General features: G+C 47.4%; 1 protein-coding gene across 4 annotated transcripts; it reads left to right on the top strand.

The window, feature by feature from the left end:
• The first annotated feature begins 47,936 nt into the window (after positions 1-47,936).
• KIAA0232 (KIAA0232 ortholog) lies at positions 47,937-130,066 on the top strand. Of its 4 annotated transcripts, none has more exons than XM_088463556.1 (9): positions 47,937-48,051; positions 92,145-92,624; positions 92,964-93,101; positions 111,665-111,755; positions 111,909-111,990; positions 114,217-117,364; positions 118,561-118,669; positions 120,710-120,795; positions 127,002-130,066. In XM_088463556.1, exons 2-9 carry the CDS (start codon positions 92,403-92,405, stop codon positions 127,176-127,178), a joined length of 4,053 nt encoding a protein of 1,350 aa, XP_088319682.1. In that variant the 5' UTR covers positions 47,937-48,051; positions 92,145-92,402; the 3' UTR covers positions 127,179-130,066. The 4 variants fall into 4 exon arrangements, with proteins under 4 accessions (XP_088319682.1, XP_088319683.1, XP_088319684.1 ...); XM_088463557.1 differs by having other exon boundaries at positions 120,710-120,799; positions 127,002-127,109; XM_088463558.1 differs by lacking the exons at positions 47,937-48,051; positions 92,145-92,624; positions 92,964-93,101 and adding an exon at positions 108,816-108,874 and having other exon boundaries at positions 127,002-130,065.
• The last annotated feature ends 14,113 nt before the right edge of the window (positions 130,067-144,179 follow it).

Below are 144,179 nucleotides of genomic sequence, written 5' to 3'. Positions count from 1 at the left end.
CAATAGCCTGCGAACTTTTCAGCTCGAGGCTACTGCATTTGCGAGTGCAGGCGAGTTTAGGACTATGTAAACTGACACCTTTTAATGCGAGTACCATTAAAAGGTGCGAGTTTTAGAGAAGCCATCACAGATCAGTGTGATCCGTGATGGCTTCTGTGTGTGTTAAAAAAAAAAAAGTGCACCCCCTCCCCAAAAGCATAACCAGCCCCGGGCTTTATAAAGCCTGTACTGGTTCTAAAAATACAGGGGCCAAAATGCGTAGGGTGCCCCTGTATATTAAGAACCAGCACAGGGCTTTGTTGAGCTGGTCCTGGTTCTGGAAAATCAGGGGACAAAACGAGTAGGGGTCCCCTGAAAATTCCAGAACTAGCACCGAACTCTTTCTAGCAGGGGGATAATGCCACAGCCAGGGAAAACCTTTCACCAGTTTCCCCGGCCAAAGCATTATCCCTGACTGCTAGTCAGTCCAGGCCGGGGATCCCTGGAGAGTTGGGTACCCCCCAAATAAAGGGGTACCCCTCTCCAGGGCACCCCAGGCCTAGACTGATAGCCCGGGGCTATCCCCGGCACCCTAGGGCGGTGGGTGCCGGGTTGATAGTGTAAAGTGTAAAATTAAATTTACCATATTGTCTTTATTTGTAGAACCACAAGTACCAGCAAGCCTCCCCTGCATGCTGGTATTTGGAGAACCACAAATACCAGCATGCGGGGCATTACGGGCCCGCTGGCACTTGTAGTTCCACAACTAAAGAAATACGTAAATAAACAAACTTACACATTGAAAGTATAATTTTAATAAAACATACATGCACACTCACACTCACACATACTCACCTAGTATCCGAAGTAATCCATAGGGGTGTACCTGAAAAAAAAAATCCATACTCACCTCTCCTATGCGTCGATCACGTCCTCTTCTGCAAGTAGGCAATCCAGGGGTTAAAATAAAAAAACGCAAAAAAACCGAACCATACAGACCGAGCAAAGGTATGTGTGTACACATACCTTTGCTCCGCGTAAATGACCGGGGCACACGTGTGCCCTGTCAGTGAAGGGGCCGCCAGCCAATTGTGGGAACCGCAATGTCGCGACATTGTATCATTGATGTAACCACAAGATTAACATCAATTAATCTTGCGGCTATGATGTAGCGGTTCCCACAATAGACGTCTATGGGGATTTCTCACCATAGACGTCTATGGGACACACAGGCTGGCCGCATGCAGCTAATCAGGGAGCTGCTCCGACGGAGATGCTCCCTGATTGGCTGGCGGCCCCTTCACTGACGGGGCACACGTGTGCCCCGGTCATTTACGCGGAGCAATGGTATGTGTACACACATACCTTTGCTCGGTCTGTATGGTTCGTTTTTTGCGTTTTTTTTTTTTTAACCCCTGGATTGCCTACTTGCAGAAGAGGACGTGATCGACGCATAGGAGAGGTGAGTATGGATTTTTTTTTCAGGTACACCCCTATGGATTACTTCGGATACTAGGTGAGTATGTGTGAGTGTGAGTGTGCATGTATGTTTTATTAAAATTATACTTTCACGGTGTAAGTTTGTTTATTTACGTATTTCTTTAGTTGTGGAACTACAAGTGCCAGCGGGCCCGTAATGCCCCGCATGCTGGTATTTGTGGTTCTCCAAATACCAGCATGCAGGGGAGGCTTGCTGGTACTTGTGGTTCTACAAATAAAGACAATATGGTAAATTTAATTTTACACTTTACACTATAAACCCGGCACCCACTGCCCTAGGGTGCCGGGGATAGCCCCGGCCCATCAGCCTAGGCCTGGGGTGCCCTGGAGAGGGGTACCCCTTTATTGGGGGGGTACCCAATTCCCCAGGGATCCCCGGCCTGGACTGACTAGCGGTCAGGGGTAATGCTTTGGCCGGGGAAACCGGTGAAAGGTTTTCCCTGGCTGTGGCATTATCCCCCCGTTAGACAGAGTTCGGTGCTGGTTCTGGAATTTTCAGGGGACCCCTACTCGTTTTGCCCCTGATTTTCCAGAACCAGGACCAGCTCAACAAAGCCCTGTGCTGGTTCTTAATATACAGGGGCCCCCTATGCATTTTGGCCCCTGTATTTTTAGAACCAGAACAGGCTTTATAAAGCCCGGGGCTGGTTATGCTTTTGGGGAGGGGGTGCACGTCATTTTTTTTAATTTAAAAACATTTAGCATAAGTACACACAGAAACATGTACATATCTCATGGATATGTGCATGTTTCTGTGTTAATCTGACCTGCTCAGGATGTACTCGCTAGCCTGAAGCAGGTCTATTATTTGGGGACTTTTGGTAATCTTTTTTTTGCGAGTCTGAAACAGACACTCTATTACATTGGGCGAGTTGATTGTTTTCATTGTGAAAACATCTGGATGCGAGTTTGAGAATGGAGAGTTTTAGTAACTCTGAAAAATGCGAGTTTTAGTGAACAGACACCCTATTACATTGGAGAGTTGTGAAAAATTGTGAGTTTAGCACCAAACTCGCAATTTACCAAAACAGACTACCTATTACATTTGGCCCTTTGTATTACTTGGGGGCACAAAATATAACATTTTCATAACACAAGTTTATTTTTCTGTAACTGCTAACTGAGTAGAACAGTGCTGCATGGTATGAAAAGAATTAGCAGTATGAATCTTTTTGTCTTGGGACCTAAGCAAAGAGTTCTCAGTTCATGTGACTGTTGAATGAAAGGGTTCACAAATTGATTATTAGCTGTGCCTAAGCCGCCTTTCTAGGAAGCAGCTTTCTCAGTCCTGTACAGACTTTTTCCATTCCTAAAATAGTTTTTAAAGTATCACAAAGTAGTAAACTGAGGCAAAAGTCAACATATGCTGAAAAAGAGCATTGTCTGAAAAGGCAACAACCTTTGAGGGAGAAAATATTTTAGATCTTTGAGAAAATTTGGTTAGTCGCAGTCACACCAACTAAACCCCTGAAGAATCTATATAGTAAGGAATACTTGGAAATAGAGAGGAGCGGTTCGGTTTTGATGAAAACTTAACACACCTGAGTTTTCCGAGTCAAACCGAGTCCCGACTTGGATCACTTTTGGGGTACCGAATAGAACTGAGTCTCGCCACGGGTCTTCCTGCAAGTCGGATCTTAGATCTAAAACCCGTACTTTGATTGCACGTAAGTCCCTCCCTTGTGATTTCAGATGACAAAATTGGTCAGAATTAACTGGAAATGACTGGAAATTAATGTAATTGATGTTAATATTACTATAGGAACAAAAACAGATCCAAGTTACATGATTTTAACTGTTTTTAACTATTTTTTAAAGAATTCCAAACCAAAAACAAAACACTTGAGGGTGGTTTTACCAAAACATTGGGATCCGCGCATTTCTCTACCTGGAAGTCCACCCTAATACTAGTCGAATACACTTTTATTGTGCAGTTACCTATAAACCAATTTGTGTTATCTCGTCCATCTAATGACTTCTAATATGTTATCTGGAACATAATTACATTACATTATTGAGGGGAATTCAATTCAGTCCATTAAGGTTGCACAGGTGAAAAAGCGAGGTAGCCTCAAGCTTTATCGCCTGAAACTATTCAAGTAGACTCCCTTTTTCACCCGAGCCCCTTTTTAACGAGTGTTAAAAAGGGACGTCAAGTGCAATTAATGGACGTTAACTCATAAAGTCTGTGAAAAGTTCACAGACTTATGCGTTAACTGGGTATTTTTACCCATGAACTGCAAACTTATCAGGGATTTCTGTTCAGGTCTCTGAGACACGAAAAGAAATCCCTGTAAAGTTGGGCAAATTGAATAGCTGCCGGCGATCAATTAGCACCCGTTAACTTAAAAGTTCTAATTGAAATCTGCCCTATATCACCTACTAATAACTGTAAAAAATAGTACGGACCGGAAGAGGTCTAAAATATAAGTCAATGAATTGTTTAAGTAGGAAAGAAGTACACCCTAGTAACAATGATTCCACCAATCCAGAATACTGTTCCCTTTAAGATGATAACTACAGAATTGATAGTGGTATAATGAAACAAACTTGATAAGTCAGTAAACCAAGTTGGGAAACTATTAATTCGTGCATGGACCTACCAGGACAGGTATTCATTTAACCCATGTATGAGGTAACTGGCTGTTACTGAAGATCAGAGCAGGAGGCCAGATGCAAAATATGATGGGGTTGCATGGGCACCCCTTAATGCGTGGATCTGTGAAATTAGATCACTCACGTAGGTGTCCAAATTGCTTATAGTAGACTCAACCACCAGACCCTCTTCATCCAGCTAATATTTACTTGTTCCTGCATGTAGTACTGACTTATCAGAGGGAATTAAATTCTCTAATATAAAATAGTGACCGCTCAGATCAACCTAATGGTCTCTCACAGGTGCATGACAAGGAGGGGTTTACTCTGGACAATAAAAAATTTAATAATTTTCCCCCGGCATACTGCAAAAGACCAGCAATAAGATTTGAATACTACATGATAATAGAAATCCAGAGACCTTTGTTGCATGTATTTGGATAGATATGTTTAAGCAACGGGCCGCCTCAAGGCATCTCTGTACCAGTGTCCCAAATTAAATTCTCTGCAATGTGCCACCGTGATATTCAGCTGCTCACAGGGCCAAGAATTACATTAGCCAAGCATCATTCATTTCAATGCACAACTCTATAGGGTGTGAGGTAAAATTAGCAATGTTTATGTTGCCAAGATGCCGGCATGCCGACTGTCCCGAGGGCATTCTGACATTGCCGGCAAATTGAATTCTCCTCATTATGACCTGGCCTCCACCACTTAATACAAAACGTTCTCATCATCCATTCAGACAAATAGGTGCTAATTTCATATCACCAAGATGGTCACAATGTATATATTTCAGATCCAGCTGGCTTCAGGTTCAGTGGGATTGAACTGTGCATGGACAGCTTTAAAAGCAGAATACTGTATATTAGTAAAAGTACATTGCACATATCAATGCCTTTATTGCTCTATTTATGGGAACATGGAGACCTAGCAGTCTTTTAGAGTGTATGTGACACCGGCACACAGTTGAGGTTGGCTATTTTGTGGGTTGTAACAATATTTATGAAAATGCAACTATTCAGTTCACTAGGAATTCACATAAATTAACCAACTCTATTGTGTATAGTTGATTTGTGCACTTTCAGTACAGAAGGCCAGGACTTGTATTAATCTGGGTACATACTAACAGATATATTGGCTGATCAATTGATCACCCAATATATCTGCTGCCCATCAGCAAGTGTGTCTATCTGATATGACTGTGAACTGCGTCGTTCACAGACATATTGCATTGGCTGTGCTGCACAGCTGATGGACAGATATGTCTGCAGACCGTCCGTACAAACACAGCGACAGCCGCGGGGAGGGGGGCCGAACACGCCCCCGCCCCCTGGCCGCCGGGACCCGGGGACACAAGCAGATGATGGCCGTTCAGTGTGCATGAACGACCATCATCTGCAGATATATCTGCAGATCACTGGATCTGCAGATAAATCTGTCAGGTGTGTACCCGGTATACAATCGGGAAACCGGCTGCCTTAATACCAACAGCCGGCTTCCCGACTGTCATATCCCGGCGAGGGTGAAATGCCGGGCATCTATATCGATCGAAGGCATGCCGAGCGCCGCAAGCGGACAGCCACGGGGGGGGGGGAGGGTTAGGTTTAGGGCACCCGGGGGGGACTTAGGGTTAGGCACCACCCCAGGAGGGTTAGGGCTAGGCTAGGGGGAGGGAGGGTTAGGGTTAGGCACCCCCGGGGGGGACTTAGGGTTAGGCAGCCCCCCCCGGGGGACTTAGGTTTAGGCAGCGGGGAAGGGGGGGATTAGGGTTAGACACTTGGGGGGGGAGGTTAGGGTTAGCAACCCCTAAGGAGGGTTAGGGGGTTGGGTTAGTTTACGCTTACCTTAGCGACGATCAGTATTTCCAGCGCTGTCGGGCTTCCGCTGCCGGTAACTCTGCTTTTGTCGGCCAGGCGCTGCCGGGAATCGAACCGCTGACCATGCAGCCGGCGGTATTTCATACCGATTCCGTGTACCCACCATTACACTCATTAGCACGCAAAAGAGGTCATCTGTGTAGTGTAGCAAACCCTACACTGCAAAACACCTTAATTTTACAGCAGAGTCTGTATGGTCCGCCCAGTGCACAAAAGGGAGTTTGTTTTCCCACCTTCACCTGTAAGTGCATAAAGGGTGGGTGAGGGAAGCAATATTCAGAGAGGCAATGTGTAAAAGTATAAACATCACATCAAAGTCTAATGTCCTATAACGTTAAAAAAAAAATTTAACTTTAATGATTTTCACCTAAAATAAGGCTTGGTTTTTTTCTCATTTATGTCTTAAGCTTATCATGTGTGCAGGGTCATCACAGGGTGCCATTATTACATGTGGCATTTGTGCATGTTTAAATGTTTATTATATTGTTTTATATTGTTTTGAGTACATCTTGAGTTCATAAACGATCTCCACAATATTTGGGTTGAGCTATGCACAAGATTCAGAATATACAAATATTTTTAATTAAGCATGAATTTAAATATGAGTATTGTGGCAATATAAAGATAGATGGCGATAGTGAGCCATGGATTCTGGAGGAATCCGCCCACACAGTGAACAAAAAGGAAGTGTGATCACACCTAAGGGCAGCCTATTGTAGAGAGCCCATCTGGGGCTGATGAGGCAGACCAGTGAGGCTGCCTGTGGTGACAGTCAAAGTGGGACTGTGGCAGTTATAGAGCTCAGTGTACCTGGAAGCCAGAGGGGGCCTCAAGGCACATTGGGCTCTATAGCTACCACAGTCCCACTTAAGGGGCCTATCCACGATAGGCCCCTTGAGTACGACATTGTAATCGTGCAGTCGTTTGTCAGTCTGTGATGAGCCTGCCAGAATGAGCAGTCGTTCAGTACAGGCTCATCCATCATCTGCAAACATGCTCAACCTGACGTTATCGTCAGGTTGACCAGCATGTTTGCACAATGATAGATGTCTAAATGACCAGCGGGCATGCGCATCACTGGTCGTTTTAGACATTTTTGCATACGATTTGCAAACGATTTTTGAAGGTGTCTGAGGACCAGTGAGGACTTCCAGCTTAAATACATACAGTCTCAGGACCATAAATCTCTGAGACTGTGTTTATGTAAAGCTGTGGCAACCAAGTCAGGCCAGTGGGCCTTGACGCTGTAAAGGCCAGGAGGCCATCGTACATATCTGGAGGAGGCAGGGAGGACCACAAGACAGACTTTTTTGATGTTGTGGCTGCCAAGCAAGGCCAGGAGGCCATGTCTATATCTGTGAGAGACGGACCATAAAGACTGAGCCTGTATTACATTTACAGAGTAGCTGCCTATTATAGTCAGGGTCCAATAAGTGAGGTAGTGCCTTGCATGGGGGCTAGGTCATTGATTATTTTGTTCCTGTTTGCTGACAGTAAAGCTCCATTTTGTTTGTTTAACCTGCAAAGCAGCATGTGGACCCTTATTGTGCACCTAGACACTGCACCACTGACCCTTCTACCGAGCTAAATTACCCCAGGTCGTCACAATATATATATATATATATATAAAATAAACATATATATATATATATATATACTGTATATAAACATACCTCTTGTTCATTTGCCCTGCTAAATGTCACCATTTTTGAGTACTGACAAAATGCCTCAATATAGATGTCATCCTTTATTTCTATTTTTATTATCTGAGCACAAAATGTTAATATTTATTGAAGAGGAGCAAGTAAAATGCAAAAGGTATGCTACAATCAAATTCAATAAACATGATGAGTACTGTAGTACCCAAAGACAGAGACAGCATTGCATGAGAGAGTGTCCATGGAAACCACTATAAAATGTTGACAACTAGGCAGAGCTGCCAAGAGCCGGGACCGGGTGAAGGGGCGTGGCCTAATTGTGGCGGCGTGACCACGCCCCCTGAAGAAGAAAAAAAGATAAGAAAGACTGGGCCCGGGCAATTAGTACACATCCCCCCCCTGCCCCCCCCCCCCCCCTCGGCACCCCTGCAACTATGCTACCTATGACACTGGTATAAACAGTATGGCTTGTTCACAAAGACGAAGCTATATCTTTATCTCACATCTGGATGTTCAAGATTGATACTTTGGTAACAACACCAGCCACCCAATGATTGCACTGCGATTGAGGAATATTAATAAATAAACCGCGCCAATACTTTAGTGTACTATGGAATTAAGTTGCAGTGGCAAACGCAGGATTTTGAAAGGGGAGTTTCCAAATCCTTGGTTACTGAGTCAATGAAAAAAACATCTACCCACAGATAAATAAATATATATATATTTATATATTTACTTTTGTCCAGGAATGATGATGTTCGTCCATGTAAGATGACGTTTTGCCTCGTTCTGAGTTCCGTTTTTTTGGAGGGAAAAATCCAAACTCCACGTGCAAACTCGAACCTATCCGAGCCTGCACATCCCTAATATATATATATATCTTACACAGGACTTAGGACCACTACAGTAAATTATACCCCTCAGCCTATGATGGGGTACAGACAGACAGACATCTATCACTAAAAAACAGATGGGGAGAGCTTCAGTGAAGCCTTCCAGGCACTGCTGGGTTCCCGTGTCATGCACATGCGCACACGGACCATCACGGACAGCAGCCCAGCGGAGGACCACGCAGACGAGGAGGACTTCGCTGGAATTCACCGGAGGGGTGAGTATTTGTAAATACCAGTGGATATTTCATTTGTATCACAGTGATACTAAATGAAAAATGCTGCTGGTGTTTACCTTAGCTGATAAATGGGGCCCTCTATGTGTCTTTTTGAATATGATATTTTGAAATTTACCTTTTAAACAAAAATGTAATGACCGACCCCCCCACCCTTACTAAATGCAACACAGACCCCATTCCAATCACAAACAGCAGCTACACTTGACAGTCACTGTAAATTACCTCATAGCTTAGTCAGTGCACCCTCTTCTCCCCTTCAGGGTCCAGAACAGACAGCTCATCTCTACCCTGGTCTTCAAGAGTAACTGAGGCCTTGCCCAAGTGTGTATCTCAGCTGACGATTCGGCCGAGGTGTTATGCTCCTGGTCCAGCATGCTGCAGCTGCTGCGTTGTCACTCACTGTTGCTCCTCGGTGCTGCTTCTCCATACACTTCACAGGCAGGCACATACAGAGATTGCGTGCGGAGTGACGTCATCACGTCACGTTGCGCAAGTTCATAGTGTAAGGCCTCTGATAGAGGCAGCAAGGGCAGCGGAGGAGGGGAAGTACTCCTCCTAGTAGTGTCCTCAGCTCCCAGTCCTTACTGACGGGCCGCGAGCCGCGGCCGAGGACACGGGAGGTAGACTAATGATAATTCTGGCAGTCTGGCTATATTCAGTCAGTGAGTACAGAGTAGGCACCTGCCGCGCGGCACAGTTGCCTGAACTCTGGTATTTCGCTCAGCTGCACGCCGATGGATCGGCTGGCGGGGGGGGGGTTTCTGGGTACTCAGAAACCCCCCCTGCGTGCGCGTATGAGTTGCATGGTCTGGGGAGGTGGGGTGGCGTCCTCAACCAGGGTTACTTGTTGTCCACAACTTCTCTGTGTTCATTACAATAAAAGCAAAGTTGCAGATAGTTGCAAATTTTTTCTTAAGGAAAAAGTGATGTGCCTGATACACACTGGCCAACATATCGGCTGTTCAATTGAATGGCCTATATGTCGCGTGCGCGTAGACCAGTGTGTATTACCAATATGTTTGTGAACAATGTCATTCACAGACATATCGCATCGGCTGTGCTGCACTGCCGATGCCAAATATATCTGCAGACATATTGGTGCATCATGCTGTGCGCGGGCGGTCAGCCGCCCGCCCGTACACTTGCTGCCCGGGCCGGCAGTGATTGACAGGTTACCCTACCTCCCTAGTTTTATGGCCCATGAAGAGGGACTCTTTGCACGCTGAAAAGGGGGCGGGGCTTTGATGAAAGGGGCGGGTCTCTTGAAAATGGGGCAGAGCCTCGCGGCAACCCCCATTTATGTCACTATAGGGGGCAGCCCTCAGGCTCTCCCTACACTGATGAACAGATGCCATGCGCACGCTATCTGTTCACCTTATGCACACAGAGCATCGGTATGTGTTCTCCCCAACTTCCCCCCCACCACGGGACTGTCCCGCTGGATGCGGGACAGTTGGGAGGTAAGGGTTAATGTTAATGCCCGCACGGTTGTGACATCAGCTTTGTCGAATCGAGCAGTCTGTATGCAGAACATATGTTCTGCACAGTCTGCAGATATGCAGATCAGTTGATTTGCAGATATATATTGTTTAGGTGTATACCCACCTTAGCACTGGCCTTTACTGATAAACCAGTTACTGAAATCAAAATCACGCAAAGACGTACAGGATAAACAATATCCACAATGGACAGATAACTGAGAAATTCAACTTAGCATCAAGCTTACCTAACTTAGTTAACACAACAATACTGGGAACAAATTCAATTACGTTCACAAAAGAGTAGAAGTGCTGCACATATCAAAGGCTCTCCAAGTGATAGCATGTGCATTTCTTCCTTCACTTAAAATTCAAAGCCAACTGTAAATAAACCAAAGAAAAGGAAACAACTTTCTGTGTCTTTTGGAAATAATAAAGATATTTTAGTAAAAGGAATAATACCCCTTTTAAGCACAAAGTCTTAAAAAATGTTAGCAACTAATGTTGATATTTTAAATATAAAATAGTTTTGAGAACATTACATTAAAAAAAAATTATGTTATTTATTAGTTTCAGATGATGTCTCTAGAGGCTGCTGGGCATGCTGAGATCTGCAGTTCTCATACAATGGAGAACCACAGGATGCCTCTGAGTTAGACCAGGAATCAGGACAAATCATACACTGGCCTGTCTTCAGTTCTCTCTCTCTCCATGTGTACTGGAATGTATAACTGAATGTTGCAACTACATACACCTATCCTCTAAGCAGGCAAAATACCCTCATTTGGTGCACCACAGACCTTGCGCCACATCAAGCGTCTGGACAGACATTTTTACACAAAATTTGCGTCTTGTTCGCACCACTAATGTGGCAAAAGCACAATGCACGGGAACTCTGACTACTGATGCTGGAATTTCATGTAACTTCTGTATGAGACTAATTCACTAAGCTGGGTAAAAAGCCAAAAGACAGAGGGCCTGATTCAGAGACAGACGGTCTGAAAGAACGCTCGCTCTGAATCAGGGCGTTTTTTTTTTTTTGTGCGAGCGGCCAGGATGATGGTCGCGATGGTCAAGACCATCGCGACCATTGGGGCTTGCGACGAGACCCTTGTTGTAGGGTCTCGTGGCTGCAAGCCCCAGAGAGCTTCCGGCTCTAATAGAGCCAGAAGCTCTCCCACTGACATCACTGGTGAGGTCAGTGGGACTGCCCACAAACGGCAGGCGTTCGCTTGCCTCCGTTTGTGAAGCCACCCCCCCGCCACGCCTACAAAACCGGCTAGCTGTCGATCAACATCGACAGCGGACCCTTTTGTAGTGAGCCACGGAGCGAGAGAATTTCTCTCTCGCCTCGGGGCTTGCGCACGCGCAGTGCGGCCGCTGCGTGTGCGCAGAGCCCACCATCGACCCGCTTGCGAGCGCTCAAGCGCTCGCAAGCGGGTCTGAATCAGGCCCAGAGGTCGGTACGCCTGATCCGTGCCATGTACAGTTATGCTTAATCTGTGACATAAGTACTAACAGTAAGGACCTGATTCAGCTTTGGGAATAGAGTAAGGTATAGCAAATAACTGTGAACCTGGACAAACCATGTTGCAATGCAAGGGGTGTAAATACATAAAAAAAATTCCTGCAGGGCAAATACTAGCTGTTTTTGCATGTAGCACACAAATACTGCTCACTGCAATTTAGATTTCAGTTTAGACACACTCCTCCCAGCCTGCCTCTCCCCATCATCCGTATCCATTTTACCTACACTGACTTCCATGGCCCTAATCCAGTCCTCGCCCCCTTCCACCTCCCCCCTTGACCGGATCCACTGAAGTCTCCCCTATTCCCTCTCTCCCGTTGCCTGTTCCTATCTTGCCCATCTTTTCAATATTTCCCTCTCATCAGGCACTTTCCTCTTCATTCAAGTATGCACTTGTCTCTCTCATTCCTAAAAAAAACGACCCTTGATACAGAGACTCTTTCTAATTACTGCTCCATCTCTTTCCTCTTTTTTGCCTCCAAACTCCTTCAGCAGATTGTCTACAGCTGCTTTACCGCTTTTCTTTCCTACTACCCCCTGCTGGAACCATTTTAGTCTGGCTTTTGTCCTCTCCACTCCACAGAAACTGCCCTCACTAAAGTCAGCAACGACCTTCTTGTTGCCAAATCCAAACACCACTACTCCCTCCTCTTACTCCTTGACCACTCTGCTGCTTTTGACACTGTGGACCACAGTCTCCTCCTGTAAATACGTCACTCAATTGGTCTGTGTGATACTGCCCTCTCCCAGCTGTCCTCCTAACTCCTGTCTCCTCTCATGATTCCACTTCTCCCCCACTTCCATTGCTAGTAGGTGTTCCCCCAAGGTTCTGTTGTTGGACTTCTAATCTCTTTTTACACATCCTCTCTAGGTGAGTTCATTTGCCCCTTTGGCCGCTAATATCACCTTTACGCTGATGACACTCAGCTCTACCTCTCCTGACATTTGCTATTTTCTACTGGATGTCCAAGCACTTTCTTAAACTTAACACAGCTAAGAATGATGTGATAATCTTCCCACCCTCCCGAACACATCTCTCAATTTCATTAATTATTGACAGCAGTGCCATCTCTTCTAGCCTGTAAGTGCATTGTCTTGGAGTTATCCTTGAACCTTCCCTCTCCTTCAAATCACACTTTCAGTATCTCTCGCAGTCCTGCCATTTCCATCTCAGAAATATCTCCAGGATCAGACCATTTCTCACACTGGAGGCAACTAATACCCTCATCCACTTACTGGTCATCTTTAGAATGGACTACTGTAACCTCCTCCTAGCTGGCCTCCCTGTCTCCCACCTCTCTCCACTCTAATCTGTCTTCAATGCTGCTGCCAGGCTCAATTTCCTCTCCAAACATACTATAACTGCCTCCCCTTTCCTACAAGCACTACACTAGCTCCCCTTCCCTTGGCTAAGGGGTAATAGAGTGGCACAGGGGGCATGGTGGATGGGTGGGTAATGGAGTGACACAGGGGGCATAGTGGCTATGGGGTAATGGAGTGACACAGGGGCATGGTGGCTGGGGTTTATAGAATGACACGAAGCAGGGTGGATGAGGGCTAATGGAATGACACAGGGGGGCTTGGTGGCTGAGGGATAATTGAGTGACATGGGGCATGGTAGCTGGGGGTGTAATGGAGTGACACAGGGGGCATGGTGGCCAGGGGGTAATGGAATGACACATGGGGCAGGGTGGCTGAGGGGTAATGGAGTGACACAGGAGGCACGATGGCTGAGAGGTAATGGAGTTGACACATGGTGGCTGAGGTAATGGAGTGACTTGGGCCACCGGTATTTATTAACCCTAGATCACCAGGTTGTTGGGCTCTAGACTTTTGGGGGTAATCAGGCCTTAGGTCTGTGGCACTGATAAGCGGGCATTAGACTCGTACTCCTGTAAGTGATTCTGGGCAATAGGCTCAAGTCACATAAATTGGCATAATCTGTATAAGGGGAACTGAGTAACATAATCTGTATAAGGGGTTCTACTACTGTGGGTCATTATGTGTATAAGGGGCAATACTACTGCGGGACAAATTGAGTCACTACTACTGTGGAGCTTAATCTGTATAAGGGTCACTACTACTGCAACATAACGTGAATAAGGGGCACTACTGTGTGGTGAAATGTGTAAAGGAGCATTTTTATATGGCCTGTGAGTTTTGGGCACTGTGTGGCATAATGTGAATTGGGGGAATCATATTACAGTAAATATAATGTAACATGGAAATGGCTGTTATAAAGTAACATGGATCTTTGTTTTTCAATGTATTTTATGTGGATCTGCCTTTTTCAATGTATTTTATTTGGATATGCCTTCTTCAATGTACCTCGTTATGCCCTTCGGCCTCTGTAATGCTCCAGCCGTCTTCCAGTTTTTCGTCAACGAAATCTTCCGGGATCTTTTGTACAAGTGTGTGGTCGTTTACTTGGACGACATTTTGATTTTTTCTCAAGACCTCCAAACTCATCGAGACCAGGTGAAAGAAGTCCTTCTGAGGTTGCGGTCCAATCAACTTTTTTGCAAATTAGAGAAGTGTCTCTTTGAAGTCTCAACTGTGCCATTCCTGTGGTACATCATCTCCGGAACAGCCCTTCAAATGGATTCTTCAAAGCTATAAGCCATTCTTGATTGGTCTCTTCCTTCTTCCTTGAAAGCCATACAAAGGTTCCTAGGATTTGCCAACTATTATCGCAAGTTTGTGAAAGGTTTTTCTACACTGGTAGCTCCTATTACCGCCCTCACCCGTAAGGGAGCAGATCCAACTAAGTGGCCCGTCAAAGCTACCTCGGCATTTCAGCTCCTTAAGCAAGCCTTCATCTCCGCTCCCATCTTAAAGCAACCGGATTCCACCCGGCCATTTATCCTGGAGGTGGACGCATCCTCTGAAGGTGTCGGTGCTGTGCTCTCCCAGCGGTTTGAAGATGAAAAACTTCATCCTTGTGGTTTCTTTTCCCGGAAGTTTTTGCCTGCAGAAAAGAACTACACCATCGGAGATCAAGAGCTACTCGCCATGAAACTAGCCCTTGAAGAATGGCGATATCTTCTAGAAGGAGCTCACTACCCCATTACCATTTTTACAGATCACAAGAACCTGCTTTATCTTAAATCTGCAAATTGCTTGAACCCTCGTCAAGCCCGGTGGGCAATGTTTTTATCCAGATTTTACTTCAAACTCTCCTATCGCCCCGGCTCACAAAATCTCAAAGCCGACGCAATCTCCCATTCCATGATAAGCAACCCTGATCTACCCATGGAACAGCCCCAACCAATCCTAAATCCCGCTTTCTTCGCCTCTACCAAATTATCTTCTATACCCCCGGTTGGGAAGACTTTTGTTGCTCCAGAACTCCGCAAAAGGTTGCTGCATTGGGCCCATGCTTCCCGGTTCTCTGGACACTTGGGTATGGATAAAACCCTTGAATTCATCCAGCGGTCCTATTGGTGGCCTTCGATGAAAAAGGACATCAGGTTTTACGTATCGTCATGCATCAAATGTGCCCAACACAAAATACCTCGGCGGGTTCCACACGGTCAACTCCAGCCTCTTGCAATTCCATTTAAGCCATGGACTCATCTCTATGGATTTCATCTCTGATCTTCCTCCATCTCAGGGCCAGAACACCATTTGGGTTATCGTGGATCGCTTTTCCAAAATGGCTCATTTTGTACCTCTTACTGGGCTTCCGTCTGCACCTCTACTCGCCCAGAGTTTTATAAAAGAGATCTTCAAGCTCCACGGCCTTCCTCAAGAGATCATCTCTGACAGGGGAGTACAGTTCGTAGCGAAGTTTTGGAGGTCACTCTGCTCAGCCCTTCAAATAAAACTCAAATTTTCTACAGCTTATCACCCCCAGACCAATGGTCAGATCGAAAGGGTCAATCAAGACCTGGAACAGTTCCTGCGCACTTTTGTCTCCTCCTCCCAAGATGACTGGATTGAACTTCTTCCTTGGGCCGAATTTGCTCACAATAATCATTATCACACGTCCACCAACTCAACTCCTTTTCTTACAGTTTTTGGTCATCATCCTCGAGTGCCAGATTTCCCTCTTCTTCCAACATTAGATGTGCCTGCGGCCAAGATGTCTCTTCAACGGTTCTCCAACATCTGGGAAAAGGTTCGTTCCTCTCTGACTAAAACCTCAGCTCGGTACAAGAGATTTGCTGACCGCCATAGACGAGCGGTTCCCAAGTTCCAACCTGGGGATATGGTCTGGCTCTCAACCCAAAACCTAAGACCGAGTACCTCAATGAAATTTGCCCCGCGGTACATTGGTCCATTCCCAATCGTCAAAGTCTTGAATCCTGTGGCCTACAAGCTAAAACTTCCTCCATTCCTTCGCATTCCAAGCTCTTTCCATATTTCTCTTCTAAAACCATTGGTCTTAAACCGATTTCAGAAGGTCCTCCTCAAAGCTTCTAGTGTTCAAACACAGCAAGGAGAGGAGTTCGAAGTTGACAGAATCTTAGATTCCCGTTGTCGATACAATCGTCTTCAATACCTCATCGACTGGAAATATTATGGTCCGGAAGAACGAATCTGGATAAATGCCTCCGATGTCCATGCGCCCCGTCTGGTCAAAGCTTTCCATATGAAATTTCATCATAAACCAAGGAAGTGTCCGGTGGCCACTCTTGAAGAAGGGGGTACTGTCACACGCTGCCCTGGAGACCCCAGAATCAGACCCCGCCGCTTACCTTTGCGGGTGCTGACCCGCGCTGTCTTCCGGCTCCCGCGCCGTACTCCTCTCTCAGAGCGGTCTCCTCTGTTGTCCTCTGGAGGGTCCCGCTGCTGTGCTGCTTCCACGCCGGCTCCTGCTGATCACTGGTCTCCGCTGGTTACATCCAAGAAGCGCTGTCCTCCGGTCCATGGGCGTGGCCATTTTGGATTGCCCATGTGACTCCATTCCACCAATGAGGAATCTTCTCCTTCTTTCTCAGCCTGTCAGCTCTCAGCGTCTACTATAAAAGGATCCCCAATGCTGACACAAGTTGCCAGTGCAACTAGTCTCTTAGTTCTACTAAGTGAGCCTTCTCACTGTGCTCCAAAGGTGTTTCGGCTATCCAGCCGCTCCACGTAGTGTCCCAGCTACCAACGTCTCCACTCGGCTACCCAGCCGCTCCACGTAGTGTCCCAGCTACCAACGTCTCCACGGCTATCCAGCCGCTCCACGTAGCCACCCAGCTACCGACGTCTACCCACGGCTATCCAGCCGCTCCACGTAGCTACCCAGCTACCAACGTCTGCCCACGGCTATCCAGCCGCTCCACGTAGCCACCCAGCTACCAACGTCTACCCACGGCTATCCAGCCGCTCCACGTAGCCACCCAGTTACCAACATCTACCCATGGCTATCCAGCCACTCCACGTAGCCACCCAGCTACCAACGTCTACCCACGGCTATCCAGCCGCTCCACGTAGCCACTCAGCTACCAACATCTACTCACAGCTATCCAGTCGCTCCACGTAGCCACCCAGCTACCAACGTCTACCCACGGCTCTCCAGCCACTCCACGTAGCCACTCAGCTACCAACGTCTACCCACGGCTATCCAGCCGCTCCACGTAGCCACTCACCTACCAACGTCTACCCACGGCTATCCAGCCGCTCCACATAGCTTCCCAGCTCCTAACATCCACTCAAGGCTATCCAGTCTTTCCAAGTGGCTTCCAAGCTACCACGCTACTTCTACACTACTCAAACTCCCCATCAGTTCACTGCTCCCTCTCATGCGGAGGAACTTTATTAAGCCAAGTCTCATCCAGTGAGCGTCTGCGCCAACTAGTACAGGTCCTAGGCCCAGTCCGGGAACACAGCCTCTAAATCCCACGTCTGTGACAGTGCCCTTGCAGGTCTCATCCTAACCCACTGCTCAATTGTCACTTTCTCCCCTCTCTGTGTCACCTGTCTATCTTCCACTCACCTTTAGATTATAAGCTCTCACAAGCCGTGCCATCTTCTCTCATGTGTTTTTCCCTCCCTGACTTCCACCATCATCTCCTTCCAACTGCCAACAACAGCACCAAAACTTTGGGTTTGGCTTCTCCGTTGTTGATTTGGGTCTTATGACTGCTGCTACAGCAATGTTTATAATCCTTGTTCTGCAATGTTTTGTACTTTTATATTTGTTTTTGATTTTTTTGTGTGTTTATACTGTTCCTGTTTATTTATTACCAGTTATTTGGAAATATACAAAAATTAGTCTCACTCTTGGCGCTGCACCCCAAGGCAGCAGTGTGTAGGATCTCCCGATGTTTTCAGTGATGTAGTCAATACATAAAAAGAAACATCCAAAAAAAGAACAATAGTGTAATATTGTACATCAAAAAAGTTTGCACCCCTTGTGCAAATAATCACAGAAAAGGGTGAATGAGTCCAAATCCAGGAAAGTCTTGAATGCTCGTGAACGGGTCGATGGTTTGCTCTGCGCACACGCAGGGGCCACACTGCGCGTGCGCAAGCCCTGGAGCGAGAGAGAAATTCTCTCGCATCATGGCTCACAACAAAAGGGGCGGCTGTCGATGTTGATCGACAGCTCGCCCCGTTTTGTAGGCGTGGCAGGGGGGTGGCTTCACAAATGGAGGCATTCCCATGCGTACACCTGCCGTTTGTGGGCGGCCCCACTGACATCACTATTAGAGCCAGAAGCTCTCTGGGGCTTGCGGCCACGAGACCCTACCACAAGGGTCTCATCGCAAGCCCCGATGGTCACGATGGTCTTGACCATCGCGACCATCATCCTGGCCGCTCGCAATTGCTTTGGGTAGTCACCCACAGCTATGCGAGAAACCAGAAGGCCGCACAAAAAAAAAAAAAAACGCCCTGATTCAGAGCGAGCACTCTTTCAGAGCGTCCGTCTCTGAATTAGGCCCCGTGTGCTTCCATGTATGATTACTTTGCGTAAATGTTGTATGGACATATAAAGGTTTCTTTGTGTCCACATCCAATTAATATCCTGGGGATTCTTCAAACCAATATACATGTGACCCAGAAATCCAAATGAGAAAGGGGAGGAATCACAATGATGACGGTATAGAAGAATTTATTTATAAAATATTTAAAATGAACACATGCATACCCTATGGAAACGCCAAACAGAAACCACTGCGGAAGATGGATCCCGGGTATATCACTACAGTAGCCTTGTGTGTTACAATGGGTCAGTCAGGGTTCAGAGTAAACTACACTCTGTCAATGCGTTTCGACGCACTGCGGTGTCTTTTTCAAGATGAGTGTCTATTAAAACAGACAAACGGAGCCACATTTAGACAGCCACCATCTTGTGGTACAAAAACAAGATGGTCACTCATTTTGAAAAAGAATCTGCAGTGCGTCGAAATGCGTTGACAGAGTGTCCCTTTTTACTCTGCACCCTGACTGACCCATTGTAACACAAACTCTTGGGAGGAGAGAAATTGGAGGAAAGAGATACGCCAGCTTGAAGTCCCATCTTACTGCCAGTGCGTCCACAAAGGCTGCTGATGGGTCCCTGGACCCATACCTGGGGACCTTGTGGTTGTGACATGACTCCATGAGATCTATCTCTGGTAGACCCCATTTGTCTACCAGGAGCTGAAACACTCCGGATGGAGAGACCACTCTCCGGCATGTATGTCCTGGTGACTTAGGAAGTCTGCTTCCCAATAGAGTACTCCCGGTATGAATATTGCTGAGATAGCCGGAAGATGACATTCTGCCCAAATGAGAACCTTTGTCACTTCTTTCATGGCTGCATAACTTTTCATGCCTCCCTGATGATTGAGGCAGGCCACTGTAGTTGCGTTGTCGGACTGAATCTGGACCGGCCTGCCTTGGAGCAGGTCCTGTGCCATGACCAGTGCTTTGTATACTGCTCGCAGTTCCAGAATGTTTATTGGCAGATGACTTTGCCAATGGTTACAAATAGATGGACACAACTGACCAGGGAGGAATTGTCCTGAGGTGTCTGGAGGGTACTGCGGTGGCCACCACAGTGGAGTCTCAACTGTGGCTGTGCCTGCTCTGTGGACCCCATCAGTAGAAGGGGTATTGGCACAGATTGAGGACCCAGCAGATGTCAGCGCTCAGAGGTGGTGCTAAGGGCAGAAGCACAGAAGCCGGCATCTGAACAGAGAGCTGCTGGGGGCGGAACACCTGGCTGGACGCTGAAGTGGAGTGCTGAGGTAACCGCCATTATTAGCAGGGTGCTATCTGCCGCCCGTGCCGGCACAATTGTGCAGCACTAGGGCCGCTGGGCGCTGCTGCACTCTGTGACACAAGCAGCACCACGTTTGTATGTAATGGATGGCCCCATGCTGGTAAGGAGCGACGTGACGTCATTACATAACGTCACGTTGCAGGCAGTGCTGAGGCTGGACGATGCGGTGGGAGTAGTGGAGAATGGGAGCCGCGGTCTGCGTTTGAGGGTAGATCGGCGGCCATATTCCTGCTGTGGGCTTAGGTGGCAGAACTGCCGTACGGGCCGCTCGTGAGGTGGGCGCCATTGGCCCTTTAATTATGCCAGGCACACTGAGGAGGGGGCCTTCAAGGAGAGGTAATGCTCCATATCCGGGAATCTCCCGCACCCGCCCTGTCTTAGCTTTCTGATTTGCTGTCCTATGTTTCTGATTTGTGGCATTTGCACCCCCAGGCTGGTCCTGTGTCATACACATTAACAGGTACTCACATACTGATTGGTAGATGGAGCTATCCACTAATCATAGTGCAGCTAACTGCAAGAGTCGACAACAAGCAGAGCCAGAGACTGCAGGTGGCAGGAGTTTGGTTAGGTCTAGAATCAACCTTGGCAGGACTGGAGGGGTCACTACTATAACTCTGAGGTCTGGTGAGGTCTTAGGCTGGGTACACACCTAAACGAACAGCAATCGTGCCGATGGTCAGGGCGATTTGCCTTCACCCTGTACATCGCATGATTGCCGGCCGGTACACACTTAAAAGATTTAGGGCTCTATTTACTACAATCCACATTTGTAAGGCAGATTGTAGTGTGATATTACCGACTGAGGGCCTGATTCAGAGCCGGATGCTCTCTCAGAGCGCTCGCTCTGAATCAGTGCCCGCCTATTGTATTTTTAGAGTGGCCTCCTGGCCGCTCGCATAGCTGTGGGTTACCATCCACAGCTAGTGTGAGCGGCCAGGATGATGGTCGCGATGGTCAAGACCATCGCGACCATCGCACTTGCGACGAGACCCTTGTGGTAGGGTCTCGTTGCCGCAAGTCCCAGTGGACTTCTTGCTCTTACAGAGCAAGAAGTCCACCCACTGACATCACTTGTGATGTCAGTGGGGCCGGCCCTAGACGGTAGGCGTTCCCATGGGAACGCCTCCGTCAGGGCAGCCACGCCCCCGGCACGCCCACCAAAGGGGGCGTGCTGTCACTCACCATCGACAGCACACCCCCTTTGTAGCGATACCCATAGCAACGGCTTGCCCGTCGCTATCCGGGTCTCGCGCATGCGCACAACGGAGCCGCCTCCGTTGTGCGCATGTGCACTGGGCTAACATCGACCCGCTTGCGAGCGGGTCTGAATTAGGCCCTGAATTCGTATTGCGAATTCAGGCAATATCGCATGGACTTACTACAAATCCCTTGCAGGGACAGAGCTTGCGATAAAGCACTGGGCCTGATTCAGACCCGGTCGCAAACGCTGAGCGCTCGCAACCGGGTCGATGGTGGCCCACAGCGCATGCGCACGACGGAGACGGCTCCGTTATGCGCATGCGCGAGACCCGCATAGCGACGGGCAATCCGTCGCTCCGGGTCTCGTACCAAAGGGGACGTGCTGTTGATGTTGAGTGACAGCACGCCCCCTTTGGTGGGCGGCCCGGGGGGGGGTGGCGGCCCAAATGGAGGCGTCTGGGGCCGGCCCCACTGACATCACGAGTGATGTCAGTGGGAGAGATTTCGGCTCTGGGGCTTGCGGCAACGAGACCCTACCACAAGGGTCTCGTCGCAAGCCCGATGGTCGCGATGGTCTTGACCATCGAGACCATCTTCCTCGCCACTCGCTATAGCTGCGAGCGGCCAGGAGGCCACTATAAAAAAAAAATAGCCGTCCCTGATTCAGAGCGAGCGCTCTGTCAGAGCGTCCGGCTCTGAATCAGGGCCTCTGTCCCTGCGAATACCCTCCGCACACTTATCACAGTATTTTCGCAAAAAATACTGTGACAAGTGCCGACGCATGCACCAACCAACCGTCGCTAAGCCCCGCCCCCTGCGATCGCTGTAGTGACTTTAGGTGATACTAAAATAATGTGAAAAGGGTGTGAAAACACCCTTTTTCACTTTATTTTAGTAAAAATAATGTTAATAAATAGAGCCCTTAATGAACGATGGAACAATCACTGTTCCGTCCTTCATTAATATATACAGCCTCACATACGATATTGTGTGATTGACTGCAGCACAGCCAATCACACGATATTGCATGCGACCGTGGGAGCACGCAAATCGAGTATACACACTGTACGATATGCCCGATTTGTTGTTCCGATTTAGCCAAAACGGTTATCGTCCTGGTGTGTATGCACCCTTATTCTTACTGCTTTTTAATATCTAGGTATGGTTTTTTCTATTTTTAAAAAAAATCAAAACAAACACTAATTAAAAATATATGTATACATCTTTCTTATCAGTTAACATATGCTACAAATACATTCCATTTGCTTGATAAAATAAAAAGTGCATGAGAAGCATATCAAATGCATTAATAAAAATGCTTTTAATGTAGGCTTTAAACCATATTTCTAGTGCATATACTATATGTGAAAGAGCCCTTAACTTAAGTATTCTGATATTGGCATACAAAGTTCAAAAACTTATTGTCCCAGGACCCTGGTTCTTATATTAGACTGACCCCTAAGCCTGCACTGCTCCATTATTTTAGCCAGATTTCCAGATATAATAAACTACCTTGTGTCCCAGACAATGGGTGACTGGTGTGTGTGTGCGTGTGTGAGAGAGAGAGAGAGAGAGAATGGATGACGCCAAGCTCCGGAGTGTATCACAATGTACTGGTAGAAAAGCCAGGGCCACTTGCTTGTGTTTGCCCCCCCAGGTTGAAAGTTGCCAGCCAGCCCCTGCCAGGCGGAGCTGGGATCTAAGCGCCGGCCTCCTCTTCGTGCCTGTCAGTGAAAGAGGCAGGACCAGAAGATGCGGTTGTTGGGGAGCAGAGACCCAAAGTATTTAAAACAAAGGATCAGGCAGTGTTGCTATTAACTATACACGAAAGCAGCAGACACTCCACTGGATACTCTGTCCTGGCCGGCTTCGCCTCCCCCCCTTAACCACCCCCCCCAACTCTGTTGAGCCTGCCACAGGGCCCAGGACACGTGTCCTGCATGCCCCTCCCTAGATACGCCTCTGGTAAAGAACACTGTAGAAACATTACAAACTGAAATCATAATATTGTTTCTTAGAATTAATATGGCTGGAGATCTGCTAGCAACATGTGTTTACATATAAAACATTAACTTCTGGTAGTCTATCTGGACAGTGTTGAATGTACAAAAGGAACCAAGACCAGCAACAGGCTGTTAACACATTACCACAACAATACTAGGGCTTGATTTGATTAAGTTTAGACCTTGCACATCAAAGGCCCTCTAAGTGATACATAAATACAAGTGCATTCTGTCCATACTGGGCTGCTGGAGGAAAAAGATCATAATAGATACACACCTATCTATAATATAGTGCTGTTTAATGTTTGGTGAAAACAAAAATTTATATGAGACATTTTTGGCATTAGAATTGTTTAACTGTATCTACATGTATAGCAATAAAGATAATAGTCTTACTTTGTTTTTAAATACAGCATTGATAACATCTTAAATAACAAAAGTTGATCTGGCCAAAGTGCATGTGCTAATTTCGTAACAACTGAATAAACTCTATTATTCACTCACAGTGGGGATTAATTACTGACAATTAGCATGCAATTATGGAGGGAAGTTTGAGAATTCTGTTGTGAAGAAGGCACTTAATATGTGATGTAGCATCCCATATTAATAAAAAACAAAGGGCCAAATGTAAAAGGGTGAGAGTTTAGAAAATGTGAGCGCAAACTCTCACATTTTTAAACTTAGCCAATGTAATAAAGTCACAGAACATACAAACTTGCATGTTTTTCAGACTCAAAAAACTCTCAAGATTGAAACTCTCACCCAGGTGTTTCCTGTATTGAATATACAACTCGATCAATTTATTAGTGTGAGAGTTTTACTGCTAAACTCTCACATTTTTTAAACTCTCACTCTATTACATTTGGCCCAAAATTGGGACATTAAAGTAAAACAGCATTTGCTTGTTTCATAACAATTATATCTTGTTCCTTTTGGGAGCCAAATGCATTAAAAACGATCTAAGAATCAATTTTCACTAATGCTTATTCAGGTGCACCAGGAATATAGTATTATCAAAAATAAAAATTTAAAGATTGAGATTTTAATTGAGGGAACATATGTCACGTGAAAGCAAGAGAAGTGGCAAATATGAGGTTTGTGTATAAGAAACAAGCAGATAATGAAGTTTCAAAACATCCAGGGCGATTTTCTCAGACTTCATGGGAGACACAGGGATCACGTTGGTTATAGGTAGTGAGCTGGAGTCTGGGCACCAAACAGGAAACTTTTTTTTTTTTCCCAACAGCACAGGCTCCCTCTCCCCTATACCCCGCCTCACCAGAGGACCAGTTAAGTAAACAGGCCCAAGGAATGGAGGAAGAGTAAGGAGAAGGAAGACCGGCACACACAACAGAGGCAAGAAGAGGAAGGTACATCAGGGATATGCACTCTGGGCCTGATTCAGAGCCGCTCGTAAGCGGCCGCTCGTTCGCTCCGAGCGATGTTCGCACAACTGCACATGCGTGTGGGTCGTAATGCGCATGCGCCAACCAGTCATTGCGGTCGGAAATCGAGCGCTCGCAAAATAGCGAGTGCCTGCTAATTTGAGTGACAGGATGAGGCGTTTGTGGGTGGTAACAGGGCAAGGTGCTTGAAAACGGGGAGTGGAGATCCGAACGCAGGCGTGCCAAACGGTCAAAACGGGCGTTTTAAGGGTGTGCATAATTAACTAAGCAGCGTCATCGACCACGTCACTTGGTTGTTTCTTAGCCTGAACTGTTCGCATGATTGCGGTAGGAAAATCCAACCACAAGCACTGCGAGCAGTTCAGACGCCTTTCGATGTACTCGATTAATCAAATAAATAGCAGAGATGACATAGGATGCGAGCGGCCAGGGGGCGTCTTTACAAAATAGCGAGCGCATGTTTCGTTCGCTCGCTCAGACATAGAGGCGTCAACAGACCGCAAAGAGCGAGCGCTCAATTTAAATAGCCGGCCCCTTTTTCTGAACGAGCGAGCGCAAATAGCGTCCGGCTCTGAATCATGCCCTCTGTCCCCCATTGTGTCTGAAAAAAATGATTTTACAGGTAAGGACAAAGAACCCCTTTCTCTTTCCTCCATGGGGACACAGGGGTCATGCTGGGACGTCCCAAAGCTGTCCCCTTAAGGGCGGGGAAGCTCTTGTGCTGTGCTAAGAATCCTACACCCGAAACCCGCATCCATAGAGGTGAAGGTATCAAAGACATAGAACTTAATAAAGGTATGGGCAGAAGACCTCACAAAGCTGTTTTGCAGAGGCGCCTTACCTAGATAACCCAGCAGTACCGACAGTTCTAGTGGAATGAGCCCGTACGGAAGTCGGAGTAGGAAGAGCCGCCAAAATGTAGGCCTGGTGGATAGTCAAACAAAGCCAACGAAACAAAGTTTGTTTGGTAGCGGCCGGCCAGCCCCGCTTACTAAAGTCATATAAGACAAAGAGGGAATCGGAAAGCTACAAATCCCTTGTCCTGTTGATATAAATACTTCTAATGAGGCCTGAGCTCCAGAAGGTGAAAAGCGGGAACCACAATTTCTTGGTTATGTGAAACCGAGAAATGACCTTTGGAAGATAACCAACACGTGTGTGAAGGACCACCCAGTCATGATGGAAAATCAGGAATGGGTAGTGGTAGGACAAAGCGCTCAAATCGAAAATTTGATGGGCTAACGCAATGGCTAGAAGGAAAACTGTCTTCCATGTAAGCCGACAAATATCCACCACATTTAAGGGCTCAAATGGGGGGTCCTGAATGGCTTGGAGTACCAAGGACAAGCTCAACAGAGCCATGGGCTGATCAAATGGAGGCTGGAGATGTAACACACACTGGTAAAAGTATGCACACATGGCAACAACACTTTACATTAAAAGAGGACTGAAAGGGAAGAAACCTGAACTTTCATTGAGTAAAGCAGAAGGCCCAAATCCAATCCAGCCTGTAAGGAGGAGAGGATCATCAACCAGTGGAAAGAGAGGGGATTAAATCCCAGAGTCGAACACCAGGCAAGTAAGTCGCCCAGACCCTATAATAGATCCAAGCCCAAGAAGATTTTCTGGCATTAAGCAAGATTCTGATGACTGCGGATCAGATGCCCTTGGCCCTTAGGATCGAAGTCTCATGAGCCACCCTGTCAAAGCTACATGGGTCAGATCTGGGTGGAAGCACGGCCCCTGACACAGAAGGTCAGGTTGGAGAGGGAGGCACCATGGAGTGTACATGGACAGACCGAGGAGGTTGACGTACAACGCCCTGCATGGCCAATCCAGAGCAATGAGAATCTGTAGGCAACAATGGTCTCATTGTCTGATTGCACTTTGACTGGCTTGTGCAAGAGAAGAGATTTTGACTGACAAAGAGCCTTGTAGAACGCTCAAATCTTCAGGACGTTGATGGGAAGTAGGCTCTCCTGAGCAGTCTACCACCCCTGAAAAATCTGAAGACATATCACATGTGACATATCTCTCTTGATAGACTTGAAGTGTAGTTGGGACTTGTTCCATCTGGACAGAACCTCCAGTTGCAGAGGACGGGAGTGAAACTGAGCATACTCCACCATCTTAAATGTGGAAGCTAAAGTGCCCAAGACCTGCATGCAAGTGTGAATGGACACCCGCTTATGCCCCCAGGGGACCCAAACCTAGACCTGCAAGGATAGGGGTTTGTTCAATGGGAGGAACACCCTCTGAACAGAGGTGTCCAGAAAGGCTCCTAAGTGGAGCATCTGCTGGGATGGTGTTACGGAGGATTTCCGGCAATTGATGATCCACCCATGAGTCTGGGGAAGATCCACCAAGAGATGGAGATGGTCTTGAAGTACCTCTGGGGATTGGGCCAGAATAAGCAGGTCATCAAGATAAGGAAGTATGTGGACCCCTCTGCATCTGAGAGACGCTGCCATGACTGTGATAATCTTTGTGAAAACATGTTAAAGCCCGAAATTGGAAATGTTCCTCCCTTAATGCAAACCTGAGAAAGCACTGATGACAATGGAATGTGTAAATAGGCATCCTGGATGTCCAAAGACACAATGAAATCCCTGGTTCCAGGGCCAATATTATAGAATGTAGAGATTCCATTCAGAACTTGGGAACATGGAGATACCTGTTCAGTGATTTCAGGTTGAGGATGGGGCGGAAATATCTGTCCAATTTCTGTACCAGAAACAGCTTGGCATAGAATCCCATACCACTCTTAGACAAGGGAATAGGTATAATAAGCCGGGAGGCCAGAAGAGTACTGATGGAGTTCTGTAGCACTTCTGCCTTCTCCGGATCCACTGGAAGACCTGAGGAAAAAAACTGGACAGAAATGACGTTCCTGGAACGTTAGGGTGTAACACTGGGATATCCCTCTTACCCAGACAACCAACGTTGTCGTTATCCAGGAATCGGAGAAAAGCAAAAGACGGCCACACACACAGGGTGATCCCAGGTGGAGGCCCATCCTATTATGCAGCAGGCTTCTCTGCTGGCTTGGAAACTGGACAGTGATTGGACCAAACTTGCTTACCTTTGGACTTAGAGCTCCCTGAGGAAGATCCATGAGATCTGGCGAAGGACTGAGCCTTCTAGACAAAAGGAAAGAAAATTTGAGGTTCGTGACTTGGCTGCCGCAGAGGGAAAGAAAGCAGATTTGGAAGCCGCTACTGTAGCTACAATCTTGTTAAGCACTGGCCCAAACAGAACCTCACCTGAGAAAGGAAGAGCTTTTAGAGCCTTTTTGGAGTCCACATTAGCTGGCCAACTACAAAGCCGTAGAGCCCTTCTAGACGCGAATGTGAATGCAGATACCTTAGAAGCAAGGACATACGAGTCACCAAGAATAAGTACTGGCTTCTCTGACATGATTTTTTTTAACATTTCTTTTATTCATCAGGGTAATAATACATTACACATCATATGTCATAAAACAAAATATATTTCTCTGACATGATTGACCAGAGATAAGAACACAATTCTGTGAACCCCTGCCCGAAGACCGTCCTCCAAAGAATCCGCCCATCGTCCTAAGGCCTTGGCGACCCAGGCAGATGCAAATGCTGGACTGACAATTGCCCGTGCATTAGAGAAGATGGGAATATTTTCCAGTTTCCTATCTGTAGGATCCTTGAGGGACGCTGTGTTTGGGATAGGAAGGGTAGAGGATCAAACCAACCTTGCCACATGTGCATCCACTGGAGGGGGTGACTGCCGTTTAGCTCTGTCAACAGCTAGAAGAGAATAAAATGTGGAAACGCTTACTAGGGTGAGTCCACGTCTCTGCCATGAGGTCTTCTAACTGAGCAGAGGAAGGATTCTCAGTCACTGATTTTTTTGGCACTTGAAAACAAGAACATTCGACTTAGAGGCTTGGTCTATGTCCTGGAAAATGCAGATTTCACTTCCTTGATCAGGGCTTCAACATCCACCTGTAGATTTGGGCACCTCCTGAATAGAGGAGGTCTCATGTCTGACTTGACAGAGACGTTATCAGCCTGGTCTGAGGAAACCTCTGAATCTCAGTATCCAGAATGTGGCGTAGAAGTTTCCAGCCTGGAATGTTTCCGCTTGGATGGGTGGTCCTTGTCTAATGTCTGTTGGAAAAAAGCAGGCACATGTGCCAGACCCTGAACTAACTAAGAGAGGGTTTAAACCAATGGTGGTTCTGTGTCAGTGGGCAGAATATTGGCAATTTGACCCACTCCTGCAGCTAGATTAGCAAGGAGTGTAGGCCTAGGGGTTGTAAGTATGGAAGCCCATTCCAGCACCTGAGAGGAAGTCGTGGCTGTTGGGACTTCAGGCTGCAAAGCAGAGAAGCACCGGGCACATAAGCCGTCATGGTCCGGGACCTGAGAGGAGAGTGTTACTGAACATTTTCTGCAATTGCACAGCACAGCAGCACCCCCCTCTCTGTGAGCTTTAGCTTAATGACCATTGGAAGGCACGATAGTGTATTCCAGGTGTGACCTCACAACTCAAAAGTTTAAAGGTAAACAGTTGTGTCAATATCAAGGGATAGAGCACTGAATGATATTGCACCACAGATAAACTAATAAGTGGTGCAATTGGTTCAGTAGTAATGGCAGAGAGGACATAATATAAACAAATAAGTATCCACCAGGCTACAGACCTTTTATCTCAATAACAGAAAATACAAAGGTTCTAAAACTTTAGTAAAGAAAATCCCTATAAAGAAACACAATGAAGGATGAGAGGGACAGAAGTGAAAGGGAGAGTGTTATGTTAAGTACTATATACTTTAAAAAACAACATGCACACAGAAACTTTCAATGCTTAAAGTAATGGACAATTGCTGCTCAACAAACAAGCCTCAATAGGGGAGGAAGGAGCTTAAATACAACCAGACTGCTGGAGTGAGGTATATAGGGAGACAGGAGCCCTCTGTCTCTGTGTAACCTGTGCTGCTGGGAAAAAAGAAGTTACCTGTTTGGTGCCCAGACTCCAGGTCACCACCTAAACCCAACGTGATCCCTGTGTCCCCCATGGAGGAAAGAGAAATACTAATTTCAGCTTGTTTATCTACATGATTTCACAAAACATCAACTAGTGCATCATGCAGTCCAAATATTCCATACTATAATAACAAATCAAATGAAAGATCGCACGTAAGCATAAACAACAATTTCTGATTACAATCTATTTTCTATGCATAATTGGCCTAATTAAGGGCTCTATCTATCTTTGCTCCTAACTAAAAAATAATGCCAATAAGAACTATTGAGAGGTATTAATAATAATTGTGCTTTCTGTTTTCACGCATTAGTCTACTTCATAGGTTCTCAAACCTAGTCATCAAGTACCACCATCATGTCATGTTTTGAGGATCTCTTTAATCATGCACAGATGATTAATTTATTTTGTGTGGTCAGTAATTATCCATCCTATTTCCACAAAGAGAAATCTGTAAAACATGACCTGTTAGTGGTACTTTGTGGTTGACAATCCATTAGTCATCAAAGTGTGTAAGTATGGCACATTAGACAAGAGATGTACTTTAAAACTGCTCTTGAGAAATAACGGAATATAATATTTCGCAGGCTGTCACTGTAGTATGATCTTTGCAATCTGAAATATTTCATAATATTAACCCATTCGCTGAGGAGGGGGGCTAAATGCATAGTAACTTTTTTTACCTTCCCCACCGATCCGGATGACCCGTGGGAACACGCTGGCAGCCATCAGGGAGTCCCGAAAGTGCGTCGGTGCACACAATCATGCAGACAGCACTGTAATGCAAAAAAAAAAAGGGACTTTAAGTAGAACATACAAATATGAGGGCACCCTCTATTTCCGATAGAAATGTATGCAGGGTGATCAGTGCTGTCAACAGGTATTAACCCCTGCACTACAGATAAAATCAAAAGAGTCAAGGGATATGGTAAGATTTCCCCCCAACTTGGCATCCATAGAATCAGGGGCACCCACATTTCAAAAAGGAAGGGGGTTACCTCATTCAAATGATATACTACCCTACTAGTTCTTGCCTGGTGATCCTCAGACAATCTTACCCTATGCTACGCAAAATGTATGTGCCTTCTAACCCAAAATTATGTGTGAGTGTGGGTACCCACATATGAAAGAGGGAAGTACACTCTTTGAAATTATGTGTCCCCCTTAGCAGCTAAGAAAAGTTTTCTATAGAAAGGAGAAGGGTATACAGTGCCCTATCTCCACCATACATGCCCACACAAAATGTATGCAAACCAGATGGTTTACGTACATCTCTGATGGTTTTTGATCTGCGCATGCAAATCGGCTGCTTGGGCGGCGGATCGATCTGTTGACCAATCCATCATTAAAATGTGTACCCAGCATCAGTTGTCACTAATAGCAGATTCATCTCCCAATGAGCGGTCATTATAAGTACTGGGTCTCAGCAGAGCATCAGGTGCATGTATTAAGGTAGTATGAGGGGAATACATATGGGAGACCAGCAGTCAGGATGCCGGCGGTCAGAAAACCAACTGCAACATCCCGATGCTCAGAATCCCTACAGGGGCTCGGTAAGTATCCTAACTCTCCCTCCTTCAGCCCCTAACTCTCCCTACCTGCATCCTAAGCCTCCCTCCCCCCTGCAGCCTAACCCTAACAATCCCCATTAGTGCCTAAACCTAACCCTCCCCCCCATAGTGCCTAACCCTAACCCCCTTGCCCCAGGCGGTACCTAAACCTCACCCCCCCTGCCCACAGCCTAAAAACCATACGCGGCCTAACCCCTGCTATACTTACATTCGGGATGCCAGCTGTCGGGATTCTGGCATCGGCATCTCGTGTGATGTCAGGATTCTGGCAACGTGATTTCGACCGCCAGCATTCCGACCGCTTGGAATCTTAGCTGTTATGTGAAATTTTATCAACTTTTCTTTTTTGGTGCAGGACAAAGGAGAAATAACATCTTGTTAGAGATTAAGGGGGAGATTTAATAAAGCTTGGAGAAAGATAAAATTGTGAGAGATAAAGCACCAACAAGTGACTTACAGTACAAAACATTGCAGGACAAGCCCGTGGTTTATAAACATTGCTGCATCAGCAGTCATAATACTCAAGCAGCAAAAACAAAGGGTTAGGTGCCGTTGTAGGCAGTATGGAGTAGATGATAGTATAAGGGAAGGAAAAGTGCAAGAGGAAAGAGAGCACTGCTTGTGAGAGCTTATATTCTATAAGGAGATCTCTGTCATCCAAATTAGGTAACAACTTGTGAAAATGAGACAGCATAGTTTGTCAATTCTGCATTGGAGAGTCAGAAATCCCCCGAATTTTGAAATTGGTTTGCCAGTGAGCGATCATCCATGTCAGTCATTTTATATCAAAGTGCATCCATTTCAGTAGTATTTTGTGCTCCAGACTATTAGTGCAGGTGCCAATGGCAGGCGCATCACTTCTGACCTCCCGGATTGCATCAGTGAGGAAGGCTGAGAGCACTTGACAAAAGGTCTTGACAGTAATCAGGGCTTCAGAGTTACAATCCACCCCAAAACTGAAAAGGCACAAAGGCATCCACAGGTGTTGACACAGTAGATGTATAGGGTGTATATAGTGGAGGGACCTTGTTACAATCTCGTGCCCGGTTGTTGCTCCTCTTCCAGGACATACTGTTCTCTCCAGTTCCCTCAGTTGCCGGGCAATGTAGATGCTGTACTTGGGTGGTGCCTGCAGTTGCTACGAGATCGAGACACTGGGCTGCTGCACACTCTTGGGAACCCTGAATGACATGTTCTCTCCCATCTGTTGGCTAATTCCCAATCTGTTGCCTTGCACGCCATTGGTGCTTTCCCTTTTATTAGCCTGCTGGTTCATCTTACCGGCTATAGAGTATCCCTACATATCAGCCCGGTTCCTGCCACTCGAGCATCTGCCTGCCTGTACCTGTTGTCTGTATGCGAGCACTGTTTTGTTGTTACACAAACACTTCACTCTCGCTGTATCATCCAGAGCTGAGAACCTGTTATGAGAGACATGCAACAAGCAGAGGTTGTCTCTAGTCTGTTCTGTGTCTGCGACCTCGCGGCTTAAGTGGCTACTTCATATAGCAGTCTCTGTTCAGTCCTGGTCATCTCAAACCTCAAGGTCGCCCCTTGGCACCAGCGCCACATGCCAGCCCTCAAATCCACACCTCGACCCTCAAGGTCGCACCTTGATGCCAGTGTCACACCTCGACCCTCAAGGTAGCACTTTGCCATCAGTGCTGCACCTTGACCCCCAAGGTCACACCTTGCTGCCATTGCCACACCTTGACCCTCAAGGTCATATCCTGACATCAGTGCCACACCTCGGCACTGATGAGATCCTGGAAAAGAGGAAAACAATCAGTTCAGTTTTAGTCATGTATAGTTTGAGAAAGCGGTGGAACATCTAGGACAATATGGAAGAGAGGCAAGAAGAACCAAAAGAAAGAAATTGGCCAACAGAGGTCAGACGAGGAGATTTCTATTTGAGTGTCAAGAGCTGAGGGTAAGGGTAGTGAGGTAGAAGGAGATAGCTCGGTCAGGGCAGTAAATGGGGATAGGAGAAAGCAGAGGTCAGTGTAGAGAAAAAAAGCAAAGCCATTGGCATCAAAGTTGCACTTAGAAGAAGTAGCCTTGGGAGAGGAAGGGAAACGCTAGAGGAGATTATTTATTTATCTTTTTAATTTTTCCTCAAGTACCAACAGGTCATGTTTTGTGGATTTCTGTAAACATGCACAGGGTGAGTTAATCTATTTTGCTGGGTCAGTAATAATCCAACCTGTTTCCACAGACAAAAATTCTTAAAACATGACCTGTTAGGAAAACTTGAGGGTTGAGAACCACTGGTCTAGATAATGGATCGAGGGGTAAGTATTTAAAAATTCAATTTATGCGCTTGTCACTCATCTTTCAGAGAAGATTGGCTTGGGTTAAAAAAATAGAGTCTTTCTTGTAGGGAGTTTTGCATGTTCAGCCTCATTATCTTCCTCTGGTGACTCTGGACCTCATTCAGAGTCGGACGTAAGCAGCCGCTCGGTCGTACGCCTAACGACCACAAAACTGAAAAAGGAAGCGATCGCACGGCCGGTCGGTCGGTCGCAACCAAAGTGACGCCCATACGTGAACAATGCACCTCCTCTAGCTAGCGAGTGATAGAAGTTAGCGATCGAGTCAGTCATTGTCAGTCGCTGTATGTTAATTTTCTTCTGATGGTTGCGGCCGCTTGTGTTGTGTGCAAATTACTCCAAAAATTAACAAAAAAACGCATAGATTAAGCCATCCCCATGAAATATATTTTTTCTTATTATTCGCTAATGCAAACGCAGCTGAGTCAATTACATGCCAATTAGCAGTGTTATTAACTACAACAAACGATTATTAGCTGCTTGCATTGTGTGGCTCAAAATAGAAACATCACTCCTAACATCAGTCACATTTGATAGTATCGATTGTACTCTGGTGCTTGAGACAGCACATAACCAACCTCAAGCTGTACGATCAGCCAGGCCTCAAACCTGCTCGCAGAGTGACGTTTTACTACTTCCGGCATTCTATGTCGGTCGTAGCAGGAAATTTATGTACGCCCCTGAAACCAGTGAGTAACGCCTGCGTTTTTAGACCACCACCCCCGTCAACACCCACAAACGGCCTTTCATGTCAATCAACTCTCGGAAGCCACTTCCTGCTCGTAAGCCGTACGATCAACAGCATTTTGAATTGCAAGGTCTCGTACGCACATGCGCACAACTAACCATACGCATGCGCGGTTTGCAAACATCGGATGCGTACGACCGAGCGGCCGCTTACAACAGACTCAGAATGAGGTCTTCTGTGTGATGTATATGTAGTGTTGATACAGCTTTACAATATGTAGCTTTTAGAGCCATCAGAGTTTGTAGAACTTAAATTTATTTTAGGAATTTTCAGTGCAAGAAAGCTTTCCCATTTGTGAGCTTTTTCTTTCAGAGCACTCTGCAATGAAACCTTTATTTCAACCAAAGGTAGTGCCTAATTTCCAATTAAATCAAGACACAGTGGGTCTGTGTCAGGTTGCGGTCTAGGATCGGCCGTTACTCACCCCACCGCCGGCTTCCTCTAAACTAGAACGGTAAGACGCCAGGTGCGGCGGCGAGTGACGAGCTGAGGATTATACATGGGGTCTGCTAAGATACCCATGTACTTGCTCTGTGATGTGGTTTCTGCGGTTACCGTCATGGACGCAGCCATAACAGTCTGTTTTCACCTGAGTAATCCTTTACCCAATGGTAGTATTGGTTGCTGTCAGCTAACAGGGTCCTGCAATGAACTGCTACCTTAGGGTATATAACCGGGCTCTGGACAACAGGAAGTTGTGTGTACAACGTCGTTACTACCAGTGCAAACTTGTTGTTGCAGCGTTCCAGGTTCCAAGCTCCATGCCTTCTAGTCACTTGTTCCTAGTGTTTTCCATGGTGTGTGTACTCAGAACGTCTTCTGAGTACAATCTGTTAGAGTCATCTTCTGTGCTAAGCTCAGAGACTGAATCCTCAGCGTGTGTACGCCACAGTGTGCGTACTTAGTACATCATTCAAGTACCAGTTCATAATACCAGTCTCCTGTGTCAGTGCTGCATCTGAAGTCACAGGGGTCAATCACATTAGGTGCGAATTGCGGGATGCGAGTTGCAATTTTCACTTCGAATTCGTATAGCGAATTAATTTTGCAATCCAATTAGCAACTCGCACAGATCAGTCAGACTGAATTCGCAACTTTCCACTCACACCTCCCTGAGGGTGAGAGGTGGAAAGGAAAATCTTTATTTTAAGGTTAAAATGTGGGCACACTGTGCTGATCCCCTTGGACACCCCCCCAATGACCAATTAGGCAATTGGAAGTTTCTAATTAGCTTATTTAGTCCAATAATTACATGTCATTTTTTCAGGTTAAAAAAATTTCCTCAAATTACCCCAAAATCAACTTTTTCGTTAGTTTAGGCACCCCCAATAATTTTTTAGTTGAAAAATAATTGTTTTTATAAATTTTTTTCCAGTTTTCGTTTAATTAGTTTGAGATTAAACGAAAAAAGTTTGTTTTATATCATTTGCATGCATTTAAAAAAACAAAACACAAATCAGCCATTTGACACCATTTAAAAACCTACAGTAACTTCCTAATGGCCACAAACAGCCGTCTATACAGTCCTGCTAACAAAATTATCCATTTTGGGGTTCCAGGATGGTCTCCCCATATTTTCATGCATTTCTCGCAAATCTCATTTGGCAGTCATTTGGTACCCCTCCACTGCGAGTAGTGCGAATAGGCATTTTTAACTGGATTGGAGAATTCTCGGGAGCACGTTTTTTTGACGATGTGTGCGAGTTTAAAAGAAACAAACTTGCTACTTGCATTTTGCACCTAATTGGATCGAGCCCACAGTGTGTGTACTTATGGGCTGATTCAGACCCGCTCGCAACCGGGTCGATGCTTTACCCCTGCACATGCGCCGCCTCCGGCGTGTGCAAGACCCGGTCAGCGACGGGCGCTCCGTCGCTACGGGTCTCACACCAAAACGGGGCAGCTGTCAATTGTGATTGACAGCTCGCCCCCTTTTGGAGGAGGGCAGTGGGGGAGGCTACACAAACGGAGGCATTCCCGAAGGAACGCCTGCCGTTTGTGGGAGGCACCAGTGATGTCAGTGGTGAGCTTCCGGCTCTATTGGGGCTTGCAGGAACGAGACCCTACCACAAGGGTCTCGTCGCAAGCCCTGATGGTCGTGATGGTCGCGACCATCACCTGGCCGCTTGCAAAAGCTGTGGGTGGTCACTCACAGCTATGCAAGCAGCCAGGAGGCCGAAACAAAAAAAAAGCCCTGATTCAGAGCGAGCGCTCTGAAAGAGCGTCCGGCTCTGAAACAGGGCCTTAGTACATTACCCAAGTACCATATACTATCATTCTCCAGTGCCAGCTCTCCGTCAAGGCCATCGAGTGTGTACTTAGTACATTAATCATTTCTCCTAGTGCTAATCTCCTGTGCCAGCACTAGGAGAAATATCTTCTGCTGTGCTTTCCCTGTGTTCTTCCATTTTCCCACTTAGCTGGACACCTGACCAAAGGGCCACGACCTGCTTGCTGGGTGCAGCTTAAGCCCAAATCCAGCTTGGAGGGGTCACTGGTGAACACCTCCCAGTAAGTTAGACTCCGCGTCTTTGGTCACGTCTCGCCAACATCCGGTAATGGAGGATGAGGAAGTCACTGATCCAGGCTCCTCGTCCTCCTGTTCTCTCCTCTACCTGGGTCCACTTCTTCTAACCCCGTAACAGAGAATCATCTTAGCCAGATCGTGACAGTTTGTACAGGCCCTATGGAAGCCTTTGGATAGCAGGGTGCAGGGGTGTTACAAGATCTCGCCTCTTGCATCAAGAATCAGGGGGCAGCACAACACGAGGTGGCTCAATATCTACGAACTTTCATTCAGTTGACTCTGGCCAATATACTTCTTACCCCTTCTGGATCTGCTCCTGTAAATCCTCCAGTTGTAGTATCTCAAAAATCTCATCTGAAGTTGGCCTCTCCTGAGTATTTTGATGGAAATCCCAGACGATGCCGGGGTTTCATCAATCAGTGTGCAATACAGTTCAAGTGCCTAACCCAGAATTTCCCCACTCCAAGATCAAAGGTGGTGTAAATTATTTCTTTATTATCTGGAACCGCATTGGACTGGGTCTCCCCATTATGGGAGCGAGCTGATCCTCTCGTCTCGCAATTATGAAAACTTTATTTGCTCTATCAAGAGAATTTTCGATGACCCAGGCTGGACTATCTCGGCTTCCTCTGATCTCCTTTGGGTTCGACAAGGGACACGAACAATGGGGCAGTATGTGGTTAAATTTCAGACAATCACTTCCGAATTAAAGTGGAATGATGAGGCACTAAGGGCAGAATTTCTTCATGGATTATCTGAAAGAATTAAGGATGAATTGGCCTCTCGAGATGTTCCTGAATCTTTATCGGAATTAATATAATTATGTATCAAGATAGACTTGCGTCACAGAGAACGGGAGGTTAGTAAGGGGCATGAAGATCATTTCAAGGATCGATTTCTGCCAGCTGCACGTAATTCCTCTCCTGCACCAACTAAAGAGGAACCTATGCAGATCAACAGGTCTGGGTTAACTCCGACTGAACTGACCCGCCGATTCCAGAACAAGCTTTGCCTCTACAGTGTGGCCCCTGATCATATTATTAAACTTTGTCCTCTCTCTCGGGAAATGGGAGACCCTAACCGGCTCTGGGAGCGTCCAGTTGGGTGTGTTAACCAAGTCTTCACATTTGAGGGATAGACTTTTACCGGTATCCATTTGTTTCAAGACTCAGACAAAAAATATTAAAGCCTTGTTGGACTCAGGAGCCACTGGAAATTTTATTTCTGAATCTCTGACACATGAACTGGGAATCCCAGTTCTTCCTTTTTCAAACAAGTTGGCTCTTTTTTGGGGTGGATGGCAATGATATCCTTGGAGACATTATATCTTCAGTTACTCTACCTGTTTCACTTCGAGTAGGTTGCCTACATCAAGAGGAGTTAAAATTCATGCTCTAGTTTTATGTCTGCGTTGGTTGAAAACCACAACCCCACACTGGACTGGTCCACCATGCATGTTCTGGCTTGGTGATCCCATTGTTTTCACCAGTGTCTTCCTCGTATTTTTCCAGTACGAATCTGTCACTACCATAGCCTCCTTGAAGCTTCCTACGTCTGATCAATTAATTTCCAAACCAGATTCACGTTTAGCCAAACCATATTAAGATTTTGTTGATGTTTTTGTGAACAAGCGGCGGACAAATTGCCTCCCCATCGCCCTTGGGACTGTGGCATCGATCTTATCCCTGGGAAGATGCCACCTCGTGGCCGTATCTATCCTCTATCTGTTCCGGAAAAAGCTGCTATGTCCAAGGGTTTTATAAGACCATCTTCCTCTCCTGCTGGGGCCGGATTTTTAATTTGTATTAAGGCAGGGGACAAGTGGAAAACCGCTTTCAATACGCGAGACAGCCATTATGAATACTTGGTGATGCCTTTTGGCTTGTGTAATGCGCCAGCGGTCTTTCAAAGTTATGTCAAGGAAATCTTCTGAGATGTCCTTTACAAATTTGTTGTAGTTTACCTGGACGACATTTTAATTTTTTCAGAGAAGCTGCATGTCAGAGAGGTTCTGTCTCATCTTTGAAGTCATCATCTCTACGGGAAAATTCTTCTAAGCCATTTTTGGGGCATATTATATCAAGAAATTCTCTTCAAATGGATTCAGACAAGCTAAGAGCTATCCAAGATTGGCCTCCTTGAAAGCCATCTAACGGCCATTCTTGGCTTCTCTAATTATTATAGGAGATTCATTTTAAACTTTTCTACGATTGTTGCTCCCATCACGGCTCTCACCAAGTAAGGTGCTAACCCATCTTGTTGGCCACCTGTGGCAGTGGCCGCTTTCCAAGCCCTCAAAACAGCTTTTTCTACTGCTCAAATTCTTTGTCAACCACAAATTGAAAAACCCTTCATGATAGAAGTTGATGCCTCTTCGGTAGGCATGGGAGCTGTACTGCCTCAAGTGGCTGAAGATGTGAAAAATCATCCTTGTGGTTTCTGTTCTCGTAAATTCTCCCTGGGTGAAAATAATTATGCCATAGGAGACCAAGAATTGTTGGCTATGAGATTGGCACTAGAGGAGTGAATACACCTTTTGGAAGGTCCTAAATTTCCTATTACAATCATCACGGATCACAAGAATCTTATTTATCTCAAGACAGCTCATCATTTGAATGCCAGATAGGCTTGAAGGTCTCATTTCTTTTCCAGGTTTGATTTTATAGTGCAATTTCAGCCTGGCATACAAAATTAATAGGCTGATGTACTATCCCGATACTTTTTGCCTCCACAGGAAGAACAACCTCAACTTCATCCTATACTAGATTCTTTTGTCTTTGCTCACAGTTTCTTCCTCCTCCTCCGCCTTTTCCTCCTGGCAAGATCTTTGTGGCACCTCAGTTGCGTAAGAACCTATTAACTCATGCCTCCTTCTTAGCTGGTCACTCGGGCATCCTCAAGACTTTTAAGTTTTTACAGCGCTCCTACTGGTGGCCCACTATGAAAGAAGACATCCAGGATTTTGTCTCCTGTGCCAAGTGTACCCAGCATAAATCCATTCGCAAAAAAAGTGGTTGGCCTTTTGCGTCCTTTGCCTATTTCTCATGTTCCTTGGACTCATCTGTCGATGGTTTTTATCTTTGAGTTACCACCCTCCAAGGGATATAATACTATCTGGGTGGTAGTGGACTGATTTTCAAAAATGGTCCATTTTATTTCCTTGGTGGGATCTCCTTCTGCTCCACAGTTGGACAAAATGTTTATTCATGACATCTTCCGTCTTCATGGACTACCCAAAGAGATAGTGTCAGACCGAGGTATGCATTTTGTGGCCAAATTCTAGAGGGCTTTATGTGCCTCTTGTGGAATTAAATTGAAGTTTTCCTCTGCCTATCACCAACAGACAAATGGCTAAACTGAGAGGGTGAATCAGGAATTGGAGACATTTCTGAGACTTTTTGCTTTTTCTTCTCAAGATGACTGACTTGAGTTATTGCCGTGGGCAGAGTTTGCCCACAATTTTAGGTACCACTCTTCTTCAAATGCTACTCCATATTTTGCAGTATATGGAAAACATCCACGTGTTGCAGATTTCCAAGATTTACCTCCCATGGAAGTGATGCCGTCACTAGTCTTGTGAAATCATTGTCTGATTGTTACAACCATGTGGTCGCCAGAAGAGACAGTCTTGCACAGCCTTGAGGGCTGGAATGCCTTGGCAAGATGCGGCTGGGTTGCTTGCCTTGGTGGTTGAGGGAGCTAGCTCCAAATGTGGCTTATAGCCAATTAGTTGCGGTGTAGCCTTTGGGCCGGTAGCAGCCTGTGGGCTGGGTGAGGCCTGTGAGCCTATTAATAAAGATGCGGCCTTTGGGCCGGCAGCAGTCTGTGGGCTGGATGAGGCCTGTGGGCCTATTAGTTGAGAAGCAACCTTTGGGCCTGTAGCAGCCTCTGGGCTGAATGAGACCTGTGGGCCTATTTATTGTAATGCGGCCTTTGGGCCGGATGCAGCCTGTGAGCTGGATGAGGCCTGTGGGCTTATTTGTTGTGATGCGGCCTTTGGGCCAGATGTAGCCTCTGGGCTGTATGCTGCCTTGAGGGCAGGGAAACTTGGCAAGAAGACGCTGCGGTGCGCCAGTGCCGCCGGGATGACACCAGCGGTTAGTACACAGGCTACAGGATTAATCTGGGCAATGATGCGAAATGGCCCGATGAACTTTGGCCCCAATTTCTGTGCCCTCTGGCGCAAATTGATGGTAGAGTTCTGGAGATGCCAGGATGACCCCCTGTTTTAGAGGAATGAAAATCCTTTAGCACCTCCTTGCGCAGTCTCTCGGGGACAAAGGACACTCCCGATGGTGTTTCACGAGGGGCTTCAGATTGACAAGAGCTAAGAGAATCGACCAGTATTCTGGTCATGGCAAGATGGATTCTAGAAGCCGGAATGATGTTCTACTCTGAGGCCCTAGGAAGACAGCTGGTGGAAAAACTTCGAGACAGGGCATCCGCCTTAATGTTCTTAGAACCCGGTCTAAATGAGATAACATAATTAACCCGTGTAAAGAACAAGGCCCAGCGGGCCTGCCTTGCATTCAGTCTCTTTGCCATCTCAATGTAGGCTAGATTCTTATGGTCTGTAAGAACTGTTACCACATGATTGACCCACTCTAACCAGTGTCTCCAGTCCACAAAAGCCCATTTGATGGCAAGAAGCTCCCGGTTTCCCACATCATAGTTCCTCTCTGCTGAATCAAACTTCCGGGAAAAGAAGGCACATGGGTGAAGCTTGCCATCCTTGATATCCTTCTGAGACAGGATAGCACCAACTCCAACTTCTGACGCATCGACCTCAACAACAAACGGAAGCTCAGGATTCGGATGCTGGAGGACAGGAGCGGATACAAAAGCCTCTTTCAAGGTAGCAAAGGTCTGAATAGCCTCAGAAGATTACTTAACGACCTCAGCTCCTTTCTTCTTTAATTCCACAATGGGCACCACAATCGAGGAAAAAGACTTAACGAACCTCCAATAATTAGCGAACACCAGGAAACGCTGGATGGCCTTTAGCGTAGTGGGTTGTTCCCAATCCAAGATGGCTTTCACCTTGCAGGGTCCATAGAGAAGCCTTGCGAAGAGATTATGTATCCCAAAAATGACACCTCCTTAACGTCAAATTCGCACTTCTCTAATTTGGCATATATGTTGTTGGCTAAAAGTCTCTATAAAATCTGCCGAACATGCCCCCAGTGTTCCTCTACATGTCACGACCAGGGTTTCGCGGCGTGGAGGTTTACGGTCCTTACCAATGAGGGCGCTGTGGCGCGGTCCTTCTGTCGGGGGAGCTGGCATGTGGAGACTGGCATTGGCTGAACGCAGAGGTCCTGGCAAGGGTAAGTCTAGCGGCATCGCTGTGTCACAGGTGTCTGGGCGCCGCCATGTTGTCTTTCGCCATGTGACATAGCAGGCTAATTGTCTGTAGGTCACCTGTTCTCTCTGGCCTCTCACGTTCTGCTACTGGGTACTTAAGGGTGTTTGGAGCTCCCTGTAGTTGTCAGTGCAATGTGTTCACAGCGTAGCTGTGAGAGAGTTCTCTGCGCTCCTGAGACCTAGACTTGTGTTCTGGTGCTAGCTCCAGCTCCTTGTCGGTCTCTGGCTCCCTGCATAGCCTGCACCACTCTGCCTTGCTCTCCACAGTTAACCCACACCTGTCTGAACCTGTTTCCTCAGTCAACCCATCACAGCATTTCCAGATTTCCATTTCAGCCTGCATCACCTCATTACTGGATATCCCCTTCAGCCACTATTCAGCAAACCAGGATTCCCACTTCACTCTGTTTATCTGGATTCATCTCTGTCACTGATCTGGACATTCGTTACTCCCATTTACTACAGCTCCCTTCAGCACATATATCAGTTTGCTTATTACTGGACTTTAGTTAATCATTATTCAGGTCTTCTAACAGTCATATTAAACAACCCACCTTTCAGTTTAAACCTGTGTCTGCTCCTGCTTCCACCCCGGGTCCACAATATGGTTCCATCTAGCCCAATCACCGACAAAGGAGTAGATAATGGCAGCGGAGTCAGGCCCAGGGTTTGAAAAAATGACAAGTCCATAAAATTATCTGCTGCACCACTGTCGACAAATGCTGGTACGGACACCTGTGTATTGGGTAGCTGAATTATAGCTGGGATAAGGACTGAATTCTCAGAGAAGACGGATGCAAGGCCTAGATAAATCTCCCCAAGTTCACCTAGACCTTGCCTTTTCCCGATTTCAAAGGGCAAAGTTGAGCCACATGACCTTTATCTCCACAGTAAAGACATCAGCCCAATGATTGTCTCCTACGTTTCTCCTCAGGAGGAAGGCGAAACGCTCCCAGCTACATGGGTTCATCGGAGTCGTATAAGAGCCATGTATGTTGATAACGAGGGGCTTGAGATGGTAATTTTTTCCCCAACCTGCGCTCCTGGAGTCGATGATCCACACGAATGACTAAGCTCATAAGATTGTCCAGGCAGCTTGGGGCAGGATACAGAGTCAATGGCCCACTTGCGGAACTCCGTGCATAAGTGCAGCTCTACTCTCCTGTTTTAGGGATCGGAGACTGGATTCTGCTAAGGCTGCCTTATCGGGGTCATTGTAGTGTATACCGAGAGCAGTAAAAAATGAATCTACGGACAGCAGAGCCGGACTGGATGAGGGAAGCCCGAAGGCCCAAGTCTGTGGGTCATCCTGAAGCAGTGAGATAATTATGCCAAACCGCTGGGTCTCAGTACCCGAGGATCTGGGTCGGAGCCTAAAGTATATCTTGTAGCTTTCTTTAAAGTTTAAAAAATCTTTCCGGTTTCCAGAAAATTGGTCTGGTAAATGTAACTTCGGTTCCACTAAGGAGGCAGCAGTGGCACCTCGACTTTCCTCAACACGGAGTGATAACTCCTGCACCTTCTGGGTTAACACGTGGATCTGGCCTGCCAAAATCTGAGCCGGGTTCTGACCGGGGTCCATGACGACGTCAACCCCTGACGGTGAATAATTTTATGGTCGGTGAAAATGTCACGACCCTGTGGTCGCCAGAAGAGACAGTCTTGCACAGCCTTGAGGGCTGGAATGCCTTGGCAAGATGCAGCCGGGTGGTTGAGGGAGATAGCTCCAAATGTGGCTTATAGCCAATTAGTTGCGGTGCAGCCTTTGGGCCGGTAGCATCCTGTGGGCTGGGTGAGGCCTGTGAGCCTATTAATGGAGATGCAACCTTTGGGCCGGTAGCAGTCTGTGGGCTGGATGAGGCATGTGGGCCTATTAGTTGAGAAGTAGCCTTTGGGCCGGTAGCAGCCTCTGTGCTGAATGAGGCCTGTGTGCCTATTTGTTGTAATGCGGCCTTTGGGCCGGATGTAGCCTCTGGGCTGGATGAGGCCTGTGGGCCTATTTGTTGTTATGCGGCCTTTGGGCTGGATGCAGCCTCTGGGCTGGATGCTGCCTTGAGGGCAGGGAAACTTGGAAAGAAGACACTGCGGGGCGCCAGTGCCACCCGGATGACACCAGCAGTTAGTATACAGGTTTGCATACTGAGGGCGCCCAGGTGCGCTAAATGCCACCGGGATGACACAAGCGGTTGTACACAGCATTGCGTACTCAGGACACCCAGGTGCGCTAAATGCCGCCAGGACTCCGAGTGCGGCCTGTGCCACCTGAATGACACAAACGGTACATAATGCAGGTGCAGACCGCGCCACCCAGATGACACAAACAGCAGGTAGTGCAGGTGCGGACTGTGCCGCCAGGATGACACAAACGGCAGGAACAATGGAGCTGGTTGGATACTGGAACTCGACTGAAACAGGAGACCAACACAAACCGGAAACACGTGATTACGCTAGGGCTGGCTGGAATTTATCACAAACAGGGCCCAAACAGAGCCAGCCTCCCTTGATGACTGACCAGATTGCACCTGGGCTGTGAACACACAGGAGAATCAATTAGTGAAACCTGACACTGCACACAGAAAGGCAATAATTAGTGCATAGGCTCAGCAGCATCCAAGACTGGAACTGCAAACAATATGCTGTTAAGCACAGATCCAAGCAGGAGGAAGGAGGAGATTTCAGCGAACACTTGCCCGGCATTCACTCCGCACAGCATTGGCAGTGCGGCGGCTTGTGACACTGATAAATGGAAAAGCATTCACTCCTCTTGGAAAAAGGCTTCTAGTAATTACAAAAGGTTTGCGGATCGAAAACGTTTGACCGTTCCCCTAGTGAAGATTGGAGATAGGGTGTGGCTACGAACTAAGGGCCTGATTCATACCCGCTCGCATGCGAGTTGATGGTCCCCCACTGCGCATGCACCGCCTCCGGCGTGCACATGCGAGAGACCCACCCATCGACGGCAGCTCAGTCGCTACGGGTCTCGCTACAAGACGGGGCGGCTGTCGATGGTGAGTAACAGCTCGCCCCGTTTTGTAGGCGGGTGGGGGGTGGCTGCACAAACGCAGGCGTTCCCTTAGGAACGCCTGGCGTTTGTGGGCGGCCCTACTGACATCACTAGTGATGTCAGTAGTGGACTTCCTGCTCTATTAGCGCAGGAAGTCCACTCGGGCTTGCGGGAGCCGAGACCCTACCACAGGGTCTCGTCGCAAGCCCGATGGTCGCGATAATCGCAACGGACTCCAGGCCGCTCGCACAAGCCGTGGGTGGTCACCCACGGCTTTGCAAGCGGGCTGGATAAAAAAAAAAAAAACACTCCCTGATTCAGAGCGAGCGGCTCTGAATCAGGCCCTAAGAATATTTGACTAAAGGTTCCAAGCATGAAATTTGCTCCACGCTTCGTTGGACAGTATCGTATTCTTAAAATCATCAAAACAGTGGTGTATTATCTGGAACTACTTCCTCAGTTGAAGATTTCCAACACATTTCATGTTTCTCTTCTACGACCTTTAATCCTTACTCAATTCCAATGTTCTCCATCCAAGACTCCTCAAGTACAGACTCAATAGTGAGTTGAATTTGAAAAGATCAGACACAGATTGAATAATCTTCAGTATCTCATTGACAGGAAGTGGTACGGACCTGAAGAACGGCCATGGATCAAGACATCTGATGTCCATGCTCCACAGCTTGTTCAAGCATTTAATATGAAGACTCTTGATAAGCCTTGTGGGTATCCGGAGTCCGCCCTCAAAGGGGGGGTACTGTCAGGTTGCGGCCTAAGATCTGCCATTACTCACCTCAGCGCCGGCTTACCCTGATCTCTAGAGCGGACAGACACCAGGTGCGGCGGAGAGTGATGAGCTGAGCATTATACCTGGGGTCTCTCCACATGCTCGCTCCATGATGTGTTTTCTGCGGTTACCATCATGGATGCAGCCATGAGTCTGTTTTCACCTGATTAACCCTTTACCCAATGGTTGCTGTCAGCTGACAGAGGCCCTGATTCAGAGACGGACGCTCTGAAAGAGCACTTGCTCTGAATCTGGTTGATTTTTGATTTTTTGTGCGGCCTCCTGGCCGCTAGCAAAGCTGTGGGTGACCACCCACAGCTATTGCGAGCGGCCAGGTTGATGGTCGCGATAGAGCTTCTGGCTCTAATAGAAATAATGGCATGGTGCTGCAAAATGCTGTGGTAGCCATGCTGGTTAAGTGTGCCTTGAATTTTGAATAAATTACCAACAGTGTCACCAGCAAAGCACCCCCACACCTCCTCCTCCATGCTTCACAGTGAGAACCACACATGCAGAAACCATCCGCTCACCTTCTCTGCGTCTCACAAAGACACGGCGGTTGGAACCAAAAATCTCAAATTTGGACTCATCAGACCAAAGTACAGATTCCCACTGGTCTAATGTCCATTCCTTGTGTTTCTTGGCCCAAACAATTATCTTCTTCTTGGTGTTCATCCTCAGTTGTGGCTTTTTTCACGGTAATACGACCATGAAGGCCTGATTCATGCAGTCTCCTCTGAACATTTGATGCTGAGATTTGTCTGCTAATTGAACTCTGTGAAGACTTTATGTGGTCTCTAATCTGAGGTGCTGTTAAGTAGCGGTTTCTGAGGCTGGTAACTCTAATGAACTTATCCTCTGCAGCAGAGGTAACTCTTGGTCTTCCTTTCCTGGAGCGGTCCTCATGAGAGCCAGTTTCATCATAGCATTTGATGGTTTTTGCAAATGCACTTGAGGGTACATTCAAAGTTCTTGAAAATTTCCATATCGACTGACCTTCATATCTTAAAGTAATGGCGGACTGTTGTTTCTCTTTACTGAGTTGAGTGGTTGGTGCCATAATATGGATTACAACAGTAGTCAAATAGTGGTGTCCACTGTGTACTAACCCTACCTCTGCACAACACAACTGATGGTCTCAAACACATTAAGAAGGCAAGTAATTCCACAGATTGACTCTTGACAAGACACACCTGTTAATTCAAAACCATTCAAGGAGACTACCTCATGAAGCTGATTGACAGAATGCCAAGAGTGTGCAAAGCGGTCATCCAAGCAAAAGGGGGCTACTTTGAGGACTATAAAACATATTTTTATTTAACACTTTTTTGATTACAATATAATTCCATGTGTTCTTTCATAGTTTTGATCTATGCAAAATTAATCTGTTGAAAATAATTTAAATAAACAAAAACCATTGAATGAGAAGGTGTGTCCAAACTTTTGATTGGTACTGTATATATATATATATATATATATGGATTTTAATGGAACACACTCTTTGTATGGTTAACTACAGACACCGTTTTTTTAACTATATTATATAAATATATGTAATTTTTTAGTTTTATATATAGTTTGTTGTTTTTACACAATACCCACAAATACTGGGCAGAATTCTTTCTACTCTGAGGAATAAGTGAATGGTGTTTTTGGAAGAAAAAGGTGAAAGGAGTCAATGAAAACCCCGGTAAACACCATTATGATATGAGGTGCGTGTAGTGTTGATACGGGCCGAGGGCTAGGGGGGTGAAGATGAGTGCATCTGATACAAGTCTCATTTTGCTTTTGTTTACCACAGAAATCGCACGTCGGCAGCGACTCCTCACAGCGACGGACAGAAGGGCGGGGGGAATTAGACGCGCCCAGCGCTTGTAACCGCCGCCGCTGCCTCAGTTCCCGCCTCTCGGGAGGCAGAGGGGGGAGCGCGCGTGCGCAGTGATAACCGCCGGCTGGGAGTCACGGGGGTGGGGGGGAGAGTGGGCGTGTCCTTGCTGGAGGAGATTGTCTCCGTCACTCCCGGAGCGGGCTGTAGAGTACAGCGGAGGGAACCGTGCGGGGAGCTCGGGCCCAGTGTTCCCTCCTCTCCACCATCGCACGGTCACTCGTCGCCGTCGCTCCACCACCTCCCTCTGGCAGGTAAGGCCGGACAGCTTCCCGTAGCTCCAGCGCGTCTGTAGTTCCTCATTCTCCGGGGCCTTTCCAACATGGCTCCCGGGCCTCTACCGGTCCCCCCGCACTCTATGTACAGCCGGCCTTTACTTGGAGCGAAAGCCTCCTGCTCTCCTCCACACCGGGGACATGGATGTGTGACCTTGTTATGGTGCCGGGGCCCTGAGTACAGACTCTGGTATATTTCCTTATAGCTGTACTACCCGGCACTGTTATATTACCGTTGCCATTACTAAACACCCTACCCGCCACTGTTATCACCACTGCCATTACTAACCATCCTACCCGCCACTGTTATATCACCACTGCCATTACTGACCATACTACCCGGCACTGTTATATCACCACTGCCATTACTGACCATACTACCCGGCACTGTTATATCACCACTGCCATTACTGACCATACTACCCAGCACTGTTATATTCCCCGCACAGTTCGAGAGGCCTCCACTCTAGAATCCTTCAAAAATACTCAAGACTCACCTATTCACCCAAGCATTTCACTAATGTCCCTTGTTTAATCTTGTTTTGTACTGTAAATGTAAAGCACTTTGAGTCCTTAAGGAGAAAAGCGCTATATAAATAAAATTATTATTATTATTCTATTACCGTTGCCATTACTGACCAGCCTACCCGGCACTGTTATATTACCGTTGCCATTACTGACCATCCTACCCGGCACTGTTATATCACCACTGCCATTACTGACCATCCTACCCGGCACTGTTATATCACCACTGCCATTACTGACCATCCTACCCGGCACTGTTATATCACCACTGCCATTACTGACCATCCTACCCGGCACTGTTATATCACCACTGCCATTACTGACCATCCTACCCGGCACTGTTATATCACCACTGCCATTACTGACCATCCTACCCGGCACTGTTATATCACCACTGCCATTACTGACCATCCTACCCGGCACTGTTATATCACCACTGCCATTACTGACCATCCTACCCGGCACTGTTATATCACCACTGCCATTACTGACCATCCTACCCGGCACTGTTATATCACCACTGCCATTACTGACCATCCTACCCGGCACTGTTATATCACCACTGCCATTACTGACCATCCTACCCGGCACTGTTATATCACCACTGCCATTACTGACCATCCTACCCGGCACTGTTATATCACCACTGCCATTACTGACCATCCTACCCGGCACTGTTATTTCACCAGTGCTATCTCTATACGAACTGCCAATGTTATACCCCCAGTGCTATCACTAACTATACTACCTGGCAATGTTATATCACCAGTGCTCTCACTGACTATACTACCTAGTATTAGTGATATAACAATGCCATTACTGACTATACCACCAGGCACTTTTATACCACCCGTGCCATCACTAACTATACTACCTGGACAACTTATAACACCATTGATATCAATGGACTATGCTACCCACCCCTGCACTGTTATACCCCCAGTGCTATCACTAGACTATACTACCTGGCTCTGTTATATCACCAGTGTGATCACTGGACTACTACCTGGCACTTGTACCACCAGTGTGATCACTGGACTATACTACCTGGCACTGCTGTTATACCACCAGTGCGATCACTCGACTATATTACCTGCCACTTATACCACCAGTGCGATCACTGAACTATACTACCTGGCACTTATACCACCAGTGTGATCACTGGTCTATACTACCAGGCACTGTTTTACTTGCTAATACTAGTGTCTATATAGTGCTAATGCTATCAATGACTATTACTAATGATATCATTGGCTTTATTACCCTGTACCATGTGATGGTATCAGTGACTATACTGATCTGTACTGCTCTCTTAACCATCTGCTGGTACCACTGACTATACTTGTGGTGGTGTCACTGACTATACTACTAATGCGATCACTGACTGCTACCCTGTGATTCTTTTTTTTTCTCAATTTTGCGATCACTACTATACTACTGCCTGCTAAGAAAATATATGTATCTTGACTGTCAGTTAGCAATTCCAGAGTCCGCTGAGACTTGTGGTCCCTTGGTATGGCTGTGTGACTATTCTGTGCCTGTATATGTATCCATTGTAATGGCTGTGTAGGTAATTGATGTATCTGAGTTGATGATTGCACACATCTATCATTACTATACAATACATCATATGTTTATGGTATGATGCTCACCCTCTCCCACCTCCCATGACCTGGGCACCTGCGTACAGCAGGGTTAGTGGGGGCTGGCTGCCCGCCCCCTTACTGGTTGTAATGTCTCTTTATGTGTCTGGTCTTTGGGAGTGATATGATGGGGGTGGTTGCTGTCTCCTCCCGCCTCCCCCCTATAAGTACAAGGGGCTGATGCAATCTGACAGTGAATGAGATCTCCATCACATGGTGACTCCCCCCTCCCCCCCCTGCTCATCTGTGAGCCTCTCCCCACCTCCTCCTGCAGGTCACTCTCCACCCGTCCCCAGCCCACAGAGGGAGGGGCTGTGCACTGCCAGCAGACATCTTGTGTTTTGTTTTGCATGCTGGGTTCATGTGAGGTGAGCTGCTGCTGGGGAGAGTGTACAGGAAAGGGTCTCCATGTCTTCAAGTCTGCTGCTTCTGTCTCTTTATCACCCATATAGCTGCAAGGGAGCTGGAATCTGCTCTCTCTCCGTTTTTGGATAGATGCAGAATCATTCTGTAGTTCCCATCGTTCTCAGACTGCAATGTGCCACCTGATTTTGCTTTTTACGATCCATCACTGTTAAGATATTGTAGAACCAGATGCATTAATATCTGCATGCTTTTGTAGTTACCTTGAATTTACATTTTATCTATTCAAGAGCTTTCCTCTGTTACGCTGTACTGTAATTTGTGATGCACCTAGCCCAGCTTCATGACAAACTCATCCTGACACACTACCTACACTGCTATAGTTGGAAAGTATAAATTGTTTCATATATCTTTTGCTAGCTGACAAATGCTATAGGTATTGCAAAGCTTTTCGTTTTACCACTATAACATTTTATATTTGTTTTAAAATACATTGTGCTCTCCTTCTTGACCTGAAGTATTTGGTCCCCCAAATTTTACAGATTTTTCACAATTCAGGAGTGCAGCACTATCAATTGTGCAAGTGTTAGATTATTTAATGGTCGTGTGTGTGAGATAGATATATAGATAATAAAAAAAACTAAAAACTTAAGATGCCCATACACGGTGCGACCGTGTAGGCGACTGCCGATCCGTCGGCAAAATCGTGCTTTCCCAGCTGACAATAGTGCGGTCCCCGCTGACTGCACAATATGCCGGCTCCTCCATCTGAATGCGATCGTATATCGCATCCCAAATCAGATGAACTTGCGGGAAGATCTGGGGGTGCGATGTACGATCCCACGGGAGCGCACAGCAAGATATCAGGTACGATACCGTGCCCATACACTGCACGATATAGCACCTATATCGTGCCGATCCGTTTGATCGGCACGTATATCGTGCCGTGTATGGCCAGCTTTAGGGTGCATACACATCTGCACGATATCGGCCTGATTTGACCGATTTAGCCAAATCGGAACGACAAATCGGGCGTATCGTACAGTCTATGCCCAATTTGTGCGTACCCGCGGTCGCATGCGATATCGTGCGATTGGCTGTGCTGCAGTCAATCACACGATATCGCATGTGAGCCTATACATGTTGAAGGACGGAAAAGTGATTGTTCCGTCTTTCATTAAATCTTTCAAGTGTGTACCGGCAATTATGCGATGTCCGGGGTGAAGGCAAATCGCCCTGAACATCGGCACGATTGCCGGTCGTTTAGGTGTGTACCCAGCCTTAGTTTGTTAAAAATGTATGATGGATTGTCTAATCTGCAGATGCTGCTCCAGGGATAAAATGATTGTTGGGTCTGTCTATCAAATATGTCCAAAAGTCCCTGGAGACCACTGCCATCCTTCTCAATAGGTCACCTCATTAGGTGGTACTATTAGTGACACATTTATAAAGTTTCTGTATTAGTAATTAGCCATTGGGTGACAACGACCATGTTATTGTTTCGCATATATGTAGAAATACTCAGTTATATATTCTATTTCCACAGTATAATGGAATTGCATACTAAATTCATTAAATTCATCAGTGATGCAGCTGAATGATTATTTCTTAACCCATTCAGTGCATATACCTAAAAAGGCAGACTATGGGTCATATGTATCAATGTTTGATGTGAGATAAAATTGTGAAATATATATATCACCAACCAATCGGTTCCAAACTATCATTTCTTAAACAGCCTGCAAAATGTACTGTAAGTTAGAAGCTGATTGGCGATATATATTTAACATCAAACTTTGATACATATGCCCCTGAGTCCCATACATTGTCCTTATTGCTGCACCGCTAATTAGTACAGGCGGGGAGACGAGGAGCTGGCCACAGAAGAGTAATGTCATCACACAGGTGCGTGATAACGACACTGGGCATTTCATATTTAAAAAAAATAATAATAATTTGGGTGTAGGGAACACAACTGCAAGTCCCCAAAATCCCCCATCCTGGCACCCTTGTTTGAAGAAGGGGAGTCCCTCTTTCAAGTTGTTGCCGAACACTACAGATGACATGTCTTCAGATTGGGAGGAGGGTTATCTAATGCCCAGTATCTCCCCCATCGTGGTGTAAGTGTTAATGCAGGACAGAAAAAGTGATCGTTCCATCGTTAATTACATCGTTCTGATGTGTACCCAGGATCCGATATGTCAGGCCGACATATCGGCTGGGTACACATTGCTATGTGCTGAATTGCTCCTAGCTTTTCACCTTAGTGCCTGTTTAGTTTCTTAGTTTTACCTGATGAGTTCCAATAGTTTGTTTTATAGTGTTTATCAGTCCAGTTAGGGTACATAGGTTTGCAGCAGGATATTAACTGCTGTCCTTAGCCTGCAGATGCATTATTAGTGTTCACTCTGGGATTTTTGGGGGGCAGGGTGCTGACCACTGAGGACATTTTAATTTTCGAGAACAATCTTTTGGTTGTCGCTAAAGCTGATGTATACAGTTATTATTATATGTTAAAATAATCAATTTACATTATGGAGGCCATTCAATTGTGGTGCCCACCCCCCCCCCCTACCCCCCACTGGCCGTCTATAGTAATGGGCATCTATCAGAGCAATTCAATTGATTATCTGATGCCCATTGGCCATGGCAGTGACATTTTTCCTCGCAGCCTCTGGAGGTGCGAGGAAAATGTCTAAAGTCCTTTTTTTGGGGCGCCCTAACCTAATGTCTAAAGTCCTTTTTTTTGGGCGCCCTAACCTCCTGCTTGTGGGCGCAGTAAATGCTAATGGACGCCCAAACGGAGAAACAATTGAATTGCTCCATCGGGCGCCTATTCGTATAGACGCTCAGCAGTGGGTGCGTGCCACAATTGAATTGCTCCCTGTAATTGAATATACCATTTCACATTATGCGACACAGTAGTGTACACAATGCACGTCATGCCACACAGCAGTGCATAATTTGCCATCTAAAATGGTCTAAAGCTGGGTACACACTAAACGGCCTATGTACCCAGCAATCCGATTGCCTGACATTTCAGGCGGCCGGTACAAATTAGAAGTTCCGTTGCCCGACATGTCTACCCCTGCAGCATCCCGCTGCATGGGGTTGCCAATCGCATAGTCAGGTTGGGCTGTTTTGACAATGCGGCTGACGACCCCACGGGAGCGCCTTCCGTCTGACATAGTGTAGCATTCCCGCGAGGCTGTTTCAGTGGCGCGCCGCATCCTGCCCTATTTCTAAAGGGCAGAAAGCACCTTGCCCTCCAGCGCAGCACCCCGTTGAAACAGCCTGTGGGTTCTGTCCCCTCCCGCAGGCCGCAGTATCCCGCGGGTGGGGAAAACGGTGGTGCAATGTCACCCCCAATGAATGGATGCCGGGCGTATGTGCCTGGCATCCATTTAGTGACCACATCGCTTGGGGGCTGCCCGCCATGTCCGTAAGTGCCGGGCACATCCCCAAGAGTGACGATAAAGGGATGCGTCATAAAGAGATACTCCCTTCAGTGGCCACACCCCTTCGGCTCACAGGAGTGCTTTCTCTAGGTCCGGCGCCCTGCCTGGCACCGGACCTAGAGTGGGTATATGTGACTAGATTTTGAGGATATGTCGTTCCGATACGTCTGAATCGGGAAAATCGCTCAAAAAATTGTCTAGTATGTACCCAACTTAAGATCTCATGTCTTGAGAAGATCCCTTTAACTGAAGTTGGTAATGTTTTTAATGTTTTTTTTTATTTTAGGGTGTCAGTCTTGTTGGACGTGTTGTGGGGATTCAGTTGTTAGCACTGGATGATTAATGTATGTCTATTGGAGCAATTCAATTGTTGCTCCAATGAGACGCCCATTAGTATTTTACACTCCCAAAAGGGCGGAGTTTAGACGTGAAAAGTGGCTAACCCAGTCTAAAATCCTGGTTTGAGAGTCCAAACTACCGCTTGGGCATCTAAACGAAGGCTGGGTGTACACTAGACGATGTGTATTCAGCCCGACCTCTTCTGCGATGGGACCCAGCATTGGAGCTGGCATCAGCAAATGCATACACACTTGCCATAGCGGGCAGCAACGGCCATGCTGCATTCGGACATATTGTCTAGTGCACAGGTTCTCAAACTCTGTCCTCAGGACCACAAACAAGTCCTGTTTTCTAGGTCAACTCACAAAATCACAAGTGAAAAATTAGCTGCACCTGTGGGTCTTTTAAAATGTCAGTGAGTAATGAATACACTTGTGCACCTGCTAGGTGACCTGGAAAACGTGAACTATATGGGGTCCTGAGGAGTGAGTTTGTGAACCATTGGTCTATTTACCCAGCATAAGAACTTGTTTGTTTTTTTTTTTCCTCACACATCCGGAGGCTGCGAGAAAAAAATGTGACTGCTGCAGCTAATGGGCGTCTGATCGGAGCAACAATTTAATTGCTCCAATAGACGACCATTAGTTAGACACTCAGCGCTAACAATTTCCAATCATTAAAAAGAATATGCTTAAAGGTGCCCACACACATACCGTCTATTCTCACGTTCCGACGATGTGTCCGATTTCCCTTAAAACTCTCCCGGCAGCTCTGCACACGATATGCTGTCCAATCTTCATCCGATCTCCTGCAGCCAGACTTTTTCACAGTGCATTTGAGTCTAGATCGTCAGATCTGCCCTACAGCACCGCAGATCTGAAGATGCGATGTGCGGCCTGCGGGGGCGCACATCGCAATGTGATTGTGAGTGGGGACTCAAGATTTGGTCATTTTTTACACGATCTGTCGTTCCGATGTGTCCGAATCGGTCAGATCGGGGGAAAAAATCGCTGTGTGGGGCCAGCTTAAGACTGTGTTTAAGATCACAAGTAAATTAATGAAGAGGTTATAAAGACATGGGTAAATGCATGTTACATTATTAAGAATATAATGACATGGCTCGGTTTGCATTTCATACTGTGATCAAACTGATGATGCACTAACTTACTATGTGCAGTACTTAGCTAAATTGCTGTCTGGCTCCCACTGCGGTAAGAGGCTGTGGTTGGGGAATTCAATTGTTCACTTGTTTTTCGGATGTTCTGTGCATTACGGAGCACCCATTATTACTGCTCTCTTCTCCGCGCCTGGGGCAGTAACCGTTGAATACTGCTCCGTCTGAAGTGATCGGGCCTGCTAAAACAATTGAATCGCCCTCTCAGTCTGAATGGCTCCCAGGCTGCTTGTGTGGTTTTGACCGGTGGTGGGCCTTCGGTGCCATTGTGCAGGAGTCGTCCCTGTTTTGTGAATGTCGTGCGGCTCCTGGGTGCTAGGCAAAATTCACCAAGTGGCGGATTCTAATCTTGTTGGTTTGTCATTGGTTTTGTTCACCAATTTACTGAGGCCAAATACCACAGAGTGCACACTTTAAAATAGAACAGAATTGAATATTAAAGCACCAATGTTTTCGACCATTGGAAGAATAGCATGGAAACCCCAGATTTATCAAGCCGAGTAATGCAGGAGATGGAAATCCTGACTCGTACAGGAAAGCAATCTAACCCTACCCCTTTCCGGAACTTACCAATCCCGCAGCCTAACCCCCCTCCCCCTAGTGCAGCCGCTGGGATTCTGACTCCTGTCGGATTCTAATGGATGCCGACTACATCCCCACTGCACAGATCACTATATGTAGCGTTCCCGCTAGGCTGTTTTAGTTTGGCGTGGCGCCCTGTCCTCCTTCTGGAGGGCAAATAGCGTCCTGCCCTCCAGAAGGTCAAAAAGCGCCCTGCTCATGTCCCGCGGGTGGAGAAATGTGCGGTTACCCGGTTACCGCTGGAGCATAGACGCCGGGCGCATACGCCCGGCATCTGTTCTTCCTGTGTTCAGCGCTTGGGGGCTGCCTGGCGTGTGCCGGGCACGCCCCCAAGAGTGACAAAAAGGGGATGCGTCTTATAGACACGTCCCCTTTTCGGCTGTGCGCGCACAAAGGTGCCCTCTCTGGCTTCGGCGCCCTGCCTACCGCCGGAGCTAGAGTGAACACTAATATATATATATATATATATGCATATATGCATAGGCTTCATCATGTTTAAAAGTGCAGAAATGGTTACATTTTAAGAAAAAAGTATGGGGTCCCCTCCTAAATCAACAACCAGTCATGAATCTCTGAGACTGGTCCACCTATTTTTCTATAACCAGCACCAGGCCCCCCCTCAGCCCTTTTCAGAAATGCTGAAAAAGAAAAAACCTTGTCAAAACTGTCTTGCAAGGTCCCGGCACAAAGAGTGCCAGGTAACTGGTGGTCACTCCGTAGAAATGAGTGGGTAAGCACTGATTGCGGCAGCTCCAACTACTTTATTGTGGTGTTGCTTTGTAGATGGGTTTCTGTCCCTTCGGACCTGGCATCTGCTGTGTACTATTGTAGTGTTTTGTTGCTAGGTTACACCTCTTATACAGTGATTGCAATAAGGCATTGAACCCCATGTAAGCTGCAAGAAAAAAGTTGCATTAAGTAACCTTTTGAATGATTCATTTTCTAGTAATTTAAGCTTCTGAGTTTCCATTTGCTGTAAGAACTACGTCATTGTAGTTCCCTTTCTGTTTTAGTAGAAGAATGTTGCATAATTTGTGTTGATTTCCTGATTTCATTACTCTGTAAGCAGTCATTATATGATGCTGGAGGCTTCCATCTAGGTTAATTTACCTGTTTTAAAGTTGGAAAAACAAGATGTCTTACAGTGCCTATAGAAAATCATACCCTCTCAAGGTCTTTACCATTTTTCACATTGATTCAGTTGTTAGCACCGGCGGCTGTCGGTATTGGGCACCCGACAGTGCAATTTAAGTGTGGGTGAGAAGAGCCGCCGGCATTTCTGCTCTACCCCTACTGAGGTGGGAAGCACAAATGTGCGATAAGTCCTGGTTTTGGGCAAGGAATCAGCAGTTAGGATGCCCTAATCAGGACATAAGATGTGCGGATTGAGCAATTAGTCAGGTTTGCAAGGAAAATGGATGCTGACAATTACACCCAAATTCTTGAGAAAAGCCTCAGCTAATCAGCTGAAGGTAGGCAGGTGGTTCACCTAACAGCACAACAGTGCCTTAAAGGTTGGTGTATACTGCAAAGATATTTCTACTTCAGGGTCCATAGGGTATCCACAGGATACCTTGGGGTATAGGTGTGACGTCAGTCGCAGGGCACCAAAGAGTTAAGCTTTCAGCCTCCCAGGATGCACTAGGTCCCCCTCCTATACCCCGCCCCCGGGCCAAGGCACCTCAGTTTAGTTTGGTGCCCGGCCGGAGTCGGGTGCACCTGTTGGAGTGGGGGCTAGAAGAGCCCCTGAAGCTTATTCTTCATGCAGCTGTGGCTGCACATCTGGATGAACAGCATGGACAGTCAGTCCTGACGTCCATGCTGTCTTCCCTACACCCCGCCGGTACCAGAACGCCGGTACTGATCCGGGGATGCTGGTGGGCGTCTGGGGTCACAGCTAGCGGTGACCCCAGATGCTCCGGACCATGGCCGGATTCAAGGGGGACAGAGGTAAGCAGCGGGGTCCCGCGGTGGGTCCCCGCTGATCACATGGTCCTAAGTCCCCAGGCAGGGGGCTCCCTGGGGACTGGCTGCAGCGTGGAGCCAGGCGACCAACCTGCGCTTCCACTACCCCCTGGGACAGCGGACCGCAGCAGAGCGGTAGCGCTGCGGCGTCCCAGGGGTTAAATGCATGCCAGGGGAGCGCGCCTTCCCTGTCTCACAGCCGGCGCCTCCCCCGCTGCACACAGCCCTCTCTGCATGCTGCCGACTGGTCCTGTGGCAGCGCTCCTCCCCCAGGCCAGCCTCCTCTCTGCTCCTCGGCGGCCATCTTCTCCAGAACGCATGGTGAACGCTGCTGGAAGCGCTAGACGGAAGCATCGTGGTCTGGGTCCCCCCGCATACCTCTCCTCCGCTGTGGTCAGGTCTGTGTATGCAGCGCTGTGTCCTACCAGGCCCTGTGTCTGTGTAGTTGAGTGATCAGCGCTGTTAGTGCAGGAATTGTTATTTCTCTGCATTGTATGTGACTGTGCTAGCGCTGCCTGTAACTTTTCTTCTCTAAACTGTCAGCTTTATTACTGTCCCTGTTCTTCTGCTAAAGCCCTTGCGGTGCGGTGCTACAGGGTGGTCTCTCGCCTATTTAATACTTAATTGGTGAGAGAGGTCACATACGTGGTGCCATCATGTCTGAAAGTGATTTTCCCCTCCGGCTACAGTGTACCACGTGCAAAGTACCGTTAGCGGAGGGGGAGGGTAGCGCGGAGGGCCTTTGCCGGCAGTGTTTGTCCATGGCGCGGCCTATTACGGTTACAGCACCGGTACAGGAGCCGCCCTGGGCTTGTTTCGCTCAGGCGTTAACAGCTTTAGTGGGCCAGTTAGCTCCGCAGCCCGCGTTTACTCCGAGGGGTTTGTCCCAGCAGTCTGTGGTGTCGTCACCCATGCAGGGGTTCCCACGACAATTGGTGGTACCCCACAGTCTCCCTATTTCCCCGCTCCCGGGTTCTCAGGAGCCAGCGTGGGTTAACTCCCTGACGAGTTCTGTACAGCACTTGTCGGATGTGTTGCAAGGGGAGTCTGTGATGCGGCCTCATAAAAGGCCGGTGGCGTCTCTGTCCGCTCCTTATGAGGATGACGAAGGGACGTCTGATGATGGGGAGATTCTGGATCCTTACGATCAGGAACCTCTCCATACTAAGGACGCTGATGCTAAGTCCAAAGTATATATTCCTGGACTTATTCGGGCGGTCCGCACAGCCTTGGTGATTGAGGACGAAGTTCCCCCAGCGGCTAAATCTAAGTATGCCTTTTTCAAAGATGTGAAGGGCGATGCCACAGTCTTTCCTCTTTCGGGTCAGTTGGTGGACCATTTAGAGGAGGCGTGGAAACAACCTGGCAAAAGATACCAGCCGCAGAGACGCCTGGCGGTGGCTTATCCGTTCGCGGATAATTATTTTGCTAAGTGGGAATCCCCTCCACAGGTGGATTCTCACGTGACCCGTCTTGTCCGTAGTGCCACATTGCCGATGCCATCCATGTCCTCCCTTAAGGATGCTACGGACCGCAAGGTAGAAATCTGCCTGAAGTCCGCTTATTCCCTTGCAGGGGGGGCAGCACGGCCGGCTATGGCCATTTGCTGGGTTGCCAGAGCGATGGAGCGCTGGGCGGATTCATTAGAGGCTTCTTTTGAATCCGACTGTCCGGCCGATCAGGCGGAGTTGATTGGCAATCTCCGTGATTCGGCCACCTACATCAACGAGGCGGCTCTAGACATTAGTACTCTGGTGTCTAGAATTTCTTCAGCAGCGGTAGCTGCTCGTCGCACCTTGTGGCTGCGATGCTGGAAGGCGGACGCAGATTCCAAGAAAGGTCTGGAAGCGTTGCCGTTTACCGGAGAAGTTCTCTTCGGTCCGGATCTGGATAAGATTGTGGCCACGCTGGCGGCAGACAAATCTGCTTGTCTCCCGTCGGCCGCTGCTCCTTCTGGTTCTGGACCATCGTCCTTTCGGTCATCTAGGGCCCAGGGCAGGCCCAAACCACAGTCGTTTCCTCGACAGGCTGGCCCTAAGAAATCGGTCAAGCCCCGGAAGCAGGCATGGAGTACCAGACGTCCGGCCCCCAAGCCAGATGACAAGCCTGCGGCCTGACGGTCCGGGCCTCCCTTTGGGGGATCCCAGGGTGGGAGGCCGCCTGCTACAGTTCGCCCAGTGTTGGTCGACCACTACGACAGACACTTGGGTTCTGGAGGTGGTTTCCCACGGATACGCCCTCTCCTTCCGGCACAGACCCCCGGCTCGCTTCTTCACCACGGGTCTCCCATCAGACCGGAACAAGGCTACGGAGCTGCGGAAGGTATTGCACACTATGCTCCAGGCTGGAGTTATAGTGGCGGTTCCATTCTCCCAGAGGGGCCAGGGTTTCTATTCAAATCTATTTTTGGTACAGAAACCCAATGGGTCATATCGTCCGATTCTCAACCTCAAAGCACTCAACAAGTCTTTGCGGGTCCCGAAGTTTCGGATGGAGACCCTACGGTCCATCATTCTGGCGCTGGAACCTGGGGACTACTTGGTGTCATTGGACATACAGGACGCTTACCTGCATGTCCCTATTCTTTGGCGCCATCAACAGTTCCTCAGGTTTGCAATCCGCAGCGACCACTTCCAGTTTCGGGCGTTACCTTTTGGCCTGGCAACAGCACCACGTGTTTTCACCAAGGTGATGGCGGTCATGGCGGCTTCCCTGCGGCTGCAGGGAGTCCGCATGTTGCCGTATTTGGACGACCTGTTATTGGTGGCAGGATCTCCAGAGCTCCTGTTACGCCACTTGGACCTGACCATTGCACTGCTGCAACGGCACGGCTGGCTAATCAACTGGCAGAAGTCCACTCTAATCCCGTCTCGGAGGATTCTGCATCTTGGAGCCTTATTGGACTCGGGACAGCAAAGGATCTTCGTGACGGAGGACAAGATCTCTGCTTTACAGTCAAGGGTGCGCAGTTGCCTGCACAGCCGCCGGGTGTCCTTACACTCGGCGATGAGGTTACTGGGCTCCATGGTGTCGGTGTTCGACATGGTGGAATACGCCCAGTTTCACTCCAGACCTCTGCAGCATCTGATCCTGTCCAAGTGGAACGGGCTGACTCAGTCTTTGAAGTCCCAGACGATTGTGCTCACCCAGGAGGTTCGCCTGTCCCTTGCGTGGTGGTTACAGACGACCCACCTCAACAAGGGACGTCCGTTCTGGGTTCCAAATTGGGTCCTGTTGACAACGGACGCCAGTCTTCGGGGCTGGGGAGCTGTTTCGGGTCCACACTTGTTCCAGGGCAGGTGGACGCAGACAGAAGCGGAGCTTCCAATAAATATCTTGGAACTCCGTGCGGTCTTCAATGCTCTCCAGCAGGCACAGCGGTTTCTCCAGGGTCGCCCGGTGCAGGTCCAGTCGGACAACGCTACCACCGTGGCCTACATAAACAGGCAAGGAGGAACTCGCAGTCGGGCGGCTCTCGTAGAGGTCTCTCGGATCCTGGTTTGGGCGGAGCGCAATCTTCCGGCCATATCAGCGGTCTTCATCCCGGGAGTGCTAAATTGGGAGGCGGACTTTCTAAGTCGCCAGGACGTTCATCCGGGGGAATGGTCCCTGCACCCGGACGTTTTTCAACTACTGGTGGACAGGTGGGGTCTTCCAGAAATCGACCTCATGGCGTCCCGGCACAACAACAAGTTGCCGGTGTACGGGTCTCGCACAAGAGACGAAGGGGCGTCTCTGGTGGATGCTCTGTCCGTCCGGTGGACGTTCCGGTTCGCATACCTGTTCCCTCCGGTCTCCCTTCTTCCACGGGTAATCCGGAAATTCAAACAGGAAGGAGGGACGCTCCTGTTGATAGCTCCCGCGTGGCCCAGACGGCACTGGTTCTCAGACCTTCAGGGTCTGTCCGTGGACATTCCTCTGCGGTTGCCGCTACGACCGGACCTTCTGTCTCGGGGTCCTTGCCTTCACCCGGACCTGACTCGGCTGTCTTTGACGGCGTGGCTGTTGAGACGGCCATGCTGAGGTCCCGGGGGTTTTCCAGCTCTGTGGTGCGTACCATGTTACGAGCTCGGAAACCGTCTTCCGCGAGGATATACCATCGCGTGTGGCATACGTTCTTCCAGTGGTGTCGACCGAGAGGTTATGCACCGCGGGAGTTTCGTCTGTCTCGGATTCTCGCCTTCCTGCAAGCGGGACTAGATCATGGGCTTCGCCTTGCTTCTTTGAAGGTACAGGTTTCGGCCCTATCTGTCTGGTTTCACCGTAGGATTGCTACAATCCCGGATGTGCGCACCTTTATGCAGGGTGTTCTCCGCATTCAGCCGCCCTTTGTTCCACCTGTGGCGCCTTGGGATTTGGCTGTGGTCCTGAGGGCTCTCCAAGGACCGCCGTTTGAACCACTGGGCACAGTGGATCTTAAATGGCTAACAGCTAAGACTGTTTTCCTTCTGGTCATTGCTTCGGCCAGACGTGTTTCTGAGTTAGGGGCTCTTTCTTGTAGACCCCCTTTCTTGGTTTTTTATGGGAACAGGGCAGTGCTCCGCACTCGGCCCGAGTTTCTTCCCAAAGTTGTTTCCCAGTTTCATGTTAACGAGGAAATAGTTGTTCCGGCCTTTAACTCACCGGGTCTTTCCGTGGGTGAGGCCTCTTTGGATGTTGTGCGGGCCTTAAGGACTTATGTTGACCGCACTTCTTCGTTTAGGAAGTCGGACGCTTTGTTTGTCCTCTATGGCTTCCGTAAAAAGGGTTGGCCTGCTTCAAAGCAAACTTTGGCAGCCTGGATCTGTATGGCTATTTCTGAAGCTTATCTTCATGAAGGCCTACCGGTCCCTCCTTCTCTGAACGCTCATTCCACTAGGTCTGTGGGTCCTTCGTGGGCAGCTTGACGTGGTGCCTCGGCAGTTCAGATCTGCAAGGCTGCTACGTGGTCTTCTGTCCATACCTTCGTGAGGTATTACAGGTTTGACACCTTCGCCTCTCAGGATGCTTCCTTCGGGCGGCGGATTCTCCTTTCTGCACAGGAGCGTCCCCACCCTTAAAAGATACTGCTTTGGGACATCCCCAAGGTATCCTGTGGATACCCTATGGACCCTGAAGTAGAAAATGAGATATGGTAAGAACTTACCCTTGTTATCTCTATTTCTACGAAGTCCATAGGGTTCCACAGGACTCCCGCCCTGTCGCACCTGTGCTGCAGATGGGCTTTGCTCTGGTCACCGGTTTTCCGTCTCCCTCTGGTGAGAATGTGATTCTTGTATGTGTCCAGATCTTTGTTCTCTCTCTTCCTTCTCCTCCTCCGGCCTATGGCTTGGTAACTAACTGAGGTGCCTTGGCCCGGGGGCGGGGTATAGGAGGGGGACCTAGTGCATCCTGGGAGGCTGAAAGCTTAACTCTTTGGTGCCCTGCGACTGACGTCACACCTATACCCCAAGGTATCCTGTGGAACCCTATGGACTTCGTAGAAATAGAGATAACAAGGGTAAGTTCTTACCATATCTCATATTATCTGCAGATCGAGTGATCTGCAGATATATCTGTAGATGACTGGGTTTCATATACACTGAACGACCAGCATCTTCTAGGCAGCCGCGGGGGTTGCGCCACTGCATGTGTACGGGCGATCGGCTGACCGCCTGTACACACTTGCCGATGGATAGATATCTGTACATCAGCTGTGCAGCATAATTGACGCGATATGTCTGTGAACAAAGTTGTTCATGGACATATCGCTAGTACACACTGGCCGATGAGCACCAGATATATTGGCAGATAAATTGATCGCACAATATATGTCGGTGTGTACCCATCTTAAACATATCGCCACAAAAGCAATAGAGGGGCTTAATATGAGTGCCCAAGTCAGAGCCCTGACCAAAATCCAATAGAATATATATAGAGGGACTTGGCCATTGCCGCTCATCACGAAATTTGACTGAATTAGAACAATTCTGCAAGGAAGAATGGGCATCTATTCCCCAATCTAGGTGCTCAAATCTGTTAGAGACATGTACAAAATAGACTGATGGTTGTAATTGCTTCATAAGGTGGCTATACAAAGTATTAAATTAGATTACTGATCACTTTTTGAATCCTGTTATTTTTAGCTTTTCTTTTTATTAGTTTTCTGAAGTGTTGCATTTTTTTTATTAGTTGGATGTAAGGTGAAATGTATACATAAAGCTGGAAAAAGTGTTTTTTTTTCTTCAAGGTACATAGGGGGTCCACAGGGTTGACCTCGGGGGTATAGGTTGGGAACCAAATCTGGGCATTACGCAGTTAGCCATCAGCTCCCAGGATGCACTGGGTCCACTCTCCCTATAACACCGCCCCCAAGCCAGAGGCACCTCAGTTTAAGTTGGGGCCCGACCGGAGTCGGGTCACCGTTAGTGCGTCAACGTTAGCGCAGGGGGGGCTGATTAGAAGCCCCTAAGCTACTTTTTATTTTCAGAGTTTTAATTTTTTTACTCTTCGCAGTAGCAGACTGTCCATTGGACGCCGGGGATTAGGTAAGTGCATGCAGTCTCCTGTCTCTGGGGACAGACCGGAGGCGCTAGCAGCGGCGGACTCCCTCTCTGCGGAGGTATACCTCATGTGACCGCTAGACCACCAGGGAGTTATGCCGGCAGCGGGAACCGGCGTCCTGGGGGTTAATTGCTAGCCAGGGGAGGCAGCATTTCCTGTCTAGCGGCTCCTCCCCTCAGCTTAGCGCACCTTTCCTGCGTGTGCTCTGGCGTCCCTGAGCTGCTTCCTGCGTGGGCCACGCTTCCTCTGAGGTCTCCAGGCGGCCATTTCCTCTATGGTGCAGCGCAGATTTCCTAGGATGACAGTGAGTCCAGTCCCCCTGCGTACCTCACCATTTAGGTCAGTGTACTCAGCGCTATAGCCTTCCCAGACACTGAATCTGGGCAGTTGAATGTAGTGCCGTTTGCAGTATATTATATGTAATGTTTGTGTGTGGGTATATATAGATACTATCATGTGCCTGTGGTAACACACTAAAAACCACCTGGGAAACCAGGTGTTGCAAAAATGGACAAAATATTAAGAAATATCTGCGCTAATTCTTGATAAATGTATATAAAAGGTGTTCCAAAAAGAATGAATGAAAGCAGATAACCACAATGACAAAAATTTAAGTAAAAAATATATTTACTATAATAAATTCATTGACCGGTCAATAAAGACAATATAAATTCGTAAATAAAAAACAATTACAACATTATTGAAAACTAAAGAACTAAACATATAAGAAATGTTAAATAGCAGAATCAATACACAATAGTAAATTAATAATGATATGAATCTTAATATTCTAAATGATTCACTGGAGGAGGTGGATCAAAAAAGTAAAAATATATGAAAAATGTATAAAAAATGCAAATGTGCGTTAGTTGGTCTGCATCTGAGATAATTAGTGAGCAATCCCACCGGTAAAGTGCCGGTAATAACAGACTACCTGTATCTTCATTGGAAATCAAGTCACATAGGTAGCTACCAATATCCTGGGTAACAGGTATAATTACTGCAAAGACTGTATGCGGTGGAGGAGGCTCCGGAGAGACAACGAGTGAGTGGCTCCTTACTGATCTGCTGTCAGTGTGTCCATCCGGCTGCGTCTCAATCCTGCCTCAACTCACCAGGTGTCGGCCGTTTGTCCAGTGGAACTGCAATTCACGTATGCCGGTGGAGCTGAGCTTGTCTCAATAATGGGTGCAAATGTCAAGTACAGTGGGGTCCAAAACTGTTTCCTTGACGCGTTTCGCTCCACAACCATGGGGCTTTATCAAAGAGTAATAGCATACTCCAAATGGACCTCCTTTTATACACAGGCATCTCAATTTGATTAGTGTGTCAATCAAAGTAATTTCTAACACCTGTATGTGATCCACCTCCTATCCACCTCCCCCAGCAGGTGTATAATTCTTAAACATATGTAGAACATTAAAAATGTATATTGAGATATATACATATATCCACGTGTGAACCTTCACAATACATACAATATAAATGTGTTTCAAATCAACATAATCATATTATTGTAATAACATCTCTTATCTTTAATATAAATATCTCTCAAGTGTCTTACAATCATAATAACAACAAAAATAAAATACTTAAACAAATTAATTGGACACAGTTCCTTGTCTGGGGTTCAGTGTGTCTTGAACTCATAACTTATATCCCAAACCATTACTCTACCTCTGAGCTATTATATATAGCCAATCACAATAGGTAAATTTCTAAACCTATCAACCATTATATGAACACCACACATGTTTCTATAAAATGGTGTGGATACATATCTAAATGTTTTAAAACCACATTGGAGTTAATAACAAAATAAATAGAATACAGATCCTTGACTTGGGTTCAGTGTGTCTCGAACCTATAACCTGATATCTCCCAAACCGTTGCTTTCTACTTCAGGGTCCATAGGGGGTCCACAGGGTTGACCTTGGGGTATAGCTGGATCTGGATCCACGGGCACCACGCAGTTAAAGCTTTGCTGCTCCCAGGATGCACTTGGGTCCGTCCTCCTCTATACCCCGCCCCGGCCACAGGCACCTCAGTTTTAGTTGGTGCCCGGCCGGAGTCGGGTCACCCTGTCGCAGTGGGGCTGCAGGAGCAGCCCCTAAGCTTTATTTTAAAAGAGAAATTTTTAATTTTTTTCTACTTTTTTTACACTGTTAGAGCGGCAGCATCAGACTGTCCTTTAGGACGTCCACGCTGCCGCTCCTTCTCCCCGCTGGCGCCGCGACGCCAGTACAGCTCTGGGGATCGCGGCGGGACCCCAGAGCCTGTACTAGCCGGGCTCTGGGGACTCCCTTGACTGCTGCCGGACGCGACGGGGATCAGGTAAGCCGCGGGTCGCCGCGTGCGGCGGGCCGCGGATACTTCAATGCAGTCAGGAGCCTCCGGTCTCTGGGGACAGACCGGAGGCGCTAGCTGCGGCGGCGGGCTCCCCCTCAATTGAGGAATACCCTGCGTGTACGCTAGACCACCAGGGTATCAGGCTGGTAGCGGGACCGGCAACCCGGGGGTTAATTGCTAGCCAGGGGAGGCAGCCTTCCCTGTCTAGCGGCTCCTCCCCTCAGCTCAGCGCGCCTTTCAACTAGGAGTCTGGCGTCGCTGAGCTGCTCTTATCTCTCGGCCACTCCTCCTCTGAGGTCTCCGGCGGCCATCTTTACTGGCACATCGCAGACTCCCAGGTGGTATCAAGTGGACCGGTCCCCCTGTGTACCTCTCCCCTGCAAAAGGACAGTGTACACAGCGCTATAGCCCTCCCAGACACTGAATCTGGGCGGTTGATTGTAGCGGAAGGTGCAGTGAGTACTAACTTTTCTGCATTGTATGTGACTATTGCTAGTGCTGCCTGTCTGTGACTTATTCTCCTTACTGTCAGCTTATAACTATCCCTTTCCTTCTCCTACGGCCCGGCAGGTGTGTGGGGGAAGGGCGTTTTTCTGAGACCCTCACTTATATAAAACACGTATTTGTGGGGTCAGTCACATACTGTTGTGTGCTACACAGTACCATATCTGGGCTGTTGTGTCGCATACTGGTGAGTGCGCGGGTGTTAAAACCGTAATTCCTCTGGTGATACCTATTTCTTGTGATTTACGGTATCATGTCTGATGAGGAGACTGAGCGCTCTGTGGCTCCTGTGCTATTTTCCTGCAGACGTTGTGCTGCTGGAGTTGATGGGGAGGACTTATCTCAGGATGGTCTGTGCGGGCGGTGCCAGCTGGTACCGGGCCCCTCCAACCCCCCTGTATCACAGGACCCTCCTTGGGCGATGTTTTCACAGGTGCTGGCGTCTATTGCGGACCGGTTATCGGTCCCATCAGCGGTCCCTTCTAGGGCGTTACCGCAGCCCACCATCCCCCATTCCCCGAGGGTTCCACAAATGTTGCGGTCTTCCCCCGGGGCCCAGACTGTGGGTCCTTACTCGGGACTGCCTGTGTATGTGCAGTCTTCCCCAGGGACGCGTCAGTCTGTAGTGCCTTTGCAGAGTTTTGCTCCGACGGCTCCTCCGCCTTGGGTGGATGTTCTATCCAGCTCCGTACAGAGTCTGGCGGCTTCATCCTCGGCGTTTCAGTCCATGTTGCAAGGTGATGTGCCACCAAGGGTGTCTAAACGTCCGGTTGTGAGTTCACTAGCTGCGCAGTTGTCGGACTCGGAAGTGTCCTCAGATGATGGAGAAATCCATGAGGACTCTGATGTCATGGGGCAGGAGGTGGAAGCTAAGTCCTCCATTAATGTTCCAGCCTTAGTTAGGGCGGTGCGGGCTATCCTACATGTTGAGGATGATGCGCCGGCTCCTAGGTCGAAGTTTCCTAATTTTAAAAAGGCCAAGGTGACCTCAACTGTGTTCCCCCTATCTGATCAATTATCTGATCATATGGCGGCGGCCTGGCAATTACCTAGTAAGAGGTTCCATCCACAGAAGAGGTTGGCGGCGAACTATCCTTTTCCTGAAGCTCATTGCAGGAAATGGGAAACTCCGCCGGCGGTGGATTCCCACGTTACCCGCTTGATCAAAAGCGCGACGCTGCCATTGCCGTCTATCTCCTCTTTGAAGGATCCCACGGACAGGAAGGTGGAGACTTGTTTAAAGTCCATTTATTCTCTTTCCGGGGCGGTGGCTCGCCCGTCCATGGCTATCTCCTGGGTGGCTAAAGCCATTGAGGCATGGGCCAATGCCTTGGAGGATACCTTTCCTGATGAGGCTCCGGATATCCAGAGAGCGTTAGTGGGACAGATGCGGGATGCAGCTTCCTATATTGGGGAAGCGTCTTTGGATGCCAGCCTGCTCACTTCTAGGGTGTCGGCTGCAGCGGTGTCTGCTCGGCGCTCCCTGTGGCTGAGGTCCTGGAGGGCTGATGCAGATTCAAAAAAGGGTCTGGAGGCCTTGCCTTTTAATGGTGATTTACTATTTGGTCCGGATTTGGACAGAATAGTGGATACTTTGGCTAAGTCCAAGTCGGCTTTTCTCCCTTCGGCCTCTGCGCCGGCTAAAGTGAGGAGCTCTGCCTTTCGGTCCTTTCGGGTTCAGGGTAAGGCCAAGGGCCAGTCCTTCCCGAGACATTCGGCGACCAAGGCCGCACCCAAGCCCAAGAAGCAGGCATGGAGTGCTCGGCGCCCTTCTTCCAAGCAGGAGGATAAGCCTGCTGCCTGATGGGACGGGCCTCTCTCTGGGGGACCCCAGAGTGGGAGGCCGACTTCTCCAATTCGCCCAGTGTTGGCACAATACCACCACGGATGCCTGGGTTCGAGAAGTAGTCTCTCAGGGGTACGCCCTGTCTTTTCGGTTCAGGCCGCCCCACCAGTTTTTCTGTACGAGTCCTTCTCTGGACAAGACCAAAGCTGGTCAGATTCAGGTAGCTATAGAATCCTTGCTACAAGCAGGGGTCATTGTTCCCGTTCCGCAGTCTCAGCGCGGGACGGGGTACTATTCTACTCTGTTTCTGGTACAGAAACCCAATGGTTCTCATCGCCCTATCCTGAATTTGAAGTCTCTGAACAGATACCTCAGAGTTCCCAGGTTCAGGATGGAAACGTTACGTTCCATCATTCTGGCGATGGAACCCGGGGATTATATGGTCTCCCTCGATATCCAGGACGCCTATCTCCATGTGCCCATAGCACCGGCACATCAGCGGTATCTGAGGTTTGCTATCCTGAACCATCACTACCAATTTCGGGCGTTGCCTTTTGGCCTTTCCACGGCTCCGAGGGTGTTCACCAAGGTGATGGCGGTTATGGCTGCCCACCTTCGGGGTCAGGGTCTACGTCTGTTGCCGTACCTGGACGATCTTCTGCTGCTGGCGAGCTCCCCGGAGGTGCTTCTTCGACATCTCCACCTGACCATTGCTTGTCTTCAAGCACACGGGTGGTTGATAAACTGGAAGAAGTCCTCCCTGATTCCATCACAGCGGATGGCTCATTTGGGAGCCCTGCTGGATTCTCGTCAGCAGCGGATTTTCCTGACTCCAGAGAAGGTCTCCTCCCTGCAGCTGCGGATACACAGTTGCCTGAGCAGTTGCCGCCTGTCGGTCCATTCAGCTATGAGAGTTCTGGGGTCCATGGTGTCGACATTCGACATGGTGGAATTTGCCCAGTTCCATTCCCGGCCCCTGCAGGGGCTGATTCTATCGGAATGGAACGGGTTACCTCACCGGATCCGCTCTCAGATGCTGGTGTTGTCCGCGGAGGTTCGGCAGTCTTTGGCTTGGTGGCTTCAGACGGCGCATCTGGTCGAGGGGCGCCCCTTTTGGATCCCGGACTGGGTCCTGCTCACGACGGATGCCAGTCTTCGGGGTTGGGGGGCAGTGACCGGCTCATTATCGCTTCAGGGTCGTTGGTCCGCGGAAGAAGCACTTCTCCCCATCAACATCCTGGAACTGCGGGCTGTGTACAGGGCCCTGCAGTCGTCCGGCCCCGCTCTTCACGGAAGGGCGGTTCAGGTGCAGTCCGACAACGCCACCACGGTGGCGTACATCAACCACCAAGGGGGAACTCGCAGTCGGGCAGCAATGTCGGAGGTGTCTCGCATTCTTGCTTGGGCGGAGTGTCACGTTCCAGCGATCTCGGCAGTCTTCATTCCCGGAGTCCTCAATTGGGAGGCGGACTTCCTCAGCCGTCACGATGTGCATCCCGGGGAATGGTCGCTTCACCCAGAGGTGTTTCAGCTACTCGTGGACAGGTGGGGGCTGCCGGAGCTGGACTTGATGGCCTCCCGTCACAATCACAAGTTGCCCGTTTACGGGTCAAGGACAAGAGACGCAGGCGCCTGTCTGGTAGACGCTCTGTCGGTGAAATGGACGTTTCACCTGGCGTATCTGTTTCCTCCGATATCCTTACTTCCTCGGGTTCTGCGGAAATTCAAGCAGGACGGCGGCACGCTCGTGCTGGTGGCTCCGGCGTGGCCCAGACGTCCTTGGTACTCCGATCTGAGGTGCCTCTCCATCGACGCTCCGTACCTTCTTCCTCAGCGTCGGGACCTGTTGTCTCAGGGGCCCTGCCTTTACCCGGATCTGGGTCGGCTGTCTTTGACGGCGTGGCTCTTGAGACAGCCGTCTTGAGGTCTAGGGGTTTCTCCAGTTCAGTGATTGGTACCATGCTTAGGGCACGCAAGCCTGCTTCCGCGCGGATTTACCACAGGGTGTGGCGCACTTATTTTCAGTGGTGTGAATCCAGAAACTATGATCCGCAGGTGTTCCGGGTTTCCAGAATCTTGGAATTTCTTCAATCGGGTTTGGACCTCGGCTTACGCCTGGCCTCTCTGAAGGTTCATGTGTCTGCTTTGTCCGTGTGGTTTCAGCGACGGATTGCTACACTGCCAGATGTTTACACCTCTTTCCAAGGTGTTCTCAGGATCCAGCCTCCCTTCGTGCCTCCGGTGGCTCCGTGGGACTTGACGGTGGTACTGAGGGTCTTGCAGGGTCCTCCTTTTGAGCCGCTTGAGCTCAAGTGGCTGACGTTTAAGACCATTTTTCTCCTGGCAATTGCTTCGGCCAGGAGGGTTTCAGAATTGGGGGCGCTTTCCTGTCGCCCTCCTTTTCTGATTTTTCACCAGGACAGGGCAGTGCTCCGCGCGCGTCCTGAGTTTTTGCCCAAAGTGGTTTCAAAGTTCCACATTAATCAGGAACTTGTTGTGCCAGCTTTTCAGTCACCTGATCTTTCTGCTGGTGAGGCTTCCTTGGATGTGGTCCGGGCACTTAGAATCTATGTGGACCGGACTGCTTTAGTTAGGAAGTCGGATTCTTTGTTTGTCCTCTTCGGTTTTCACAAGAGGGGTTGGCCTGCCAACAAGCAAACGTTAGCCCGTTGGCTTCGTTCAGTTATTTGTGAGGCTTATGCGCAGGAGGGTTTACCTGTGCCAGCCTCTGTTAAGGCTCATTCCACTCGTTCTGTGGGTCCCTCTTGGGCTGCTAGACGTGGCGCCTCCGCTGTTCAGCTGTGTAAGGCGGCTACTTGGTCTTCAATTCAGACGTTTTTGAGGTTTTATGCGTTTGACACCTTCGCCTCTCAGGATGCATCCTTTGGGCGCCGGGTACTCCTTTCAGCACAGGAGCGTCCCCGCCCTTAGTTGAACTGCTTTGGGACATCCCCAAGGTCAACCCTGTGGACCCCCTATGGACCCTGAAGTAGAAAACAAGAGATATGGTAAGAACTTACCTTTGTTATCTCTGTTTCTACGAAGTCCATAGGGTCCACAGGGCGCCCGCCCTGACGCACCTGGCTTCAAATGGGCTGTGTGGCTGGTCACCGGTTTTCCGTCTCCCATTTCTGTGAGTATGGTTTCTTGTGTGTTCCAGTCTTCCTTCTCTCTGTTTAGTCTCCTCCTCCGGCCTTAGCTGCTTATCAACTGAGGTGCCTGTGGCCGGGGCGGGGTATAGAGGAGGACGGACCCAAGTGCATCCTGGGAGCAGCAAAGCTTTAACTGCGTGGTGCCCGTGGATCCAGATCCAGCTATACCCCAAGGTCAACCCTGTGGACCCTATGGACTTCGTAGAAACAGAGATAACAAAGGTAAGTTCTTACCATATCTCTTGTTTTACCTCTAAACTATTGTTTATAACCAATTACAATGGGTGAATTTCTACACTTATCAACTATTCTATAAACGCCAAACATATTTTCTATATATCGATGTGGATGGATTTCCTAATGGTTATTTCTACTTCAGGGTCCATAGGGTATCCACAGGATACCTTGGGTATAGGTGTGACGTCAGTCGCAGGGCACCAAAGAGTTAAGCTTTCAGCCTCCCAGGATGCACTAGGTCCCCCTCCTATACCCCGCCCCCGGGCCAAGGCACCTCAGTTTAGTTTGGTGCCCGGCCGGAGTCGGGTGAACCTGTTGGAGTGGGGGGCTAGAAGAGCCCCTGAAGCTTTTTCTTCATGCAGCTGTGGCTGCACATCTGGATGAACAGCATGGACAGTCAGTCCTGACGTCCATGCTGTCTTCCCTACACCCCGCCGGTACCAGAACGCCGGTACTGATCCGGGGATGCTGGTGGGCGTCTGGGGTCACAGCTAGCGGTGACCCCAGATGCTCCGGACCATGGCCGGATTCAAGGGGGACAGAGGTAAGCAGCGGGGTCCCGCGGTGGGTCCCCGCTGATCACATGGTCCTAAGTCCCCAGGCAGGGGGCTCCCTGGGGACTGGCTGCAGCGTGGAGCCAGGCGACCAACCTGCGCTTCCACTACCCCCTGGGACAGCGGACCGCAGCAGAGCGGTAGCGCTGCGGCGTCCCAGGGGTTAAATGCATGCCAGGGGAGCGCGCCTTCCCTGTCTCACAGCCGGCGCCTCCCCCGCTGCACACAGCAGTCTCTGCACTGTGCTGACTGGTCCTGTGTCAGCGCTCCTCCCCCAGGCCAGCTTCTCTCTGCTCCTCGGCGGCCATCTTCTCTGCAACGCATGGTGAACGCTGCTGGAAGTCTGGAAGGAAGCATCGTGGTCTGGGTCCCCCCGCATACCTCTCCTCCGCTGTGGCTCAGGTCTGTGTATGCAGCGCTGTGTCCTACCAGGCCCTGTGTCTGTGTAGTTGAGTGATCAGCGCTGTTAGTGCAGGAATGGTTATTTCTCTGCATTGTATGTGACTGTGCTAGCGCTGCCTGTAACTTTTCTTCTCTAAACTGTCAGCTTTATTACTGTCCCTGTTCTTTCTGCTAAGGCCCTTGCGGTGCGGTGCTGCAGGGTGTTCTCTCGCCTATTTAATACTTAATTGGTGAGAGAGGTCACATACGTGGTGCCATCATGTCTGAAAGTGATTTTCCCCTCCGGCTACAGTGTACCACGTGCAAAGTACCGTTAGCGGAGGGGGAGGGTAGCGCGGAGGGCCTTTGCCGGCAGTGTTTGTCCATGGCGCGGCCTATTACGGTTACAGCACCGGTACAGGAGCCGCCCTGGGCTTGTTTCGCTCACGCGTTAACAGCCTTAGTGGGCCAGTTAGCTCCGCAGCCCGCGTTTACTCCGATGGGTTTGTCCCAGCAGTCTGTGGTGTCGTCACCCATGCAGGGGTTCCCACGACAATTGGTGGTACCCCACAGTCTCCCTATTTCCCCGCTCCCGGGTTCTCAGGAGCCAGCGTGGGTTAACTCCCTGACGAGTTCTGTACAGCACTTGTCGGATGTGTTGCAAGGGGAGTCTGTGATGCGGCCTCATAAAAGGCCGGTGGCGTCTCTGTCCGCTCCTTATGAGGATGACGAAGGGACGTCTGATGATGGGGAGATTCTGGATCCTTACGATCAGGAACCTCTCCATACTAAGGACGCTGATGCTAAGTCCAAAGTATATATTCCTGGACTTATTCGGGCGGTCCGCACAGCCTTGGTGATTGAGGACGAAGTTCCCCCAGCGGCTAAATCTAAGTATGCCTTTTTCAAAGATGTGAAGGGCGATGCCACGGTCTTTCCTCTTTCGGGTCAGTTGGTGGACCATTTAGAGGAGGCGTGGAAACAACCTGGCAAAAGATACCAGCCGCAGAGACGCCTGGCGGTGGCTTATCCGTTCGCGGATAATTATTTTGCTAAGTGGGAATCCCCTCCACAGGTGGATTCTCACGTGACCCGTCTTGTCCGTAGTGCCACATTGCCGATGCCATCCATGTCCTCCCTTAAGGATGCTACGGACCACAAGGTAGAAATCTGCCTGAAGTCCGCTTATTCCCTTGCAGGGGGGGCAGCACGGCCGGCTATGGCCATTTGCTGGGTTGCCAGAGCGATGGAGCGCTGGGCGGATTCATTAGAGGCTTCTTTTGAATCCGACTGTCCGGCCGAACAGGCGGAGTTGATTGGCAATCTCCGTGATTCGGCCACCTACATCAACGAGGCGGCTCTAGACATTAGTACTCTGGTGTCTAGAATTTCTTCAGCAGCGGTAGCTGCTCGTTGCACCTTGTGGCTGCGATCCTGGAAGGCGGACGCAGATTCCAAGAAAGGTCTGGAAGCGTTGCCGTTTACCGGAGAAGTTCTCTTCGGTCCGGATCTGGATAAGATTGTGGCCACGCTGGCGGCAGCCAAATCTGCTTGTCTCCCGTCGGCCGCTGCTCCTTCTGGTTCTGGACCATCGTCCTTTTGGTCATCTAGGGCCCAGGGCAGGCCCAAACCACAGTCGTTTCCTCGACAGGCTGGCCCTAAGAAATCGGTCAAGCCCCGGAAACAGGCATGGAGTACCAGACGTCCGGCCCCCAAGCCAGATGACAAGCCTGCGGCCTGACGGTCCGGGTCTCCCCTTGGGGGATCCCAGGGTGGGAGGCCGCCTGCTGCAGTTCTCCCGGTGTTGGTCGTTCACTACGACAGACACTTGGGTTCTGGAGGTGGTCTCTCACGGGTACGCCCTCTCCTTCCGGCACAGACCCCCGGTTCGATTCTTCACCACGGGTCTACCATCAGACCGGAACAAGGCTACGGAGCTGCGTAAGGTATTGCACACTATGCTCCAGGCTGGAGTTATAGTGCCTGTTCCATTCTCCCAGAGGGGCCAGGGTTTCTATTCAAATCTATTTTTGGTACAGAAACCCAATGGGTCATATCGTCCGATTCTCAACCTCAAAGCACTCAACAAGTCTTTGCGGGTCCCGAAGTTTCGGATGGAGACCCTACGGTCCATCATTCTGGCGCTGGAACCTGGGGACTACATGGTGTCATTGGACATAGAGGACGCTTACCTGCATGTCCCTATTCTTTTGCGCCATCAAGAGTTCCTTCGGTTTGCAATCCGCAGCGACCACTTCCAGTTTCGGCCGTTACCTTTTGGCCTGGCGATAGCACCACGTGTTTTCACCAAGGTGATGGCGGTCATGGCGGCTTCTCTGCGGCTGCAAGGAGTCCGCATGTTGCCGTACTTGGACGACCTGTTATTGGTGGCAGGATCTCCAGAGCTCCTGTTACACCACTTGGACCTGACCATTGCACTGCTGCAACGGCACGGCTGGCTAATCAACTGGCAGAAGTCCACTCTAATCCCGTCTCGGAGGATTCTGCATCTTGGAGCCTTATTGGACTCGGGACAGCAAAGGATCTTCGTGACGGAGGACAAGATCTCTGCTTTACAGTCAAGGGTGCGCAGTTGTCTGCACAGCCGCCGGGTGTCCTTACACTCGGCTATGAGGTTACTGGGCTCCATGGTGTCGGTGTTCGACATGGTGGAATACGCCCAGTTTCACTCCAGACCTCTGCAGCACCTGATCCTGTCCAAGTGGAACGGGCTGCCTCAGTCTCTGAAGTTCCAGACGATTGTGCTCACCCCGGAGGTTCGCCTGTCCCTTGCGTGGTGGTTAAAGACGACCCACCTCAACAAGGGACGTCCGTTCTGGGTTCCAAATTGGGTCCTGTTGACAACGGACGCCAGTCTTCGGGGCTGGGGAGCAGTTTCGGGTCCACACTTGTTCCAGGGCAGGTGGACGCCGACAGAAGCGGAGCTTCCAATCAATATCTTGGAACTCCGTGCGGTCTTCAATGCTCTCCTGCCGGCACGGCGGTTTCTCCAGGGTCACCCGGTGCAGGTCCAGTCGGACAATGCTACCACCGTGGCCTACATAAACGGGCAAGGAGGAACTCGCAATCGGGCGGCTCTCGTAGAGGTCTCTCGGATCCTGGTTTGGGCGGAGCGCAATCTTCCGGCCATATCAGCGGTCTTCATCCCGGGAGTGCTAAATTGGGAGGCGGACTTTCTAAGTCGCGAGGACGTTCATCCAGGGGAATGGTCCCTGCACCTGGACGTTCAGGTTCGCATACCTGTTCCCTCCGGTCTCCCTTCTTCCACGGGTAATCCGGAAATTCAAACAGGAAGGAGGGACGCTCCTGTTGATAGCTCCCGCGTGGCCCAGACGGCACTGGTTCTCAGACCTTCAGGGTCTGTCCGTGGACAGTCCTCTGCGGTTGCCGCTACGACCGGACCTTCTGTCTCAGGGTCCTTGTCTTCACCCGGACCTGACTCGGCTGTCTTTGGCGGCGTGGCTGTTGAGACGGCCATGCTGAGGTCCCGGGGGTTTTCCAGCTCTGTGGTGCGTACCATCTTACGAGCTCGGAAACCGTCTTCCGCGAGGATATACCATCGCGTGTGGCATACGTTCTTCCAGTGGTGTCGACCGAGAGGTTATGCACCGCGGGAGTTTCGTCTGTCTCGGATTCTCGCCTTCCTGCAAGCGGGACTAGATCATGGGCTTCGCCTTGCTTCTTTGAAGGTACAGGTTTCGGCCCTATCTGTCTGGTTTCACCGTAGGATTGCTACAATCCCGGATGTGCGCACCTTTATGCAAGGTGTTCTCCGTATTCAGCCGCCCTTTGTTCCACCTGTGGCGCCTTGGGATTTGGCTGTGGTCCTGAGGGCTCTCCAAGGACCGCCGTTTGAACCACTGGGCTCAGTGGATATTAAATGGCTAACAGCTAAGACTGTTTTCCTTCTGGCCGTTGCTTCAGCCAGACGTGTTTCTGAGTTAGGGGCTCTTTCTTGTAGACCCCCTTTCTTGGTTTTTCATGGGAACAGGGCAGTGCTCCGCACTCGGCCAGAGTTTCTTCCTAAAGTTGTTTCCCAGTTTCATGTTAACGAGGAAATAGTTGTTCCGGCCTTTAACTCACCGGGTCTTTCCGTGGGTGAGGCCTCTTTGGATGTTGTGCGGGCCTTAAGGACTTATGTTGACCGCACTTCTTTGTTTAGGAAGTCGGACGCTTTGTTGTCCTCTATGGCTTCTGTAAAAAGGGTTGGCCTGCTTCAAAGCAAACTTTGGCAGCCTGGATCCGTATGGCTATTTCTGAAGCTTATCTTCATGAAGGCCTACCGGTCCCTCCTTCTCTGAAGGCTCATTCCACTAGGTCTGTGGGTCCTTCGTGGGCAGCTCGACGTGGTGCCTCGGCAGTTCAGATCTGCAAGGCTGCTACGTGGTCTTCTGTCCATACCTTCGTGAGGTATTACAGGTTTGACACCTTCGCCTCTCAGGATGCTTCCTTCGGGCGGCGGATTCTCCTTTCTGCACAGGAGCGTCCCCACCCTTAAAGGATACTGCTTTGGGACATCCCCAAGGTATCCTGTGGATACCCTATGGACCCTGAAGTAGAAAATATGAGATATGGTAAGAACTTACCCTTGTTATCTCTATTTCTACGAAGTCCATAGGGTTCCACAGGACTCCCGCCCTGTCGCACCTGTGCTGCAGATGGGCTTTGCTCTGGTCACCGGTTTTCCGTCTCCCTCTGGTGAGAATGTGATTCTTGTATGTGTCCAGATCTTTGTTCTCTCTCTTCCTTCTCCTCCTCCGGCCTATGGCTTGGTAACTAACTGAGGTGCCTTGGCCCGGGGGCGGGGTATAGGAGGGGGACCTAGTGCATCCTGGGAGGCTGAAAGCTTAACTCTTTGGTGCCCTGCGACTGACGTCACACCTATACCCAAGGTATCCTGTGGAACCCTATGGACTTCGTAGAAATAGAGATAACAAGGGTAAGTTCTTACCATATCTCATATTATTTTGTATAAATCCATGAATCTGTTCTTAAATATTTCGATCTACAAGATTCATAGGTGATGTTAATAAATTACAACTGGTATAAATATAACTATCAATTAAATGAGTGAATGGTATAATATTCTGATATAAAAAAGTCTTGGGTTCAATGTGTCTTGAACCCATGACCTATTGCATCATATGCCAGTGCTCTACCTCTAAGCTATTGCTATTATCCAATCTCAAGGAATACATTACTAAACCTGTCAGCCGTTAAATGGACCCAAACATTGTGTGTGTATATGTGTGTGTGTGTGTGTGTGTGTATATATATATATATATATATATATATATATATATATATATATATTATAGTGTGTGTATTTTGTATGGACCCTTAAAATATATCCAATCAATGGATGGATAGGTATATAGTACCAAGAACTCACACTGGGAGTTCAACCACCCAATCAGGCAAAGGATTCAAAATCTATTCTCATTAAGACCTAGCGGGAATAGAGTCCCGAGTTTAAATATCCACCACACTTCTTGTTCACATAGATGTCTAATTCTATCCCCACCTCTATTTGTAGTAACCACATGCTGTATACCTAGTGATCCCAGCGGTGTGGTTTTAATATCATGTATATTAAGAAAATGTTGGGAAACACTGTTTAGTGTAAGTATGTTCTCTAAACCTGATCTTGAGGGACCTATTGGTCCTACCCACATATTGCAGGCCACATGGGCACTGCAATACATGTATGTGGTATCGCAGTTTATAAACTCTCGTATAAGAAAAATCTCTTTATTGGTATTAGGTCTAATTTCTCTGGTTCTATTACAGATATAGGTGCACGTCAATCATCTTGTTTTCCGACATTTAAAGCACCCAACAGTAGGAGTAGGTAACCATGAGGGGGTTTTATTAATTTTTATCACTTTCAGAATTTTTTTTCAGCATGCTAGGTGCCAACATATTTTTCATGTTTTTATTCTTTTTAAACACTACTTTAAGCTGAGGGGCCAACGTGTTTTGTAGCATAGAATCTTGTTGTAGAATTCTATAATTCTCTTGTAGAGTTTTTTTAATGGTCGATTGGTTATTATATTTTGAGATAAATTTAATTTGAGTCATCCCAGATTTATCATACATTTCACGAACTATAGGTTTTTCTCATCTTAATTGAGTTCTATCACTATTTTCTACCTTCTTATATGCTGTCTGCAACAGTGATAGGGGATAACCTCTAGTAGAAAAATCTTGAAACATAAAATCTGCTTGTAATTTAAAATCTTCTATACAAGAACAATTTCTACGCAGCCTGCTGAACTAGCTATAAGGAACATTCTGCAGCCACTGTTTATAATGGCTGCTCGAGAATGGAGGAATTTATTAGTGTCTACTGCCTTCTTAAAAAAAAAAATTTTTTTATTAGTTCCCCCCTCAGAGAAGATAGTTAAATCCAAGTACACCGAAGTGTAAGTAAACTTAAGATTATAATCATTATTATTTAAATGTGAAATTAATTGTGCTAAAACTTCATCCCCATCCCAATAATAAATAAATCATCTATATAACGGCTATAGTGCACTAGGTTCGCGCCAAATGGTCCCCTCCAAATGTACTCATCCTCAAATGCCCCATGTGTAAATTGGCAAAACTTGGCGCAAACCTAGTGCCCATGGCCGTCCCAAGTACCTGTATATAAAATTCACCTTCAAATATAAAGTAATTGTGCTCCAAAATAAAAGTGATAGCTAAAAGTAAAAATTGTTTAAGCCCCCCTGAATTCCCCACATCTTCATCCAAAAAACCTTTCACAGTTCTGGTTCCTTTAACATGAGGTATATGGGTGTACAAGGCCTGTACATCAAGAGACAAGAAAGCATAACTATACTTCCACTGGACATCTTTGAGTGTATTGAGGAGATGTGTAGTATCTCGGATGTGGGATTTCAGGGAGATGACATACTTCTGTAAAAAGTGATCCATAAATTGTGACAAATTAGCTGTGAGGGACCCAATACCAGAAATAATAGGGCGTCCCGGGGCTGCTGTGAGGGATGTGTAAATATGGGTAATGTGATAAAATAAAGGTATGACAGGAAAATCAACGTGCAAAAAATTAAACTCCTGCTTAGCTATAACTCCCTCTCTGAGTGCCTCCTGGAGTAATACCTTTTAGTTTTAATGAGAAATCCGATGTAGGATTTCCTCTTATTTTCCTATAGAAAGTAGTGTCATGAAGCTGTAAGTAAGCTTCTTGAAGATACATATTTCGTGTTAATAAGAAAACACCCCCACCCTTGTCAGCGTTTCTTATAACTATGGAGTGGTCCTTTTCAAACTTTTTCAACTCCAAAGCCTCCCCTTTAGACAAATTGGACCAATAAGATTTTTTGGTACAGATTTTTTGAAAATCATCCATTCTTTTTGTGGAAGTAAAGGATAGTGGACGATTTGTGTTGAACAGGATAGAATTGGGATTTGTGTTTAAACAATTTCCTATCTCCCACCTGACTGGTTGGATCCTGTATATCAAAAATCTTAATTGGCAGATTTATTATAGTAAATATATTTTTTACTTAAATTTTTGTCATTGTGGTTATCTGCTTTCATTCATTCTTTTTGGAACACCTTTTATATACATTTATCAATTATTAGTGCAGATATTTCTTAATATCTGGTTCTGAGAGCTCACACATATTGAAATATATATATATTTATTCTCTATTTGTGAGGTTTGTCACATACTGTTGCGTGCTGCACGTTGCCATATTTTAGACGGAACTGTGTGTTGCATACGCTGATAATGGGTCCATGCAGCTAATCTTAGCGTCAGTCAAGACCGGTATAGCGCTGCTTGATATTTCCACGATGGTTGCTAGTCAGATATGTCTGACCAGGAAATGGAGCACGATACTGCACCCATTTTTTTGCTATCCTGCAATGCAAGTCATGTGCTGCAGGTTTGAGTACGGAGGATTTGACTCAAAGGGTTATGTATGAGGTGCCGGGCCCCTTACAGGATCCCCCTTGGGTGGTTTTTTTTCTCAAGACCCTGGCCTCTGTTGTGGATCGCCTGGCGGCCCCGTAGTTATATCCCACTTGGGGTTGCTTCAACATGCTACCCTTCCCTCTCAGGGTATCTCTCAGTTCTTGCGGTTTACCCCTGTGACAGTCTATCGCTTCCTACCGGGGGTTTTCAAATTCCCTCAGGTACCACACTCGTCTGTCATTTCCCCTGCAGATTAGCACAACACCCACCCTGGGTGGATGTCCTTTCTAAGAAACACAAGATGGCGTAATAAACGCCCTGTGGTTACTTCCCAGTCTGCACTGCTTTCTAACACACATCGCCAGCCAAGGGTGCACTGGATGATGTATCGGACTCCTATCCCTTTCACACGAGGGGTATCCTAAATCAAGTATTCTTATCCCTGTTTTGGTGCTGGTGGTCATGTCCACCCTAGTTATAGAGGATGTTGAACCTGCACCTAAATGAAATCACCCTCAGTTTAAGCATTAAAGTGTCTTCGGCTGTTTTCCCCCTCTCTGACCAGCGGGTGGATCACATGGCGGGGGTCTGACAATCGTCAGATGATAATGTTCACTCTAGTTCCGGCGGCAGGCAGGGTGCCGGAGCTAGAGAGGGCAACCTTGCGAAAAGGGGGCGTGTCTATAAGACGCGTCCCCTTTTCGTCATACATGGGGGCGTGCCCGACGCTTACGGACAGGCCGGGCAGCCCCCAAGCGCTGCAGAAAGGGAGAAGAGATGCCGGGTGCATGCGCCCGGCGTCTATTCTCCGGCGATGACCGGGTCACCGCATGTTTCTCCACCCACGGGACACTGCGTCCCGCGGGTGAGAACGGCACCCACAGGCTGTGAGGGCAGGGCGCTTTTTGCCCCCCTCCTGGAGGGCAGGGCGCTTTTTGCCCCCCTCCTGGAGGGCAGGGCGCTTTTTGCCCCCCTCCTGGAGGGCAGGGCGCTTTTTGCCCCCCTCCTGGAGGGCAGGGCGCTTTTTGCCCCCCTCCTGGAGGGCAGGGCGCTTTTTGCCCCCCTCCTGGAGGGCAGGGCGCTTTTTGCCCCCCTCCTGGAGGGCAGGGCGCTTTTTGCCCCCCTCCTGGAGGGCAGGGCGCTTTTTGCCCCCCTCCTGGAGGGCAGGGCGCTTTTTGCCCCCCTCCTGGAGGGCAGGGCGCTTTTTGCCCCCCTCCTGGAGGGCAGGGCGCTTTTTGCCCCCCTCCTGGAGGGCAGGGCGCTTTTTGCCCCCCTCCTGGAGGGCAGGGCGCTTTTTGCCCCCCTCCTGGAGGGCAGGGCGCTTTTTGACCCCCTCCTGGAGGGCAGGGCGCTTTTTGCCCCCCTCCTGGAGGGCAGGGCGCTTTTTGCCCCCCTCCTGGAGGGCAGGGCGCTTTTTGACCCCCTCCTGGAGGGCAGGGCGCTTTTTGACGCCCTCCAGAAGGAGGGCAGGGCGCTTTTTGACCCCCTGCCCTCCAGAAGGAGGGCAGGGCGCTTTTTGACCCCCTGCCCTCCAGAAGGAGGGCAGGGCGCTTTTTGACCCCCTGCCCTCCAGAAGGAGGGCAGGGCGCTTTTTGACCCCCTGCCCTCCAGAAGGAGGGCAGGGCGCTTTTTGACCCCCTGCCCTCCAGAAGGAGGGCAGGGCGCTTTTTGACCCCCTGCCCTCCAGAAGGAGGGCAGGGCGCTTTTTGACCCCCTGCCCTCCAGAAGGAGGGCAGGGCGCTTTTTGACCCCCTGCCCTCCAGAAGGAGGGCAGGGCGCTTTTTGCCCTCCAGAAGGAGGGCAGGGCGCTTTTTGCCCTCCAGAAGGAGGGCAGGGCGCCGCGCCCCGCTATAACAGCCTAGCAGGAACGCCAGATAAGAGGTATCACAAGAGCGTTTGGCCTCATGTTTCCCATTCTCTGAGGGTCATTGCAAATAGGAATCTCCTCCTGGGGTGGATTCTCATGTTACTTGTCTGATTAAGAGTGCTACTACGCCTCCCAACCCTGCTCTGACGGATTCTGCAGGATACGTAGGTGGTAACTATGCCTGAAATCAATATACTCTCAGGGACCGTTGCCCGTCCAACCATGGCTATCGAATGGGTGGCTAATGCTATTGAGTGCTGGGCCGATTCATTTGTAGACCTTTTTCCCCTCAAAAACTTCTGGGTATCATAGTGTTCACTCTAGCTCTGGCGGCAGGCAGGGCGCCGGAGCTAGAGAGGGCAACCTTATGCGCGCGCCTGAAAAGGGGGTGTGGTTATGAAAAGGGGGCATGTCTATAAGACGTGTCCCCATTTCGTCATACTTGGGGGCGTGCCCGGCGCTTACGGACATGCCGGGCAGCCCCCAAGCGCTTCAGAAAGGGAGAATAGATGCCGGGCGCATGCGCCCGGTGGCTATTCTCCGGCGGTGACCGGGACACCGCATGTTTCTCCACCCGCGGGACACTGCGTCCCGCGGGTGAGAACGGCACCCACAGGCTGTGAGGGCAGGGTGCTTTTTGCCCTCCAGAAGGAGGGCAGGGCGCCGCACCCCGCTAAAACAGCCTAGCGGGAACGCTAGTTTCTGATGCCTTTTGCTGCTCACATTCAAAATGCAGTTTCATATGTTGGAGTAACAACATTGAATGCCAGTCTCCTAACCTTCAGAGTTTCAGCTGCGACTGTATCCACCACCATACCCTATGGCTGCGCTCATGGAAGGCAGAGGTGGACTCAAAGATAGGCCTTGAAATGGATTGCCCTATATTGGGGAGGTCTTGTTTGGTCCTGACCTTGACAAGATTGTAGCATCGTGGGCAGTATCGCAAACGTCACATTTCCACCTTCAGCTACTTCCACTACAAGGCCTCGGACTAAGGCCCTGATTCAGACCCACTCGCGAGCGGCTGTCCGCTCGCAAGTGGGTCGATGTTCTGCACTGAGCATGCGCACGACGGAGGGAGCTCCGTCGTGCGCATGCGCCAGACGCGACTAACGAAGGAAAGTCCTTCGCTCGTTGTGTCTGATCAAAGGGGGCGTGCTGTCGATGTTGATTGACAGCACGCCCCCTTTGGTGGGCGTGCCGGGGGCGTTCCCGCGGGAACGCCTCCCGTCAGAAGCCGGCCCAGTGACATCACTAGTGATGTCAGTGGGAGTGATTTTGGCTCTGATAGAGCCAAAATCATTCCGGAGCTTGCGGTTGAAAACCTCAACCGCAGGCTCTGGCTCGCAGTTTCGATGGTCGCGATGGTCAAGACCATCGCGGCCATCAAACTGCACGCTCGTATGTGCTGTGGGTGGTGACCCACAGCTATACGAGCGTCCAGGAGGACGCTCCATTTTCATGGAGGGCGGCCCTCATTCAGAGCGTGCGCTCTGCTCAGAGCGTATGGCTCTGAATGAGGGCCTAAATCTGTTGAGTCTTTTTGTCCTCGGGGAAAGCCTAAAGGCCAATCCTTTCCTAGGCTGTCTGCCTCCACGAGGGCAGGCAGACCTGGGACTCCAGACGCCCTGCTTCTTAACCTTAGGATAAACCTTCAGCCTGACTGGACAGGCCTTCATCTGGGAGATCCCAGAGCGGGATACCGACTTTCAGTTTGCCCAGTGCTGGTGTCAAGTCACCACGGATGCTTGGGTAAGAGTTAGTCTCTCACGTGTACGCCCTCTCATTGCTCCGGACTCCCCACATGTTTTGCTACGCTGGCCCTTCTACAGACCCGAAAAAGGCCTTACAAATCAAGAAAGCTCTACAGTCCTTGCGGTAAGCAGGGGTAATTATGCCAGCCCCACTATCTCAGCGAGGGACTGTTTATTCTAATTTCTTTCTCGTGCAGAAACCGAATGGTCCTCATTGGCCTATCCTCTATCTCAAATCCCTGAACCAGTTCCTAAAGGTGCCTAGGCTCAGGAGGAGGGACTCCTACACTCCATCATCCGAGCTACGGAACCTGGGGACTTTATGGTATCGCTGAATATTCAGTACGCGTACCTATAGAGCCCTCATCAGCATTGGCTCAGACTTGCTGTGCCACAACAACACTTCCGATTTTCGGACTCTGTCCTTTGGACTGCCAACAGCCCCACTGAGGTTTACCAAATTTATGGCTTTTATGACAGCCCAGGGTATCCCGACTGCTCCAGTATCTGGACGGCCTCCTGTTCTTAGCAGGATCACCAAGGTACTTTAAAGCCATTTCAAGTTAACCATTGCTTTCCTTCACAAGCACATATGGTTAATCAACTGGGAATAAAGTCCTCCCTGAATCCCTCACAGGGTATGATTCATCTGGTAGCCCTGCTGGATTCTCAGAATTGGAGAATCCTTTTGAAGTCAGACAAGATCTCCACTCTTCAACTACGAGTGCGCGGATGACTCCACAGTCGACAAGTGTCATTACACTCTGTAATGCGGGTTCTGGAATCCAGGATTTCTACATTCGGAAGGGTGGAATATGCTCAGTTCCGTTCCAGGCCTTTGCAAAAACCGATCCTCTCCAGATGGAACGGGTTTCTCCATCGGATCACTGTTCAGACGACGCTCTCTCCGGAGGTGCGCCTGTGTCTCTGGTTGGCTATGGCCATCTCATCTAGGTAATCCTTACATCGGCGCAATAACCGGTCCGCAATCCTTTTGGGGCAGTTGGACGTCTCTCGATTCCGCCCAACCAATCAACTTATTGGAATTTCAAGCGGTCTTGGGCCCTCGCTCTGACCTAACACATACTTCACGGTAAACCTGTAAAGATTCAGTCCGACAATGTCACAACAGTGGCTTACATCTAGGAGACACTCGTAGTTGGGCAGCAATGACAGGAATGTCACCCATTCTGACATAGTCCAAGGGTTTCCTCCCGGCCATCTCTGCAGTGTTCGTTCCAGGATTTCTCCATTGGAAAGCGGACTTTCTCAGCCTTCACGACGTGCATCCCGGGGACTGGTCTCTTCTCCATGAGAGATTTCATCTCTTAGTGAGCAGAGGGGGCCTTCCCAGAGGTGGTCCTCATGGCCTCCTGACTCTATCACACACTGCCGGTGTTAGAGTCCAGAGCTAGAGGTACTGAAGCAACCTTCCTGTTGTCAGTGAAGTGGACCTTCCACTTTGTGTACCTGTTTCCTCCGCCGGTCTCCCTTCTTCCTCAAGGTCTTCGGAAGTTCAATCTGGACAGAGGTAGCGTTCCTGCTAGGCTGTTTTAGCGGGGCGCGGCGCCCTGCCCTCCTTCTGGAGGGCAAAAAGCGCCCTGCCCTCACAGCCTGCGGGAGCCGTTCTCAACCGCGGGACGCAGTGTCCAGCGGGTGGAGAAACATGCGGTGACCCGGCATTTATTCTCCCTGTCTGCAGGGTTTGGGGGCTGCCCGGCGTGTCCGTAAGTGCCGGGCACGCCCCCAAGAGTGACGGAAAGGGGACGCGTCTTATAGACACGCCCCCTTCTCGGTCGCACGGCACGCGCGGGCATGCCCTCTCTAGCTCCGGCACCCTGCCTCGCGCCGGAGCTAGAGGGAACACTACAGAGGTACTGTCCTGCTGGTGGTTCCAGATTGACACAGATGTCTCTGGTACTTAGATTTTCGGAGTCTCTCCATCGACACTACGTTCCTGCTGCCTCAATATCCGGACCTGTTGTCTCGGGGTCCTTGCCTTTCCCTGGACCTGGGTTTTGTCTGCCTGCGTCCCTACTGTGGTCCTAAGGCTTCTCTGGCTCTGTCATAATCGGGATGTTTAGAGCACGTAGGCCAGCTTTTCCTGGGATCTACCACAGAATGTGGCATGCATAATTTTTGTGGTATCATACCTGTAGTTTAGGATTTTTTTTTTGTTTAGGAGTTGTTTAGGAATTCCAGAAGTTCTAGCATTCCTTCCAGCTGGCTTGGGTCTAGCCCTCCGCCTGGCCTTCCTGAAAGTGCGGGTCTCTTCACTGTCTGTATTGTTCAGATGTGGAATTGCTCCACACTCTGGTATCCAGACCCTCATTCAGGGTGTTTTCTAAATTCTACCTCCCTTTATCTCCGCTAGGGGCTCCTTGGCATTTGACAGTGGTTCTTCGTGCCCTCCTGGGGCCTCCATTTGAACCACTAGTTCAGGGCTCGACAAATCCCAGGGGCCTGGTCGCCATGGCTACCAGATTTTGCTGCCTGGGTACTAGATTTTGCAGTGAGGCAGGAAGCAGATCCTCATCAGCTCAGGCGGAGATTCATGCCTCTAGTATTGCGGTGTACATATCCTGCACAAGAGTGCATGTGCTGAGTGTCGCCTGCTGTGCCTCTGTCCCTCCCTGCCTGCACTGGCGACGACTCTCCATTCTTGCCTGCTCTGATCCCAGCTGTCTGTCCCAGTCTACGCTGATCCTCCTGTACGTCTCGGATGTCTACTGTCTCCTATCTCCGGCTGCATAGAGCTCTCCGGTAGTAGGTTCTATGGTGTGACCATGAGGGGAGGGGGGTTTTGTTGTACTTTCTGGCACCATTATTTTATGTGAAATGTGGCCTGTTAATACTGGAGGGTGGGGGGTGGAGCAGGGGAGCTGTGCAAAGCAGTGAGGGGGCCTCCATTTTACTGTATCCATACAACTGTGACCATTTTGTGGACTTGTATAGTGTGTATAACAGTTGCATAACACACACAGCTGTGCTCCTCCTGTAATTTTTTGGGGGGGACTTTGGTTTAGCTCCTACACTTTCATCCTGGCTCCTAGATTTTAGAAAAAATTGTCAAGCCCTGCACTAGTTTTGATAGCCCTTACGTGGTTTATGGCTTAGACTCTCTTCCTTATGGCGTTTGCATCTGTCAGGAGAGTGTCGGAATTGGGAGTGTTCTCATGTTGCTCCCTCTTCTGGATATTTCACCAAGACAGGCCTGTGAGTCGCACTCGCCCTGTGTTTCTTCCTAAAGTGGTTTTTAAGTTCCATATTATTCAGGAACTTATTGTACCGACGTTTCAGTCTCCAGTCCTCTTGGCTGGGGTGGCCTCATTGACTGACTGACTGTGGTCCGGCCTCTCTGGATTTGTGCGGTCCGTTCAAGTTCCTTCAGGAAATCAGACTCCTTATATGTGGTCTATGGATTTCACAGGAAAGGATGGCTGGCTGATAAACAGACATTGGCTAGATCGCTTCGTATGTCTATCTCAGGGGCCTCCACATAGGAAGTCCTTTCTGTTGATGCTTATTCTACTCGGGCTGTGGGCCCCTCGTGGGCGGCTTGCTGTGGCGCCACGGCTTTTCTGCCTTGCAAGGTGGCCACAGTGGTCTTCTGTCCACACCTTTCTAAGGTTCTATGCTTCCTTTGGGCGATGGATTCTCATCTCAGGAGCATCCCCACCCTTATAAGGACTGCTTTGGGACATCCCCAAGGTCAACCCTGTGGACCCCCTATGGAGCCTGAAGAAGAAAATTAGATATTGTAAGAACTTACCCTCGTTATCTGCCTTCGAAGTCCATAGGGTCCACAGGGCACCCGCCCTGATGCACCTGGTTTTATATGGGCTGTATTACTGGTCACCGGTTTCCTGTCTCCTTCTCTGAATATGGTTCTTGAGTGTTCCAGTCTTCTTTCTTTCCTCCTCCGGCCTTTCGCTACTTACAAACTGAGGTGCCTCTGGCTTGGGGGCGGGGTTATAGGGAGAGTGGACCCAGTGCATCCTGGGAGCTGAAAGCTTTAACTGCGTGGTGCCCGGATTTGGTTCCCAACCTATACCCCCAAGGTCAACCCTGTGGACCCTATGGACTTCGAAGAAAGAGAGAACGAGGGTAAGTTCTTACCATATCTTTTTATTTTTTTTATTTTCCATGATGTAATGTGATGAAAGGTAAAGATTTCGACAGATATCATTTTCTATAGGCACTGTATGAGGCATATCCAATTAAACCCCGCTGCTAATTATCGGGCAAAAGTCCCGCAACGCGGGGATTAGCTATTCAATGAAATAGCTTTTTCCCCGCGTCATTAGTACATGACTCCTGCGCGAGAACACACTGATTTCGCGAGAACTACGGAATCTGTTATACCCACTCGAGCAAGGCCGAATAGGGCAGCCTCACGCAGGTTTTACCTCGCACCTACTTGAGGTGCGAGGTAAAGTCTTGACAGCGGGGACTCCCGTGTGTGGAATCCCCGCTAATTGAATTCTGACATGTGCGATACCGCAGCTAATTGGATATGCCCCTGTGTGTGTTTGGAGAGTAATCTGGCATTCCAGTTTCTTTATATGTTAGCAAGTCTTTGCAGGGTTTATCAAAAATACTGGAACAGCAGCCATGTTTTGTTTCCTGGTGTCTGGTCATAGTTATATCAATGATTCAACATATTTTATTTAGTGCTGTAGTTTTTAATTAGCTCATTAATGGATTTGACCTGAGGCATAGATTAGAGGTCACGCCTGAGCATCAGTACTTTTGTCTGTAGTACAATTTATGGTGGGATTAATTAAACCTATTTGCAAAAAAAAAAAAATCTGTTCAATATCCAATATTTGATGGTTTATACAGGAAATTAAAGCAGCTAGACAATAAATAGTAACTATTTTGTCATACAGATTTCATGACCTACATACAGGTTACTTGTGCTATTTATACCACCATAATTACATGTAAGCTTTCTTTAGCTTGTCTCCATACCCTTGTATGCTGTGTGCAGATCGCTGTGACTTTCTAAATGTGCACTACTTCTACATATTTTATTTCTTGTAAATGTACTTCTAACTTTCCATTTTGATCTAGAGCCTTTATCTTAACTGTATTATTGATGCATGAGCATAATTAATGTTTGAGCTATATAACCTGAGCTGCAATGCCAGTCGTAGTGTATCTAATATTTTCTTTTGGCATTTAGAGAAATTTTGATTGTGATATTTAATAATTTCAGGCTTATTGATTTTACAAGAATCTAATAGATTCAATAGGTCCTTTTTAATAGGACCTTGTCAATTGATGTATAGATCAGTGAGGGGTTTCTGTATCAGTATTTTTAGGTTTCACTATTTGGCTTAGGAAGGACCCTAGTGCAGTGGTCCCCAAACCTTTTTGATGAATGCTTGTCCGCAAAAGGGGAATGATCACTAGATAAAGGGGTGTGTCCTTGAGATGCTGGTCTGCCCACAAGCTCCCTCTGCAGTGTGAATAGATGCTGTGCGCAGGCACATTGCATCTATTCACTCGCTGTTGATTTTTATTTTTTTTCCTCCGGTTCTTTACCCCCCCTCACGGGACACTGCAGGCCACTGGAGGGAACGACGTTTCAGCAGGGCGCTGCCGTAAAAGCAGGGCCCTTTTGTGTGATTTCAAATCGGAGACTGCACAGTGCCCTGCTGAAACAGCCTAGCAAGAACACCATTTTTTTTTTTCTTTGACAGTAACATAAAATATTCTTTAAATCAGTGCTGAAAAAAGTTTAATGTTGAGGTTTATTTTTCTCATTTGGTTCTCATCACAAAGATGATCTCATCACAAAGAAAATGAACTGAAATGATGGCTTTTGTTAACGGTTCTTAAAAGCGGCGTTAATACTGGTCTGGGGCATCCTCTGGTCACTATGGTAACCGAAAATAGTGGGTTAGCAGTTACATCATGTGCATACCGGGCAGCACAGACTGTGTAATAGTTAGCTTTACTGTTTCACAGCACTGAGGTCATGGGTTTGATTCCCACCACAGCCCTACCTGTGTGGAGTTTGTATAATCTCCCTGTGCTTGCGTGGGTTTCCTCCTGTACTCTGGTTTCCTCCCACACTCCAAAAATAAACTGGTAGATTAATTGGCTCCCAACACAAATTAAGCCTAGTGTGTATGTGTGCGCATGTGATAGGGAATATAGATTGTAAGCTCCACTGGGGCAGGGACTGATGTGAATGGCCAAATATTCTCTGTAAAGCGCTGCGGAATATGTGTGCGCTGTATAAATAACTGGTAATAAATAAATACCACTGCTTCCCAATTTTACTTCTCCTTTTGTGGTAATGCTTTTGTTAGGAACAATTGCAGCTGTTTAAAACTTGTAGGCACAGGTAGTACAGTGGACATGGCCCCATGCTTGTTTTTGACAGGAAGTAAGTGTAGCTCTGAGTGCTGTAATAGCAGATCACAACCCTTTGTTTGCTTGGGAATCTGTTAAGGTTCTCTGCGGGTACACTGCAGAAGTATGGGAACCTTTTGTGTTACAGCTTATCCAGTTCAATACTTTAGCCTTTGTCCATCCTGAATGCACTGATTGAATGTGCAGGCTGTATGGCTTCTTACCCATTGCGTAGTTGAGATCCTTGAAGTTTGCCTGGTGTTCCTGGAAGTCTGTAGCAAATCTGACCATTATACTTTATATAAAGTTTGCCATCAGTCAGTGGAAATCCCTGTCATAGATTTGAGCCTTACATTGAACTATACTGCATCAAAGGAAAGAACATTAGCTCATAAAACTAATAAAACTATCCCATGGCAAGTTTTGGTGAAATGACAATCGGGAGCATTAATTGGGATGTTTACAGAGATTAGAGTTGAACAGCAGCCACATATCTGGGTCGCTCACTAGTCATTTTGTTTTTCTTGCCACATTTATAAATGTTTGTTTTACATTGTTGTTTTTTTTTTTGTTTTGTCTGTTTAGGTTCTGTCGTAGAGGTTATCCTTCTATCAATGTGAATATTAAAGCGATCAAAATACCTTGTCTATCTTAAGATGTATTTCTTCAGTTGTGCCTGAGGAATAAGAAGTCTCTTGAAGACTAAATGTCAGCAATGATAAATGATCTTCCTCAAATTGAAGCGTTTCCCCAAATTCCTGGAATGAAGATCCTCTCCACCTTCTAAAGGAACGTCCTAACAAAAAATGCTTCATGTTCTAGGAATGCCAACTACCTAGATTCATGCGCCCTATCTGTACAGTTGTGGATGGCTTACCATCGGAAGGCACCCTAAGCTCGTTTCCTGTTTCTGTCTACGAAATGTCGATGCTTCGCGCTTTAGACCCAGTCCAGACTTGGCTGGGACAAGAGCTGGAGAAATGTGGCATTGATGCCATGATTTACACTAGATACGTCTTAAGTCTTCTGCTGCATGACAGCTATGACTACGACCTTCAGGAACAGGTATGAATTGTGCTTCTGTTAGTCATTGTCATGTTTCCATATTGTCTTTAGTTATACCTGGTTAGTTCTGGTTTTGACATTGAAAGATCTGCCTCTGTGCCAGCAACACCACCTTTTTACAGATCCAGACTGACGTAGCTGTTACTGATGAAACTAATGATGATAGACGGCTATTGTGGGGTGCTTGTCATTGGGTTTTTTTAAAAACAAAAGTATACAAATCTATGCCCTCCACCCACACACACAAACTAAGTCTTCATGCTTTAGGGTAGTGGCTGTATTATATTACTATCTTGTTTTACTTAATAATTTATTTATTTTTTATTACCTATATTGCAGGAAAATGACATCTTTTTGGGCTGGGAAAAGGGAGCTTGCAAGAAGTGGGGAAAAGGCAAGAGAAAGAGCTCTGACCTCTCTATGGAGGAAATGAAGAAACAGGCTGCAGTTCAATGTCTGCTTTCAGCTTCTGATGAAGTGAGTGGTTTTCCCCATGGGCTGATGTGTTTTTCGCTTCCATTTATGCATGCTGAGTGTCAGAAAGGGACTCTATGTAAAGATGGGTGGTTGGACAGTAGCCTCCTCAGCCTTTAGTACGGCAGAGACTTCAAGTACTCCAAGCCTGTCCTCTTTTTCTTTCATAATTCTCACAAGACCTAATTAGATCAGAAGGGCAACTCCCTTGTGCTCCAAAGCGTTACCTGGACACAAACCTCATACATCCCTCAGTATAACACCGTTCCTCATCTGGAATCTGTCCTGTGAACAGAACAGTGTCAGGATATCTCAGAAGAGTTCTGCCCATTTTTATCACCCATTTAATTTCTCTATGTTCTAAATAACGGATATGTTTTTGATCAGCAGGTTAATAATTTTATTGTACCCCCTCAAAACAGACACATATCTGTGTCCACAAAATGGTTACTTGGGCAGTGCCACTTCTGACTTGAAAACTCAGTGTGCTGATCTAATGCTGCATACCTGTAGATGTACATCCATGGGTGACCTTTTTAACCTGGGTAAGCCTGTGTGAATGCGTGGCTGCTCCCTGTGTAATGCTACGAGATGCATACCACGTAGCCACACCTGCCAATACAACTAAACATCCATGTTTTGTACGTCACCTATGCTTTATGTATTTAAATTTGTCCTGGTCTTTTAAATTTGTCTTAAATTAATAATCTTGTCGGTGTATAAGCACATGTTGTTTTTTGTATATATTGTATACCTGCTACCCTTCCAAAGAAATACCTAAATATGTTAGAAATTATTTGGGGGGATTTCAGGTTTCTTCAGGGTCCATAGGGCTCCACAAGGAGACTTTGGGGTGTAGGTGGGACCTGGAGGATCGGACACCAACAGCAAAGCTCTTCAATTCCAGGATGGCACTTCAGTTTCATTGGTGTCCTGCAGGAGCTGGATCACCATTATAACAGAGGGCTGTATTAAGCAGCCCAAGCTTTTGTTTTATGATTTATTTTATTTTCTACTTTTACTATAACGGGCGCGCAGCACCAGACTGTCCTCCGGACGTCTGTGCTGCCGCCCTATCACCCTTCTGCGGCGGTGTGACACCAAGCCTGTTAGGTACTCCCGGCGGGGCTCCACCTGGGGGATGGCCACAGCAGGTACTCCCTACAAATCCTTTGCCTTCCCCATGGGTGTTTTTATATGTGACTTGTGCTAGCGCTAATCTCTACTTTCCATTCTGTCAGCTTATACCTTTCCCTTTATTCTACTATACCCTGAACATACGAAGGTAAAAGGGGTTCATTGTACCTCACATCTGCTATATAATTGTGAGGGCTATCACATACTAAGATATAGCACGGTTGCACTGTGCCGTATTACACACACTCCCCAGAGGACCTCATTCAGGATGGCCTTTGTACTAATTGTTACACAGCCCCAGGCTCCTCAAACTTTGTGTCTCTTCAGGACCCACCATGGACTGCCTTTTCACAGATGCTGGCAAAACTTGTGGACCACATAACAGTCCCCGTGGTAGCGCCACCTGGGGGATGGCCACAGCAGGTACTCCCTGCAAATCCTTTGCCTCCTCCATGGGTAGACGTACTGTATCTCAGTACAGTGTTTGGCTAATACCTCTACGGTTTTTCAGAAAATGCTGCAAAAGGAAAACCCTTTACCTACTTAGCCTATTAACTGTGCTATGTTATTTTCCCAGTCCACACAGTTATCTGAATCTGATATATCATCTTGGGGGACAGAAGACAGACCACTCTCACTCTGACTCAGGAGAAGAGGAGACACCCCTCCAAAATAAATATACCTGCTCTTGTGAGAGCTGTAAAAATAATTTTACAAATCGAGAACGTCAAAGTAGTTTTACCAGAGTTTACTCACTCTGACCAGCTACAGTGCCTTTCAAAAGTATTCATTCCTCCCCGAACCCCCCCCCCCCCCCCCCCCCCCCTCCCTTTTGGCTTTTTACCTTTAATGTTACATTGCATCCTGTAATTAATCAATTTATTTTTATATGAATTTTAGGTGATGGATCTGCACAAAATAGTCTAATTTGGTGGAGTGACATGAGAAAAATATATATAAATCTTCATAAAAAAAAAAAAATTCTGAAACTTGGCATGTGCATTAGTAATCACCCCCTTTGCTTTGAAGCCCCTCAAAAGATCTGGTGCAACCAATTTCCTTCAGAAGTCACATAATTGGTGAAATGAAGTCCACCTGTGTGAAATCTAAGTGTCACATGATCTGTCAGTATAAACACCCCTTTTCTGAAAGGCCCCAGAGGCTGCAACACCACTAAGCAAGAAGCATCACACCATGAAGACCAAAGAGCTCTCCAAACAAGTCAGGGACAAAGTTGTTGAGAAGTAAAATTCTGGGTTGGGTTATAAAAAAAAAAAAAAAAAATATATATATATATAAAAAAAATATCCAAATATTTGATGATCCCCCGGAGCACCATCAAATCCATCATCATGAAATGGAAAGAACATGGTACCACCACAAACCAGCCAAGAGGGCCGCCCACCAAAACTCAGACCGGGCAAGGAGGGCATTAATCAGAGAGGCAGCTCAGAGACCAAAGGTAACCCTGAAGGAGCTGCAGAGTTCCACAGCAGAGACTGGTGTATCTGTGCATGTGACCACAATAAGCCATACACTCCATAGAGCTGGGTTTTATGGAAGAGTAGCCAGAAAAAAGCCATTACTTAGTGATAAAAATAAGAAGACACGATTTGAGTTTGCTAAAAGGCATGTGGGCGTCTCCCCAAGTGTGTTGAGAAAGGTGCTCTGGTCAGATGAAACTAAAATTGAACTTTGGCCACCAAGGAAAACGTTCTGTCTGGCGCAAACCCAACACATCCCATCACCCCAAGGACACCATCCCCACAGTGAAACATGGTGATGGCGGCATCATGCTGTGGGGATGTTTTTCAGCAGCAGGGACTGGGAAACTGAATCGAGTCGAGTGAAAGATGGATGGTTCTAAATACAGGGATATTCTTGAGCAAAACCTGTTTCAGTCTGCCTGTGATTTGAGACTGGGACGGAGGTTCACCTTCCAGCAGGACAATGACCTGAAGCATACTGCTAAAGCAACACTCGAGTGGCTTAAGTGGAAACATTTAAATGTGTTGGAATGGCTTAGTCAAAGCCCAGATCTCAATCCAATTGAGAATCTGTGGTCAGACTTGAAGATTGCTGTTCACAAGCGGAAACCATTCAACATGAAGGAGCTGGAGTAGTTTTTCCTTGAGGAATGGGCAAAAATCCCAGGGGCAAGATGTGGCAAGCTCATAGAGACTTACCCAAAGCGACTTGCAGCTGTAATTGCCGCAAAAGGTGGCTCGACAAAGTACTGACTTTAGGGGGGTGAATAGATATGCACGCTGAAGTTTTCTGTTATGTTGTCCTAAATGTTTGATTCACAATCTAAAAAAAAACACAACTTCACAGTTGTAGGCATGTCTGTGAATGAAATGATGCACACCTTCAAATAATCCATTTTAATTCTAGGTTGTGAGGCAACAAAACATGAAAAATGCAATGGGGGAGGGGGTGTGAATACATTTGCAAGGCACTGTATCTGATCACATGAGTGAAGCTTGGAATATGCCCGGTAAAAGGTTTCAAATTCCAACGGTTCAGTTCCTTTGACCCTCTTCCAGCTACTAATTGTACTAAATGGGAAATTCCCCCAGCAGTGGATGCTCATGTAACACGACTAGTTAAAAATGCCCCAATACCCATCCATACTGCAACCTCCTTGAAGGACACTACAGATAGACGTATAGAAGCTTGTCATAGATCCATATACTCTTACAGGAGCTGTTACTCGTCCTGCTACGTCCTGGGTGGCAAAAGCCATTGAGAGTTGGGCAGAGGTCCTAGAAGAGACATTTCCCCCAGATGCTTCGAGGGAACAGCTGTCTTACATATCTCACATTTGTGATGCAGCCTCCTACTTAGGTGAAGCAGCTATGGATACGGCTCTCCTGGCCTCCAGGCTATCTGCCACTTCGGTAGTGGCCCGCCGTAGTCTTTTTCTACGTTCCTGGAAAGTAGATTCCCACTCAAAATGGGCTCTGGAATCTCTGCCTTATTCCGGTGACATCCTATTTGGTCCAGAATTGGATAAAATTGTGACTACCTTGGCAGCTTCCAAGATGGCGTTCCTGCCCTGTGCATATAATACAAAGCCGCAGACGTCATCCTTTCAGTCCTTTCACCCTCAAGGAAAAGCCAAGGGTCAGTCCTTTCCACGACAGCAGACTTCAGCCAAGGCCTCCAAGCTTAGAGCGAAACAGACCTGGGCTACTAGATGTCCACCTGCCAAGTCTGAGGACAAGCCTACAGCCTGACAGGGTAGGCCTCTGCCTGGATAAGGGAAGTGGTCTCCCAGGCATACGCCCTCTCATTCCTGAGGCAACACCCAGATCAACTGGAAAGCAAATCTTCCCTAACACTCTTTCAAAGGATGGTACATTTGGGAGCCCTCCTGGACTCTAGTTCAGAGAATCTTCCTAATGGTGGACAAGTTTTCGGCAATCCAGCTCAAACTACGCAGACTGCTCCACAATCGCCGAGTGTCAATTCACTCTGCAATGCAGGCCTTGGGATCAATGGTGTCCACCTTCGACATGGTGTAGTTTGCCCAGTTTCACTCCAGGCCCCTACAACACCTGATCCTCTCCAGGTGGAACAGGCTACCCCATCTGCTGAAATCGCAGATGATAGGTCTTCCTTCCCCCCTCCCCTACCCAGAGGTTTGCCTTTCCCTAGCCTGGTGGCTACGGACTTTGCCATTTGAACAAGAGTCGTCCCTATTGGAACCTGGACTGGGCTCTCCTCACCACGGATGCAAGCCACCGAGAGTGGGGTGCAGTAACTGGCCAGCACTCCTTCCAGGGTCAATGGTCCCCAATCGAGGCAGTGTTGCAAATCAACATCCTGGAACTTCGAGCCATCTACAAAGCTCTCACTCTGGCTCAGAATATTCTGCCAATCAGGCTAGAACAAGTACAGTCTGACAACGCCACGGCTATGGCCTACATAAATCAGGTTCTGGACCCTAGAAAGATTGATAATCAGGAGACTCCCTCCGATTTATTTAGAACAAGACTTAGAATTGGTAGTTATACCATGGCTTAATTCAGATCAGAAATTTCCGGTTCCATACGGGAAGATAGCTTATAAAGAACATTCACCACTAGTGGATATTTCTTAAGATAGTTTACCACTGCTCACTATTCTGGATGGGGCCTCTCTAAAAGAAGGCTCAGACCGGAAGTGTGAAAGTATATCTATTTTTCTACTTCAGGGTCGATAGGGTATCCACAGGATACCTTGGGGTATAGGTGTGACGTCAGTCGCAGGGCACCAAAGAGTTAAGCTTTCAGCCTCCCAGGATGCACTGGCTCCCCCTCCTATACCCCGCCCCCGAGCCAAGGCACCTCAGTTTAGTTTGGTGCCCGGCCGGAGTCGAGTGCACCTGTTGGAGTGGGGGCTAGAAGAGCCCCTGAAGCTTTTTCTTCATGCAGCTGTGGCTGCACATCTGGATGAACAGCATGGACAGTCAGTCCTGACGTCCATGCTGTCTTCCCTACACCCCGCCGGTACCAGAACGCCGGTACTGATCCGGGGATGCTGGTGGGCATCTGGGGTCACAGCTAGCGGTGACCCCAGATGTTCCGGACCATGGCCGGATTCAAGGGGGTCAGAGGTAAGCAGCGGGGTCCCGCGGTGGGTCCCCGCTGATCACATGGTCCTAAGTCCCCAGGCAGGAGGCTCCCTGGGGACTGGCTGCAGCGTGGAGCCAGGCGACCAACCTGCGCTTCCACTACCCCCTGGGACAGCGGACCACAGCAGAGCGGTAGCGCTGTGGCGTCCCAGGGGTTAAATGCATGCCAGGGGAGCACGCCTTCCCTGTCTCACAGCCGGCGCCTCCCCCGCTGCACACAGCCCTCTCTGCACTGTGCTGACTGGCCCTGTGTCAGCGCTCCTCCCCCAGGCCAGCCTCCTCTCTGCTCCTCGGCGGCCATCTTCTCCAACGCATGGTGAACGCTGCTGGAAGCACTGGACGGAAGCATCGTGGTCTGGGTCCCCCCGCATACCTCTCCTCCGCTGTGGTCAGGTCTGTGTATGCAGCGCTGTGTCCTACCAGGCCCTGTGTCTGTGTAGTTGAGTGATCAGCGCTGTTAGTGCAGGAATTGATTTTCTTTGCATTGTATGTGACTGTGCTAGCGCTGCCTGTAACTTTTCTTCTCTAAACTGTCAGCTTTATTACTGTCCCTGTTCTTTCTGCTAAGCCCTTGCGGTGCGGTGCTGCAGGGTGGTCTCTCGCCTATTTAATATATAATTGGTGAGAGGGGTCACATACGTGGTGCCATCATGTCTGAAAGTGATTTTCCCCTCCGGCTACAGTGTACCACGTGCAAAGTACCGTTAGGGGAGGGGGAGGGTAGCGCGGAGGGCCTTTGCCGGCAGTGTTTGTCCATGGCGCGGCCTCTTACGGTTACAGCACCGGTACAGGAGCCGCCCTGGGCTTGTTTCGCTCAGGCGTTAACAGCTTTAGTGGGCCAGTTAGCTCCGCAGCCCGCGTTTACTCCGATGGGTTTGTCCCAGCAGTCTGTGGTGTCGTCACCCATGCAGGGTTTCCCACGACAATTGGTGGTACCCCACAGTCTCCCTATTTCCCCGCTCCCGGCTTCTCAGGAGCCAGCGTGGGTTAACTCCCTGACGAGTTCTGTACAGCACTTGTCGGATGTATTGCAAGGGGAGTCTGTGATGCGGCCTCATAAAAGGCCGGTGGCGTCTCTGTCCGCTCCTTATGAGGATGACGAAGGGACGTCTGATGATGGGGAGATTCTGGATCCTTACGATCAGGAACCTCTCCATACTAAGGACGCTGATGCTAAGTCCAAAGTATATATTCCTGGACTTATTCGGGCGGTCCGCACAGCCTTGGTGATTGAGGACGAAGTTCCCCCAGCGGCTAAATCTAAATATGCCTTTTTCAAAGATGTGAAGGGCGATGCCACAGTCTTTCCTCTTTCGGGTCAGTTGGTGGACCATTTAGAGGAGGCGTGGAAACAGCCTGGCAAAAGATACCAGCCGCAGAGATGCCTGGCGGTGGCTTATCCGTTCACGGATAATTATTTTTCTAAGTGGGAATCCCCTCCACAGGTGGATTCTCACGTGACCCGTCTTGTCCGTAGTGCCACATTGCCGATGCCATCCATGTCCTCCCTTAAGGATGCTACGGACCGCAAGGTGGAAATCTGCCTGAAGTCCGCTTATTCCCTTGCGGGGGGGGGGGCAGCACGGCCGGCTATGGCCATTTGCTGGGTTGCCAGAGCGATGGAGCGCTGGGCGGATTCATTAGAGGCTTCTTTTGATTCCGACTGTCCGGCCGAACAGGCGGAGTTGATTGCCAATCTCCGTGATTCGGCCACTTACATCATCGAGGCGGCTCTAGACATTAGTACTCTGGTGTCTAGAATTTCTTCAGCAGCGGTAGCTGCTCGTCGCACCTTGTGGCTGCGATCCTGGAGGGCGGACGCAGATTCCAAGAAGGGTCTGGAAGCCTTGCCGTTTACCGGAGAAGTTCTCTTTGGTCCGGATCTGGATAAGATTGTGGCCACGCTGGCGGCAGCCAAATCGGCTTGTCGGCCGCTGCTCCTTCTGGTTCTGGACCATCGTCCTTTCGGTCATCTAGGGCCCAGGGCAGGCCCAAACCACAGTCGTTTCCTCATCAGGCTGGCCCTAGGAAATCGGTCAAGCCCCGGAAGCAGGCATGGAGTACCAGACGTCCGGCCCCCAAGCTAGATGACAAGCCTGCGGCCTGACGGTCCGGGCCTCCCTTTGGGGGATCCCAGGGTGGGAGGCCGCCTACTGCAGTTCGCCCAGTGTTGGTCGGTCACTACGACAGACACTTGGGTTCTGGAGGTGGTCTCCCACGGGTACGCCCTCTCCTTCCGGCACAGACCCCCGGCTTGATTCTTCACCACGGGTCTACCATCAGACCGGAACAAGGCTACGGAAATGCGGAAGGTATTGCACACTATGCTCCAGGCTGGAGTTATAGTGCCTGCTCCATTCTCCCAGAGGGGCCAGGGTTTCTATTCAAATCTTTTTTTGGTACAGAAACCCAATGGGTCGTATCGTCCGATTCTCAACCTCAAAGCACTCAACAAGTCTTTGCGGGTACCGAAGTTTCGGATGGAGACCCTACGGTCCATCATTCTGGCGCTGGAACCGGGGGACTACATGGTGTCATTGGACATACAGGACGCTTACCTGCATGTCCCTATTCTTTTACGCCATCAACAGTTCCTCAGGTTTGCAATCCGCAGCGACCACTTCCAGTTTTGGGCGTTACCTTTTGGCCTGGCGACAGCACCACGTGTCTTCACCAAGGTGATGGCGGTCATGGCGGCTTCTCTGCGGCTGCAGGGAGTCCGCATGTTGCCGTACTTGGACGACCTGTTATTAGTGGCGGGATCTCCAGAGCTCCTGTTACGCCACTTAGACCTGACCATTGCCCTGCTGCAACGGCACGGCTGGCTAATCAACTGGCAGAAGTCCACTCTAATCCCGTCTCGGAGGATTCTGCATCTTGGAGCCTTATTGGACTCGGGACAGCAAAAGATCTTCGTGACGGAGGAAAAGATCTCTGTTTTGCAGTCAAGGGTGCGCAGTTGTCTGCACAGCCGCCAGGTGTCTCTACACTCGGCGATGGGGTTACTGGGCTCCATGGTGTCGGTGTTCGACATGGTGGAATATGCCCAGTTTCACTCCAGACCTCTGCAGCACCTAATCCTGTCAAAGTGGAACGGGCTGCCTCAGTCTCTGAAGTCCCAGACGATTGTGTTCACCCCGGAGGTTCGCCTGTCCCTTGCTTGGTGGTTACAGACGACCCACCTCAGCGAGGGATGTCCGTTCTGGATTCCAAATTGGGTCCTGTTGACTACGGACGCCCGTCTTCGGGGCTGGGGAGCAGTTTCGGGTCCACATCTGTTCCAGGGCAGGTGGACTCCGACAGAAGCGGAGCTTCCAATCAATATCTTGGAACTCGGTGCGGTCTTCAATCCTCTCCAGCAGGTACATCGGTTTCTCCAGGGTCACCCAGTACAGGTCCAGTCGGACAACGCTACCATCGTGGCCTACATAAACAGGCAAGGAGGAACCCGAAGCCGGGCGGCTCTCGTAGAGGTGTCTCGGATCCTGGTTTGGGCGGAGCGCAATCTTCCGGCCATATCGGCGGTCTTCATCCCGGGAGTGCTCAATTGGGAGGCGGACTTTCTAAGTCGCCAGGACGTTCATCCGGGGGAATGGTCCCTGCACCCGGACGTTTTTCAACTACTGGTGGACAGATGGGGTCTTCCAGAGATCGACCTCATGGCGTCCCGGCACAACAACAAGTTGCCGGTGTACGGGTCTCGCACAAGAGACGAAGGGGCGTCTCTGGTGGATGCTCTGGCCCTCGGGTGGACGTTCCGGTTCGCATACCTGTTCCCTCCGGTCTCCCTTCTTCCACGGGTAATCCACAAATTCAAACAGGAAGGAGGGACGCTCCTGTTGATAGCTCCCGCGTGGCCCAGACGGCACTGGTTCTCAGACCTTCAGGGTCTGTCCGTGGACAGTCCTCTGCGGTTGCCGCTACGACCGGACCTCTTGTCTCAGGGTCCTTGTCGTCACCCGGACCTGACTCGGCTGTCTTTGACGGCGTGGCTGTTGAGACGGCCATGCTGAGGTCCCGGGGGTTTTCCAGCTCTGTGGTGCGTACCATGTTGCGTGCTCGGAAACCGTCTTCCGCGAGGATATACCATCACGTGTGGCATACGTTCTTTCAGTGGTGTCGACCGAGAGGTTATGCACCGCGGGAGTTTCGTCTGTCTCGGATTCTCTCCTTCCTGCAAGCGGGACTAGATCTTGGGCTTCGCCTTGCTTCTTTGAAGGTACAGGTTTCGGCCCTGTCTGTCTGGTTTCACCGTAGGATTGCTACAATCCCGGATGTGCGCACCTTTATGCAAGGTGTTCTCCGCATTCAGCCGCCCTTTGTTCCACCTGTGGCGCCTTGGGATTTGGCTGTGGTCCTGAGGGCTCTCCAAGGACCGCCGTTTGAACCACTGGGCTCAGTGGATCTTAAATGGCTAACAGCTAAGACTGTTTTCCTTCTGGCTATTGCTTCGGCCAGACGTGTTTCTGAGTTAGGGGCTCTTTCTTGTAGACCCCCTTTCTTGGTTTTTCATGGGAACAGGGCAGTGCTCCGCACTCGGCCCGAGTTTCTTCCCAAAGTTGTTTCCCAGTTTCATGTTAACGAGGAAATCGTTGTTCCGGCCTTTAACTCACCGGGTCTTTCCGTGGGTGAGGCCTCTTTGGATGTTGTGCGGGCCTTAAGGACTTATGTTGACCGCACTTCTTCGTTTAGGAAGTCGGACGCTTTGTTTGTCCTCTATGGCTTCCGTAAAAAGGGTTGGCGTGCTTCAAAGCAAACTTTGGCAGCCTGGATCCGTATGGCTATTTCTGAAGCTTATCTTCATGAAGGCCTACCGGTCCCTCCTTCTGTGAAGGCTCATTCCACTAGGTCTGTGGGTCCTTCGTGGGCAGCTCGACGTGGTGCCTCTGCAGTCCAGATCTGCAAGGCTGCTACGTGGTCCTCTGTCCATACCTTCGTGAGGTATTACAGGTTTGACACCTTCGCCTCTCAGGATGCTTCCTTCGGGCGGCGGATTCTCCTTTCAGCACAGGAGCGTCCCCACCCTTAAAGGATACTGCTTTGGGACATCCCCAAGGTATCCTGTGGATACCCTATGGACCCTGAAGTAGAAAATATGAGAGATGGTAAGAACTTACCCTTGTTATCTCTATTTCTACGAAGTCCATAGGGTTCCACAGGACTCCCGCCATGTCGCACCTGTGCTGCAGATGGGCTTTGCTCTGGTCGCCGTTTTTTTCCGTCTCCCTCTGGTGAGAATGTGATTCTTGTATGTGTCCAGATCTTTGTTCTCTCTCTTCCTTCTCCTCCTCCGGCCTATGGCTTGGTAACTAACTGAGGTGCCTTGGCTCGGGGGCGGGGTATAGGAGGGGGACCCAGTGCATCCTGGGAGGCTGAAAGCTTAACTCTTTGGTGCCCTGCGACTGACGTCACACCTATACCCCAAGGTATCCTGTGGAACCCTATGGACTTCGTAGAAATAGAGATAACAAGGGTAAGTTCTTACCATATCTCATATTTTATGTTGCTGCAGGGGCAGCTTTAAGGCCAGTATTGTATTAGCTTGGCTAGCTAATGCAACAGAGGTGGACTGACCTTTTGATAGAAGGGACCCTATCAAATCGGTCTAAGTCTCTGTTATTATCAATTGCAGAGTAGCTCAGAGTTGCAGATTATTTGAGGGAAGCTGCTTTATAAAGGTTTTTCGTACAGTCAAAAATGTCTGGGCCAGACTCATTCTGTGGGTAAAATCGTGGAATGCGGATTCAGAGACAGAACTTTTTAGAGGGCTTAAGCCACGTATCAATTAGGCGATTTTAATAAACTATTGAACAATTATGACCTCTTAATCGTTCGTGCACTATAATGTCGGAAACGACCAGCGATGCGCGCTCCCGCTGGTCGTTTCTGACATCAATAATCGCCTGAACATTCCGGTCAAACTGCCGATAACGACAGATTGGCCATGTTCAGGCATGAGGGATGGTGCCTACACTGAACGACATATCGTTCAGTGTAGGCACTACAGGGGATCAGGTACGATTTACTACATCGTAAATCGTACAGACTTTCCATAGTCGAGAAGTGGATGTGTACCTTTTACTTTTTGAGGTAAAGTTTCTCTTTGGCACACAACTAGATAAAAGAATTTCTGAGGCCACAGGAGGTAAGTTTTTGTTTTTACTTTTAGAAAAATCTCAAGTCTAAAAGGGTCGCTACTTTCGGCCAGTCAGCCACATCCTTTCGGGCTATGGGTCATCTGCGCTGTTCTGAGGTTTTGCAAATGGCGTAACACAAATTAGGGTGAATAGGAAGGAGCCATAGAAATGGGTGCATAGGCTTCAGGATACATCAGCATGACAGGAACTGCATACACGCAGAATTTTCTCTGGTGGGTTGGGTGTCTGTCTACTGCTATTTCAGGGGAGAAGGTGCTCTTCAGACCATTTAATGACCGGTAAAATAGAGGTTACATTCTTAGTATTTTGTGTCCGCTACCACGAAGGTACTTTTCAACAAGGTTATCAAATGAGACAGACAAGTGTCTGACTTTAGATTGGGCAATCACCGTTTAGGACTCAGGAGTTGTCCCAGTACCAGAAATTTAAAAGAGAAATAGGATTTTATTCTAATCTGTTTTTAGTCCAAAAACCTGATGGGAGTCAGAGACCCATTTCAAATTTAATGGACTTTAATAAAAGACTAAAAATACAGATTCACAATGGAATCTGTAATAACAGTGATAAATGGAGTGAAGGTAAACAAATGTTTGGCATGTAGAGACATCAAGGATACTTACTGTATCTTCCTGTGTCCATTTTTTGAACACGATCCGTGTTTTAAGATTCACAGCCGGATTAAGACCTTTTCAATTCAGGTCTCTTTTTATTTTTCCTGTTCACAATTTAGACTATTTACTTTTCAAAGCAGATTTAAAGGTTTCTCTGCAGGCAGATCTGCTAAGGGCAGTGGACATCCTACAGGTTTATGGCTAGGTTATCAATTGTCCAAGATGATTTCCAGCCAGTGCTTGGGATTAGGCCTTCTGTTCAATACTTAACTAGCCAGTGTCTCTTTGCCAACAGATGAGACATTCAAAATCTAGTTACAAATCTTTTGAAGACGTACATTGGTTCTTTGTTGTATGAAGTTATTAGGAAAAATTATTTTCGCATTCGAAGCGATCAAGTATGCAAGGCTGCATTTCAGGATTTTCCAAATAAACATTTTAAGTGTAATTTGTGTTCCAACCATCATCTATTGGTTCAATTATCATGTCACTAGACAGTCTCTCTGATTGTGGACCCAGTTAGAAACCTGGGACCAAGACAGGAGTTTCCTCCTCCAGGATTTGTCGGTTATCGCAATCGATGCCAGTCCCCAGGGATGAGGGCAGTTATTCTGGACCCTCAAGTTCAGAGACTGTGGCCCAAAAAGGAAACAAGCCCTCCATTTAATGTGCTGGAAATGAAGCTATAGGGGTGATTCACTTGTTGCGCCCGCTACTGTTACTGATGGGCGTCCGACGGAACAATTCACACATTTCTGCTCGCACCCTTCTGTGGTGGCGAGCAGAAATTAGCAAAAACTTCATTTTAGACGGGTTTAGCCATTTTTACGCAGCCAAAGCAGGTTTCACACACCTAGCATAGGCCGAAAAATCTGTTTCTGGCTAAGAATTTGATGGACCTCCATCCTCTGTGGAAGCGTTATTTGACATGTGGCTACCAAGTGGAAAATGGCTATCTACACCAGCGTTTTTCAACCACTGTGCTACGGGCTGTTAAGTGTGCCGCGGCGTTCAGTGCACTTGTACTGTAGTGTTTTATTCCTGTGGAGGCCATTGTGTGTAATATATGTGTGTGTGTGTATATATATATATATATATATATATATATATATATATATATAATATGCCAATGTTTATTATTTTTCATTGGTCTCACACACTGCATCGCCGGATGGAGTGCCTTAGCAATTTTCAAAACTTGTGTAGTGTGCCTTGAGTTAAAAAGGTTGAAAGTCGCTGATCTACACGATGGCGAACATGTTTTTGGGCAGTAATGGACCCGATCACTTTTTAGGAAGTCAAACTCCGTTACATATGCCATAATCCATTCTCCTTTCTGTATCTACCACGGAGATGCATGTTTGACCCACTTCCTTCCTTTAAAAGCAGCATTAATTATAAACTGCTACCTCACTTGACGTTTGTGACCCACCCACATACCCCAAAATAATTTAGTCTTTAAGGGGGCTCTTCAATTGTTCTATCGCCCTCTATCTCTGTCTAAAGTGACTGGATCTCAGGGTACGATATTCAAGTGTTTAGGCGGCCATGCATATCACGCCCAAACAAACAAGGTTTATCCACGTAAAGCGGCTAAACCCATCTAAAGTCCTGCTTTGGGCGCACAAACCACCAACTTATTGCACATTTCAGAGCTGAAATGTGTGCTCCCGCGGCTGTACGCGCCCGAAAGAGCAACAATTGAATTGCTCCGTACCAGGCGCCCGGCACCTGCAGCCGCTGGGGCGAACTATTGAATCGCCCCCTATATGTATGTTTGATAAAAATAAGAACTGTGTGTTGGTTTTTTTAATGGTCTTAATTCATAGGGAAGACTTCAATTCTCTGGTATCAACATGGAGGTTAGTGTTCCCGCCGCACCCAGCCTCATTTTGAAGGTGCAAATGCACCCTGCTCGTTTAGCGGCACCCTGCTAGAACAGCCTGCCCTGTGCCATCCCCACAAACAGGCGGCAAGGAAAGGTTGCGGTGATCTCCGCTGAGTAAATGGATGCCATGCGCATGGCATCTATTCACCTTGTGGCATGAGCTTGGGGTGAGCCCAGCACCTCCGTAAGTGCTGGGCATGCCCCCAAGTGTGACGAATTGGGGATGTGTCACAAGGATGCATCCCTCCCCGGTCGGCCAGACCCCCTTTTCGGGAGCCCATAGAGGTGTGCAAGAAAGTCGGTGATGTTGGGCTATCATTCTCTACTGCAATGTGCACAGCTGTACGTCACTGTGACTTGAGTACTCCCCTAAATGTGTACAAATTTTATTTTTGTTTTTTGTACTATTGAGCAGTTTAGTACAAGCTGTGCAAAATCCGTTAAATGGATTTTTTTTTTTTTCTTTCCCTCTTTGCGGCCTTTACCTAACACTCATGAAATAAAATTCTGACCTTGTATTTTGTAAATGAACATCATTAGTATCGTGGGATATCTGGCCTACTTGGGGGAAGCCCGGAATTGCAGTGGATTCTATTGACAGAGCTGTTTTTCTGCCTCATCACCAGCACAGTATAGATTTAGCAGTGGGATTGTTATATAATTGCTGTTGGGCTCTGCTGTTCGATTTTATTTTATTATTTTTTTCTGTTCTACTGGATAAACTATATTAAAAAATTGCTCTCAGCACTGCTAGTTTTGGACCTCATAACTAGTGTGGTGCCATAGATCTGTCGGGAGTCAGGCAAATGATTTGTCATGTTACAGAATCCTGTTGGCCAAGGTTTGGTAATTTCCAGACCACACTAAGAGACCCACAAGTGAATCTTGCAGAACTGTGGCTGTATTCGTTGTGGCTTCAGCAGAATTGCAACCATTTTATTTCTAGGTAGGGCGGTTATCAATTTAGGTGCATATTGTCATTTCAGTTTTGATAGACGTCTTGAGGAACAGTAATGCTGCAATATATTACTTGATTTAATAATAAACATAGAAGTTGTGATTTGCAATTGTTCAATTTCTACACATTTTTATCAATTTGTATGTTTTATTGGCATTTAACTTGTGTATATACGTGGTGCCATAACTGTACAGGGTGAATCACCCTGTGCCTTACCTCACGTGGCTGAGCAGCTGACTGCACACAACAGCTGCTTAATCCTTCACTCTGACAGCCCACATTCCAGGAACAGCAATATGATGCCCTGTGCCTGAATGTCCCAAACAAAAGTCCTTTTCCTCCATTATTCTACCCTACACAAGGATGAAATGAGCATGCCGGTTTCTGGAAAGAATAAATGCACTCAGTAAGTCCAGCTATGCAATGTGCAGGTAGTATTCTATATCGTGGATGAAGTACTATATTGTAGCCTTCAGCAGCCTGCAACTTTTCCCGGCTCTTGTAGAATTACAACTCTGATCTGTTCACCAGATCCGGACAGCGCATGTTCTAGAGATGCAGGCTGCTACATATATTTATTTCTAAGTAGAACAGACTTAATTTATGAGCCATGTTAAGTCGAAACTTAGGGGGGAATTCAATTAGATGTGGGGTTTACTACGTGGGGAATAGATATGGGTTTCATGCCCGGAACTTTTGAATTAATTGCAGTTTTCCCCACCAGGAAAACATGGGTAACATGCACTAACCCATAGAATACTTGTAAAGTGCTGGAATCTATTTCCCTGCACGTTAAAATGCAGTCTGAGGCTCAGCATTCAAGGTTCCCGAAGCTAATTGAATTACCTCCTAAGGGGTAAATTTGTTAAACGGCCGCTGCATCTCACCGTGTTTTTACCCAGAAATTTTCATTTGCAATTATATTAAAAGCAAAACACACAGCAGGAATGTGCATCCATAGATTACTCCTGCTAACATCTGAGGTGGTTTCCTTTTGGCCCACTGGCTAGTGGAGTTTTTTTTTTTTTTTTATTCTTCCTTCCCCCCCCAGTCCTGTTTTTAGGGTTCTTGAGTAAGTGAACTTCACACAGTTTGCAATCGCTTCAGTCTATTAAGCGTTCTGGATGTGTAGATTGCAGAAGCATGCGTGTTTGCAGGGCTCTCTGTACATGTAACATTAGAACAACTGTTTCCTTCTCAGTGAAGGTCTTTAGAGAAAGCCGTTTTGTCAGTAGCTGGAGTTGTGGGCGGTGTCTATCAGATGATCTATGCGAGCGTGTCACTGTATTTTTAGTGCACTCTTAATTTTCCTAGGATATCCTGAGCCAGTCCTGAGGAACATGGAACAAGCTGATCCTAAATGTTTTGATATTCTTCCGGGGAGACGAGGGCCATCGTGCAATACAAATTGAATAGGCTAATTGGTTGCTCTATCATTGAGTAGACTTCCTCCATCCCGTCCTGGTTTGTTTGACAGCTATCCTTTCTGCGTGCTCTTCGTGTTGAGGCTTCTAAAATGAAATATTCACTTTGAATTGACTTGCAATGTTCCTGAATGCTCTCCAATTCTGCCCCGGGCAGAGTTACTCTGCATTGAGATGCCGGTGTGAGCTCTAGGGGGTTTGTTAGTCTGCACTGAATTACTTTTTTTTTTGTTTACTTTTTCAATTTCTCTTTGCTACTATGTTCCACTCCGCACAACAGCAGCATGCAGAATGTCAGCTGGTTTAAGATGTGCGTCATACAGGAACAAATTGTTTGCTTCCAAAACGTCACTCCTTAAGCTATGGTAAGAAAGGGAATAAGATTGACTAATGGCAATGTTTCCTTTCTTCTGTGACAGTTAAGCATGCTAATACAGTGTTCTAGTTAGGGATTCTGAATGTTTGTTTTTTTGAGGGTTTTTTTTGTAGGTTTTTTTTTTAAAAGTTGTATATTCTGTGAAGTCAGATGTCTCAGTAGGTGTTTAATGCGTTAATTATATATTTTTGCCTAGTCATTAGTCTCTATACCCGTAGCCATAGTGAGTAAGCAGCATGGTGTAATGAGTCTTTATGTACTTCAGCAATCAAAAAGTCATCAAATGTAATGGTATGTTATGTTTGTAGTCAATATGGAGATAATATCCTAAAAAAAAAAACAACCCTTAGATGGCAGCAGGTTTCTTTCTTAAGCATGTCAGAAATGCTGTAATTGATAAGGTGAATTAATTTAGACTGTATGGTTTTTGTATAATGATTATCTTCTAATGGTTTTTTTTTGTCTCTGCCTTATTCTCATTGTGATGATTTTCTTTTAACACTGGTTTCCGCCTGGACATTGCAAAAAAGGCCTCTGTCGTCATTACACATTATATGGGGGGGGGTTATTCAGTTGGGAGCACAGATTTCTGCTCGCATCCTCCTGAGGTGGCAGGCAGAAATGTGTGAAAAGTCCTGGTTTTGGGGCGCCAAAACTGCTGTTTGGGCACACTAACCAAGGACTTCAGACAAGTTTAGCCGCTTTGCATGGCTAAAACTGGTACTTTTGGGCACAACCGGCGTGAAAAAGGAATTGGCGCCAGAACAACAATTATCTGTCTAAAGTGATTAATGATGGGGTGTGAATTGAAATGTTTGTTTATGCTACAACATTGCAGGGTTTTGGTTGCTCAAGATTTACTGACAAATGTTTTAATTTCACCCAGTGGGAACACACATTTACCTATATGTTGTATTTCCCAGCCCCCCCAAACGGTGAAACACTGTACTGTGCTAGGCTTAGTCACCGCTATGGCTAATAGTATGGAAATGTGCATTTTCTACATAGAAAACAGAGCACTAACATATTCGGCTGCTTCTGTAGGCTGGAGCTTGCCAGTGGGTTAGTGAAAAATTAGAACGGCACATGTAGTCAGTGTAAAGCCCGGCATGACCGAGTGCTACCTTAAATTTTCACTACCAACCTGCCGACCAGCGGCAGCTGATACAAACCGCCACTTTGTAAATAAAGCCAATTATGTGTGATTATCTCGCACCCACTCTAATATTTTTGTTCATAGCTGTGAGGGGGGCGAGTTCAGATGCCGGTGTTCACACAATGCTGCAGCGGCAACTCTCCATCTTTGTGAGTGGGTGTGATTATAATGGCACCTGATCGAATTACCCCATTGCCGATGTTTCTGATCTGATGGGTTTTTATATTTTTTATTTTTTAGAGCTCTGGAATTGAAACTTTAGTTGAAGAGCTCTGCTCCAAGCTGAAAGATCTCCAGAGCAGCCAAGGCGAACAGCTGGCCATAACTAAAGGTAAGTAGTCCATCTATCCCCACCCGTATGCTACTGATGACTGACACCTTGACGTACATTATGTTTTAATTCCCAAGTGGCTACTTTTTGTTTAACTTTTGACATGGCTTGTTCTCTTACAATATTCAACTGACTGTATTTCTCATTATGCAGAAGAGAAGGGTAACAAGAAAGTAGATGGATCGCTGTCACCAGAGGCTACATCATCTCCAGCAAGAAAGGATCAGGCAGAAATGTAAGCAATGCCAGTTATCACAAGGTTTTGTTTCACCGATACTAACCCCACAAAGCCAATGCCAAAAGTTTTTATTATTTTTAGTGTCTATGGAAAGTCACATTGTAGGCAGTTGTCATTTATTTTCCTAAACTTCCTATTGCACAGGTTTTACTACTGTCTCCTGTGTTTAAGGTGTTGTAACTTACCAAATAAATCACTCATACACCCCACCATCTGCCAGTATTGGCACCTTGTGGGGGTCCCTTACTTTGGACTGTAATCGGCAACATCCTCACACGCACGTAGCCAGGATATATGCTAATTTTGATATCATGGCAAGGGCGTGTTTACCAACTCTAAAGGCTCATACACACTAGACGATAGGTATCGTCCATATCGTTCAATTTATCGCTATTGTTCATAGCGTTCAATATCGTCCAGTGTTTTTGCAAGATCTAGTTAACTATGCGAGCTCCCGCAAATCGTTAACTGTCTTTCATCGCCTGAACTTGCAGGCTAACCTGACTATATCATCAGGTTGTGCATATTCAGGGATGAGGGAGGGTGACCTCACTGAACAATATAGTTAACGATATCGTTCAGAGTGTATGCTCAATTATTATTCCCGACATTGAGCCTGGCAGTTCAGGGAAAACACTTAAGGTGTCTGCACACATGGGACGATGTGCGCCCTGAACGAACATCGTTCCGTGAGTTCCCGGCAGGGGTCTGCTCCACTAAGCGCGCACACTGAACGAAATCAAGAACTACAGTCAGGTGCATAAATATTGGAACATTGACAGAATTTTCATATTTTGGCCTGCTTAATTGATAATGAAATAACGAGGGAATAGCCCACACCTGTCCATGAAATAGCTTTTGAGTTGATAGTCCCATTACTTTTGGCACATATAGAAACCGTTGGAATTCCTACACCGTTCACCTGATTTGGATGTAATTACCCTCAAATTAAATCTGAAAGTCTGCAGTTAAAGCACATCGTGTTTGTTTCATTTCAAAGCCATTGTGGTGGTGAATAGAGGCCAAAATATGAAAATTCTGTCAATGTCCCAATATTTATGCAATATTTCGTTCAGCGCCGGGCACCCTTCCTCTTCAAACATATCCAACCTGACCATATCGTCAGGTTGGGCAGGAGGTTCGGGCGATGAACGAAAACTGCAAACAGGAGCGCACATTTGTAGTTTTCGTTGATCGTTTTGGGGCAAATACTGCGATTTTTTTTTTTTTTTTTTTTTTTTTGAACGATTTGTCAGCGACAAATCGTTGAAAAAAAATCGTCCCATGTGTATGCACCTTTTAATGATCTGCTCAATGAGCGATATTAAGTGTGTATGCGGCTTAAGGCTTTCTGTTAGAGCCAGTGTCTGACCTTTCCAGCTATGGTGAAAACTGAAGTTAGTGTTCCCACTAGGCTGTTTTAGCGGGGCGCGGCGCCCTGCCCTCCTTCTGGAGGGCAAAAAGCACCCTGTCCTCACAGCCTGCGGGTGCCGTTCTCACCCGCGGGACGCCATGTCCCGGTCACCGCCGGAGAATAGACGCTGGGCGCATGCGCCCGGCATCTATTCTCCCTTTCTGCAGCGCTTGGGGGCTGCCCGGCATGTCCGTAAGCGCCGGGCATGCCCCCAAGTATGACTAAAAGGGGACGCATCTTATAGACACGCCCCCTTTTCACGACCACGCCCCCTTTTCATGACCACGCCCCCTTTTTGGAAGCGCGCGTGCACAAGGTTGCCCTCTCTAGCTCCGGCGCTCTGCCTGCCGCCGGAGCTAGAGTGAACACTAGAAGTGTTTTGCAGTGGTCCTGGGATTTCATCATAGTTGTGTTTGGGAGAATGGGGCAGTTAGTGATTTGTTTGGTATATAGAAATCCCTTTAATATGAGGTTCTGAAAACATACATTGCATGAAAAGAAGAGCGACGAAAAAGTTATTTAGCCCTAGATTTGGAACTAAATGATGTCCAGGAAGGTTGGCTTATTCTAGAAAATATCATTTATGGTAAGCTCTTGTTTTAGGACACTAGCTGCACATCAAATGCAAACCTGCCTCCATAGTTTGTTTTTACATTCCAGAATGACCTCTGTAACACCTAAGAACCCATCATACATGTTAAAACACAACAAAAGAAAATGCGTTTATAGTGACAGGCACAAAAGGTGTGAAGCTTTCTTGAATAATATACCATTTTTTTAAATTTTTTTTGTCTCCCACTCCATGTTAGGTATTATGAAGCTTTTCCACCTCTCTCAGAAAAGCCAATTTGTCTGCAAGAAATAATGACCGTATGGAACAAGTCAAAAATCGGCTCTTATTCTAGCTCCTCCTCATCTTCCACTGCCCCGCAAACAAGCACCGAAACACCATCACCAAAGAACTGCCATAGCGAAACTGAAACATTGGTGACCAGCAAGGATAACGGAGCTTCTGACACTGTACAGGAAAGAATTCAACAAAGGAAAGGCAAAAACGAGAGAGAGATCAAGACAAGTAATGGCGCAAATGAAGATAAAACTATTGCATCAAAAAGTGTGAGGCACAAGTCGAATGGCAAGATCCGCGCTCGATCCTGGTCATCTGGCTCAAGCGAAGCGGGTTCGAGCTCTAGTGGCAATCGGGACGACATGAAAGCAAGATTCCTAAAAGTAAGGCATAAAGTTAGGGAGGTCCGGAATAAAAAGGGGATAACCGGACCAAAAATTCCACCGAAAAAGGTTGAGAGGAAAAAAGCTGTGGCAAGCTGCAGCGCAGGCTCTGTGAAGCCACTTTGCAAGAGAGTAAAACGTACCGGGAAGAAATATGTATGGAAAGATTTGGACAATGAAGGAAATGACATCTGTGAAGAGAGCAAAAATGAAACAAAATTTAGAGAGGAACCATTGTGGTACACTGAACCTATAACAGAATACTTTATTCCTCTAAACAGTAAAAGTAAACTGGAGACGGCTTATAGAAAGAATCTGAATTGGTATAACACGCCAGAGGAGATCGAAGAGTTGTCTGAGATTGTAAAAGATCTTCGGTTAAACAACCACAATATCCACGAAACATACCTCGCCGCGGGTACCTTTATTAAGGGTCACTTTGTAGAAATGCCTGCAGTTGTAACAGAGACAAGTGATCACACAAGGACCTCGAACTGTTCTCTTCCGGAGGACAATTTTTTGGATGATGTTCATCCTTTAGAACTCACACACTTCTATGAAGTGGAAATTGATCAATCCATGTTGGATCCTGGTGCCTCAGATAAGATAAAAGGAGAAAGTCGCATCTTGAATATGATTCGACAAAAAAGCAACGTGAAAAGTGATTTTGAGGCTGAATCTTGTGAAGTGTTAGGTAAGGATTTGCAAGGGGGGAGTGCAATATGGACAGAATCAACCAGTTCTATTGGTGCTGAAGATTTTTTCTTGCAAGACCATAGCAAATTAGCTCAATTTTGGGAGTCCTATTCACCTTCAAGCTCTGCTGATGCAGATGGGGAGAGTTTGGGAGGAGACTCTCCAAATACATTTTCCCCTTTTTTAGACAGCACAAAGCTTAGTACAGACATGCACGCAGGCAATCAAGATTTATTTTTGGATGGAAAAAACTCTTATTTTTCAGTGTTTGAAGTGCAATGCAGTAATTCTGTATTCTCGTTGCCCAGGGAGAGGGTTTTGAATGAGAAAGGTAGAGTCGAGTCTTGTTCCAGCACGATTGGGTTTGGGAAAACCCAGTCGCGATTACTTATATGGACCAAAAATAGTGCCTTTGATGAAAATGAACAGTGTTCAAATCTTTCAACAAGAACGTGCAGTCCATGGTCACATTCAGATGGAACCCGATCAGATACAGAGGCTCTTAACAGTCACATAGAAGATTACGCTCAATTGAATACAGAACAAACAAATTACATAATTCCCAGAGTTACTTTAACTTTCCAAGAAGAGTGCAAATCGCAGAGCTCATTCCTGCACAATAGAATTTTGGGTGGCGAATCCATGTTGGTTTTGGGTAACAAATCTAAGTTAGAGTCCCTTTGCGGTATTCAGCTTGAGCAGGAGACTGAAGAAATATCTGACACTACAGAGGTCGAGTGTGAAAACAGTTGCCATAAACACGGATACAGCTCAGGAGTCATTAAAGACATATGGACAAATATTGATGATCAGCTATTCCCTATAGATGTAAATACGTTTACTTGTCAAGATAGTAATGAGACGGAGGAAAATTTTCAAGAGCCCAGCAAGGCTGTTCAAAGATCAGAGTACCATCTTTGGGAAAGTCAAAAAGACCCAGCAGAAAAGAAAGCTTTTCTCACATACGATTCATCAAAGGTTGATGGTGGTGACTATATGACGCCCTCTAAACCCTGGGATATAAACCACGTAAACGAGAATTCATTCATTCTTGGAGGAGTTTACGGCGAGCTCAAAAACTTTAATGGTGAAGTTGAATGGGCTGTGGTACCCCAGAGTCCGACTAAAGCAAGTTTATTGGAATGTGCTGCCACAGATGTTGTCACGATTGCGGGCACTGATGTGTTCATGTCTCCAGGGAATAGTTTTGCTCCTGGCCATCGGCAAATATGGAGACCTTTTGTCTCTTTTGAAGATGATGAGCAAAGCGGAGATAAAAGCTCAAACAAGGGCTTCTCTTTCATACTGCACGAAGACCTGCTCAGAACCTGTGACAATTTCCAGTTGGAGGAGCCAGGGATGGGTTACTCTTTCTCTTCTTTTGAATTGAACAATCGATTTTCACAAGTTCTTCACGTGGAATGCTCGTTTGAACCTGGAAATGTCACTAGCAGTAGTCCTAACTTTAAAACAAAAGCGTTGTGTTCTGACTCAGAGAGTGAAGTTGGTCATCCAAGAATTTGTGGTGTGGACAGAACACCGTATAGATCGATAAGAATATCCCCGCGTACTCACTTCCGCCCAATACCTGCATCTGAACTGTCTCCCGGAGTAGGAAGTGAGTCGGACTCAGAGTCTGAAAAAGACGAGGTTGTCGTACCTACCCTCTCTGAAGGAGAGGCGTATGATGACCCACAGGATGATCTTAAACCGCTAGAAGAAGATGCAGAAAATGAAGGTCATTTTTATGGAAAGTCTGAGCTGGAATCTGGGAAGTTTCTCCCTAGATTACAGAAATCTGGCATGGAGAAAAGTGCACAGACTTCTTTGGATGGTCAAGAAGAGTCGTTTGGCTTGTTGCCTGCGGAGAAACAAGATCATTTAGACTTTAATATTTTAGAGTCATTTGAAAGTGATGTGCCTGAGAACTCCAAAACTAGTTTCAAAACGTTGGAGTTGAAAAGTAAAGCGGATGGGAAGGGCACCCTCACTTCTGGATACAATTCTACATCTGCAGTAGAGCTGGGAGAGGTATGTACATCAGACTTTTTTTTTTTATTTTTTTTATTGCGTACTTGTATGAATGTTTGTACTTCAAATACCATCCATTACTGTGCAGAGGTGGGTGCTCAGGGATGTTTACTGAAAGAAGAGCATTGAAGCATCTTCAGGTTTTCCCACCTCCTTTCATTGTATAGTATATATCATGTGTGTGCCTCCCCCTGCCCCATACAAACTGGGAAAGTTGCCTAGTTCTTACAATACAGCGCTTCCTGTGAATTTTGGACATGGTCTCAGCCACAGAAGCGAGCCATTCAATACAGGCACCTAAAACCATGTTGGGTGACTGCAGCACTTTAGAACTGGCTGGCATGTGTCGTATCATAGAGGTCCCCAGTCACAGTAAATACTATGAAACTCTTGTATTGTGCAGAGGATGTACCAAGTGTGGTGCTCCATCCTTGGGTGAACAGATGAATGATGAAAAACAGATGTTATACTTTTTGCAGATTGACACCTAAAATGCATAGTGAATAGAAAGTACTAGTCTCTTATGTAAAACTGGCTTGCCAACCTGCTTAAAAGAACTTTACTCTGTGTATTGGTTGATTCGTGGACAGGGGCAGTCGTATCACAATTGATCAAATGGCTGCACTCCTTCTTTTTTTTTTTTTTTTTTTTCCTTGTGCCTAATCATATTAAGACACTATACTAAAGTTATGGGGAGAGCTTTACCAGTCTTTTTGTTGAGTTAATACTTTCTAAATTTTGCTAGAGTGGAAAGTCTAATGCTGGGTACACACTGCAAGATATATAGTTTGTACAGCCGACGGACGATATAAGGTTCGGTGCACCTGCCATGTTTACACAGGAGATGTCTGCGAACGACGTCTTTCACAGATATGTCTGGAAGAGATATCATTCACATCTGCTTGTGTGTGTGTGTGTCTGTGTGTGTGTATACCTGACCGGCCCATATGCTGGTCACAGAAACCAGCGACATCACAGCTGGTTCCTTTGGCCAGATGTGCGGCCGACTGGTAAGTGGTGCATGCTTATCAATCTGTTAGTGGCTCGTCCTGTCTCTTTCAATTGTGTACCCCACATAACACTGACACTTCTCAATATGAACTATAGAGGTAGAATGCACAATCCCATGAACACACACAATGGATTTTGTTCATCTTTAAAAAAAACTTTTTAAAAATGTGTTTTTTGGCTTTCAGTATCCAAGTTTGAGCACCGACCTATGGGGAGTAAACGCAGTTACGGAAAAACAGTGCTGGTGGCAGAAGGCACTGTACTCCTCATTAAATTCTGGATCGTGTTGTGACTGTAAGAAACTGTTAACCTTATTTTCACCGTAATGGTTGTATAATAATACATGGTTTCATTTAGAGCAACAAACCTTTAAGCAAGCTATTAGTGTTGCTTATGTTGACCTGAAATACCAGCCACTTACATTATAACATATATTGTGTTATGGTTCCCATTACTTATGATGTGCATTTAGGGGGCTATTAAAATGTTAGCGCCGGCAGCTGTCAGTAGACATGATTGCCAACTACATAGGTCACATCCTTCTTATGGTGCATACACACCGTCAGATTTTTCTTCAGATCTGAACGATAACTATTTAAAAAATCGTTCATATCTGAAGGAAAGTCTGACATGCCTGAACGATAAACTATGCGCATTCCCGATGGTCAGATAACGATATCTGATGTGTTTGCAGTCAGACTTGGACGATTCCATCCATTTTAATGCAGTCAAAAATCGTTCAAATCTTTGAAATCGTTCCTCTGACAAATCTGACCGTGTGTATGCTCCATTAGTAAGCATACACACTGTCTGATGTATCAGATGACCAACAATTTGAACTACGAACGATTTTTGACTGCATTAAAATGACTGAAATCGTCCAAAACTGACTGGAAACACATCAGATGTCAGATATCGTTATCTGACCATCGGGAACGCGCATCGTTCATCGTTCAGATACGTCAGTTTTTCCTTCAGATATGAACGATTTTTGAAATCGTTATCGTTCAGACCTGAAGAAAAACCTGACAGTGTGTATGCACCATTAGTGTTTATACTGAAATAATCAAAACTGACAGTTTGCATTTACTTTACAGCTAACATAAACCGCAATACACAATTATAGTATGTAGGCTAGTAGACTCTCTTGCAGGGGGTGGGCAATAAGCAGCACTCAGCTGTTGGTTAGGACTAGACTATATAGCGCAGATGGACCTGTGACGTCACACCCACGTGACCCGGCCTGAAAGGGGGAGGGGTGGGGATGCTAACGGGGGACCAAAAGTGTGCGCTCGCCACGCTTTGGGCACGGTGGCTCGCTGCGCTCGCCAGAAATATAAATTCCCCCTCTATGCCCTAGTGGATAACGCAGGAGCGGTCCAGCCTCCTGCAGCGGTCACGTGGTGGATACGTCAGAGGTCTTTTTCTCCAACTAGGAAATAGCAGCAACCCTCAGCTGTTGTTGAACTACATCTCCAGCATGCCTTGCAACAGTTTTAGCATGGCCAAATAGTAAAACTGTGGCAGGGCATGCTGGGATGTGTAGTTCTGCAACAGCTGGGGGGGCAGCTAATTGCCCATCCCTACTCTCTAGGGTTTTCAATATTCTTTATGGAGTTTGTTTATTTGTGACTGAACCAAATTAATTTTAAAGTGTAGATGGCAAATATTTAATGGCAAAATCATTGTATCTGAGGGGTCTATTCATAAAGTCCTTCTGTCCCATAACCAATGTGGAAATGGTTTCCACACTAGTTAAGTAAAGTGACTATATCCCATGTATTCTAATGCAGGAGAAATTGCAGATGTCTCCTGCAGTTTACATCCCAATCTCAGTTTACCACATCCCTGTACATTGTTGCAATTTAACAAGCTCCAAAAAAACACAAATTTTCGCAGCTTGTCTGCATATAATAACTGGTTTGAAGATTGTTACCCTGCTGGTTTGAAGTAAATGGTTGGAGAGTCTTGCTATCCCTCGTGGGGGTTGGAGATGATCGCGATGCACATTACATACTTGCACATCACATGCTGGGACAGGATCAAACCCAGAAGTGAAGAGATGTTGGCTACCACTTCATTTTCTACGTATTGTCAGGATTGGACTCTTATCAGAGCCTGTGTCCCTGCAATGGTCATATGATAACTAGCCCCACAAATAAACATTCCTTATTGCCATGATGTGTTGTGTTAAGGAATGTTAATTTTCAGGTCAGGACTGCATATTTGTTTTAGAAATAGGCACTTAAGTGTTCTAATATTTTATTTAAAAATACTATAATTGTATTGGTTTTTATATTTTACAAATTAAGAATTTGTTTGCCTTTAACACAGCTTTCTACACAAATGTTGAGGAAGAAAATCGCACAAGTGGGAAGGAGATTCCCAATACTGGGTGGCATCCTCTAGACAGCGAGAAAGTAGGTAATTAGGTTTTCACAGGCTTCATTTATTTTTTATTCTGTGTTCCACCCATGCTCTTTCATACAATACCCATGCTGTGTACGACAAGGCTATAACATGATACACAATGTCAGCTCCTTCCTACTAGGCAGCATGCTTGAACTGATTAAACACCGTGCACATGTCTGAAGCATCCTTCACCTGTTTCTACTTCAGGGTCCATAGGGGGTCCACAGGGTTGACCTTGGGGTATAGCTGGATCTGGATCAACTGGCACCACGCAGTTAAAGCTTTAGCTGCTCCCAGGATGCACTTGGGTCCATCCTCCTCTATACCCCAAGCCACAGGCACCTCAGTTTTAGTTGGTGCCTGGCTGGAGTCGGGTCACCTTGCGCAGTGGGGCTGCAGGAGCAGCCCCCAAAAGCTTTTTATTTTAATTTTTAGAGCCAATTTAATATTTTACTAGGCTCTGTAGAGCGGCAGCGACGGACTGTCTATACAGACGTCCAAGCTGCCGCTCCTACTCCCCGCTGGCACCGTGACGCCAGTGCCTATCTGGGGATCGCGGCGGGACCCCAGAGCCTGTACTAGCAGGGCTCTGGGGCTTTCCCTGGACTGCTGCCGGAGACGCTGGGGAGAATAAGGTAAGTTGCAAGTTGCTGATTAGCGGCGGCTCGCGGGTTCCTCTAAATGCAGTCCAATGCCCCCGGTTCTGGGGGACAGACCGGGGGTGCTAGCGGTGGCGGCGGGTTCCCCTCCTTGGTGGCATACTCCGTTAGACCACTAGACCACCAGGGTAAAATACGCGGGAAGCCGGCAACCCTGGGGTTAATAGCTAGCCAGGGGTGGAAGCCTCCCGCTCAGCGCACCTTTCAGCACGCGGACTGGCGTCCCTGAGCTGCACGTTTCTCGGCCACTCCTCTTCTGAGGTCTCTGGCGGCCATTTTCTCTAGTTGGCAGCGCTGATATCTCAGGGAGCATGCGGACCGGTCCCCCTGTGTACCTCTCCACCACTAAAGGACAATGTACACAGCTCTATAGCCCTCCCAGACACTGAATCTGGGCGGTTGAGTGTAGTGAAAGGTGCAGCTGCATGGTATGTGACTTTTGCTAGTGCTGCCTGTCTGTGCTTATTCCACCTACTGTCATCTTATACCTAACACTTTCCTTCTCCTATAAGGCCCTACAGGTGTGTGGGTAGAAGGGCGTTTTTCTACAAACCTCACCTATATAAATCAAGTATTGGTGTTGTGGTCAGTCACATACAGTTGTGTGCCACACAGTTCCATATTGTGGGCTGTTATTTAGCACACAGGTTATATACAAAATATTTTGTCATGTCTGAGGAGGAGATTTAGCACTCCGTGGCTCTGGTGTTGGTCTCCTGCAGACGCTGTTCTGCGGGAGTGGATAAGGGAGGATTTATCACAGGATGGCCTGTGCGGACGGTGCCAGTTGGTACCTGGCCCTTCAAAACCCCCTATGTTGCAGGAACCACCATGGGCGATGTTTTCTCAAGTGCTGGTGTCTATTGCGGACAGTCTGTCTGTTTCGACTGCTATCCCTACCAGGGCGTTGCCCCAGCCTACCATTCCCCGGGTGTCCCACAATTATTGCAGCCTGTTAGTCATTATGCGGGGTTACCTATGTATATACAGTCTACCCCTGTGACACAGCAGTCTGTGGTGCCTTTTCAGGCCCCTGGGACGGCTCCCCCTCCATGGGTGGATGTGCTCTCCAACTCTGTCCAGAGTTTGGCAGCCACGTCTTCGGCTTTTCAGTTGATGCTGCAGAGTGACATCCCTTCAAGGAAGTCTAAACACACTATAATGGCACAAGCCGCGCATTTCACGGACACCGAGGTATCCTCAGATGATGGGGAGGTGCATGACGTCACCGACTCTGACGTCTCGGTCCAGGAGGTGAATACTAAGTCCTCCATCAATGTGCGGGCTCTGGTTAGGGCAGTGCAAGCCATTCTTCAAATAGAGGATGAGGCACCATCCCCTAAGTCTAAGTAGCCTAGTTTTAAAAAGTCTAAGGTGACTTCTGCGGTGTTTCCCCTGTCTGATCAATTGACGGATCATATGGCGGTGGCTTGGCAGGCACCCAGTAAGAGATTCCAGCCACAGAAGCAGTTGGAGTCTAATTATCCATTTCCTGAGGTGCATTGTAAAAAATGGGAAACCCCACCGGTTGTGGATTCCTATGTCACTCGCTTAATCAGGAGCGCTATGCTGCCATTACAGTCTATATCCTCGCTGAAGGATCCCACGGACAAGAAGGTTGAGACTTGCCTAAAGTCCATTTACTATCTCTCAGGGGCAGTAGCCCGGCCGTCCATGGCTATCTCCTGGGTGGCAAAGGCCATTGAGGGTTGGGCCAATGCATTAGAGGATACCTTTCCAGACGATGCTCCGGATATCCAGAGAGCGTTGTTAGGACAGATGAGATGCTGCTTCCTACATTGGAGAAGCATCTTTAGATGCTAGTCTGCTGACTTCTAGGGTTTCGGCAGCAGCAGTGTCTGCTCGTCGATCCTTGTGGTTCAGGTCTTGGAGAGCAGACGTTGATTCAAAGAAAGGCCTGGAGGCCTTACCCTTTAATGGAGAATTACTATTTGGTCTGGACTTGGATTTAGCCAGGGTATCTACTATCTTGTCCAAGTCAGCCTTCCTCCCTTCGGCTTCAGCGCCTGCTAAGATGCGGAGCTCTGCTTTTCGGTCCTTTCGGGTTCAGGGCAAGGGCAAAGGTCAGTCCTTCCCGAGGCAGTCTGCGACCAAGACCGCCTCTAAGCCCCAGAAGCAGGCCTGGAGTACCAGGCGCCCTTCTTCCAAGCAGGAAGATGAACCTTCTGCCTGATGGGACGGGCCTCCCTCTGGGGGACCCTTGAGTGGGAGGCCGACTTCAGTTTGCCCAGTGCTGTCACAATGCCACCACGGATGCCTGGGTTCGAGAAGTGGTCTCCCAAGGGTACTCCCTGTCTTTTCGGCACAGACCGCCCCATCAGTTTTTCTGCACGAGTCCTTCTCAGGACAAAACAAACGCTTTGCAGATTCAGGAAGCTATCGAGTCCTTGCTGAAAGCAGGGGTCATTGTTCCCGTTCCTCAATCACAACGAGGGACGGGGTACTACTCCTACTGTTTCTGGTGCAGAAACCCAATGGTTTCATCGCCCTATCCTCAATTTGATGTCTCTGAACAAATTCCTCAGAGTTCCCAAATTCAGGATGGAAACGTTACATTCCATCATTCTGGCGATGGAACCTGGGGATTACATGGTCTCCCTGGATATCCAGGACGCCTACCTCCATGTTCCGATAGCACCTTCGCACCAGCGGTATCTGAGGTTCGCTATCCTGCAGCATCACTATCAGTTTTGAGCGCTACCCTTTGGCCTTTCCACGGCACCAAGGGTATTCACCAAAGTGATGGTGATCATGGCCGCACATCTTCGGATGTGCGGCAATGTACAGCTGCTGCCGTATCTAGACTACCTCCTTTTTGCTGGCGAGCTCTCCGGAGGTACTGCTTCAACATCTCCACCTGACGATCGCTTGTCTGCAAGCGCACGGGCGGTTGATTAATTGGAGAAAGTCCTCCCTGATTCCATCACAGAGGATGGTTCATTTGGGAGCCCTGCTAGATTCTCGTCGGCAAAGAATCTTCCTGACTTCCGGAAAAGGTCTCCTCCCTACAGTTGCGGATACACAGTTGCATGAGTAGTTGCCGCCTGTCGGTCCATTCGGCAATGAGAGTTCTGGGGTCCATGGTGTCGGCATTCGACATGGTGGAATTTGCCCAGTTACATTCACAGTCCCTGCAGGGGCTGATTCTATCAGAATGTAACGGGTTACCTCACCGGATTCGCTCTCAGATGCTGGTGTTGTCCCCGGAGGTTCGACAGTCTTTGGCTTGGTGGCTTCAGACAGCCCATCTGATTGAGGGGCGCCCCTTTTGGATCCCGGACTGGGTCCTGCTCACAACAGATGCCAGTCTTCGGGGTTGGGGGGCAGTGACTGGCTCGTTGTCACTTCAGGGATGTTGGACTGCGGAAGAAGCACTTCTCCCCAACAACATCCTGGAACTGCGGGTGGTGTACAGGGCCCTGCAGTCGTCCGGCACTGCTCTTCAAGGAAGGGCGGTTCAAGTTCAGTCCGACGACCGCCACCACCGTGACGTACATCAATCACCAGGGAGGGACTCTCAGTCGGGCTGCGATGTCGGAGGTGTCTCGCATCCTTGCTTGGGCGGAGTGCCACATTACAGCAATCTTGGCGGTCTTCATCCCCGGAGTCTTCAATTGGGAGGCGGACTTCCTCAGCCGTCACGACGTGCATCCCGGGGAATGGTCGCTTCACCCAGAGGTGTATCAGCTACTCGTAGACAGATGGGGGCTGCTGGAGCTGGACTTGATGGCCTCCCATCACAATCACAAGTTGCCCGTTTACGGGTCAAGGACAAGAGACTCAGGCGCATGTCTGGTGGACGCGCTGTCGGTGAAATGGACATTTCACCTGGCGTATGTTTCCTCCGATATCCCTGCTACCTCGGGTCCTGCGGAAATTCAAGCAGGACGGCGGCACGCTCGTGCTGGTGGCTCCAGCGTGGCCCAGACGTCCTTGGTACTCCGATCTGAGGAGCCTCTCCATCGACACTCCATACCTTCTTCCTCAGCGTCAGGACCTATTGTCTCAAGGGCCCTGCCTTTACCTGGATCTGGGTCGGCTGTCTTTGAGGGCGTGGCTCTTGAGACAGCCGTCTTAAGGTCTCGGGGCTTCTCTGGTTCGGTTATTAGTACCATGCTCAGGGCACGCAAGTCTGCTTCCGCACAGATTTACCACAGAGTGTGGCGCACTTTCAGTGGTGTGAGTCTGTTTCTAGGATCTTGGAATTTCTTCAATCAGGTTTGGACCTAGGCTTACGCCTTGCCTCCCTGAAGGTGCATGTGTCCACGCTGTCCGTGTGGTTACAGCGAAGGATCGCTACACTGCCAGATGTTCACACTTTTTTTCCAAGGTGTTCTCCGAATCCAGCCTCCCTTCGTGCCTCCTGTGGCACCTTGGGACTTGGCGGTGGTTCTTCGGGTCCTGCAGGGTCCTCCTTTTGAGCCTCTTGAGTTGGTGGAACTCAAGTGGTTAACATTTAAGACAGGTTTTTCTCCTGGCAATTGCTTCTGCCAGGAGGGTGTCAGAATTGGGGGCGCTTTCCTGTCATCCCCCTTTTCTGATTTTTCACCAGGTCTGAGCGGTGCTTCGCACTCGTCCTGAGTTTTTTACCTTAAGCAGTCTCGAAGTTCCACATCAGTCAGGAACTTGTTGTGCCAGCTTCTCAGTCACCTGATCTCTCAGCTGGTGAGGCTTCCTTGGATGTAGTCCGTGCACTTAGAATCTATGTGGACCGGACTGCTTCTGTTAGGAAGTCTGATTCATTGTTTGTCCTCTTTGGTTTTCACAGGAGGGGTTGGCCTGCCAACAGACAAACGTTAGCCCGTTGGCTTTGTTCTGTTTGTGAGGCTTATGCACAGGAGGGTTTACCTGTACCAGCCTCTGTTAAAGCTCATTCCACTCGTTCTGTGGGTCCCTCTTGGGCTGCTAGACGTGGCACCTCTGCTGTTCAGCTATGTAAGGCGGCCACCTGGTCTTCCATTCAGACGTTTTTCAGGTTCTATGCGTTTGATCAACCCTGTGGACTCCCTATGGACCCTGAAGTAGAAAACAAGAGATATGGTAAGAACTTTTATCTCTTGTTTCTACGAAGTCCATAGGGTCCACAGGGCGCCCGCCCTGATGCACCTCGCTTCATATTGGCTGTGTTTTCCGTCTCCCAGTTCTGTGAGTATGGTTTTCTTGTGTGTTCCAGTCTTCCTTCTCTCTGTTTAGTCTCCTCCTCTGGCCATGGCTGCTTACCAACTGAGGTGCCTGTGGCTTGGGGCGGGGTATAGAGGAGGATGGACCCAAGTGCATCCTCCTCTATACCCAAGTGTGATGGACCCAAGTGGGAGCAGCTAAAACTTTAACTGCATGGTGCCCGTGGATCCAGATCCAGCTTATACCCCAAGGTCAACCCTGTGGACCCTATGGACTTCGTAGAAACAGAGAAAACAAAGGCAAGTTCTTACCATCTCTCGTTTTTCAACCAAAAGCCTAATTTGTAAAAACATTAAAAAATGCTGAGTTCCATCTTTAAGTACTGTAACCACTAACCCTTTTTTAATTTGTAGATGCCTGCGTATAATGATGCCAAAGTTGCCATTGGATATGGTGCTGGATTGAAATCCAGTTGCATCAGGAAGATCTACTCAAGCGACAGTTCAAGTTCTGACACTGCATCTAATGGAGGAGGGCATGAGTGGGCCGATATTTGCAGAGAGGAACTTTTCTCTCGCACTCAGCTGTGAACAAGCATCTTTAGCTGTAGCTGTGAAAGATAGTGTGTTAAGAGAACCCTTTTTGTCTTTTCTTTTTTTTTTCCCCCTCTAGGGTCTCTAACTCTATAGTTACCACTTCAGATCTCTTTTGTGTTTTTTTTTCTTAACTTTTTTTCTTTTCTATTTTGCAGTTGAGGTTAACACTCTCGGCAAAGGATACTTTCTTCCTTTTTCTGACATACTGTTAGACTTTGCCTGGTATAGCTCAATTAGATTGTGTTGTCAGATGAAGAATGGATGTGTTTGTTTGTAGAATTGCTGCTTCCTGCATCTAAACTGTGTACCCTTTATACAATTTTTTTTTTTTATTCTACCTTGGAGAGTTTTTTTTTTTTTTTTGCTTTATTTTTGTTTTTAATTTTTTTTTTTTTTTTTTTTTAATAGTTTTTGTTTTATTTGCTTTTTTTAAGAATACATTTAAATTTTTTTTTTTTGCGCTGTAGCCAGAGTTGCCATCTGAACATTGTAGAATCTACAGCTACCTTTTGCCACTCAGACTTCTGGGATCTGGCGATATTCTTTTAAGAACTGGGAGATAACTACGTTACACTGTAATCAATCAGTGCCTTTCTGAATGCAGGAGAGTAGCATGAATGACTTGCCCAGTCTTCATTTGAAAACAAAAAGTGAAAAAAAAAAATAAAAAAAAAAAATATATATATATAGCTAAAGTAGAAGCAATGAGATTGTGCTTAGAGACTTTAAGAATACTGTGTTTCCTATCCTATATTTTGCGCCCGTTAATAATTAAACTTCATATTGCTAATGGTAAAAACCAAGGATTTTGTAAGCAGTCATTTTAGCAGTAACCCTTATCCTCCATACGGTCCCTTTTTTATTTTACATTTTTTTTTAAATCCCACAATGTAGGCTGTTTTAATATTTAAGTTGGCTTGTATCATTATTCTAACATAGCACCTAAAACATCTGATATTTTCATTACAAGTCACTAGAACTCACATTTACTTACAATGATCACTGATTGCTTTTAATTTTGTGTTTTTTAAATCCCTAGTGGGTAGTGGACTAGCCATGGCTGAACAAAACCTTTCAAATCACTGAGTGACTTCCTCCTAGTGTGTTCATAACGCTAGTTTTCTGAACTACAAAACTTGGACGCTACGGTCACTGTTTTGTAGAAGACTGTGGACACTTAAGTTTGATATACCAGTATGTGTAATTGTACAAACTGGCATTATGGTGTAATAGAGATTATGTTCATAATGGTAAAATGTTGCCAAATGCAGTGACTGATTTACCACAAAATCCTCTGGCTTCTACCCTTAGCTTTGTTGTAGTACTGTTGGTGTTACTTAGTCTGGTAGTTTTAAATTTTATTTTTTTGTTTTGTGCTTTGAAAGGATGTTATGGGCAAGTGTGTGAGTGATGTTGAATAACCTTTTCAACATAAGCATGGCTGAAGTAGCGATTGATCCATGTATATAATTTTGTTGAATTTAATTCAGCACATCGTCAAAGTGTAATTGTTCAAAACTATCGAACTCTTTGTGCTTCTTAAACTTATGCAGATTGACCAAGCACAGTAAGAGCAATATTTGAAAACCATTTACCAAAACAAATTTCAAAAAATAAAAGCAAAAAAAAAAATGAAAATTAAAAAAAAAAAATGCAGCATGCTTATAACACCAGGAAATGCTAAGTTTAATATTGCTTCGGGACAATAGCGTTATTATAAAGGCAATACAAATTGTGATTGAACGGTATTTAAGTTGTGACATAGAAAAAGTCCAGTCACCTGAAGTATTTTTTATTTTATTTTTTCTGGAGAGATGAATGATTAAATGGGTGGGAATTACATTTTCAAGAATTGTAAATGTTTCCTAATCCAGTCAGCTTTAAATAATTTTTCTTTTGTTTTGAGTGACATCTTTCCCTTAGTAAAACCTTAAATATGAATCAAATTTCACACTTACCCTGTACTACAATACAGGTGTTTCAACATAAACTTTTACCTTTTTGGATTTATTAGTGTTGATTATTTGGATTTTTCCAGTTCCCCATTGATAATGCTTCTGGATTCATATTGCACAACTTCTGTCATCCGCATATAGAAATATAGATTGCTGATATCCTAATAACTTAGTCCCAATAGTCATTTGAACACTTTCTGACGAGCATATATTCATACAGCAACTGTACACACAAACTGTTTATATAGATTTTTATTGTTCCATCAAACTTAAGAATTCCTGGAGCTTCCTGAAACCTGCACTGAAAATATTGACACGAAATCCTAGTACCTTTGTTGCCGGGTGCACATTTAAGCTGTTGAGCTCCTGCAGCAACTAAGGGCTTTCCTACATCAATTTCCCATCAGAATGTCCATTTAAAATCAATCCACAGCATACATCCTGTTCTTCATGAGATCATACATAGTGAAGAGCCTTTTCTTGTATGAGCATCCTGCTACTGAATGGCAAGACCATTGTAGCAGTGTAACATTTCAGCTCCAGAAAATAGGGTCTGGAATGGTTTATAAGTAGACCAAGGCAATAATCCGTTATTTGCTTTTACTACCATCACCAAATCATGCAATATCACCTCATAGCTGGAGAACTTGTGAATTTTTATTTACCTTCCAGACCCATCGCATTGTTTTCGTTCTAAGGTTGGCAAAACGCTGAACGCACCGTGGTATGAAGCGTGTTGCATATCCATCACACTGAAAATATCAGTTTACCATTCCTGGGCTGAGATTCTGTTTTTACATTTCCCCCACCCCCTCAAGTGGTTGTATTTGTTCTGATTTCATGTACACCAAAAGTAACTTTTTGTTTTCTTGTGAACTTATTTAACACCAAATAAAAAGACAAAAAAAAATCCTGGTTACTGATTCATTGTCACAACTCTTAACATTAAATACAAAATACATGACATTCCGTTTACTGCAAGTTACACAGTAAAAGAAATATCCCAGCATGTAAGTGTCGCATGTATTAAAGTTTTTGTATTTTATACCAACAGTAGTTATGCAGGATATCTATTGCTTTTTGTATTTTATGTGGCTATCATGGAGGTTTCTAAGTCCAAAAAAAGAAGGTATAGGAATTTTGTCCTACTGTGGATGGATGAGGATGTCTGTTTAACATTTTGCCCTGGTATGCATTCTAACAAAGGGGTGTCCATTCTAAATGGGACATTTGCTGTGTCTCTTTTTAAATTGAGTATTTTTTATTGACATTTTTTTAACTTACACCCATCAACAAAAATAAAATAAAAAAATACAGATTAAATTGAGGCAGATGTGAAATATCAGAGTAGATATGAATAGAATATGGAACATACATAACAGGATATATTGAATACTTCTCAACACAAAATATAAAGCAAAAACAATCTGAAGGCGCCATTCAGGCCTGTAGATCCGGAGATAAAAGTACAGTATACAAGTATGATGACAAATAGTACAGATACCCCAACATTACCAAACTTAATATAAAAATCATAGAATACATAAAATAAATGAAAAAATAAATAAATCAAACCACCCCATAACCCCCCACTCTGTATGGCCTAACCCCAACCCAGGCATATTTGGATCCCTAAATAGAAAATACCGTCCCTAACCCCCTAAGCTACACTAAACACTACCTAAACCCCACCCAACCCAAGTAAAGAATTTTAAAGACAACATAAGTGACCTGGGCAATAAACATAATGGCCCTAAGCTGAGCTCTCCCGCATTATACAGAAATGGAGTTCCTACCTTACAACATATTTTGCAAATTACAAACATATAGAGCATAGAAAACAGAAAATTAAATAAAAAATATACAAAGACACAGTGATAAGAGAAAGCATCTCAACTTACTAGGCATAATGATAGGCTTCAACACACTAATCTGGCCAGGACTCAGCCTCTTGAAAGGATGGATTTAATGAGACATTCCCGTCCGAGCTCACTTGAGGATTAGCAGGAGAGTACATAGGGTACTGAAATGACAAATTCCGTAGTCTCTGCACACCTAACAGGTTTTGAGAATGAGTCTTTTGAAGGACCACAACTATATTGAAACACCCAGGAATGAAATAGTGTACATACTTTGGTACGATCACATCCATTGGAAAGTATGAATCCAGAAAACAGTCAGTTGCAGAAACCGTGAAGGCCGTAGACTCAGAAAGCGAATGTATATCCTGCACCATTCCATCACAATACTTCCAAGAGATACCACAGGGAGAAAGTATTTCCGCCTTAATATCAAACTTATGGAGATGCCGCTGAGTAGAGGCAGTAATAGACTGAAGGATTTGTTGCAGTGAGTTATCCATTTTTTCAATATATAGCAACACAGAACTATAAATTCACTTTAAGCAGATGTGGTATATGGAACTGACCACAGGAGCCACCAATCCACCAGGAGCAATCAGGAGTGAATCAGATGACTGCTGAAACAGGGAACAATGTAGCAGTGCAGGGTCCCTCAGTAGAAAATTAGCAGACTGCAAGGATGATGAAATGACCAGGGTGCAAAACACAGAATCTTATTTCCAAAATGGCTACTGCTGCTGGAAGCTGTCAGAGAGAATTGCAGGCTCGGATCCCCTGAGAAATGCACAGACACTGTCACCAGCAGGTACAGATCCACACTAAATGGCAGCCAGAAGTTGAAAAAGGACGTCTAAGCCGGCCCAGGACGAGGAGGTACTGCCGACAGCACGGGTCAAAAAGTTCTAGGAGCCGGAGCAGATTGAACAGCCAGAGAGGAAGCACAGGAGCAGCAGAACAGCAGGGAAGACCCGGCAAGGAGCCCAGCGTCAAGATGATGGAGGCCAGCACACCCATACACCGGAGCTCACAGGAGCCAAAGCGGAGGCAGCCAGCAGGAGTCACTCCCAGGGCACCGGAGAATGCAGCCCACGACCCGGAGACCTGCAGGTAAGTAATCAGCCGCGGGAGCCAGCAGGGACACCAGGCAGGAGAGAGGCAGAGAACCCGGCCACATAGATACAGGGGAAACTGCAGAGAGAGACCGCACAGACAGCCCACCGCAGCACTCCAGAGAAGCAGGAGGGGATGCCCCACCAGTACAGGTACACCAACGGAGGAGCTGCTTAACGAACACAATGGATATCAGGATGTTCGCGGGAGAACTGGCAAAAAGCTGGCTATGCTATGCTACTCCAGGCCATGCCCCACATTCGCTGTCTCTTAATAAATTTCTTACCCTTTGCCATCTGGTTTTTGGGCCATTAAGTTTTGGAGCATAGAAAGAGAACATAAATGTAAGTTATGACTGAACTGTGTAGAAGGGTGATCACTAGGTATAATAGCCTACTGATAAGACTGGTCAGGAATTTGATGCATTTGCTTGAAAGTCTGGAGCCTATGGAACAGGCCTGGTCAACCTGTTGCTGTCCCAGCATGCTTTAGCAGGTGATTGCATGTCTGAGACTTGTAGTTTCACAACAGCTGGAGAGCCACAGGTTGGCAAGGCCTGCTATAAAAAGTCTAGTTCAATGGGGTGAATTCCACATAATAAAGTCTGATTACCCCAGAATAGAAGCAAGTAATGAGGGCATGTGAGGATCTTAATAGGGCAGATCAACGGTGTTGAGATGGGGGAAATTATCTTTGTGGTTATCTGTCTCGTCTCAGAGTGGGTTCCGGACTATTGACAGACAGTAGAAAGGTCGAGAGCGTCTAGATAGACACCAGATGTTAGACAGTCAATTTGTCGACTGGGACAAATGGATCACTGTCAAAATGTCGACATGAAAATGATTGACGCCACATTTTTTTTTTGTCAGGGTTAGGCACTTAACAGTCAGGGTAAGGGCGGGTACTTACCCTCATGGTTAGGCACTCAGGGAAGAAAACCTTTCATTGGCCATGGCCAATGTGCAGCAAGTGATTCCTTTGTTCGGCGATCTTTTATAATAAATGAATTGATATAATGGATATTAGGAAATATACATAATTACAATATAACTTTTTAATCTGTTCCCACTTTAAAGAGAGTGGGGATTATTTTGACTGTATTTATGGGTGACTGTCATATTTTTACACAATCTAGTTGATATCCAAAAATTAACACAATTAAAACAACTTTTAATCGGATCCTCTAAAAGAAATTGGGAATTTTTATGACTGATTATGAAAATGTGAGTCACCCATCCATAAGCACACATAAATATATCCATCAATAAGCACAAATAAATATATTAGACATTCTGTAATTGTTTATGAAATAATTACCTTGTGGTGATCATATGTAATCATTAACAATGTATCCGCTAATGGGTAAAATAGGCAGGTTTAGCAGCTAGTATATTCACTCCCTTTCTTCATTTATGTAGTAGCATTATATGCAACCAACATACACATTAGAATTTAAGCACTATACTGCTCCTAAAATTAAAGTTTTGAGAAATGTTGCAGATATAGTATATACAGTGGTGGCCAAAATTGCGGACACTCTGAAATTTTCATGTTTTTCAACTTCGAATGCTTATAAAAACTTACTTCACGCAGTGCAATGCTTCATATATCAAATGAAAGGAAATTTAATGCTGAATTCAAAACAAACAGAGGTCAAATATTTGCATTACAAGGGAAGTTATGCAGTGAAATCAACACTTATGGTGCATACACACGGTCAGATTTTTCCTTCAGATATGAACGATAACGATTTAAAAATCGTTCAGTCGTTCATATCTGAAGGAAAATCTGACATGCCTGAACGATGGACGATCAACGATGCGCGTTCCCGTTTGTCAGATAACGATATTTGACATCTGATGGGTTTGCAGTCAGACTTGGACGATTCCATTCATTTTAATGCAGTCAAAAATCGTTCAAATCGTTCAAAACTTTGGAAAAATCGTTCAAATCGTTCAGTCGTTCATCTGACAAATCTGACAAGTCTGACAAATCTGACCGTGTGTACGCTCCATTAGGGTGAAAATCCCTGTGTACTTATGATGTTACTGTCCTATCAGTATTTATTTTTCAAGACAGCAGCACAGCGATGTGTCATTGAGCCAACCAATGTTTGGACCTCTTCCTCCTTCCCCCTTTTTTATGTGGTGCCATGAGACTATTATAGCCTCAATTAATTGTCTTTTATTGGATGGACGCCTCAGATGTACCAGTTTTTTCAAACAGAACCTCAAATGTTCTATGGGGTTCAGTTCTGGGCTGTTTCCTAGCCATCCCAGCACCTGTATGTCATTCTCCGTGAACCCCTTTTTGCATGTCTGTGCAGTGTGGCAGGGAGCTAAATCCTGCTGGAAAAAAAATGGGGCATTATCTGGAAAAAGATCCCTGATAGAAGGTAGAAGTTTTTGTTTTAGGATGGTGTCAATGTACTTTCTGCTGTTCAGTGTGCCATCTATGACATAAAGGCGGCCTACAGCATCTGCTGTCATACATGCCAAGATCATAACACTTGTAGGATTCTTTGTTGTCGCTTGAATAAAATCTGGATGTACCTCTTCCCCGATGCGACGTCTCACATTTTCTCCCATCACTACCAAATATCGATATCTTAGTTTTGTCACTTCTTATCACTTGTTTCCACTGACCTTCTGTCCATGCAATGTGTTCTTTTGCCCACTGTATTCGTTTCTGCTGCTGCTTTTTATTTAGCAATGGCTTTTTGGGGGGGGGAATCCTACCTCTTAGGCCAACCTCCGTTAGTCTTCTCCATTCCGTTCTTGTTGACAAAAACGCCAGTTGCACTCAGTTTACTGCTAATGGCCTCAGATGACATCCATCTGTCCCTGACGCAAATTTGTTTTATACTCCTGTCATCAACAGCTATTGTGCACTTTTTCCGGCCTTTTCCTTCTTTGTTTTCTATAGATTGTTTCCTGATAGCGTAAACAAAACTTTCGTACTCCTGATGTCACATACCCACCAATTTCTCTCGCAATTGCAGCATACGAAAGACCATTTTCACTTACCACCACAATCCTGGATCACGTCGCAGTGCTGCGGTTTTGAAAATTAAAGGATACCCAACGAAATACTGATAGGGTGAAAATCCCTATGTACTTATGATGTTACTGCCCTAAGTGTTTTCACGGCATAACTTCCCTTGTAATGCAAATATTTGACCTCTGTTTATTGTGTTGAATTCAGCATTACATTTCCTTTCATTTGATATATGCATCATTGCACTGCGTGAAGTGAAACAGTTTTTATAAGCATTTGAAGTTGATAAACATTCAAATTTCAAAATGTATCCGCAATTTTGGCCACCAGTGTACATACAGGACAGATATATTCTTGATATACTTTTGTTATGAGAGAGGTTTTTGTTTTTTTAATCTGTCTTTCAACCATAAATGCAGCAATTTAGTATCATGTATTAGAAATAAATAGACAATAAATAATATATAAATGACACATCTAGTCATGTATACAATGTTGCAGGCCCTGTCTCCTGTGATTATTATTTATACTTCGGTTAGGGTTAGACACCAGGATGGAGGGTTAGACACTAGAAGGGACTGTTTGGGTCAAGCACCCAGTGGAGGGTTAGGGTGAAGATTAGGGCTAAAAAAAAAAAAAAAAAAACCCAACAAAAATTGTCAATCATTTTCATGTTGACCTTTTGACCATGTCGACCATTTTTGTGCTGACCTTTTGACCATGTTGATCATTTTTGTGCTGACCTTTTGACCATGTTGATCATTTTTGTGCTGACCTTTTGACCATGTAGATAATTTGCACCTGTCGTCCTATTGACTGTCTAACATCTGTTGTCTAGTTAGACACACTACCTTTTTTACAGTCTATCTTTTAATCCACACCCACTAAAGTACCACAAGTAATATTTCCCCCTTTGCTTTTACCCCACAATACTGTTCAATGTTTATTTGCAAACCACATTGTCTGCCCTTGTTTTTTTTTTTTTGTTTTTTTTTCTTTTTAATTAAGTGGGGTTTTTTTTTTTTTTTTTTTTTAGTTTATAAATAAAAACAAAAATCAAACTGAAATCAAATACAAAATAAGACACATGCATAGTATCACATAACCCAGTTATGGAGCAGGGAAGTAAGGCACTTGCTATAGATATAAAAAAAAAAAAATAAATATGAAGAACCGATTTAGCGCTATAAGGCTGGGTACACATGTAAAGATTTTCTGTCCAACCATCCGACTAGTTGATTGGTTGGAAAGAAAATCTAGTAACGTATGGGAGTAAATGATCAGCAATTTGCTCCTAAATTCCAGAAAACAGCTGAAAATGGTCGTACATACAAGTCTGTTAAATGTCTGGTCTAAACCAGTGGTTCTCAAACTCTGTCCTCAGGACCCCACACAGTGCACGTTGTCCAGGTCACCCACCAGCTGCACAGATGTTTTCATTACTCATTGACACATTTTAAAAGATCCCCAGGTGAAGATTATTTCACTTGTGATTCTGTGAGGAGACCTGCAAAACATGCACTGTTTGGGGTCCTGAGGACCGAGTTTGAGAACCTGTGATCTAAACCATTTGTTCAAACAGTTTTTGTCCATTTTCTGGTGTTGGGAGCAAATTGCTGATTGTCATTTGCTTTCATACCTTACCAGATTTTCATTCCAACCAATCAACTAGTTGGACGGTTGGACAGAAAATCTTTGTGTATACTCAGCTTTACAACAGATAGATCGCTATCCAAGGGGAATATTGAAATCGATGGTAAATAATCGCAATTGCAACATGTACAGAATATACATTGTCTAATTTTTAAGATTTAACTAGCAGTAATTGCAGTAATGAATAAATTTACCAGTGTGTTACATACAAATGTTTACAGGCCTATGAAACCGGTCATACAGATCTCTCCTCATACTTATCCACTTCACACAATGGTGTGAGACACCTCTGCACATTTTCTTCAATTTTGCCATTTTCATTATACAATTTTGTGCCTTATTTCGCATTTAGTTTACTAGGTGCTTAGACTTGTAGCAAAGTAATGAGTTTAAAGGTTAAGCATAACTATACATGGTGAGATTCATTCGTATCGGACCTGTCTTTTTAGCCTAGATTGTGTAGTTTTTTTTCCTCCACTCTTCTACTTTTTCCTCAATTTTACGTCTTATTTCGGTTATTGTGTACTGGGTGTTTAGGTTTAGTGTTTTGGTGTGGGTATGTAGCAAAGTCTGTTGTGAGTTAAATGGGACTATCTAGCTCAATTTGAGGATAGATGTATGAGGAAGACACAGCTGTCAAATTATCCACAAGTACTGTTTTCTAGGCTACTAGTTGCACAGCACCAGAAAGTGCACAGGTGTATATTTGGGGTAAGACAATAACACAACATAAAAGGCACAGCATTCATCCACACCTCTCCATTTGTTGGTATGTTTCCTCTATTTCAGTGACATCACAGAGCAACATATGCTGGTGACAGAGTAAGGGTACAAGTGCCAGCTGCACAGTAACTATACTTTTTGGATGCTTGGTAGACAGTCTGTCACTTCCCCTATTTCCCAATTATACATTCTGTCAGCATATTGATTAGGTTTTCTGCCTTCTGTCTGTGGCAGATAAACAAATTCAGAGATGGGGGGGGGGAGGGATACAAGCAGCTCACTACTTTAAACACATCAGCTGTCTTTTATATTTGCACAATAACATACTAAGTCCCAATTTGAATGTTAAAGGTGTGTTTTGTGGTGTGGGAAATGTTTTTGTCTTGTGTCTCCCCATGTCTGGGCTTTGATGGCTTCTCTTCGTGATTAGGCTACGCCACTGGGGCTTTTGGTGAATGCTTTTGGTTATTGTCTGACCGGAATATAAACGCCAATTGCACAAGCGCATTTTTGCCTTCCTGGCTGGTGCAGTAGTATTGCCAGTACAGAATCTTTAAACATTTGCCGAGCCCTAGAAACATGGGAACAGCCAACAAGTCTGGAGAAATCGCGATCAGTCCATTTTCTATCCTCAACCATAAGGAGAGCCCAGAAAGCTGGACTGCAAGAATCCATGAAATGGACAAAACAGAATCTACTGTGTCTCCATGACTCATGTGGCCAGAGACCTTTTAAACATCTTAACTGACTTTTTTTTTTTTTTCCCCACACAAAAACTAGTCAAAACTTTTTTTTTTTAATTAAGGTTAGAATGCATTTATAAAAATATTTACATACATACCTAGGGGATGTTTTGCACCCTCCGTGTACGTAGAGATCAGCATATTTGTGCTCAGGAGGTGGGGTGGACCTTGCACTTTTGGATTAAGGTGCATGCGCCCCAGAGTGGTGTTTGCATGGCATTCTGGGGCATGATATTGGGAGTGATATCACGTGTGTGTGTGTCTCCGTTCTGCATATGTGCAGAACGTATTGCCTCCATAGCAGGATGGCATTGGATGTGACTGTGCTAGGTACATGGCTAAGCAAAAAGCCATTACATCTAGGAGAATGGTAACTACCCCTGGCAGTATTTAAATTAATCGTAAACAAATGCAGAAAGCCAAAAGTAGGCAAAGTGAAGCAATACCTTGTGAAGGAGGTGTTAATTGGTATAAGATAGATATAATGAACTATACACTTTCAGTGTGAGTAATGTGTTCCCCCTGTTACCTCTAAAACCAAACTACAAGAAAATAAATACTGAAAGGCAGATGTGATAGCAGTGATATCATGTTAGACAAAAGACCGGTCTTCCCAAACATGGCACTGGAAGAGCTCCGGTCATTGACAAGTTTTGGCTCACCAGAAACCACAGACCCTGCTCAAAGTTGTGTAAATCGAGAGCCTGAGTCTCTGGAAGAGAGAGAGTGTCAAAAAGTACTTTATTAAAGCCTTGATGTATAATCCTTCCAAATGCTACAAAAAAGGGTTTAGTCCATTTTATTTTTATATATTTTTATTTTATTATAGTGCATTGAGATGGGTTATTATTTGCAGAACTGCAGAGACCAGCCCAAGTCTGGAATTTTTGGAGGATGGTTTGCACAAAGTATATCTAATCTTTGATCCCCTCCTGATTTATATTAAAAATGCTACATCAGCAAGGAGCTGGTGCTTTCCTTCCTTTTGCCCCGATCTTAATAATTCTAGGAAATATACCTTAAGGTGGGTACACACCTGACCGATGCGTATCTGTAGACTGTGCTGAACATACGTTCTGCATAAACACTACCGGATTTTTTGTGACTGATGTCACAACTGGGTGGGCATTTACATGCACCCTCCCAGTGGGTGTAGTAGGTATTACCGCTGGACGCATGTCTGTGCCCAGCATCACTTCTATCGGGATGCCGGGCGTCGGTCTTCCGGCGTCTGGTTAATGACAGGCGTCTAGATTTAGACGCCTGTCATTAGTACCATGCCGGGATTAGAATGTCTGGAAGCCGGCGGTAGGGATTTAGACCGTCGGCTTCCAAACTACATCTCCCAGTTGAGCTGTCATTCACAGACCTCTGGTACACACTGGCCGACGCACACACGAAATATTGGCCGTTCAATTGAATGCTTGATATGTGTACTCAGCATTACATTTTGGACATACCAAGAGCTTTTACTATGTGTGATCAGAACAAAAACAATTAGAAAACCAAAAGACTCTTGCCAGAGGGAGTTGGGGAAGGTCAAGTTCCAACTATAAATACTTAGTCAAGATGGTTTTATAGACCTGTATTAGAGGAGGCTTCAAGCATTCTCAAGGCAAATTTGACTAGAGTGGTCAACAGTTAATGAGGAGAGGACGCACAAGCCGACCACAGAACAAACTGTAAGGTAGCAGACTGGAAGTGTCTACATACCTTTTCCAAACATTACCAATTTGATGTAACAGCCTAAGCAGATGCCAGATTTGGCATAAAAGTAATGCGGGCTGCAGCTACTTTGGAGTAGGAGTGAAGTGCTTTTCTTATGCGCACATTAATGATCGCCATGATGAAGACAAGTGAAGGAAATATATTTTTTACCTGGTAACTTATTTGATTCCCGCTATAGCCTAGTCTCCTTTTGTCGTGTATTATTGCTATGCACGGTTATATTTATTCATTGTTATGGTGGGGAAGAGTGGGAAGACATTGGAAGGGAGGAGCTGACGACATATACATACATCTGCTGGGTCACCTCAGTCGCTCTGCCCCTTTCCTGACTCCCTGTCCTGTCACTGGTGTGTGCGTCACACCTAATGTATACGGCGGGGCCAGTGCATGTTTGGTGAAATTTGTGCCCGCCACAGCCCCCATTAGGTCATCACACAAATGTGCGTGATGACCTAATTTTTTATCAGGCTACAATTTTATTATTAGAATAATTATATATAATCAGCAGTCCATTCAGCAACCAGCTGCTAGAACAACCAGAACACTAGTATAAATATTAATCAAAGTGCAAGTTTATTATGGGAGAAAAAGAAAATATAATTTTTCTACTTCAGGGTCCATAGGGTATCCACAGGATACCTTGGGGTATAGGTGTGACGTCAGTCGCAGGGCACCAAAGAGTTAAGCTTTCAGCCTCCCAGGATGCACTAGGTCCCCCTCCTATACCCCGCCCCCGAGCCAAGGCACCTCAGTTTAGTTTGGTGCCCGGCCGGAGTCGGGTGCACCTGTTGGAGTGGGGGCTAGAAGAGCCCCTGAAGCTTATTCTTCATGCAGCTGTGGCTGCACAACTGGATGAACAGCATGGACAGTCAGTCCTGACGTCCATGCTGTCTTCCCTACACCCCGCCGGTACCAGAACGCCGGTACTGATCCGGGGATGCTGGTGGGCGTCTGGGGTCACAGCTAGCGGTGACCCCAGATGCTCCGGACCATGGCCGGATTCAAGGGGGACAGAGGTAAGCAGCGGGGTCCCGCGGTGGGTCCCCGCTGATCACATGGTCCTAAGTCCCCAGGCAGGGGGCTCCCTGGGGACTGGCTGCAGCGTGGAGCCAGGCGACCAACCTGCACTTCCACTACCCCCTGGGACAGCGGACCGCAGCAGAGCGGTAGCGCTGCGGCGTCCCAGGGGTTAAATGCATGCCAGGGGAGCGCGCCTTCCCTGTCTCACAGCCGGCGCCTCCCCCGCTGCACACAGCCCTCTCTGCATGCTGCCGACTGGTCCTGTGGCAGCGCTCCTCCCCCAGGCCAGCCTCCTCTCTGCTCCTCGGCGGCCATCTTCTCCAGAACGCATGGTGAACGCTGCTGGAAGCGCTGGAAGGAAGCATCGTGGTCTGGGTCCCCCCGCATACCTCTCCTCCGCTGTGGTCAGGTCTGTGTATGCAGCGCTGTGTCCTACCAGGCCCTGTGTCTGTGTAGTTGAGTGATCAGCGCTGTTAGTGCAGGAATTGTTATTTTTCTGCATTGTATGTGACTGTGCTAGCGCTGCTGCCTGTAACTTTTCTTCTCTAAACTGTCAGCTTTATTACTGTCCCTGTTCTTTCTGCTAAAGCCCTTGCGGTGCGGTGCTGCAGGGTGGTCTCTCGCCTATTTAATACTTAATTGGTGAGAGAGGTCACATACGTGGTGCCATCATGTCTGAAAGTGATTTTCCCCTCCGGCTACAGTGTACCACGTGCAAAGTACCGTTAGCGGAGGGGGAGGGTAGCGCGGAGGGCCTTTGCCGGCAGTGATTGTCCATGGCGCGGCCTATTACGGTTACAGCACCGGTACAGGAGCCGCCCTGGGCTTGTTTCGCTCAGGCGTTAACAGCTTTAGTGGGCCAGTTAGCTCCGCAGCCCGCGTTTACTCCGATGGGTTTGTCCCAGCAGTCTGTGGTGTCGTCACCCATGCAGGGGTTCCCACGACAATTGGTGGTACCCCACAGTCTCCCTATTTCCCCGCTCCCGGGTTCTCAGGAGCCAGCGTGGGTTAACTCCCTGACGAGTTCTGTACAGCACTTGTCGGATGTGTTGCAAGGGGAGTCTGTGATGCGGTCTCATAAAAGGCCGGTGGCATCTCTGTCCGCTCCTTATGAGGATGACGAAGGGACGTCTGATGATGGGGAGATTCTAGATCCTTACGATCAGGAACCTCTCCATACTAAGGACGCTGATGCTAAGTCCAAAGTATATATTCCTGGACTTATTCGGGCGGTCCGCACAGCCTTGGTGATTGAGGACGAAGTTCCCCCAGCGGCTAAATCTAAGTATGCCTTTTTCAAAGATGTGAAGGGCGATGCCACAGTCTTTCCTCTTTCGGGTCAGTTGGTGGACCATTTAGAGGAGGCGTGGAAACAACCTGGCAAAAGATACCAGCCGCAGAGACGCCTGGCGGTGGCTTATCCGTTCGCGGATAATTATTTTGCGAAGTGGGAATCCCCTCCACAGGTGGATTCTCACGTGACCCGTCTTGTCCGTAGTGCCACATTGCCGATGCCATCCATGTCCTCCCTTAAGGATGCTACGGACCGCAAGGTAGAAATCTGCCTGAAGTCTGCTTATTCCCTTGCAGGGGGGGCAGCACGGCCGGCTATGGCCATTTGCTGGGTTGCCAGAGCGATGGAGCGCTGGGCGGATTCATTAGAGGCTTCTTTTGAATCCGACTGTCCGGCCGATCAGGCGGAGTTGATTGGCAATCTCCGTGATTCGGCCACCTACATCAACGAGGCGGCTCTAGACATTAGTACTCTGGTGTCTAGAATTTCTTCAGCAGCGGTAGCTGCTCGTCGCACCTTGTGGCTGCGATCCTGGAAGGCGGACGCAGATTCCAAGAAAGGTCTGGAAGCGTTGCCGTTTACCGGAGAAGTTCTCTTCGGTCCGGATCTGGATAAGATTGTGGCCACGCTGGCGGCAGCCAAATCTGCCTGTCTCCCGTCGGCCGCTGCTCCTTCTGGTTCGGGACCATCGTCCTTTCGGTCATCTAGGGCCCAGGGCAGGCCCAAACCACAGTCGTTTCCTCGGCAGGCTGGCCCTAAGAAATCGGTCAAGCCCCGGAAGCAGGCATGGAGTACCAGACGTCCGGCCCCCAAGCCAGATGACAAGCCTGCGGCCTGACGGTCCGGGCCTCCCTTTGGGGGATCCCAGGGTGGGAGGCCGCCTGCTACAGTTCGCCCAGTGTTGGTCGACCACTACGACAGACACTTGGGTTCTGGAGGTGGTTTCCCACGGATACGCCCTCTCCTTCCGGCACAGACCCCCGGCTCGCTTCTTCACCACGGGTCTCCCATCAGACCGGAACAAGGCTACGGAGCTGCGGAAGGTATTGCACACTATGCTCCAGGCTGGAGTTATAGTGGCGGTTCCATTCTCCCAGAGGGGCCAGGGTTTCTATTCAAATCTATTTTTGGTACAGAAACCCAATGGGTCATATCGTCCGATTCTCAACCTCAAAGCACTCAACAAGTCTTTGCGGGTCCCGAAGTTTCGGATGGAGACCCTACGGTCCATCATTCTGGCGCTGGAACCTGGGGACTACTTGGTGTCATTGGACATACAGGACGCTTACCTGCATGTCCCTATTCTTTGGCGCCATCAACAGTTCCTCAGGTTTGCAATCAGCAGCGACCACTTCCAGTTTCGGGCGTTACCTTTTGGCCTGGCAACAGCACCACGTGTTTTCACCAAGGTGATGGCGGTCATGGCGGCTTCTCTGCGGCTGCAGGGAGTCCGCATGTTGCCGTATTTGGACGACCTGTTATTGGTGGCAGGATCTCCAGAGCTCCTGTTACGCCACTTGGACCTGACCATTGCACTGCTGCAACGGCACGGCTGGCTAATCAACTGGCAGAAGTCCACTCTAATCCCGTCTCGGAGGATTCTGCATCTTGGAGCCTTATTGGACTCGGGACAGCAAAGGATCTTCGTGACGGAGGACAAGATCTCTGCTTTACAGTCAAGGGTGCGCAGTTGTCTGCACAGCCGCCGGGTGTCCTTACACTCGGCGATGAGGTTACTGGGCTCCATGGTGTCGGTGTTCGACATGGTGGAATACGCCCAGTTTCACTCCAGACCTCTGCAGCACCTGATCCTGTCCAAGTGGAACGGGCTGACTCAGTCTCTGAAGTCCCAGACGATTGTGCTCACCCAGGAGGTTCGCCTGTCCCTTACGTGGTGGTTACAGACGACC

Source organism: Taudactylus pleione, unplaced genomic scaffold, assembly GCF_031769625.1.
Source record: "Taudactylus pleione unplaced genomic scaffold, aTauple2 ptg001408l, whole genome shotgun sequence".
Taxonomy (NCBI): domain Eukaryota; kingdom Metazoa; phylum Chordata; class Amphibia; order Anura; family Myobatrachidae; genus Taudactylus; species Taudactylus pleione.
This window is presented reverse-complemented; position numbering and strand designations above follow the sequence as displayed.

Coding starts and splice junctions, on each gene's coding strand:
- KIAA0232 (XM_088463556.1), top strand. CDS start 92,403: ATGCGCCCTATCTGTACAGTTGTGGATGGCTTACCATCGGAAGGCACC. Junction 92,625..92,963: donor ACTACGACCTTCAGGAACAG/GTATGAATTGTG, acceptor CCTATATTGCAG/GAAAATGACATCTTTTTGGG. Junction 117,365..118,560: donor CTGCAGTAGAGCTGGGAGAG/GTATGTACATCA, acceptor TTTGGCTTTCAG/TATCCAAGTTTGAGCACCGA.